This window comes from Falco rusticolus, chromosome 5 (assembly GCF_015220075.1).
Source record: "Falco rusticolus isolate bFalRus1 chromosome 5, bFalRus1.pri, whole genome shotgun sequence".
NCBI lineage: Eukaryota > Metazoa > Chordata > Aves > Falconiformes > Falconidae > Falco > Falco rusticolus.
The window spans coordinates 55,690,031-55,808,387 of record NC_051191.1 but is presented as its reverse complement, the minus strand read 5'-3'; the positions used below and the strand labels follow the sequence as shown (position 1 = coordinate 55,808,387).

At 49.5% G+C, this 118,357-nt stretch overlaps 7 protein-coding genes across 15 annotated transcripts in view; 3 read left to right on the top strand and 4 right to left on the bottom strand.

Moving 5' to 3' along the window:
- TEF (TEF transcription factor, PAR bZIP family member) overlaps window positions 1-18,885 on the top strand; it is a 22,951-nt gene extending 4,066 nt beyond the window's left edge. Inside the window, exons 1-5 of one of the 5 annotated variants that reach the window (XM_037387838.1) lie at window positions 852-1,182; window positions 6,961-7,287; window positions 8,716-8,936; window positions 9,589-9,800; window positions 11,613-18,885. In XM_037387838.1, coding sequence (XP_037243735.1) covers window positions 1,014-1,182; window positions 6,961-7,287; window positions 8,716-8,936; window positions 9,589-9,800; window positions 11,613-11,685 — 1,002 coding nt within the window. In that variant the 5' untranslated portion in view covers window positions 852-1,013 and the 3' untranslated portion in view covers window positions 11,686-18,885. Of the gene's footprint in view, window positions 1-851; window positions 1,183-6,960; window positions 7,288-8,715; window positions 8,937-9,588; window positions 11,492-11,612 lie in introns of those variants that run through there. The other 4 variants (XM_037387839.1, XM_037387840.1, XM_037387842.1 and 1 more) reach the window with 4 other exon arrangements.
- An 18,286-nt stretch (window positions 18,886-37,171) lies between these two features.
- On the bottom strand, window positions 37,172-46,299 carry TOB2 (transducer of ERBB2, 2). 3 transcript variants are annotated; one of them, XM_037389953.1, is made up of 3 exons: window positions 45,821-46,299; window positions 41,979-42,116; window positions 37,172-41,588 (listed from the first exon to the last, which is right to left on the bottom strand). In XM_037389953.1, the coding sequence occupies exon 3, from the start codon at window positions 41,500-41,502 to the stop codon at window positions 40,480-40,482; it is 1,023 nt and encodes a 340-aa protein (XP_037245850.1). In that variant the 5' UTR covers window positions 41,503-41,588; window positions 41,979-42,116; window positions 45,821-46,299; the 3' UTR covers window positions 37,172-40,479. The 3 variants fall into 3 exon arrangements, with proteins under 3 accessions (XP_037245850.1, XP_037245849.1, XP_037245851.1); XM_037389952.1 differs by lacking the exon at window positions 41,979-42,116 and having other exon boundaries at window positions 45,821-46,297; XM_037389954.1 differs by lacking the exons at window positions 41,979-42,116; window positions 45,821-46,299 and adding an exon at window positions 44,497-44,690.
- A 5,454-nt stretch (window positions 46,300-51,753) lies between these two features.
- On the bottom strand, window positions 51,754-60,553 carry PHF5A (PHD finger protein 5A). Of its 2 annotated transcripts, XM_037389956.1 has the most exons (5): window positions 60,323-60,528; window positions 58,887-58,910; window positions 57,817-57,878; window positions 57,280-57,446; window positions 51,754-52,467 (listed from the first exon to the last, which is right to left on the bottom strand). In XM_037389956.1, the coding sequence occupies exons 3-5, from the start codon at window positions 57,857-57,859 to the stop codon at window positions 52,378-52,380; spliced, it is 300 nt and encodes a 99-aa protein (XP_037245853.1). In that variant the 5' UTR covers window positions 57,860-57,878; window positions 58,887-58,910; window positions 60,323-60,528; the 3' UTR covers window positions 51,754-52,377. The 2 variants fall into 2 exon arrangements, with proteins under 2 accessions (XP_037245853.1, XP_037245852.1); XM_037389955.1 differs by lacking the exon at window positions 57,817-57,878 and having other exon boundaries at window positions 60,323-60,553.
- A 103-nt stretch (window positions 60,554-60,656) lies between these two features.
- On the top strand, window positions 60,657-82,680 carry ACO2 (aconitase 2). The gene is made up of 18 exons (XM_037389951.1): window positions 60,657-60,777; window positions 66,610-66,752; window positions 67,803-68,061; window positions 70,289-70,381; window positions 72,348-72,506; window positions 72,910-73,060; window positions 74,342-74,446; window positions 74,704-74,795; window positions 75,080-75,185; window positions 76,266-76,423; window positions 77,511-77,584; window positions 78,284-78,395; window positions 78,589-78,711; window positions 78,909-79,064; window positions 80,234-80,425; window positions 81,226-81,358; window positions 81,622-81,743; window positions 82,174-82,680. Exons 1-18 carry the CDS (start codon window positions 60,742-60,744, stop codon window positions 82,315-82,317), a joined length of 2,358 nt encoding a protein of 785 aa, XP_037245848.1. The 5' UTR covers window positions 60,657-60,741; the 3' UTR covers window positions 82,318-82,680.
- A 1,120-nt stretch (window positions 82,681-83,800) lies between these two features.
- Window positions 83,801-91,111, bottom strand: POLR3H (RNA polymerase III subunit H). Of its 2 annotated transcripts, XM_037388648.1 has the most exons (7): window positions 90,997-91,111; window positions 90,449-90,620; window positions 89,126-89,222; window positions 87,442-87,528; window positions 86,395-86,458; window positions 85,352-85,559; window positions 83,801-84,680 (listed from the first exon to the last, which is right to left on the bottom strand). In XM_037388648.1, exons 2-7 carry the CDS (start codon window positions 90,557-90,559, stop codon window positions 84,627-84,629), a joined length of 621 nt encoding a protein of 206 aa, XP_037244545.1. In that variant the 5' UTR covers window positions 90,560-90,620; window positions 90,997-91,111; the 3' UTR covers window positions 83,801-84,626. The 2 variants fall into 2 exon arrangements, with proteins under 2 accessions (XP_037244545.1, XP_037244544.1); XM_037388647.1 differs by lacking the exon at window positions 90,997-91,111 and having other exon boundaries at window positions 90,449-90,988.
- Window positions 91,112-96,218: 5,107 nt separating this feature from the next.
- On the top strand, window positions 96,219-105,567 carry CSDC2 (cold shock domain containing C2). The gene is made up of 4 exons (XM_037388649.1): window positions 96,219-96,453; window positions 102,713-102,978; window positions 103,251-103,373; window positions 103,635-105,567. Exons 2-4 carry the CDS (start codon window positions 102,803-102,805, stop codon window positions 103,795-103,797), a joined length of 462 nt encoding a protein of 153 aa, XP_037244546.1. The 5' UTR covers window positions 96,219-96,453; window positions 102,713-102,802; the 3' UTR covers window positions 103,798-105,567.
- Window positions 105,568-105,923: 356 nt separating this feature from the next.
- Window positions 105,924-117,681, bottom strand: PMM1 (phosphomannomutase 1). The gene is made up of 8 exons (XM_037388646.1): window positions 117,548-117,681; window positions 117,321-117,438; window positions 116,303-116,379; window positions 116,004-116,095; window positions 113,575-113,674; window positions 112,695-112,770; window positions 109,727-109,842; window positions 105,924-108,930 (listed from the first exon to the last, which is right to left on the bottom strand). The coding sequence occupies exons 1-8, from the start codon at window positions 117,614-117,616 to the stop codon at window positions 108,808-108,810; spliced, it is 771 nt and encodes a 256-aa protein (XP_037244543.1). The 5' UTR covers window positions 117,617-117,681; the 3' UTR covers window positions 105,924-108,807.
- Window positions 117,682-118,357: the final 676 nt, after the last annotated feature.

Sequence of the window (118,357 nt, the reverse complement as noted above, 5' to 3'; positions counted from 1 at the left end):
AGCAGCTTAAATGGCAGCACGGCATTCCTGTTGATGCAACAGGGCAACTGGTTGGGAAATCGCAAGGATTGCTGCGATAGTAAAAACTTGGAGAGACCCCCCGCGCTGCCCGCTAGCAGCCCAGCCGTGGCAGCAGCCGCAGTGAGGTCCTTCTCCCGGCGAGCGTCATATAGGGCACCGCTGCGGCTGCTGCTGGCGCCATGTAGGACAGCGGGAGATTAAATCCTGGTCATGTGGGAAAGGTGATCTCGGGGTCCTAAACGGGGATATTGAAGGACCGGCTGCAGAGCTGGCACCGGCGCCGGTTCAGGAGCGGCGGGCTCCCGCCTTGCTCCCCGACGGCTGCCGCGGTTACGCGATCTCCGGGCCCGGGCCCACCGCCCTCCTGCGCGGCGCCGGTGGTCGAGCCCTAGCCGGGCCGGGGCCGGGGCAGCAGTCTGGGCCGAGGAGGGGCTCGTAAGCGCCGTACGGCACGGGCCGCCGCCAGGTCGCCTCAGGCAGCGGCGGGGGGGCTCCTGCAGCGGGCACTGCTGCTCCTCCGCCGCCCACGCGCGCGCTTCCGCCCCCCCGCGCCTTCAGGAGCAGCTGGCGGTGACGCAACGCCGGGGGGAGGGGCGGGGGCGGGGCACGGCATGCTAATGAACCGCTGGAGCCCGCCCCTGCACGTGCCCGGGCGGGCGGAGGGCGCGTGCCCACGCCGGCCGCAGAGGAGCGGGGAGGGCGGGGCGAGCCGGCGCGGGGCCGCCCCCCAAGCGGCGTGGGCCAATCCGCGGGAGGGAGAGGGCGGGGCGGGTCCTACTTGGGCGGGCAACGCCCTGGCGCTCATGAATACTGAAGCACGCGCCAGGCGTCAGGCGGCTGCGCACGCGCCGTCGGCCTCCCGTGCGCCGTCTCGCTCCGCGCTCATCGTTGCAGACGCGTCCCGGGGAGCTGTCGTAGCCTCGCGCCGGGCGCTGCGGCCGCTGGCGACCGTTGCCGACCGTTGACAGCCCGCCCGCCAGCTCGCGGGGAGTATGCCCGGCCGCGCCGCGCACCAGGAGGCGGCGGCAGCGGCAGCAGAGCCCACTGCAGCCGGAGGCAGCGCGGGGGCCGCCGCGCAGCAGGAGCAGCGGGGCCTGGCGGGCGCCTTCCCGCTGGTGCTGAAGAAGCTGATGGAGAACCCGCCGCGGGAGGCTCGCCTAGGTGAGCGCGGGAGCGCGCGCAGGAGCGCGCGGCACCGTCTAACCTCCCCCCCCCCCTCCCCCTCGCCCCCGTCACCCCCCCCGCACTGTCTTCCCGCCCCGTGCCTCGGAGGGCGGGACCCGCCGGGTCACGGGAGGGGGGGGGGGGGGGTGGCTGCGGTGTGCGCGGTGGGGAGAGGCCGCACACCCGGGCCTGGCGGCCTCCTCCGGTACGCCCCGCCATGCCCCCCGCCCCGTCTGTGCCAAGCGCCGCTAGCACGGGATCCCGGCCCGCCGGGCAGGGCGGGAAGGGCTCGGCCTCGCGGGGCGGTCGCCGCTGCCCTGCGCTTCTGAGGCGGGGAGCCGGCCGGCTCTCCGCCTCAGAAGCGCAGGGCAGTGGCGGCCGCCCCGTGGGCTGGTGTGACTGGAAAATTCAGCGGCTGCGACGCCCTTTCGCCTGTATTGAGGTGCCCGCTCTGGGCAAAATAAAATGCTTCAGGTCCGAGGGATGGGGTGGAAGTCAGGAGGTGACATGCTGGTTTTATTTCCTTAGCCGCCTAAAGCCCTCCCTGCTTTTAGGTGCGTTGCGAGGAGCAGGGATGAAAAGGTTTCGCGTCTTCCTTCACCTTAATTGCTGAAAAGTTGGACGATGATATGCATATACAGCAAATCCCTTCAGATAAGGTTTGGTGATAATCCATACGGGTATGACCCACTGCCTGCACATGCCATCCTCTATAGAGTGGAGCTGACTCTCTCCCACTGATGCTTATATTCATTGCTGATGGCACACTTTTTTTTTTCTTCCACCTGGCAGTATTTTTGCCTTCCTGAGTTTGATTTTGAGGAACGCTCAGGTTGACCTGCACTGCTGTAATACCCAGTGTACTGCTGTATAATAATAATAAAAAAACGTCCTTATGCTTAGGAATTTTGAGATTGAGAATCATTTTTGGAACATCAGATGATATCTAGGGTAGACCACAGTGCAAGCAGGGTTGGCAAGATTGTTCCTACTGAAGATCCTAGTTAAGATCAATTTACTTTGTATGTCTTGCGTTGCACAATACTGTGTAAATGTATCCATCTTGTGATTCTGGGTTTTTTTTTTCTTTCTGTTTTAAAAAAAAATATATGTCAGTCTCTGATAAAGGTTTTAGTTGTGTTGCTATGGTGCAGGATGCTGCAGTACATAGAATCTCAAATCTACAACATTATAGGATTTCGTAAGATATTTCTGCACCCAGTTGTTTTTAAAGGCAATAGTGCCAGCAGGAGCAGTTTAAGTTCATGTGTGGAAACCATGACGGTAGCCGACTGGGATATGCTAACTTTGCTTAGGAGTGGTTTTATGGTCCAGATTCATGTGATCTGGCCTATGGAGATGTAAAATTTTAAAATTGATATTATTTTGAGGTAGTGCATTTTTCTAAAATTAGAAACACTTGACACTTCTACTAGATGACCCCATTCCAGCTTGGGAAGGTGTTAAGCTTGATTCTCTAAAGCTTGCTAGTGAGTCCATTGTATCTTGATTACCTCTCCCCATTCATGCTGTGATGAAATTCAGATTGTTCTTACTATTAAAATTTCTCAATAAATCTCCTTAGTGCACCTTGTTCTGTTTCACTTCATACTTTGTGGAACTTGTGCTATCTGTTTATTTTGATCTCTGATGCTATTCTTGTTTGCATATTTGCAAGACAAAAGAAAGAAGCCTTCTGTGTTCGCAGGTAGTTACTCCATATTTACTAAAGACTTGTCAGTAGAAATGTCGCTTAATTGACTTCAGAGGATCCCTGTTTATTTTCTGTTCCTTCACAGTGTAGTGACAGCCAAAATGTTAAGTAATTACTAATTTACTAAATACAGTGGTATGTTTTCAGCAAGCTTTCTGAGAAAAGACCCTATGCCTTTTGTCTGGAACGCCTGTTGACAAAAATACTATTTTCTGCCTTTATTCTGTGAGAAACTGTATCAACTAGCTGCAGTGCCCATTTATAGTCTTCACAAGCTACCTGTGGGTTTTCCAACTGCTGTAGGTAATTTGATTACCCAGTGAGCCAGGAGGCTTTCTAACCCTTCTGAGCAACAGAGGAGGACATCCCGTTCCAACTGAATGCCATCTTGAATGCCCTGCCATAAGCAATGTCTGACTGGCCTTGCTCTAAGTTCTTGTCATGTACGTTGTAGGGATTAAATAAATAAAAAAAATATTATTTAAAAAAAAAGTCCTGTGGGGTAAAGGAAGATAATATTGTGGAGCAGGAGTGCAGGCCTCTCCTATTAATAAGGAGCTGCTGCATACTCTCCAAAGGATGTCTTAATCACTGGTTGTGTGCTGCTGTGGCAGGAGGAATGCCTCAACAAACATCACAGTAATGGGCATCAGGAATACAGAACCCTATAACCTGTCTTGTTCCATTATCATAAGTGGGACTAAAGATTTATGGAGCAATTAGCCTTAGTCTGTATAGTGTTTTCAGTGTAATTTAACAATATTTTTTGATGAATGAAGGGAACTTTGTCAAAGAAGTGTTTGTTCTGTTTGTGGCTGTGATAGCACTTGACAGTTGTGGCCAAAATGACTTTTGGTCTGGGTTTGATTGGTTTGTTGGGTTGGTTTTTTTTTTGAGGAAAAACCCGGATGTGGAATAAAGCTTTTTCCAGGCTGCTACTTTTGGCTACAACAGCAGTATTTCCAACAGTTCAAGAACTGGAATGCTCTGCCTAAATTACTTACCATAAAGTAGTGACCTCTCTGTTAACAGCAGATGTACAGCCTAGTTAATAGGTCACAGTAGCAGAATGAGGGGGCTAAATTGGACATGAGCTATCAGCTGCAGAAGCACAGTCCAGATTTATCAGGGTGACCTTGAATCACTGCAAATGGAGCCTCTTAGGATACTGCAGCTCTGCTGTCAGGTAATACCTGTTTACACTATAAATATCTTAAGAGAATTAATGTTTCACGTCCCTGTGCTGGGGTGGGTAGAAACTTCCCCCTCAAGACACAAGAAGTTAATTAGTGTTTATTAGATATTGTGCATCCAGCAGGATGTTATGCAGCAGAAGTAAAGATTAAATGAACTGAAAGCAAGCCAGTGGGAAAATGCCAATGCAAAAATGATCATACAAAGGTTTTATCTTTCTGTGTGTCATGTCTGAAATACATGGGCACCCAATATTCATGTTAACTTCTGCTATTTCAATTTGTTTTGGATATTGCTGTTAGAAGAAGGGGGGTGAGGGGGGAGAGAGATCGTAGCTAAACAAAGACAGCACTGGGGGGCCTAGTGCTTGCCAGTTGTCAACTTGTAGCAAAAGGGCAAAAAATTTCAGATGATCTTCACACATGAAGGAAGGATGTAATCTGGTGTGAGCCAGGGATGACAGCAAGAAGTTGGAGAGACAACAGTCTTTTGAGGTTACAGAAGTACAGCAGGATGATGGTGCACATCTAAATGGCATTAAAAGATCTGAGAAGAGCCACATATGCCAGTGGTTTAGTCTTTTTGGCATCTACTGTCGGAAAAATATTTTTAAGCCTTATGTTTAGTCTACTAATCATTAAGGTTTCTATTCTCCTCCGTTGGAGGTGTTGTATTAGATGTTGCAAAACAAAAACACTGCTGGCTTGCATGTAAATTATGCCAGTTTTGGGTGGAATGCTACTGTTTTCAAGAGTAAAAAATTGTTTCTTTTTAGTTGACATTTTGACTCGGCATTCACAAGGGTTTTTTTAATCATGTTGAGTAAAAAATAAAGTGATTTACAAAGAATTTCTTATTGACACTTGCATTTGTATTAATAAAGACATCACTAGGATATCATCCATAATCCTCAATGTGAATCAAGGTTTGCTTGAGCTGGGCACTCTGCAAACCTTGGGGAAATACACAGTCCCTGATTCACAAGTTGAATGGAAAATGGTGATTCCAATTTAGTGGGGTGTGCTTCAGTAGTCAGTGAAATCATCCTTGTAATACATAAGGTAGAGTAGATACTGTTTCTTTACTAGCTTCCAGTAGGAGCTGTTCAGAAACATTCAGGTTATTTGAATCATGACTGTTAACCTGCACATTTGCTTTGCCCAAGCAAAGGGTAGGGAAGTTGCAAAACACCCTGCAAAAAGGAGTTTATAGCAGGGATAGGCACTGAGAGATCGCGGCTCAGAGGCAGCAGTGTGAAGTGGCAAGGGGGAAGGCCAAAAGCTGCAAGGTGATGTTAGCAAAGCTCAGGTCCAGGAGCTACTGGTCTGAGTTTAACATGTTCTTTAGGTACTTGGTCTTAGTCCCCAGTCGGTGGCTGGTGAATATTTTCTCAGTTGTTTAACTGAAAATTGGTATCTTCCTTTGTATAAAATGTTCAGAGTACAGTAGATTAAAATGATAATTTACTTCGTATGGCAGCACTGTTCTTTAAGCCAGAAAAAGCTCTTTCAGTCTCAGTTCCACACCAGCTAAGGCAACAGCGGAAGGAATGCCAGTTCTATCAGAATAGGTTTTTATATAAATAGGCTTTTCTGATTTAGAGCAGAGTTTTACCCTCACTCCCACCCTCGATAAAGAAATATACTGCTTTAACATATTGTAGCCGGTCTGGAAAACCCTTATGCCAGAGTATATTTTGTTGGGCTAACCTGCGGGAATACTGGAGACCCAGACTGGTCCAGTGTCCCTAGAGTCCCTGTTCCGTTGAGCTGAGTATTTGTTGGCTTCCATGGTAAGACCCAGTTTGCAGTTGGTTATGGAACCACTGGTGACCATTCGTTTTGACAGCAGTGCTGGCTCAGTGCTGGTGGTGCTAGCACTACTTTTGCAATGCCTCCTTCAGTGCTGGTAGAGCTGCATGGCTCCATGGAGAACTGTGGATCAGGAAAGTGACTTGGATATTTTTCCCCCCCTTTTTCTGCCAGCTTATTTTTATCTCTTAAATTATGTAATTATTCCATAACTTGAGTTTTCTGCTTGGATTCTGTCCCAGACAATTGTTAAGATTCGGTAGCTATGGGGAACATAGAAGCAGCCATTTTTCTGTAATATGCGCACTGTAGCACAGTAAATGGAGAAAATGTCATCAGTCTTCTGTGGCTTGGGGGTGGGATGTGGGAGTATGCCTTATTAGACATCTCCCCAAAGAGTGAAAATTGTATGTAGGTACTCTGAGCTATCTATAGCAAATAGCATTTGGAGCTATTGCTTTGTGTGGACATGCTGAGTCATTTCGGAAAGAAGTGTTTCTAAAATACTGAACAATGGATATCCAGGTCTCTGATGTCCTGTGGACCTTTTGACTAATTTTCAAATTTATTCTGAAACCCCATATTCCTTTCTTGTTTGTGTCTAGATTATTCTTCTGCACCTTCTTTCTTTGTGCATAGAAAAAACTACTCTGCTTCCTTGGAGTTTTCTTAATGGCTGCCCCTGTAATCCAACTTGCGGACACTCGCTTTCGCTGTCTTCCAAGATGAGCCTGTGAAAAACAGGCTGTTGTGCAGTGAGTAGCTAATAAACTAGATGCAGTATGACATCATGCTTTGGTAAGTTATCACAGCAAAGATGCAGGCCTTCAAGGCTACTCAGATATCTGTGGTCCAGCCATCACAGGGAGTCAGAGCATTCCATACTGAGTTACATATGAATATATGAATGTTGCCTTTCAACATCTGATTTTTCAGATCATGTCATGAGACAGAACTATAGCTCACTGAATTTCCTTTCATGGGGATTTTGTTACTCTTAAACTTTGAGCCTCTCCTGTGTTGCAGCTTGTACAGTGACCTACTTGTATCTTTCAGATAAAGAGAAGGAGAAGATAAAGCTTGAGGAAGATGAGGCAGCAGCTGCCAGCACTATGGCAGTTTCGGCTTCCCTTATGCCACCCATTTGGGACAAAACTATTCCTTACGATGGCGAGTCTTTCCACCTGGAGTACATGGATCTGGATGAGTTCCTGCTGGAGAATGGAATTCCTTCCAGCCCTACTCACCTGGATTTGAATCAGAATCCACTCTTGCCTGTGGCTGAGCTGGAAGGAAAGGAGTCTGCCAGTGTTTCCACTGGTTCTCCTGCATCATCCTCTTCCACTGCAGTTTACCAGCAATCTGAAGCAGCCTCCAGCACAGGTAGATGGAATAACATGGGGCTCTGAGGGCCTTTTGTTTTTCTTGTATTAAAAGGTGCCTCTAGGTCAAAGACCAGATGTGAACTTGTCAGTGTTAGCAGTGGCAGGTTAAGTAGCACAAACATGCTCAATGTAGAGCCTTAGTCTGTGTTTCAGTTCATGAAGATGCTGCTTCACCACCTCTTCTCCTCCTGGAAAAAATGATTGTCTTTGTGCGTAGTCTGCTTCTCTTTTGAAATTAGAAATGCTGAAACAGTGATGTACAGTATTTGCTTTCCTGGTATTGCCAACCTAGTGAGAAGCTGGACATGTTTCTCAGGTTATTTTACAACAGATTTGATAGTTTGTGACAAGGCATTTGTGCTATCTGGGTGACTTGGTCTGCTTGGGTGAACTTACGCTAACTTAATGTACCTCGTAAAACAATGCTTAATGGAACAACAATGAAGCAATGTTTTCATGCTAGCCTGTGAAATGTGAGAACAGACACTTGGAAAAGGTGTGTTAATGATGCAGTTTGATGTTCTATGGTGCTTTGAAGTGGGAATGGAGGAACAAAGAAACAAAACTGTACTTAAATGGTACTAGGAAACTTCTGCTCTTCATTTGTAGTACGGAGATCTTCTCTATTAAAGAATTCAGCAGCTCAGTTTGCCCTAGATTTGGAGTGATAGCCATGATAGCCACTAAATTCACAGTACTATTTTATGAGTAGACTTTACAGAAAGCATTTTGCTCAGAGCCTCTTCGGTGAATCTGCAAAAGAAAAGCAAAATGTGGAACTTCAATAAGACATATGATGCAGCTTTTTTCTAGGTGGTATGTGGAAAAAAACCTTATTGATCACTATTTCAAATTTCACTGACATTTGCAATTCATGTGTATGAAGTTTATAAACAACAGATAAATATGACAGAGTTCATATGGACACTGTCGGTGTCAGACAGTCTGTTGGGACATTGGTTTCCATGTGGCAAAGTACAATACTGTTTGTATTTTGGCAAATCGTTGTCTGACCTTTGAATGTCCCAGTTACCAGGGTCTTGAGGCAGGCTTTTTTCTGTAAGGCTTCTATGGTATAAAACTCAGACTGATACAAGTTTCTTACTTCTTGCTCCTGTGGAAGGTGCTTCTTAAGTGTGTAAAGCATGTAGTTTTTGCCAAGGAAGTATTAGCTCTTGTCACACATCTGTTTACTTATGTCTGTCAGTTAGGCATATATTCCTAGAGTTTGTATGATAAACTGTGCTGTGTAGCTTCTATCTGTACCGGCAGCAGTACAGCACCAAGCAGACCTTAGGGAAATGACAAATAATACTGTTAAATCTTGTCCACAGTAGGGCAATGAACAGAGATACCCAAGTCAGCTTAAGTCAGTTAAGTCTCTTCATCCTGCTGAATGTATTGTAACTTCTCCTGTTGTTGCCAGAGTCCCCACCACAAAATGAGAGAAATACTCCCAGCCCCATTGATCCTGACTGCGTAGAAGTTGAGGTGAATTTTAACCCTGACCCTGCTGATTTAGTGCTGTCCAGTGTGCCTGGTGGTGAGCTCTTCAATCCTCGCAAACACAAGTTTACTGAGGAGGACCTGAAACCACAACCAATGATTAAAAAAGCCAAGAAGGTCTTTGTCCCAGATGAGCAAAAGGTAACATTTATTGCTGCAAACTTCTCTAGGCCTTGATCAAAGTTTCTAACTCTTTGTCCAAACATTTTGACACATACAGCTAATGTGCTATACCTACGTGATTGGGTAGAAGCACTGCCAAGAACAGAATTGGCAAGTCAACTGCTGCTCATGTTGTTTTGTTGGTTTGGTATCATGAGATAATTGCTGGGCAGGAGCAACTTATCATGTTGTATGCAGAAATTAGAAGTAGAAGAACTATCAAGTCGCATCCTCATCAACTGCACTTTTGAAGGCTGTTGTATATGTTTGCCCAGCATTGTCTGATCCAGCTTTAAGCAGCCCAGACAATAGAACAGGTTGTTTTCTGTGGAATTTTGTTCCCAAATTGAAACTAAGTAAAGGGAGCATTTCAGATGGACAGCTTCTTAGTAGCCAAGTCTCTTAATCTCCCTAGTTCTGGCAGTGCACCTGGTTTATCCTAAAACAAGACTTGTGTAAGCATGAAATCTTACAGTACTGTGTTGCCTGCGTTTTGGTGTCAGAGCCCTGAAAACCAGTGAAGAAGAGTGTTCAATACAGCAGTCAGTGTGAATGTCATTATACAATAGAGAGGTGTCTATTTGATATAGTTAACAGGTTTGCATCTTTGTTACTTTACTTTTTGCTACAGGATGAAAAATATTGGACAAGGCGAAAGAAGAACAATGTGGCAGCAAAGCGTTCTCGTGATGCTCGGCGGTTAAAGGAGAATCAGATCACAATTCGGGCAGCCTTTCTTGAGAAAGAGAACACAGCCCTGAGGACGGAGGTTGCAGAGCTGCGCAAGGAAGTGGGACGATGCAAGAACATTGTTTCTAAATACGAGACCAGATACGGACCCTTGTAAGCACACCCCTTTTCCTTGTTAGGGCTCCTTGTTTTAGCCTCTTAGACTTCTCTGCCTTCTGTAGAGACTCCCAGAAATAAAGTTTATGGAGGCTTTGCCATTCTGCATCTACACAAAAAAAATCCCAAACAACCCAAACCCTGTTTCTGTTGGCACAAGTTGTTCAGGCCCTTTTCTGATCATTGTATTGCCTAAAATAATCTTAGTGTCCATATTTACAACTTTGTCTTTAACACTGATAGAGCATTTTCTGATGTCGTACAATAAACAGATTCACCTGCCTGGAGGAATAGATGTGAATCCCTCCTGAGTCGGCAGGGCTTTTGCTATCTGTTATAATCTCCATTTTAAGTGGAGAAAGAGCCTAGGAGACTCTTCTTGCTTTTTTTCTTTTTTAAACTCCTGCTCTTTTCTCCCTCTCCATCTTGTCACCCCTCCCAGTCAAATTGTAAAACATAATTTTAAGGTATAAGTAGATGTTGCTGGGCAGCATCATTAATTCATCTCCCATTCAGAGGCACTAGAAAGTACCTGTTGTATAGGACTCTTCCTGTTGAAGAGGAATAGGGGAACCTTTAGGATGGGAAGACAGGAAGATACTCAATCTCTTTTAAAAATGGATCTATCGCGTGGTTAATGCGCAAGTGTTATGCAGACCAGAGTCAGTGCAGTGTTGATTAAAATACTGCTCAGACATCTCGGTAGGTTCTAATCCTGGATAACTTCCAGAAACCAAGGAGAGAGAACAGTAGGGGGATCTCTCACTTTACAGATATGGACAAAATAATTTGCTCTGGGTTTTAGGCTGTATTTCTACCACCACCCCTCCTTTTTTTTTTTTTTTCCTGAAGAGGAACTTCCCCCTTGAACTGAGAAGTAACTGAGATTTAGAAAAAGAGGTCTGGCTCATTAGGCAGAACCTTGAGTCCTGTCTGTTAAGGAATTGCCAGTACCTCATGCTTCGGAAGAAGTTTTTTTGTTTAAGAAGCAAACAGGCACTGTTACTTTACTGCACCTTACCTGTTGTACAAGAGCTTGAGAAAGAGTTTTGGTCCTTTGCCTCGTGAACACTATGGAACAAGCTATACCCTCTCTAAACATGAACAGTTTACCTCACTGTCTCCTGTGTAGCAGCATATCTGGTCTCTCCATGCCTGCTGGTTCTCTCTCCAGCAAGTTTCCTGTTTCAAAATTAGCACACAAGACGTGCCCTCTTGGAATTAATCCATTCTCAGCACCAAGCACTACTTCAACAGTATGTGGTGGTAAAAGAAAAAAAATTTTGTGGGATGTTGGGACCTTCTACATGACCTACAATTGCAAGAACCAGAAGCTTTAACGAAGTCTATGTCTAGAAGTCCTCTTAACAAGAGAAGCTATCTTAAGATAGTGGCTGTGTCAGAACTCTTAGGGTACGCTTCCTGGGCTGATATTTGTATTAGGGAGTCAATGTGGGATAGAAGATGTTTAGGCTAGTTTCCAGTTCCCCTATTGAAATCTGAAAAGTATATTTAAAAAGCGTTGGGGTTTCTTTTCTATACTAAAGACTTCTTGTCTAGTTTGTGTTTTAAACAGTGTGGAAATCGGTATGAGTTTAGACCAATTGTGTGTTGACTTCTTAAGGAAGTGAGGAGAAGCGGGGTCAGGAATCCAGAATGTTTAAAGTAAATGTATGCTTTGAACTGTCTCCCCCTCTGTTATGCTCTTAATTTGACTAGAGTGGCTCTTGATGCAGTGCTGGTCTAATTTCTTTCAAACATGCTAAAAATTGTCACCCTTTTCAGCAGGGTTTTTTTTTTTTTTCACAGGGTGGTGTGTGGTGGTGATGGTGGGAAGTATGTTATAAATAAATTGTCACACTTAACACTTTGCTTTGTTTAAAGTGACTTATCTGATTCCGAGTGATGCAACTTTAAAGACTTTTAAAAACAAAGAAACTAAAAAGCACACATGAATCGCCAGTCTTCAGAGTGCGCAGTGAAATCTATGAGGTGTCCCAACACAAACAACTGACGATGACCCTGCCTGCCTGCTTGCCTGCAAGTACCCCATCTGAACTACCCAGGGCTGGGCATGATGTAAAGTGCAAAGTCTCCTTAATTCTGTATATGGCTTTCTTATCTATCTTTCTCACTGTAACTATGAACTACAATAAGCTTACTTACCGGGGTTTTGTCAAGACTCTCAAAGTTCATGTCTCAAAGTCTGTTGACAGCCTGTGTGAATAGTGACTCTTTGGTTTGGTGCTCAAGTGGAGGACAACAGGGAGTTTTCAATGAAAGTGTTTGTATATATTAAGAACTGCTATATTTTAAGATTTTTCCCTGCAGTAGAATGAATTTTATTTAATACTGCAGCTCACTTCTGGTACAGTGTAGCGTCTTGTGGAGTACTGAGTGCAGAATTAATGACATGAGGAAAACAGTCTGCAATGTGTGAGACTTCCAGTGCAGAAAAGTACAGCAGATGTACTGAAACAATCCAGAAAGCACCACAGTGTGCCATACAAAGAGTAGTAGTAAACCTCTATCAAATGACCCACGTAATAGTAAACCACTTCGGTTGCTTTCCTGCTCCACTGCTGTAACCTACCTTTTCCTTTGTTTCTTTTATGAAGGTTGCTTTCTTTTATGGTATCTTACTGAAACAATCTATCCTTCTGTTAACAATTTAGCAATCATGGAAAAGGTGCTAGTCTGAGCTGCTGATCCCCATGTCTCTTGGCAGTCTGAAATGACCAAATGAGTATTAGCTCTAGCAACACAATTGATATTAGCAGCCATATTAAAATTTTCTGTCTCAACTACATGAGAACTGTTTTATAAAACTGAAACAGCCAATGATTTCCCAGTTACAACAGGCAGCTTAAGTATCGAGACCCTTGTGCTGCTGTGGGAGAGTAGATGAGAGCTTGGACAGGTTGTGAGGATGTTTATTGTGTGTAGAAGATGGAGGAAGTAAGTGGAAGCTACTTTGTAAGAGTTTCATCAGTGCAACAAGGATCTACTCGTATTAAGGAAGCTTAAGAGCTAAACCTGTGTAGGAAGAAAAAGAGTATTTAATTCTTGGGAAAGTAGTACAGGGCCATGCTTGTAGCCAAAATGGAGCTTGTAAGACAGGAGTGTATTCATGCCTGGAGAGTGAGAAACAGCATACACCTCAAAAAATAATCTTGAAAAACATTCAGAAGCACAAGTGCTGGAATTATGAGGCACAACTAGTTACCAGCAAAGCTCAACACTGTCATGTTGAACGAGTATTTTGACTTTGCATTTAGCCAAGAGATTCCACCCCCAATTATAGAGCAGAAAGGCAAAAAGGTGCAAAGAAGCAGCTAATGTAAACTTCATTTAAAAAAAAATAATAAAAAAGCTAGAATGCATAACCTTTGTAAAGAGCATATGTAGTTATTGACCTGTTATTTTTAATGGACCATGTTCTGAAGTCAAGAAGGTGCTTTTAGCTTTTTTGCTAGTAACAAAAGTATGAGTATATTGTTTTAATTTGGGATTTTAAAGTGATGAGATAATCTTGGGGTATTCTCTTCAAATAAATGTATAGTTTATCTCCATGTTGCTGAAATATCAGCACATATCTTACCTGTGTCAAGTATTGCTGATTTGGGCTGATATTTTTGGTCTCTACTGGTTTTTGTTGTTTTATTTTGGTGATAAAGGCTGAACCTTGGATTCCAAAAAAAAACAACAGAAAAACAAAAAACCCACAAACCCAAACCAAACAACCAGCCCTGACAGCATGTAAACGTAGCAACTCTACTTGCATTTATCATATGTAAATTTCTAATTAGTTTTGAATGGCTGTCCTTGCAAGTCCTGCTTCCTGTTTAAATCACAGAGCTAAAGGGTATATTGTAACTGGGCGAGGAGTTGCTAGTCCTTCTTTTGGGTCTTTGCTGCCTTACTGCTTCAGGAATATCTTTTAAATACTTACATATTGTATACAGGATTTGATTTTGCAGTATGTCATGCTGTTTTAACAGCAAAATATTCCATCAGTGAGATTACTATGTGTAATTCTATTAACTTTTCACGTTGTGTTAGAAGCCTACACAATGAAAACTAACAGTGAATGTTCATTAGATACTTTTCTCAGAGAAGACTGTTGGAAAACTCTTGTGCTTCCCTGTACGACAGTGCAAATTTGCACGTTCTGGGATTCATGTGTCTACAGGTTGCAAAACTGGAAAATTGCACTTTAGAGTGAGTGCGGCTTAACTTTTGTAGTTGGAGAAATATATATTTTTTTTAAGAGGCAACATCTTTAAAGATAGATGAGAAGGTAGTAACTATTTAAAGGAGTGTAGGTATTGCCAGACAAAAAATTATGTGCAATGCTGAATTCCTTTCTCAGTTTTTGCAGTCTCAGGAATTTAATCTTACTGCTTCAGAGCTCTCTGTTCCTCTCAGAATTATTAACTATATAACCTTGTTTCTTTGACTAGGATGACAATCCTATCCGTGACAACTTGGGTGTGTTTTCATAGTGGTTGTAAGACCACCAATACTCTTTTAGCTCAATTTGAACGTGAAAAGATGCTGAATTGATGAGTTTGAAGTTCTTTAGCCTTGGAACATGCTCTGTAGAGGCCATAAGTCTGCTTGATGCCAATGTACCCCATTCCAGCCCTAAAGGGACCATCTCCAGGGGGAGAGAATAAAGGGAGTGCACCTTTCAGCATCACTGCAGGGATTGCCAGTAAAGGGAGCAGGTTTTGACACAGCTGTACGTTCATTAGGAAGTGGATTGACACAGAACAGCCATTTCACAGTACTAACTTGGAAAATACATAAACTGTTGATGAGATTTGTGGGCAATGAGTGTTGTATTCTACAGAAGAAATAGGCTATGAATAAATGATGTGCAACATTTAATACAGTGTTGCTTTCATACATAGTCTTCTAATCTACTACACAGTTACATCTCTTACAATAATGCAGTTTTGTGTTTAAAAATTCCGTAGAAGCTCAGTCTTTTGCCTGTTGCCAAGATCTGTTCCCACTGAAGCCAGTAACAAAGATCTCACTAACTCCCACAGGAAAAAGTCTTTACTCTTGCGTGGCTATCGTAAAGTTTTAGCAAGCGCTGAAGTCATTGAATGTCTTTGCTTTACTCTAGAAGGTTCTGTGCTGGGATCAGATTGGATGGATCTCAGATTGCAGTATGTAATGTTGGTAAATCAGCACTTGCTGATTTACAGTTAGTGATAGTTTTGATATTCAGATAATCTGGATTCTGCTTTTTTTTTTTTCCTTTTGCCCTGCACGGACAGGGTGAAAAAGTAGTGTGCTATAAACTTGTGCTGGGAGAAGAAATGTTGTTGGTTTGTTTTTTTAAAAAAAAAAAGTGGATTTTTGCAGTTCTTCTAGTAACTTTTACTGTCTTTTCTGACAATTCTCCACTTCCCTGCTGTGCTTTTGAAAGTCCAAGGTGTTCTAGCTGTAAAAATCACTTCCAGTATTATCTGCAAGACTGCTACTAATTGTACTAAATTCAAGCTGGGAGGTGTAGTGAAAGGCCAGCAGCTCTAGGAATACTGTAATAAAACCACTTGGGTGGAAAACATATTTTTTTGTAGACAGCAGAAGTGAGGGACTTGCACAGAAGAGAATATTGCTGCTTCAGCCTTATAAGCCTCCTCAGCATAGCAGGGCTTTGTTCCTTGTGATCAGATGCCTTGATTTTTAGCGGAAATGGAGGTATCTTGGATCTTTGCAAAATCCAGATAGGATTTTGTTCACCCTCGTGGTTTTAGCTGCTAAACACAAGGTGAGAAATGCAAATTTGTCTTAATGGATAGATCTTACATTTTTGGCAACCTTCATCTAAATCCATAAACAGCACAATCATTTGCTAATGCTAGTGTTTTGCCTTTGTAGCTCTACAAGACACTGGCTGGCTTTCTAGAAGTTCAGATAATTACTTTGATCTGTATATCTGCCACTGTAATATAGTGGAGATGGATAAGTTCACCATGAAAGGCTGGGAAAATGGTGGAAAGAGTAGGTTTAACTAAACTTCTGTGGAGATACTGATGGAGAAATTACAATGAGTTTATTCGTGATAACGCAGACTTGCCATACAGAATGTATTTTCTTAGTTGGATAGTATGTGATCCCCTAGTGAGCTGCTTTTGGAATGCAAAGTTCTTAAAGTTCAAGCAGCTACAGGGGAAGAAGAATTCTTTGAGGAAGATGCGTGTATAGATACTTGGCAAAGAGAGTGAAGAATGAAAGCAGAAAGAGAATAGGGATGCATGAATCTGACCTGAGCAAGATTGCTAAAACTGAAGCTTCGCTGTTTACAATTTTAGGCCAATTTGGATCCCCTCAGTTTAGCATCATACAGAAGATATGTAGTTGTTTAGGTTTTGGGCATCTCCTTTTCTTGATCTCATTTCCACAGTACAGAAGAAAGTGGAAGGAATATATGGATAGGGAAGAGGAGAGTTAATGCAGAAAGGCATGAAAAAATACCTGTTGCTTTAAATGAGGGTGCTGTTGCACTGGGACTTGACCTGCCAATGTCAACTGATAGTCCTGTGTCATGAGGAAATTACTGTCGGAGGCCCCAATATTTTAAGGCCTCAATTCTGCTGTCACTTCTGCATGGGATGAGCTCTGTGTCTGTAGAGCACCCATGTGACTTAGCAGGATCTGTTCTTGAATGTGGAGCTCTGCCCAGGCAGTCAGCTGCAGAATTGTGTCCTTAATACACAATCAGTTGTAGTTATAAGGCTGTTTATATTCAATGTAATTTGCGTGCCTGTTACATAGCCAAAACCCTTGCTACTTCATTTTCCCAACTAAGGCATGAGCAGAAGCCCTTTGCTGTACATCATCTGTTTAAAAAAAAAAAAAAAAAAAAATTAAAAAAAGTGCTTCACATATGTCTAGTAAATTAAGGCATGTGATATTGGTCTGTGGGTCTCAACAAACTTTGCTTGTGTACCTGCCTGAATGTTTTCTTAGCTCTGCAGCTATGTCTCGGTGGGAAGGTATGGTGGGATTTGTTTTCTTGAGGGGGCACAGCAGCAGCTCACATCTGTCATGCTGTGGATGACTGCTTGCTGCTGGCCAGGATCATGGATGGATGCATCCTCTGCACTTTTATGTGAAGTTGTCTGAAATATGGTGATTAACATGGTTATTGGAATACTGTATTTTGTATAACGTAGAACATGTAAATACACTTTTAAAACTAATCTGTTCTATGAAGTAATAAATAAGTGCTTCCATTGTAATACCTGAATATTGTTAATGCTTCATGTAGCTCGATTTGGGATTATTTTTTTTCCTAGAGAACTACAGAAATCAAAACAAAGATTGATGTTGTGGAATTCTAGTCTAGTTGTGATGCTTTCTATCAACAAGAAATGTTTTAAAAATAATACTGAGTTACTTAAGCAGAGAAACTGGGAATTTGTGGGAATGAATTCTCTTCTAGTCTTTCTTTAACAGTGGCCACTGATTCCATTTATAACTGTAATTCTTCCCATCCCGTTAGCTGGACAGTGGATCTGTTGTTTCTGAGTAGCACTTGGAAGGTGGCAATATTAAATTATTTGTAAAGCTTAGTGATTGAGGAAAACTAAGGTTGGTTGGGGGTTTTGTGTATGTGTGTGTTTTTTAAACTGTTCTCTTTTGGCTCAAACAGATCTGTCTCTACCTTTCAGCCAGACTGCAGCAAGTTGCAATGAAACACGAGTGTTGCTGAAACTCATTTGTAACCTAACCTAGATAGTCTGCATCTTTATTAGTTCTATTGTGTACATAGACGACACAAGTATCCTGTTGTGGTGTGGAGAGAGAGAGAGAAAGTGACCTGAGGTTTTGCTGAGTACGTGTTCACTGAATGCTGCACAGCTGGAACTTTCATCAGCTTTCATGACCTCTGCTATCTCATGTTAAAAACAACAGTGGAGTGAGAATCACAAGCAGTCTGCTAGGAAATGTGAACACTTGGGTTTTGGGGAGAAAGTGAGATTGATCTATTTGCCTTCATCTAAAGATACTAGCTTGTGATGACACTTTCTGCAGCCACAACATAACTTCTTTGTCTTTAATGCTGTACTGGTCCTCTCTGGTAATGGCTGCATCTGCAGTGTTCCATAAATGACAAAGCCACAACATCTTTTGCAGTGGGCAGAGATGGTGGCATCTCTGTAGCTTTGTTTTTTCTTCTACTTTTTTTTTCTTCCCATCTCAGTGTCTCTAGGCTGTAAAATAGCTATGAAACAGCTAAGCATGTGTGCAGATTATTCAGAAAACTCTATCCCTGTAAAGCTTTTTCAGGGACATACAGTTTTTAACTAGGTAGATTGAGGGAACTCCTGTCTGCTATATTTGGCCTGAAGTTCTGTTGCCTCTTGGGTAAAAGTTTTTTTGGTGGTTTTTTTTTTTTTGCTTCAGGTGTGACACTGATCTGTCCCATTGGTTCAGTGGGATGGATGATAAATCTGCACAGTATTTATATAAGATATAAATCTGATCTTAGTTTTACTGCTTGTGAAGTTGTTTAATCTCTTGGATGTTTACTCCTTGAGGTTGTCTATATAATTCCTGTAAATGTAGCCGCTTTTTGAAGCGGTCCATCAAGTGCATTTGAGATCATCCTGACTGAAAGATTCTATAGAAGTGAAAGAGATAATAAAGATTGTAAAGCGGCTGGGTAAAATTGTATTGCCATAAACGGTTTTAATTTATATAAGGATCTTTTGTCCCAAACTGCTTATTTTGTACATAAACCTACATGCTCCTGGCAGCTGATGGTGAAAATAAAGGTGCTTAAACAGCAATCTAATGAGGAAAGGGCATTTCACTGTTGCAGAGTTGGTATTATTTTATATTTCCATTTATTACACTTTTTTAAATGTATAAACCACAGATTTGAATTCTCAAAGTCTTCGGCTTGGATTTTGTGAGTAGTTTAAATCCTCTCACCTCTCTGCTCATAACTGGTTTTTAAGAAAAAGAAAAGCTTTTGTTTAAAATGTAAAATTTTGACTGAATTAAATTCTGTTAGTACCCTTCCTTTTTAAGAAATAAAATGTATATTCCACTATGCTGAGATCCAGTAGTTTTGTTCTCTATATAGCATACTGTGCCCTGTACACCTCAACTGCCAGCGTTACACCTTCACTTTGCATTGAAGCTGGTAGATGCTAAAGCAGCTGATCACCTTTTAGGATTAGGTTCTTGCTGTGCATTTCCAGTTTGTGAACTGTTAGGTGTGCAGTTAACAGGCATACAATTCCCCACATTTTTCTTAAAAGTTAACTAATCCAGAAAATAACTTTGCAAGGTTTTGCACTTGTCCTGTAATGACTCTAGGTCGAGCTCTTTCAGGTAGGGGGAGAAATCTTGAGAACTACTAGTCAGCCACAGACACTTGGACCTTGCTTTGTCTATTACTTTGGGGCCTACAACATCCACAAAATAATCGGAATTGTTTATTTCATGGGAAGAAGTAAAGTTTAGAGTAAATAAGTTTTGACCATAAGGACAGCTTTCTCCATGCCTTTCCATTTTTTGACCTAAATCTTGGTTGGTTCCTTTGTTTGTTTGCTTTTCAAGAGCTGGTAGGCGAAGAACAATGTGGTAAGAAATGTATGTCTCCTGTATATTCACTGCATCTGACTGGAAAGCACAGCTTCCAGAGAAGGCTGTGTTCACTTTCTTTTGCTTCTTACAGTCCGTTATATTTCTACCCAAGGCTCATGCTCTCGAGGAAAATGAGTTCACTGGTGGTTCAATTTATCTGAAGGATTTTAGCGTATCTAGAAAGTGCACTTCTTTGCTTTTGTAAAAGGTTCTTTGTAAAAGGAATCTTGTATGGTTGGGGGGGCAGGCAGTAGGAAGAAAATAACATTCTAAAGAGGAGGAGGAGGGAAAGCTAGGATTTCTCATTCAGCTGCAAGTAGGGCTACATGGACGCTCAGTGACCATTTTCTGACATTTGAGGAGGAGGTATCTAGTCCAGGTGCTAGAAGACCTATGAAAACTGGGTTGGCATTCTGTGTCTGGTCATTCAGTGGTATATTTTTGAAATGTATGTATGAAATGACTATATGCAACTTACCACAGTGGATAAATAAATAAATTCATATGGTTTTGCAGAAGGAAGAATTCAGCGTCCATTAGTTGTTTGTCTCTGGTTATCTTCCAGAGACATGGCGTGATTAGTGGCCTGGCAATTTGTGTATAAAAGCTAAAACCCTACTTATTTAGAGGGAGGGGCCTGACCTGTACCATGTACTGAAGGCCAAGGACTTGACATGACCAAAACAAGGTATCGCAGCAGAAACAGAGTGGGTACCAGGATGCGTTGGCAGTATTCTTCTGGTGTTGCATGGCCTTAATGTAGGATCAGCGGAGAATATTTGGTATCTTCCTTTTCACGATGGCAGCTGGCAACAGCACCAGTATTCATCACAAAGTGCCGCCTTCTCAGGGAACTTGTATGTTCTCTTGGGTGGGGAGCAAGTTTATAAATGTGCTAACTGCACATTATAGTACCAGTTCCCTTCAGGAAATTGTGCGGCCGTTAGTGATCTGAAAGATGGCAATGGAAGAAATGGCAACCTCTTACTCGGCCTCCTTCCTGCTGTGTGTTGGGGGGGACCTGCTGACCTTAGGACTTCAAATGCATTTCTACTCGTTTTTGTTACTCCTGGCTAACCAGATCCACAGAAGAGTGGGGAATGGATTTGTCTCCTGTTTGGTTTGTAAGTGCTGTGTAGCAACAACTGGAGTGCTTTAGCTGAGAAATGTGCAAGAGTTGCATCCACCAAACTCTTCTCAGGCTTTGCTTGCTGTTGATTGCGGTTGTTGGCTAGGCATGGCCTTTGAGAAAACTTTTTAAGTGTCTTATGTGTCTTTCAGGTGATACAATTCTGAGAAGACTGTTGAGCTTTGAGAGGCTCTGGCTGTGGGGCGACCAGGTTGCAAAAGTGGTTTCAGCTGCTACTTGCCCCTGAATTCCCCTTCAGGCATCCCATGGCACTGTAGCCCGGTGTGACTGTTCAAGCAAGAAGGAATGGAGGTGACTGAAGAGCAGGCGAGCGCCTTCTCTGCTGACGTGCAAAGCTGGGAGGCAGCCTGCTGCGGTGCCTGGGGAAGCAGCAGGACCTGCAACAGGGTGGAAGTCCCAGCTTATAGATATGGGTCAGATGTTGCTGGAGATCCTGTGTATAAAGGAGACCCACCAGCCAGCATAGCCCGTGCCCGCAGTATGACACTGAAGTTCCTCTCCTGTCCTGGAAGCAGGGGACAGAGTGGGGCTAGAGATGCCATTTTGTAGAGGCTTTGGAGCAAGAGGCTGTTATCTGCCCTGCCCCAGTTGTCCAGCCTGTCATGCTGGGAGGGGAGGTGGGAAGGGAGATCCGTGAACACCTGAGCAGGCTTCTGGGGACTGAGGGACACAGAAGGGAATGGGAGCAAGCCGAGTGTGAGGAGTCGAGCCACTACCTGGCGGTAAAGGTAAGGTAGACTTGGGTGGTGTGTCCCTGGAAAATAATTGCCAAAGGGCACTGTGGGACCAGCCTTCCTCCCCTCTGGAAAGGGGAGGAGGCAGAAAAGGCTGGCTTGGGCGGTAGCTAGGCAGAGTAGAGTGGAAAGGTGCTGGCAATATTCCAAATGTGGCAAGAGGCGAGTTCACGTACCTTACCCCTCTTGTGCTTGATCGCAAGTTTATGGTCAAAACCGGCTTTTGAATGCTTTAATCCTGAAACATGCTTCCAGCTTGCAAGAGCGGGCTCAGCACCCCACCCCTGGTTGAACCCAGGAGCAGCAACCCTTTGAGCCAGATTGTGTGCGTGTTCCATGGTGGCAGTGTGGTGGCAACAGGCCACACACCTGCCCAGCTCAGCTCCAGGCTTCGTGCTGGGGTGCATCCCGTGCCACAGTGCTTCTCCGCCTGCTTGGGCTTGAGGCGTTGCCTGTAGCTCCCGAACAGCAGCTGCCCCAGCCTTTGTCAGCAGTCAGCCAAGGCGTTCATTTTGTCCTGCAGGTTGTGTATTTGCTTCCAAGGCTTTAAATGCTATCTATAAATGTAAAACACATAATTTGAGGGGAAACAGCCTCCTCACGTTCTCCTAGATCCACATACTGCCTCAATCCAGCAAGCAATGGGTGCTCCAGTGTCCTGCCTGCAGCCCAGGAGAAGGTGCCGTTTCCAAATCCTCCTCACCCCGCAGGTAAGGCTGGCTTCACCAAGCTGCAAAACTACTGCAGGACACGAGGTCTGGGGACCTGCTGCACGTCCCTTCTGGGCAACCGGGAACTGCCACATGCTGCAGCGCCAGCCCCATCAGGCTGAGATCGGGACACTCGCAGAGCTTGGGACATGTGACTACGAGTAGCTTTTGAATAATGAGCCTTATAGGATTTATTTAAAGAACGGTGTGCCCATGTTTGTATAAAGAGACCCTTATTGTTACTTGAGGATGTACTAAATCCTTGAACGGGTGACATAGGGAGTGTGCTAATTGTCCAGGCGGGAGATATGTTAATATCGTTAACTTGAAGATGTACTAAATCCTGGAGTGGGTGACATAGGGAATGTGCTAATTGTCCAGGCGTGAGAGATGTTTGTGAGTTCACGGATACCTTAATGTCATCTGCCACAAGGACATGTCACTACTCTGCGCTACCGAAATGGCTCCTGGGAAGGGATGCATGTCGTGTTTGCCGTGGCGTGGCACTGTTTGGTGGGGAGGGTGGCCTCCCGCTCGGGCGGAAAGCTGGCGTCCATCGGAGCCCAGGGCTAGGGACAGAGCCCAGGGCTAGGAACAGAGCCCCTGGGGGGTGCTGCCTTCGGGCAGCGCTGCTGGAGGGTTCCGCTGCTCGCAGTCCCCGTTTTCCGAAGGAAAACTTGCTTTGTGTTTACGCTGCTTTCGAAGACAACCACAGGCACTGTGAGAAGCAGTGGCTGCGGGACCGGGGCTCGGGGCGGTGCGGCGCGGTGCTGCCGGGGGTGGTGCGATGCATCGCACCACCCCCGGCAGCACCGCGCCGCACCGCCCCGGCCCACCGAGCGTCCTTCCAACGGTCGCCGCCAGGTGGCGCTGCGGCAGCGCGCACCGCACGGACCCGCCGGCGACTGGGGTCCCGTCAACGCTCCCGCTGAGGGACCTGACGGCTCCCCGCAGCCCTAACCGGGACCCCCGCCCCAGGGCAGCTCTGCCCCGGCGCTGGGGACACACACACACACACACATGGAACACGCAAAACTCGCTGGTGCGCCGGTCAGAGGGCTGAGGATCTTTGTCGTGGCTCTGTGGGCTCCGTGCCACTTGAAAACGTAAGGGGCTGGGACTTTTCCCTCCTGTCCTTCCCATCTGCACGCACCACAGCGAAGTGCCCAAGTCAAGGCACACAGGGAGCACCCCGGGTCTGCCCTGGCCACCCCGGCCTGCAGGCACCCTCTCAGTTCCTGCGGGGAAGCTCCAGAGAAGCTTGAAGACGGGAACGCGGCAGAGGGAGCGAGTGGGAGAGGGAGAAGGTGGCTCCAGCTTTCCCCGAGCTCCTCCAACAGGGAAAATACAGCCAAGGAGTCCCAGAAGGGCATTGCTTCCCGCAACTCGAGCTCCCAGGTTGTCCCCACGCACCATGCCTGAGGAAAATGCCCTCCTGGCTCCAGAGCTCCTGAGCAAGGCAACCCAACATGCCCAAAACATGACTAAGAAGAGCAGGAGTGGCCCCATTCCTCCTCCCTGCCTCACCCCGACCCTGCGGCTAACCCTGGCCGGAGAGCTTGCAGAGATGAAGGAAATGAAAGAATTTCTTAAAAACCCAGAAGGAAAAGAGGTGACCTCTTCCTTGCCTCATCAAAGATCTGGGAGGATCCTGAAGCAGAAGATTAATAATATGCAACCTAATGAGGATGCAACACACTGAGGTTTCAGCTCTGTACCAAGCCCTCCGGGCACCAGCTCGGGGACATGATTTGCAAGCTTTATTTCAGACCTGTGTATGGCTTATTCTGGGCTCCCTCCCCTCCTGCCGTGCAGTGACTACCAGCCGGCTGGATCTTTTACCAAATTAGGCTTCTTCTGCCCACCTTCCAGCCTGACAAGCTGTTGCAGAAGTTTATACCATGGCTGGCTAGGAACTTCTTTCTAATTTTAAGTCTAAATATGTTTGTGATCCAGATGAGCTTCTAGGAGAACAAATTAGACTTTTGCCCTAGCATGCATTTATGATGAATGGATCCTATTCCCCCTCAACCTCTTCTGTTTTAAACAAGTTGCACACTTACAATGACTGCTCACAAGCCACTTCTGTACGTGCTGCAGGTCAGCTCCATCCTTCCTGAGGAGGGATGTCTGGTGCAGCATCTACCATGGCGGGTGAAGTGGTATCTCATACTTGTTGGTCCCTCCAGGCAATTCTTTGATGGACATGCCCTTGAACTGAGTGCCTTTCTATTCAGAGAGCTAAAGTGGCACCACTTGGGCAGTGTCCACCCACTGCCTGTCGTCTTCCATTGCCCAGGCTTGAGGGGTGCCTGTCTTACAGCATTCTGGGGCAAAACACTGCCTGTTTTGACAACTTTCCTTTCCCCGTCACCAGCACTGCCTCTGTCCTAGCCAGCTCCCCACCTGCCCTGCCCCTCTCCTGCCAGTCCCTGTGCCGGCAGCATTCAGTGGGAGAAGCGACATTGTGCAGTCCCCTGATCCACACCATCTGTCTCTTGCCCTTGCTCTGATGGACAGGGTGCTCCTGGGGTATCACATTTATGTAGGAGAAGGTAGTTTTTTTCCTCCTCGAGATCCCTTCCGCTCTGCTCCGAGGAACTGCAATAACCCTGTGGCTCAAGGAGGAGGGAGCGACCTTTCTAAAGTTACAGGGAGAGGCTGGGGGGAGGAAAGGGGCACTGCAGGCCCTGCCAGCAAGCAGGGCCATGGGAGGTGAAGGAGACGGTGTCAGGGGATTGCTGATGGGTAAAGAGGGCTGGGAAAGGACGTGTCCTCCAGGTACCACCAGCCCCGTGCTAAGGCGCTGCATGTCTCTCTGTGGGAAAAGCATTGCTCAGCACCAATCTGGCAGAGCCCAGCAGTACCGGTTGCCCCCACGGGCTGGACATCCACATAGCTTGGCTGGGGCTGTGGGGAAAAGCTGGAGAAGGAGGGAGGGGGGGAGATTTAAAAATAGTACCCTTCTCGATTTTGCAGCTGTCATTCATGGTACGTAAGTGAGCCTGAGGCCTCCCAGCTCCTGCACACACTACGCCTTACGTAATGGGAGACATGTGGGCATTGCTTCAGGCTGGGAACAGGCAGGGACGTGTGACATTTATGCTGCTCTGCCAAAGCCAACGAGCAGCTCCCAGTGCCTGGGCCCTGGAAGCAGCCTGCGGGCTGGGGAAGGCAGCGTGTGGCTGGCAGGGGCAACCCAGCCCCAGCCACGGGTTGGGGAGGAGGCGAGGGAGAGCACGGCGCAACCCGAAGGCGAAGGCTGGCCTCTCAGTGCGGGCTGCTGGCAGGAGCTGCGGAGCCGCTGCAGGGCTTCTGGGGCAAAGGGCTGTGGGAAGGGGTTGGGGGCTGTGGGGAGGGCTGTGGGACATGCCACAGTAGGAGGGCTGTGGGACAAGCCACAGTAGGTCCCCAGGGGGGACGGTTTGCTAGAGGGGAAGATGTGGACACAGGCAGTGGAGGAGGAGGGGTGCAGAGGTGACACCAGGAGGAAGACGGGGGTTGCAGAGCAGCTCCCCAGGAGGATTAGAAACTGGGGAGAGTGGGAGGACAGGTCTAGAGGAGGAGGAGAGGGACAGGCGGTACAGGGAGGGACAGTGCTGAGGGGAGCTGATGTGAGGAGGGGGTCTGAGTGGATGGGGAGAGTTTTGAAAGGGAGCCAGGGTGAGAAGGTTACACCAAGTGGGGGCTGGGGAGGTGAAGGATGATTCAAGTGCCTGAGGGAAAGGTGAGGGTCTGTCAGACCCGTCAGGATTGCCTATCCTTGTCTGCTTCCTCAGTGCTACAGGCCAAATGCTGCAAAGGGCAAAAGAACATTCCACGTCCTCCCGTGTCAGCTGCACTGGGCTCGGGCACTGCTCCCACATGCCTTTTCCCTACCTCCCTGAGCCTCCCCGGTTCCAAAAACTGCTGACTCGTGGAAATTTCAGACACAAGGGGCTGCGCATGTGGCAGCAGGTCAGGGGGACAGAGCTGGGCAGTGGTGGGGAGGCTGCCACTCTGCACCTGCGAGCCTCAGCCTCCCAGCCTATCTCATCTAGGAACACTTCCACCCCTCCCACCTTCTGGCCAGGAACTGAGCCATATGTCTGTTCGCTGTAGGATCCTCTCTTCTTCCAAAGATCACTGGCTTTCGTGCTTCATACGCCAGCAGCCAGACTGCCTTGGGTAAGGCATGAGTCATCGTGGTGTGGTTATTTAAAGTGTGTCTTCTGAGCGCTAGCCACGTGCCAGTGCTACGCAGGCTGAGACGGAAAGCGCAGTCAGATCCCAGGGTTCACACGCAGAGGGCTGGCCACTGGAAGAAGGGCTGAGACCCGGTCAGCTTCTCCTGCAGCAAAGGGACACCAGTGTGACATTTCTCCGCAGCCCCCCCGCTGGTGGGGAGAACAATGCAGCTCATCCCACTCCCAAACAATGCCGAGCTATTTCCATAGCCACAAGCCAACCGTGCTTCACAGGAGGTGACTGCTGTTGCCCAGGGCCTCAGCAGGCCTGCGGCTGGTTCATGAACCGGAGCCGCCGGGATGGTGCTGGGATGGTGCTTGGGATCTCCTGGTGCCAGAGCAGGAGCCAGAGTCCAACCCCGACACTTCAGGCAGCTGTGGACTTCTACCAGCTGTTGGGGAAATGGTTGTCTTAGGTAGTAAATATTTATGGCATATTATAACAACTCCCTGCTGTTTTCCATTAGGACTGACATCCCAGAGCAATGAGTAAGTCCCAGTGTATGTCCTCCCTGGCTCTGCATCACTCGGCTGGACCCGCTGCAAGGCCGCGGGCCTATGAATGAGTCCAGGCTCAGGGAAGCTCATTCTCCCCCTGCAGCCTGCTGGCACCGACTGAGGTCCCGGGCACATACTGCGCTTAGGCTGAGCCTCGCCACAGCCACCCCGGCCTGCCCCTCTGAGGAGAGGTAGTAACAAATGCCAGCCCTTCGCCTTGTGCCCTGGCAGGAGGTTTGAGGAGTTGCTGCTGGCCAAGCTGAGGCAAGACTGGGCATTTCTGGTGTCTCGAAAAGGAGGTGTCACTGGTGAGTGTGACATCTGCATTGGCAGTCAGCACGAGGAGCTGAGAAAGCAGAGCGGAGTTTTGCAGGGGCACCACATGTAGGCCAGCTAGATGGAAGACCTCAGCTGTGCCTGCTCATGAAAGTGCCCAGAGCAGGGGAAGCACCTGCAGTCTCCTCATCTGGGGCAGCAAAAGCACAGGGTTGCAGAGCACTGCATCTCACTGGTTGCAAAGCACTGAGCTGCCAGGATGCATCCACAACTTTCCCTTCCTTTGGACCGTGTCCCCTGTGGGACCGAAACTGCCTTTACCCAGAGCCTGGCCTCTTCTGCTGGATCTTGCGCATGCCTGGCCCTGCGTTAACCTCTCAGGGAACGTCTTTCACCAGGGTGCGATGACTCCTCGAGCCCACACAAGATCACTTTTCTCTCCTGTAACATATGTCATTTAGCTTCAAGGCATCACAAGAGTTATCAGGGAAGGTATTAGAGCTAATTGCTCATGAAGCATTTCCAGAAAAAAACAGGCTTCTCTTTTCCAAGACAGCAACAGCAGGAAAGAAATGTGCCAGATATGGGAGCTGTTGATCCCTTCATGCCCAGCTCCTTCCTGCCTCCATTTTCCGGCCTGTTGTCTCTCTTCCATCTCTCCCTTTGTGTTACTCCTTGATTTCTCCTCCCTCCATCTTTGCCTTCTAGGCTTAATTTTTCTTTTGGCTAGACTTTGATCTTTGAATTTCTTTTGCTCTGTCCTCTTCCTTGTTCTTTTCCCTCTCCCCCCACTGCCTCATGTCTCTCTCTCTTCATTCACCAGTCAGTGGCGGCCACCAAACAAAGCAGTGCCGGAGCTGTCAGTAAGAGCTCTCCAACTCCTACAAACCAGATTACAGCCCCAAACACCATTTCTACCCAGGACCGTGGGCACCAAGCCCATCTGCAGCTCAAACCTCTCTCAGCTAAGCCCTCCTTCCCACGCAGCTCCACTACACTAGGCCTCCACTACTTATTGCTACAGCTGTAAAGGCCGGGACTGACACAGCAGGGGAGGGATCATAGCTCCTAAGACACACGCTTTGTGCACTAGCTCTCCCGTTAATCTGCATCAGGCCCTTAGAGGCTGCTGATGTTTATGGCCTGTTTCTTTTCTCTGCTACCCGAAGTCCATGTACTGCAGCCCCCTGCACACCTCGGGACCTTCACTGCGGTGATGGGATGCACTCAGGGGTATGTAGAGTCCACTCCGAGCCTGGCCTAGCCCCCAGCTAACAAGCACCAAGCTGTTCTTTTGGATCTTTCCCTTCGCTATGAAGTAGTTTCATCATCTTCATTAGAGAATCTGGAGGAGGCTCAGGACAGAGAGCAACAGTTGCAAAATGATACGTGAAGCATGAAGAAGTACTTATGTGAGGAACCGTGGAACTTCAGGATTCTGCTTCCCATTGATGATAGTGTTACCCTGATCTTAAGCAAGGCCACACTGAGCTATGAGCCTGTTGGCAAGCTGAGAGACATCTTGGGCCTGCCTGGTATTAGGGTAGAAAAAATGATGGTTGCTGGAAAAGGCACCAATCACTTGGGAGCCTGGGCCACTCTCTGTGGATGGCTCTGACCCAGTGCCCGGGCTTCGTGGTGGGTAGCCTGGAGCTGTTTCCAGGTGGGATGATAACGTGATACCTTGACGACGATGTCTGGTGAATTAAGTCCTGTGGTATTTTTGTAATAGCAGAGCTGTGAATTGCAGCTTCCCAGCTAAATTGCACTTGAGTAATGCTCTCATGACTTGACTATCTCCCCAACATTTTAATTAGTCATTTCTGTCTTCCCTACTGCAACACAGTATTAGTACAAAATTATTGTTATTAGTACAAAATGGCTGCCTTGACACCCACTGTCACAGAGGTCTTTTCAAGATAGGGCTGTATTTCAGCAGCAGCGGGTCATCTTGAAGGTGCTTTTGGAGCCATTGGGGGAAAAAAGCATCAACATAGGGGACACAGACCCAAAAGCAGACCTTTTGGCTCCTTTTCTTTGCAGCCCACTTAGGGGCTGACACCCAAGAGCCAAAATGCTGCCACTGAAGTCAACTCTGATATTGAGTGCAACAGAAGCAGAAGCAGGCCCTGGGGAAGGACAGCAATGACAAGAGCTGGGGGCTGAAAAGATGCAGAGGGTCCATGTATCCTAACTCTTCTGTGTGCGTAAGCAAGCAGAGCTGTGTCTGTATTCCTGCTTTATACAGAGCACTGCAGGAGCAGTTTGTACTCGTAGATAACAGCGTGGTGATCACAAAAACCTGCCTCCCTTTTGGCTTGAGCAATTAGCCTGTACTCAGTGTTTCCATTAGTAAGCGAAGTGAATGATGGCATTAGGTAGTTTGACATAATCCTGTTTGCCTACAAAGAATGTACAAACTCCTGCTTCTGTAAGCACAGCAGGAGTCAAACTGCATCAACAGCTTCTTTGGTTGTATAGCTCTAAGCCTCTTTTTAACCAGTTCTTCAACTCGCTTGGAAAAAATCTCCTCAAGCTCTTGTTGCGTGTCAAGTTGCACGTTCTTCTCTACACTGCCTCTACAATTCTACAGAGTTTCTACCACCATGCTTCAGGCTTTCCTCTTCTCGTTCCCAGCTTCCCTCCACAGCTTTGCTTTGGGGTCAGTAGTTCCTAAGAGCCTCAGCACAGGAATTCAGTAAGACAAAGCTGTCTTTCATTAGACAATTACATTGATGCCCCTCTATCATCGTGTTGCAAACCAGCGGTCATGGGTATGGTCACTCCAGTAATCCCAATATAATTTTGGACATCCTGGGAGGGGTGGCAGAGCCAAATGCAGCTGCAGCATCTTTAAAAGGCTGAAGGGTGATTTGGAGATTTCCACAAAGCAGGAATCCACCTTGCAAAACCCATCATCCCAGCTGGTCAGCAAAGACTGGTCTCAACAAGCTGTTCAGAATGAGCTCCTCTCCAGCCACTCTTCTGCAATCCTCGCACCTGCCACCTGCTCTGTCATTAGCTCTTGGGCCATAGCCAAAGACTGTGGCAACACCTGAACTGCTAATTGGGCTATTGCAGCAGCACTAACAGAGCTGGGACGCCTCTGCCGGCCAAGTCAACTGCTCCAAGATGTGTCAGTATGCAGCCGGCACTCTCGCTGTGCTTGAAGCCCTCGGCACTACAATGCAGCGATGAGCTCCCACAGCTATGTGTCGTGCAGATATTTTTGCAAATGCTGTTTTGTTGCATGGAGGGCAGCCATTGCCAGACAGACAAGGCATGTGTGGGAAGTGGAGAAGACCGGGAGGAGCTGTGGAGGGGGAAAAAGGGGGATCAGCTGATCACAGGTAAATGACACAGGGGGAATGGGTCCAGCAGGAGGCAAAGGTGCTATAAGGAGACATATGGCTTCTCACTGGTGGCAGAACTCTCCCTTGCACCCTCCTGCTGGCTGCTTTTTGCTCCCAGGATCAGGCCACAGCATTTAGGGTAAATAATCCCTTGGAGCAATGAAGATAGAGAGGCAAGGGAAAGAAGGCTGGGGCTCTAGAGAAGGGTGCTTCCCAAGTTCCCCAGGTGGATGAGCTCCCACCTGGGAAATACCAGCATCCATGGTGGCACCAGCTGGTATCATAGCCAGAGAGTTGGGGAACCCTTCCACACTCTTGGGGTCTTCCTACAGCCTCTGGCAGCAGATGCGTGTAATGACAAACATTATAGAGATGCAGTTGCATCCGTTCACCTTCCTTTCCAGTTCGCTTGGTGAAGAGCATCTGCAAGGCAGAGCAGACAAACTCAGCTGCGGGCCAGCAGGAGCGTTTAACTCCCTGAGGTCCAACCTGCTTTGCTCGGCAAGGTGTGAAGAGGCCGGCATACACCCAGCACAAGCAAATACTTTGGGAGGACAGGCTCCAGGCAGGAGTGAAGCTAGCTGTGCCCCTGGGCAGGAGGCTTTTGAGTGGCTGGGAGGTGGAGAGCCATGGCCCTGCAGCCTGCTTTGCCAGTGGCAGAGCCTGGGAAGTCAGCCACTGCCACTACAAGGTGAGTAACATTCTGCCAAGTGACAATTACCTCCAGGAGGAATCGTGGCTCCCTCTAGGAGCAGCTGTTACTAATTCCCCTCCCAAGATCTTCAGGTGAAGAGGGTGACAGGAGGAGAGGAAAAGCTCCCTGTGCATCCAGCTGGCAGGGCAGTGGCACAGCCTGTGATGGGGACCATTTTCTGTCTGCAGACCTTACAGAGAGAGGGGGCAAAATTAAAGACAGTAAATGGGGGCCCTTCTTGCTAATCGTACTTTCCTCAACAGAGCTGTATCACAGAAAAATACCTGGGGAAGATTTTTAATTTGTGACATCATAGCCAGTTCCCTGTACCTAATTCTGTTGAGGTCAACAAGCCTCACGGGATAAAATCAGTGGGGCTTTTCAATCAGGCAAACACATCAACACCCCCTTTTACCTCCCAAGCTGTGGAAACCAAAAGGCACCTTCAGCCACCTGCGGGAAGCTTTGCTGCACCATTGAGGCAACATTGAGACTTCTCCGGTGTGATGCTGTGGGCTTGCTTTTGTGGCTTGCTCAGGATAACGTGCAACTCCCACCAGCTCTTGCAGCCCTACGTGGGCAGAGCAGCTCTGGGGAAGACACTTGCACAACTTTGCAGGATGCACCAGGTATGTTAAAGGAAGGTGTCCAGCCCCAACTGGTTCTGGGCTATGCAGATCTACAGGCCAGGCAAGAGAAAGGTCAGCACACAGTTACTAACACAAACCTCCACTTCCTAGCGATGCTTTGCAGATTACTGTTGTGGTCCTCAGAAGACCTCGTTCAGCCAGTTCATCCTGCTTTCCAAGACAGCTCAGTCACAGGGGTCAGAGATCAATCGGGTGCTGCTGGAAGAGCCGTGGGTCCCTGCAGCAGCTCTTAGCAGTTACTCAGCATGTTCAGAGGAGTCAGCACACAGGTCTCAGGCACGCCACAATATAAAACACTGGGGCCAAGGATGGATGGAATCAGGTCCTTTCATAGCATTTTAAGGTGCACATTGAGAAGCTTGGAGTTTTTCCTTAAAAATATAAAGCAGGAAAATCTCCTTAACTATGATGTTATCTGTGCGCTGAATATGTATGTGACAAAGAGATGTGGTCAGTGGCTTTCTCTTGCAATAAGTACCAGTCTAATATGACTTTGACAGGGTACCTGCTGGTTAGATGCTGTATTACTCTCTGCTTCCTATGGAGCTGTTGCAGTCCCCACTATCACCTCTGTAACCATTGACTTTGGGAAGGTTTCTACTTATGTGCACTGGTGGTCTAAAAATTCCCAGAACAAGTATCTCCATGGAGGAAAATAGTATTTTTCAAAGAACACTGTGCCTTTGGAGAAGGGAATAACTCCAAGCTTAAAAATAAAGTCTTATCAGAATAAAATAATCCTTCTTAGCTGGCTTTGTGTCAACAAAGTTAGTCTCAGTGGCCAAGTTTCTAGTTTGAAGGACCAAGTGAGGTCTCTCTTGCATGGTTTTATATACTTGATCTGTGCTATGATTTATGAACTGCAATATAGGAAAGTTCCTTTGCTTATGTTTCCAAAAATCAGCAATTTGTGGTTCCCCGTGCTGACGTGTTAGCACTTAAGCTGTAGGTTATAGCATTCAGTGCCCTGTCCAACAGTGACGGCTTACGTAGCGAGACTGCTTTCCTCGGCAGTGCTGGGCACCTTCGGCTCTGCCTCCCAGCATCACAGCCCACCTGTGCCTTTCGGGGTTTGTTTTCTTGGATCCTATTTTTGTCTGGGTTTGTCAAGCCCTGTCCCTTCCCCAGTGGATGGCTGGCAATGGCATGGCTGCAAGAGATAAGTTGTCCTCCTGCAGTGTGTTTGCATCCTGTCCCTCCACATCATCTCCTTTCCCATTTGGAGCAGCTCCCGGCGCTGGTGGGATCAGCATGAGGTGGCAGGAGACCGATGGGTGCTAGTCCCGGCGCTCACGCTCCCTGTGTGGTGAAGCCATGGCCTCTCCCTGAGTTTTGGTGTCTCCCTGTCTGTGCTGGAGGCAATGACAGTGATGTGCTCGGGCACCCTGTGACAGCTGGCAGTGTCCCCAGAGAGGACCCACTGTGTCAGGACCAGCCCAGAGGGAGAGTCAGATGATTGTGTGTGTGACAAGCAGGGAGCCAGGCAGGGACAGGGAGGTTACGCTGGGCTGTGCCGGCCAGGAAGGAGACCTACACAGCTGCCACGCATGCTGGGTCACCGGGAACATGCACCGTTTCACCGGCTGGTGAAGAGGGGAGTTCCAGCCTCCCTCACCTTCCTGAGATGTTTGCACCTGTGTGTAAACACCTCAGATGTCCCCAGGGGTGTTGTCCTCCTTCCCTCTGCTCCTCAGTCCTTCCCTGGCTCATGGTCATGGTATTCCAGACACCTCTGCTGCTCCTCCCCCTCGTGTTCTACGCTGTGCTGCCAGTCTGTTCCCCCAAGGATGCAAACACCAGTGCTCCCCTGGCAGGTGGGGTCTCTGGTTCCCTCCTGGTTTTCCTCTGTGCCCACGGCCCCTCACTTGCCCCATGCATTGTGTGTGGCTCCACGGGTGATGCCAATACGTCCTCCTGGCTGTGGCTGGGCACAGGCAGGGATGGAGGGTGACCCCAGTAGATATCGGAAAGGCGACCAAGGCCTGCTGTGATGTTGCTCAGGCCTCTGTGGGAGCCCAGAGCAGCACATGTTGACACTGAGCCTGACCGCAGGAAGATCAGGAAATGCAAAAGCACCTGTTGCTGAGGGAAGCTGGACTTGGCCCTTGCATGAATTTTCCGAGCTCTGCAACCGAGGCCCATGAAAGCAGTATTTCCTGCTGCGGCAACATCGCCCATTGCTCTCCCTACACATCACTTTGTGTGGGTCATTTTGGTTTTGGTTTTGGTTTTTGTTTTTGGTTTTTTTTCCCCAATGAAAGCCCCAGCTGCACTTACAAGCAGTTTCTGGCTGATTCACTCGAAGGAAAACTTTGTCCTTGGTGGAAACACCCTGCCAAGTGGGAGGGACACACTCCCTCCTGCAGATCTGCTTCCTTCAGCAGTCAGGCTGCACCGGCGGCATGGCAGGCTGTGCGAGGCCAACAAAAATAGGCAAGAAAACCCTTCAAGTAGGTCTCTGCAACTGCGGAATAACACAGGGACCACAAATGCCTCCTCAGCATTGGGGGAAGAGGGAGCAAGTTCCCTTACGCCTCCACCTGCACCATTCCCTGCCCTTAAAGCAAAGTGTCAAAAGTTGGCTCTGAACCTTCTTTGCAGAGATTTCCTTTTCCTAACCTGCTGCTGTGTCTCTGAGGGATTCTTGGGGACAAAAAATAAAATAGCCTGTTCCCGTTCCCCTCCCCCACCCCACCCCCACCCCCAGCACATGCACTTACCATGCTGGACTCACCTTTGCCACTGGCAATGGCCAAGCACAAATTGGCCCCTCACTGACCGGTATGACTCAAAAGCACCATGTGTGCTGGCCAGGGCTTCCCCTTCACCGGGGTGTCTTGGGGCTGGGGGCTGCAAGCTTCATTCTTCAGCAGCTTTATAAAAAGCAGAGCAGGTTTCTGGAGGTGGCAATGCAGGCAGCAGCAGGGGGACAGCGAAAGAACAGTTCTGCAAGAGCCGGGGCAAATGTGTTCCCAGCCATGTTTGAATTGGAGCCCAGCCATAGAAACTGAAGGAAAAAGCACAAGGCTTGGGAGGCAGCTAACCTTGGCCACAGCCTGCCTCCGGGCTGCCTGCTCCGGCTGAGGATGCATGTGGGGTGGAAAGACCCGGCCACCCCTCCGCCACAGTGCCATCAGCCTTGCCCCTCACAGGCGCCGGGGCCGCAGGCAGCACCCAGGGCCGCTGCCACGTGAGCAGGGAGCAGGTGGCATTGGCAGGAGCACTCCTCGGGGATGCCAAGGACTCAGCAGGTCCCGGCCCTCCCACCGGCAGTGTTTTTCCACCTCTCGGTCCTGGCACGTCAGCAAGCGCTGAGGCAGGGGAGGCACCCGCTGTTGGCGGTGTTTGCACCGTGTTGTTCAATCCCAATAATCCCAAATCTCCAGAAGCCTTTGGGGCAGTGGGAGATGCTCTCCCGCCGGAGCAAACTCAGGCTCTTTTGCTGGGCCTGTACGTAAGACAGCCCAGGGCACAGCTGCCTGCCTGCCAGTTACTCACACTTGCGTAAGGCCCCCCCGCCCCCACCCCCCAGAACAGCCCCGTTTGTGTCAGAAACTGCTGCTGTCCCAGACTGCAAAGCCCAAGGCTGAAGCGTGGCATCTTCTACCCAAGTTGTCTCCTCCTTTCAGGTAGCAGCCGATCTGCTCAGTGACTCAAGCTGTGAGTTCCCTCAATAACGCAGTCCCCTGTGACGATTGTCTGGCCACCACCCCTGTGCCCCTCACACTGGAGGTTTCAGGAAACAAGTCCCGTCTTCTTGCTGTGCCTTGCTGGAGGACCCAACCTGCGGACCAACTGGGGCACTGCCCAAACACACGGCAAATGTCCCCACGGCCAGGTGCCACCCCGCACCAGCCGAGCGCAGGGCTCCAGCACCTTTCCTCTCCAAAGGCTGACGGAGGGCCGATGCCTGTCCCTGCGCACAGCTTCCAGGTGGGTGTTTCACCTCCCCACACCCTTCAGGCTCCCCGAGACAGCACAGGGGCAAATGGCTCAGTAGGAACGCGGCTATACTAAGCCTTTTCTCTAGTCGCTGCAAACTAACTGCAGGGCCTACTGCTCAGAGTACCTGCGCCCGTGAAGGGAAAGGCTCCGTGCCTCCCTGCATCACAGCCCAGCAAATGCAGGGCAAGGATCAGGATGGCACATACTCATCCTTGATTTTCCATTTCCAGAAACATGTCTAAGGGCAACTGTTTGTGCATGCTTTAGATAAATGATTACAAGGGGGTTGAGACACAAAGGGGAAAAAAATAGTTTTGTTGCTTAGCAGAGTGTGACAGTCACGTGGCATGCAGCAGGCACGAGCAGCAGCCCAGCTCCCAGGGCTCGCAAAGCCAAGGGCAAAGCAGCACGAGCTCTTCCAGGAAGAAATTCAGGCTAGATGGGCTGAGGGGGCGTGGGCAAGTATAGCTAGCGAGAGCCAGCAGCCAGTATCAACTCCACGTTTGGTTTCCTCAAGTACATTCACAGCAGCTCCCTTCAACAGCTTTTTAAGGAGGCGGTGTGGGGAGCTGCAAGCCTCCCCTTGAGCAGGAGGCAGCAGGAACACAGAGGGTCTGAGGAAGCTGGGTCACACAGCCATTCAGCACATGTGGGCCGAGACAGGCATTTCAGCATCTTCCTCTGCACAGAGGGGCCATCTCATCTTGTTTTGCTAAAAAGCTGCAGTTCCCTCTGACAGAAATTCTGATTAAAGCTGAGCAACAAGAGGTTAGAAAGAAAAATCAGACCATCATAGCTGCTTTTCTCATATCCAGCCTCGAGCCCACCCTGCTACGAGAAGTCACCTTGGATGAACATTCACAGCAGGGAGGATATGCACATGCATCTTGAGGCTTCCTTTACTTATCAAGTACTTGAGATACCCCAGGATAAACCCAAACTGGTTTCGGCAGAGAAACCAACCCTCCCACAGCACCCCTTCTGCAGAAACCGTCGCCCAAGGAAGGCCTCCTCTACTCTGCAATGGCACCAGGCAGATCCCAGCCTGGACCCACAGGTGATGGCCCTGGCAAGCTGCCACAGAAGCTGGGTATTTTAGGAACTGCTGATTGACTGACCCCCCCACCCCCCACCAGAGGCACACTGCACCAAAGGCAGAGTCCTGCTCCCTCCCCTCCCCACGTCCCAAGGGAGCTGAATCACAGCAGGACCCAGGAAGGCCAGGCACACCACCACTTCTTCCTAAGCTGCTGCTATTCCTGGCACAGCAAGAGGTCAGAGACGGCTGCCCTCACCGTGTTGCACAAGCCTGGGCATCACCCGGCTATTCCTAGCACAACGAAACCTGTGCTGGGCACGCCACAAACCAGCGACCTGGCCCACAAGAGGAAGATGCCAAGCACAGGTTCATCCGAAGGCAGGCAGGGAGGGCTGCTGTGTCCCCCTTTGCCCAGGAACAGGCATGGCAGAGGTGCTCTCTCCCCACCGAGCACACACCACATGACAACTGGTTATTATATCATGCTTTTAATACAAACTTAAAAAAATCTGGAACAATAGAAACTGTACAGATTTGATCAACCTTTGTTTTTTTTTGTTTTTAACTAAATCTGTAGACACACCAATGTCCTGTTCCAAAATATTGCACAACATTCTGAATACAAAACTCTTGATTGTATTCCTCCTTCGCTAAAGAAAAAAAAAAAGAAAAAAAAAAGAAAGACAGCAACCCCCTGGTTCCCCCTCTCAGTAGCCCCCTTCTCAGGAACCCAAGCAGAGCACACACAGAAACCCTCCGCTCAGATACATCCAGATTTCTGTCCTCTTTCACTCCCTCTCTCCCGCAAGGCAACTGTCAATTCACTCCTTGGAGAGGGGCAGGAGGGAAAGGAGGGAGGCTGAGGGGGGAGAAAGGAATCTTCACCACTTCTTTTTTTTTTAAGTTTTTTTCCTGAAAAAATATTTTTCTCTCCTCTTTTTAAGAAAAAATCTTGAAAAGAAAAAAATTACAGTTTTTTTACGTTAGAAATATACATATATTATATATACCTCTTACATTTTACAAATGTAGCAAATTATTCAAATACAAACAGACATCAACAAAAAGAACACAAACCCATAAAAAATAAAAGTTAAAAAAAAATTTCTCTCTTCTCTTCCTAAGAAACCAGGTAAATTAGTGCAGGTTTTTAAAAAATAAAATTGAAGCTGAACGCCTACATCCAAGACTAGAAAAGACCTGAAAAGGCCATTAGTTTCCATTGCTGCCTGATGCTGGAGGAACATTTCTGAAGCACGCTTTTTTCCTTTTAAGTTACAAAGAGGTTGGTCCCTCCTCTTTTCCTCCTTCCACTCACACCACTGTTTTTAAAGCAGGTATAATACGTGTGGCAGGGCAAAGCGGCATCAAAGCTTCACACAGATAAGCGGGGTGGCTGGGGGGCATTCCCACCTCTCCCCTCCCTCCCCGTGTCCGAGGAGAGCATGCTGTCCCATGGCGGTGGCTCACAGATGGCTTCACCAGATGCAGGGACAGCGGGGGGCAACTGGACTGGGTCCCACCATCAGGGGCTGAGCACCCCTCAATCCAGTGTGGCAAGTGGGCTGGCATTCAGCAGCACACTCCTGGGGAGAAGGACGGGGTGGCAGTAGTAAAGTCCGTAAGTAGGGGTTTAAAAAGAAAAAAACCCCAAAAAGAAACAAGGGAAATCCAACAGCTTGGCCATTCCTCAGCAACTCATCCTAGCCTGGAAACCTGAGGGCTGAGGCCGCAGGCGCCGGTTTGGTGGAAGCTAGCTGGGCTCCACTCTCCTGGCCCACCTGCACTGGTCACAGCTCAACGGCAAGCAACCTGCTCGGGAACCCGCACTGGGCATGAGGTCAGGACTGTGTCCTCCCCGGTCACCCAGCAAGGGGAAGGGTGTGCTGGAGGCTCTCCTAGAAGAGCTCCGGGCAGTGGCAGCCTCCCTGGGACAGCCCCTTACGTCTGCAAAGGCTCATTGGCAACACAATTACAAGAAGGCTGAAGTGCCTTCATTTCAGGTTGAGGGAAAGGAACAGGAAAAGTTCAAGTTCAAGCCCATCTCCACTGAAACAGGGATGTCTTGGTAGAGCACATTGGTTCAACACATACAGAAGCGGGTTTCAGAGGGTGCTCCAAAGACATCCAAAGAATACCAAACCTCAAGTCTGGGAGGCAGCAAGTGAGCTTATTTATCTTTTAAACTGAGAACTTCAAAGACTGGAGTCTCATCATCTCCATCTCTATCCTCTTTGCACACTTCCATGTTCCCACCACAGCTTCCAAGGAAACCTCCTTCCCACCTAGAGGGTCTCCACCTTGCCTAGGCAAGAAGTAGCCCTCCTTAGGCTTCCTACGAAGGTGAGCTTTGGGGTCCCTGACACAGAAGCAACCCAGCTGAACAGCTGCAAACACCTGACGTCTTGCAGCACGTTGTCCTGGGGAAAGCTACAGGGACATTCCTGGATCCCAGCCCTGCAGTGGGGAGGCACACGCTGGGACAGCCGCTTGCCTTCGGAGCGCCTGTCCCTGCTCTGGTCTAAGCCTGCCACCACCTGCACTGACATGATCTAGCTGGAACGATGAGCTTACACTAGGTGCTTCCCTTCCAGAACGGCCACCTCCTCCCACTCCTCCAGAAGGGCTGGGGAAGGGATTTAGGTGTACACCAGGGCTGAAAGCACAAACCATTGTGCCACCACTCAAGAGTGGCTTCAACAACATAGCCCGTTCTCTTCCTCAAAAGTGGTGCTGCCTCACTAACTAAAAAGGAAGGAATTCCTGCTCAGAGACAAGATGATGAATTCACATCAGGAAATGAGAACTCAGACCTCAGACGCCACCCCAGGTGGATGCTGGTGCCTGCTCCTGGGGAGAACATCTGGGAAGTGGGGCAGGATCCAAGTGGGGTCACCTGGCTTAGCACCACCTCCCCAGCTGCAGGGACAGGCAGGCGATGTTTGCACAGCACAGGCTGTCACCCAGTGACTGGCCAGCCCCAAGAGGACAGAGAAAGGCCCCCTCAATCACATGCGGAAGGGGACAATACCCACTCAAAGCGCCATCCTCCTACAGCCACGGCTGGAAGTGTAGATGAAGAAGGGAGCAAGAAGAAGCCATTTCACGGTAACGCTCTGCCCTCCCTGCTACGTGCTGGGAGGTGGTCAAGGAGAAGAGTTAGTGCTTTTCAGCACACAGACAGAACGGCTGACGCCAGCCCAGGCTGGAGCTACAACAGCACAACGGCCTACACCCGTGGGCACAGTAGATGCTCTCCGTCTACACGCAGAGCCGTAACAGAAAAAGCAAGTTCACCCACCCATTTCTGGCTAGCACGCAACAAAAGCGTGTATCTCCACTAACACTGACTCATCCTTTCCCTGTCCCTCCTCCAGCGAGGTGGTAGGAAGACACCCCTACACCCAGGTAGAAGGGCCCTGTGTCCAGCGCTGGGGTTGGTGGGTGCAGGGAATCAAGAGCATTGTGACTTACTGGTTGCACCAGTCCTGGACTGGGGGAAGGGGGAACACAAACCAAAAAAATCCCAAGACTCATTTAAGCAGTAAAAAAGTGAGTAGGAAAAAAGCACAGGGACTGAGTTAAAAAACAAGTCAGTGCTTCAGGAGCGTTGCCAGCACAGCGCAACAACACTGGGCTCTCTCTTTTCCCAAGAAGCTATATTTATAGGATTTGAATATTTTCTGTATATTTCTATTTTTCTTCTCTCCCTCTTTTTCGTTTTGTTCTTGTTTTCCCCCCCTCCCCCTCCCCGCTCCCAAATACTCTCCTTCCTTGTGTTCAGTTGGCCAGGACGACAGGCTGGAACGACTGGCTGGGATACTGCATGGCATTCAGGTTGTAGCTGAGTCCTTCCACAAAGGGAGACTTCTCCAAAAAGAGGCTGCTGGTGCTGCCACCGAAGACCTGAGCCATATCAAAGGTACCACCCGTGCCGGTGTTGAACTGCGATGCCGGTGGCATGCTGCTGGCCTGGCTCTCACTGGCAACACCATCGAAGAAGAGACTGCTGGCTCCCGGTGACCCGCCGTTGTAAACAAACTCCTTGGCGTTGGGGGAGAGCTGTGACTGTGGGGCTTGGCTCCCAGCGCTCCCGATGAAGTTCAGAGAGTGCATAGACAGGGAGAGGCCCTTGTGCTTCAGCAGGTTGGTGGTGGGAGACCTGACCATCCTTGGCTGCTGCCCAGCCCCTGCTCCGCTGCCCCCTCCTCCAGCTCCCCCACCCTTCTTCATCTTGGTAGAGCCGAACTTTGTGGCAGCAAAGGTGGCAGTGGTGAAAGTGATGGGCTGGGCAGAGCGAGGGATGAAGGTGGGGCTTGGTGACTGGCCGAAGGAGGGGGATGGAGAGTTGGACAGCGAGTTGTCCTGGCTGCCGATGGGGACAAATACCTGGGCATCAGGGTTGAAGCTGCTCTTGATTTCTTTGTCCAGCTCTGCAGCGCTGCAGCCCTCGCTGTCATCCAGGTAAAGGACCTTAACAGAACCCTTCTCACCGATCTGGTAGGAAACCTCAAAAGGATCGATCCAGACACTCAGCTCTTCCGGCACATTGGCACGCACATCATCCACAGCCAGGCCACTCCGCTTGGCTGCCAGCTCCACCACTGGATCCACCGTCTCCCCTATATGAACACAGCGATAGCCAGATCCCTTCAGAGGCTTCTCTGGGTACCAGTGACCCTCATATTTCTTCTTCAGCAGGCGCTCTAGCTCCTCACCAAACAGGTCTGCCCGCCTCCGAGGAAGCTTGTTGTACAGGTATGAGATGATGAAGTTAAGAGCAACTTTGATCTCCAGATGCATACTCCCTTCGCAGCAAGCAAGTCAGGGCAGCGTATTAAAAGAGACAAAATGACACACGCATAGACAAGATTTGGCTCCAAATAAACCTAGGGAAAGAGAGAAAAGGATGGATGAAAACAAGAGAACACAACAGCTCTCCACCTGTTGGCATAAACAGCCATGCCTTTTCATTAACAAAAGCAGCATGAGCAGTCTTAACACTTAACAAGCAGCAACGCTCTCTAGGAAAGTCACCCCAAATCTACTGGCCCTCAAAACAGAGAGATGCTGGTGGGAAGGGAGTCTACCTGCTCCTCTACTGGAGAAACAACGATGTAGCTACTACCCGCACACAGATACGTACGTTATACTAACCTTGCTGCCAAGTACCACTACTGAAACCCAGCAGGCTAACTGTCTGCTCTGGCAGAGCTACTTCAGCACATCTAACACACCTCTCTATGCCCTGGCACTCAGCTGCTTCCAGCACAGCTCACCTGCACAGGCCTCTCCGGAACGTAAGTGCACCAGCCTTGTGACTCGCTCAGCAACTTGTGCAGAGATCCACTCAGGCTCAGGATTGCAGGGCCAGCCTCTCGTCTGGGAGGCCAGGTGGTTGTGCCAGGTGCTGCGTCCTGCTGGCACAAGTGCATAAGGGACAAGAAGGAGCAAGGGAGGGTGCTCAGGCACCAGCTGCCAGCCCATGTTTACTATCCCCTTGACTTGCAGGCTCATATCTTCTTAATAAGTGTACCCAGTTGAGACTCTGCCTAGCTGCAGGCCTAAAATCCCAGTTTAATTCAGCTGAGGGGGGAAGAGAGGGACAGGAAATGTGCAAAGGGTCACAAAGCACAGGCACGCCAACAGCCTGTCCAATACAGTTCACATCGCTTATCCCTGCACAGAGGGAAGATGAGCTCTGCCAGGATCAGGTACCTACTTAATAAAAAGCTGAAATTGCTTGCCAAAAACTGAAGTAATCCTCCCTCTCTCCCAAGGAAGTCTCTGAAGTGGAAAGAGCCCACAAAAGCACAATGCAAAACCACAACACTCAGCTCTCCCAATTATACACAGATTTGCAATGTTCGTCTGGGTACAAAAAAACCCCTCAGGTAGGTCAGCACCAAGCTCTGTCACCCATCCAAAGAAAATGAATCCCACAGATATTTTAAGAGGAAGCGCACTTCCAGTAGCCTCCACGCCTCTCCAGAGGGAAGCAGAATATCCAGTTTTTAATTGGCAGCTTAGTCAACAGGCTGCTCTGTCTTCAGCTGCCCTCACCTTGCTCAAACAGACACACCGTGTTCAACTGTCCTCCTAAAATGGGCTTCAGGGATGCTCTCACGCAGCACTCAAGCCAATGTTTACAGCGTGTGCCAATTTTTTGGGGGTGGGGATGGAGTACAAACATACTGTGTCAGCATTCCCCTGGAAAACCAGGAATCCCAGCAGCACAACCAGGCATCCACTCTGGCCTAGGTCAGGAGGAAGAAAAAACTGACCAGACTTCTTTGCTTGGTCTAGTTTAGCGGACAAGAAGGATTAAATGAATTTTATTTAAAAGACACCCTCAAATATTTTGAGGCTTCATTACAAAAAAGCAGGGGCAGATACTATGTTTTTCTTGTACTAGTCTGAGTTCAAAGAGGCTTGGCTTTAGAATTACGGTAACCAGAAACAGATCCCACACCTCAAGTCTGCCAACAAGGAGGTTGGTTCTGGAAGGAATTCCCTCCGGGTTTGACTCGGCAACAAGAAAAAGCACAGGAAGGAGGGGATGGAAAAGAGAGAAAGAAGTCTTGCCTTTAAAACCTGCTTTAAGGAATTACTGTAGTGTTAACAACTTTGTTAGGTCACAGAGACCTGACTAAGCTCAAATAAGAACAGATGAGAAATAAGCAACCAGAGTTTTTCAGAGAACAGCAAGGAGAAGCCATTTTCAGAAGGCAAGAGTCTCAGCATGGAGACGGAGCATTTTCGAGAGAAAACGGCATGAAGCAAACCCCTGAAAGAGCACACCTAAGTGTTAACAACTTAGATGGCCCATACCACCTCAAGGGGCAGATTACATGGAGCCCTCTCACTCCTTTGGCTTTGAGGCATCCAAGAGGACGGTCTGGATCTCAGCAAGTTAAGCGGGAAGAGAACAAACAGCCAGTTTGTAAATCTTTTCATCTCATGTGATAAATTCTAACCCAGATCCGAAATCTATTAAAAAATTAGAAATTGTAGACTGGGAAAGAAGCAAAGGCCAGAATTTGTTATCACCTTATTTGCAACACAAACACCTCAACACACTTTGAGCAGCCCATATCCTCACCAACCTGCAGAAAACAGTGAGGAGATACAATTACAAACCATTGCCTCATTGTTTTTTTCTTTTATTTAAGAAGTACTTCCCCCTTCCTAAAAGGGAAATACTCTGTACTTTGATTATAAAAGAGGCGAGTTGATTTGCTTAATAATACCAACAGATGCCAAGGTAGCTGCACACAGCCGATACTTGCAGAAGGCACAAAGAGTCAGAGATACCACTGACTCCTCAGGTTGTTGACATGGTAAGACGTGCTCCAGTAAGACCCTCTCAATCTCCTTCTACTGCACCAAGATGTGATAATAGTAATAAAACAACTGGAGCATCACGGCACCAAGACAAAAAACAACTAAATATCAGTTGTAAAAAGCATTCGGCAAGCATTCCATAAAGAGAGGCTTGCCCACGTTGCCAGCATTTCCAAGTAAAGGCTTACTCGTACCACGGGCAGCACACCGAGGTGCCGGCAGGGAACAAAGGGCTGCTCCTCTGCTCTGCGGAGGGAAGGCAGGAGCCCCCCAGACCCCCCGGCTATCAGCACAGCGATGTGCCGAAGGAGAGCGACCGAACAGCCGCTTGCATCAGAGGAGACCAAACACGGGAACGATGCCCTCTTCTCCTCGCCAGGCAAACACGGCAGGTGACCTTGTGAATATCCCTCCCAGCTCCTGGCGGAGGCCTGGGCCCCGCCTCACCCTCACCAGCGGCGTTCCCCGTCTGCCAGGCGACCCGTGGCCCCACAGCAGGCCCTGCCGGTCCGGAACGGAGGTCCTTTCCCGCCCCCCCTCCACGGGCGGCGGAGGGGCTGCCCCGACCCGAGGCGGGCGGCCGGCCGCCCCCTTCCCCAGGAGAGCGGCCATTCCCGGTGACCCGGCCGGCCGGCCCCGGGAGAGCGGCCATTCCCGGTGACCCCCCGTGCCCGCCCCCTCCCCGCCGCGGGGCACCCTGGGAGCTGCAGTCCTAGCCCCCCCTCACGCCCCGCGACCTACTTCGCCCCTGGACTACGCCTCCCGCGGCGCCCCGCGGCCGGCCCGGCCCGCCGCTCTCCCCGCCGGGGCAGGGCGCAAAATTTTCCACAGCACATGCGCCCTGGCGGCCCGCCCGCCCTGGCGCTGCCCACGACGGGAACACGCCCCACCGCCCGGCGCTCGGGCCCGCCGGGCAGCCGCCCCCCGCTTCCCTTCCCTTCCCCCCCCTCCCGGCAGGGACGGGCAGGCGCGTCCCCACCCCACAGCGGCCGCCCCCCGCCCCACGGCCGTAGGACGGAGCCTAGGAGGCCACAAGCTCCGTGTCCGTCCGTCCCCTCCCCCGCTGCCTGTCCCCGTCCCGCCGGTGGGGCACGCGGGGTCGCAAACAAGGTCCCCAATAGAGCCCTTCGGCGGGAGGGGGGGTGGGTCTCCCCGCCAAAGGCGAGCTCCCGGCCCCGCACACCGGCGGGGCACGGCGGCAGACCCCGAGGCCTGCAGGATCGGGGAGGCGGGTGGGGGCGTGTGGGGTACAGCCCAGCCCGGCCCCAGCAGCGCCTTTGTTGTCGCCGGGCTTCTCCCCCCCCCCCCCCCCCCCCCCCCGCCCCGGAGCCGCAGGAGCTGGATCCGCCGTGCGGGAAGGGAGACACCCCGGTGACACCAGCCCCCCCCCGGCAGCCCTGGCTGCCCGCCGCCGCCCCCGGGCCCAGCCTGCCCTTTTCGGGGCTGCTGGGACTGAGCCGCACCCCACCCGCCCATACGGCTAGAGGGGGCCCAAACAAAATGGTGAACTGGGGCACTGCAAAGCGTCACCGACCTAATGACTTTCGCACACACCCACCACCCCGAAGCCCCATTGATCCCCCACCCGGGGCCCGCAGCTGCACAGTCGCTCCACAGACGGACAAATTACTCCCGGGCGGGGAGGAGGGCAATGAGCCCGCTCAGGCCGAGCCCACAAAGGGGATGTGGGCTGGGAACACTCGGCCCAAGGATGAAGTGGGGGGGGGGGGGGGGGGGGGGGGGGGAAGGGAAGGGAAGCACTCCCGCCCCCACTTACTTCGTCCTCGGCTCCAGGGCCGGCAGCTGGTGGCGGCTGTTGGGGGCCGTGGGCGCTGCCGGCAGTTGCCCGGACAGTGCGTGCAGGTCTCTGCCCCGTCCCGTCCCCTCCCTCGTCTTATCCCCGGCGGTGCGGTTCCTCCGCGGGGCGGGCCCGGGGGCTGCAGAGCGGGCCGAAGGCGGTGCGGAACGCCCAGAGGTGGGGGTACGGGTACCGGTGCCTGTATCGTCGCCGTCGTTGTCGTCGCCGCCACCTCCCCTCGACCCCCCACCCCGCAGCCACCCGCGCCCTGGCCCCAAGTGAGCCAACTCACGGCAAACTTTCACCCTTAGCAACCCCGCGCAGGGATCCACGCTCCCGCCCAGCGTGATGCGGTCGCGGAAGGCGGGCCGGAACTACTTTCCGCCCCTCGCCGCCCGCTCGGCCTCGCCGCCCGCAGCGCCCCGGGGACGAGGGGCGGTTTAATTCCCTTTCTGTCTCCCCGCTGCCGGTGCAGCAGCCGCAGCGGGGGGCGCTGCCAGCCGCGTGGCACCGAGGGCTGCCCCAACCCTGGGCGCCAGGGGAAGGAAGGAACAGGGGGTTTAGCGGGGATGAAGCTTGACCAGAGGATTTCCCCAAGCGGCTTAGCCTGAGGCGGGGAGGGGCTCACAGCGAGGTGATTGAACGGGAGCGGAGAGGGCAGGAAGCGGCCGGCATTTTTTCCCTCGACGTGTACTCGGCAGTAGTCACCACAGAAGGCCAGAGGGCCTGGTGCCGTTCATGCCCCGGCTCCGTGACAGTACCGGCCCTGGGGGATGACAGGGGCCCCGGGTGATGCGGACAGCGAGGGGGAACAGGCAGGCGATGTCTTCCGAGAACTCCTGCACTGGAAGCCCCGAGCCCTGCTAACGGCACGGGCAGGACAGCTTTCACCCAGAAGGGTGCGAGGAGAACTGGCAACCCCGGCTCCTTCCCACACTGCAAACCTCTCGGGATTCCCGGGCCTGCGACAGGGTGGGGGGCGGGCCCATCGCCTCCGGGGACAACGGGGCAAGGCTTACCAGTGTCACCACAGGGAGGGCAGGAGCAAGCACAAACCACCCCTACTGCCCCGTGCCCAGCACCCCGTTGCAAGGACATCGCCTCTGCCCCGCCAGCACCGCTTTCCCCTCCCCGCAGAGCACAACTCGGGGACTACTTTGTCGCCGCACGTCCGTGCGCCTCCGCCTTCAGCAGAGGGCCGGCCCGGCCGCGGCGGAGAGGAGGGACCTGCAAGGTGTGCGAGCGACAGCCGTGCTAAAAATAACAGCGGCGTGTTAGCAACAGCTTTCTCATTGGCTGGCCGGACCCGGCGGCGGCTGCGGATTGGTGCGCTGCCTCAGCCAGTGAGCCGAAGGGGTGTGCGCAGGGGGGCGGCACCGGGCGTGGCGGCGCCGGGAGTTGTAGTCGCCAGGGCGGCCGCGGCTTGTCCCGGGGCTCCGGCGGGGTCGGGAGAGCGGCTACGCAAACCGGCGTTGCCTGCTGCCCTGGGAATAGGCCACCCATGGAGATGATCGCTCCCAGGGCCACCTAGGCGCCGGCCTGAGGCACCGGCGGATGGGGGGGGCACCTGCTCCCCCACGGGCTGAGCCTCTGCTGCCTGCTAGCAAGCTGGCAGCCCTCACCTAGCACCGCACAGCTTTTTCTTCTGCAAGTAAAACTCAACAACGAAGCAAACCCAAGTGAACTTGCTTTGGGGTAGAAGGCAATACCGGGCACAATAACAAACAGTCCCCTAAAGCAGCCACATGCAGCGAAGCGTTACGGTGCTGGCTGTATTTTTCTCATGTATAATACTGCCATGTTTAAAGGGTGCTGGCTGCCAGCACACGCAGCTCTGCGCTCTCTCTGTTTAACCAGACTTAACACTAGTTCTAAGGAAAACAAAGATAAAAAAAAACCTGCCAGCACCTACATGCTGTGTATTTTACAGTCCAAGGCCATCGCCTTGGACAGGCACCACTTTCAAAGGGCTCTCTATCCAGGCGTAAGGCAGCTTTTGATCCAAGTAAAGATCCAAACAAACAGAAAGGACACCAAGAATGCGTTTCCAGGCTCTCCCAGCCACGTGTCAGGCATCTTCTTCAGAGCTGACACAAGCAGACCAGGGAGGGAGAAGCGGTCTCAGTAACAAAGCCGCTACCACAGTCCCTGTTGCAGCAGAGGTAGTTTGCTTGGCCTGTGAAATGTCCTGTTTGCCTTGGTTATGAAGAATTCCTGAGAAAATGTGCAAAACTACAAAGTTCCTCTCTTGCCCTGCTTCCACAACAACCCTCAGGCATCTTCTGGGTTTGGTTTGTCCTTCCTCACTCAGTATCCCTTTACCTCAGGTACTGCCCTTGCTGCTGAAGATGACTTCTTTCGAAGCCAGTCATCAGCATGCACCAAGAAATCTGTTAATACTCTCCTTCCTAGCCATGGTGCTACAGCAGCTGTCCTTCTCATTTTCCCACTGATTAAAGAAAAAACCCAACAACTTTTGAAGTTGTTTTTTTTTTTTCTGCAGGGGAAGGGGAAGGAAGAGAAGGGGAAGATTTATGAGTTATTATGAGCAGCCTTATTTTCATCACTCCTAGTTTAAAAGGAATTTAGTTACAAAAGAACATTTTTTTTCTAATACTCCCTCGCTTTGCTGGAAACAAAATCATACTGTCAGCCAGAGATCAGTAAATTAAAATGACTGTGCTATTTTTAGCATCATTAAGAAAAAAATGGCAATTACATTTCTAAAATTCTATTGTTGCTTTAATAAGGTGTTACTAAGAGGGTGTTACACATTAGGGCTCTTTAAAATACTTGCACCTTGACCATGCTCCTTTAATTATCACGTTGCCCCAGTACACATGCAGGCAGAGGAATTCTGTCACAGTATCCACTCATGCATTCTCAGCCATTTGGCTATTACGTCAAAGCAAAGCTACCGAATCACGTGTGCGCGGCGAGGGGAGGAATCGCCAAGCTGCCAGGACAGAGCGCATTTTGCTAGGTTATTTAATGCCAAGGAAGGGCAGTCAGGTTATAATCGGGCATAATTAACACTGCCATACCCTGAATCCTCTTTACATTCATATCACATGACAGCCTCAAGGAAATGAAAAATTCTTTCCTGCTATTGAAATGGGCAAACAACATCTCCAGCTGATCCCCGTAACGAGAAAATAACAGCTCCTGTGCAGATAAGGTTTCAGAGGCAGGATTTTCTCTACATGGCTCCCACAAGGAAACCTCACAGGCAGACTTCAGGCCTTTGCCTGCCTTTGGTTTGTTTGGGGTTTTTTGGGGGTTGTTTTGTTTTTTTGTTTTTTTTTAAAAGACAGGTAATACTTTGTCAAGACAAGGTCTAGGTGATGCAAAGGACCAGAGAGGTTGTTACAGAGCTATTTCCTGAGTTCGGTTGTAGCTGAGGCTGGTAGTTGTTCTGAAGAGGCACATCATAGGGAACATCCACATTTCAGAACACGGTGATGCCTTTTTAGTACTAACAACAAAAAGCTGATTACTTAACAGGCCAAGAGGTCCCATGTTCCCCTCCCCTATATAAATATTTGAAATAAAGGGATTTTTTACTTATTACCTAAGTAAATGTATTCATGTGATTAAAGAAGAAAAAAGCAATAACCCTACCTGGAAAAGTAATGGCAGGGATTAGCTCAGTGCAATTAGGATTTGCAGGCAGCACCACAGAGTTCAGCGGCCACACAGCTGCCACTGTCCCTCCCTTCCTCCCTTGCAGTTGTCATGCAAGCGCTTCACAGCTGGCAGCCAGGAAGCCCCTGAATCAAGCTGCTTAAGACTCCAAGGTCTGATGAAGCCCTTCCAGAGCTTGGCAGGCACTCAGCAGCAGGACACGTCTTGTCTCATTGCCCCCCTGCAGGGAAGCTTGCCCTTTTAGCATGTGCTCTGCTCTCCAGTACTATCAGGAAATCTTCTAATGGACAAGTACTTTAAAATCCATTTAGGTAAAAAATACTGCACTTTTCTAGGGTCCATGCCTAGGTTTCATTTGCTGGTGAACAGAAATCATTACTACACATGCAAGGCTGAGGTTTTTTGGGCTACCTAACTGTATCCATTACCCTCGTCTGAATTAGCAGCTTCAAGGCAATGTCCCATCCACGCTCTGAAAGGACCAGAAAGGCAGCGGTGCTGAACTGATCTGAGCACCAGCAGCATTTGGCATTCTCCCCACAGCTGTCTAAGCAAACAAGGCAAAGGGGAAAAAGCCTGTCCCTCCCTCTCTCCACCTGCCCAGTGACTCAGAACAGCTAGAAATGGCAGCCTAATGCTCATTGCTGCCAGAATACAGACCGATATACCCAGCAGTCAAGAGTGAGGGCACCGGGAGTGCCAAGTAAGTACGCTCAGCGGTTTCTGGGGTGGGGGAAGGGATGGGGACACTCGTATCTCTATAGCAACCCCTGCCTGGCTGATCCTGCTAAATGATCGGGAATAAGGGCTGCTCTAAAATTAGATCTTCTAGTGATCCCTGCACCAGTGGCAATAATTGCGAGTCAAAAGAAATAATTTAAACTTCATTTCCCTCTACTTTCACCAAGCAATTTTCATTATCTTAAAAACTTCTGGGAAAGAAAAAAATATGTACAAACCCTCTGCGTTCCTAGTATGATAATTCGGGTGGCCTGACGGAGAGCAAGTGATAAATTCTGGTTGAAGTGATAAAGTTCCAGGTACAAAAAAATCTGCATGTCATGCCTTGCTTTTAAAGAAATACCAAATTTAACACAGCTGATAATGGCTCTGACATGGGCTTCCTAGTCAGGAACAAGAGGCAGCTGCTTATTCAGGTAGAACTGCTTTGAGAGAGTGGGTTTGCTGGAACCAAAGAACCAGTTTGCTCTGAACATCTTGGCAAATGGCATCCATGTTACTAAAAATTAACCAGAAGCTGTGTAAGGAAACCATGGTGCAAGGAAGAAGACATACAGATACTCTCAGGACTGCAAAAAGCTTGGAAGAGAAACCTGACAGAATTAATAGCTGAGGGATGGAGAAGCAGGAGCAGCTGAGAGAACTGTAGGATCAGTCACAGCTAGAGTCAGCTGCAGCAGGAAAAAATTACTTTAAGTGAAGGAAGATCACAACTTGCCTGCGTGTTTTCCCTCTTATCTGAAATATCTAAATAGCTGGAGCAGGTAAAAGAGGTATTTAAGCCAGAAAAGAGGTAAAGGAATCAGTACTAGCCTCAGGCGAACAACTGAAATCCTGGAAAAGGCATAGAACAGGCTCTGCACACGCATCTCTGTGCAAAGAGAATCCTGCTACTGTAGCGCACACTCTGCTTAGGCTGTGGAAGACTAAGGACTACAGGGCATGCTGAGCTAGGACCCTAATTTAACCATCTGCAGAGCACACACACTAGTAGGAAACTCAGTTCTGCTTCTGCACTAAGGCACCAGTTCCCAGATCTCTGCTGAGCCAACAGACCGCTTTTAGCCTGTACTGGTATTTGACAAACAAGCAACCTCTGGTTTTCAGCATGCATATGGCTAATAGCCTAGAACACAATAGTTGGTTTCCAGTTACAGCAGGGAAGGCTTTAACTTATTCACAAGAACAGGACAGCGAGTCAAATAGCTTAGTAGGTTTTAGAAAGGGATTGGATGTTTGCATGGTGAAACAACATCCACAGCCGTATTAGCTAGGATAAGGGTTACAAGCTCAGCGATCCTCATGCTATGGGACAAAATGATCAGCGGCTGGGATCACAGGCAAACAAAAGCGATAGCCATTCCCTGAAGCTCCTTGTAGCAAGGTCACGTGGCCATAAGCAGACAGTGTCAGAAACCAGATAACCCACTGTGCAGTTCTAGCTGGGGTAATCCTGTCCATCCCCAGAAAACTCCAGAGGCTAGGCACAGAATGAACCGGAGAGAAATGCTTGTTATACAAAAAAATAAAAAAAACAACAACCAAGAAGCTTTATTGGTATGCATCCTACAGAAATGGTTACAAGAAAGGGCCTTGGATTAATCTGTCAAAGAAAACATGGAACAGCTGTGCTCTCCCTAGGAAGGCACCAGCCACGAGCGGGTTCCTTACAAAACAGGGCAGCATGGAAATATACTGGATGGGGTAGGGTGGTGCCAGAGCAGACACATGGGATTGGTGCTCTGTTCTTCAATACTGATGCATAGGGCAATTTCAAACAATTGAGAGAGGTGACCTGGTAAGAACAAGGCAAGGTGTTTCCCCACACCAGAAATGGCACTCACTTTTTACTGAGCTGGTCTCCTTCATGACTAAATACTTGCCCACCAGGATTTTTATAGGGAGCTGGGGCAGCTACCAGCAGAGCTTCTGAAAAGGCAAGAGAAACTAGCCCTCATTTGCTCTTTCTGATAGTTCTGATCAGGTTTCAGTTTGCACTCAGTCTGTTACTTCTCCAACCCAAGTATACTACTGAATTTTTCCTGCTTTAACAAAAAATTACCAACAGGTTTTTCATAATAGTAAAGTCCAGAGATGTTCCAAGACCCTCTTGCCAACCCAACAGAAGGTGTAGCCACCTACAGATAGGATCACCTCTTCTTGAAGCCGTACTTTTTCCTTTCATAGAAGAGATCTGTCTTGGAACTGCCCAGGTTGACGATCTTAGGGCAACCATCTCTCTGTAAGAAGAAAAGAGGACGTAAGTTAGGAGATAGGCAAGCAGAACATCATCACTTACATAGATCTTATAGGTTCTCAGTTCCCGTGCTCCTCACCCTGTCCCCAACACACATTTTGAACACCTCTACAGATGAACGGCCCTCCAATTCTGGTTACTACATCCAAGAGAGTGGAACAGAGAAGAGGATGGACATTTTTTCAACGTTGCTCAAGGACATTCTTTTCCTCAGGGTGAAGATGGAAAACAGCTTATACAACATCAACAGCTTAACGGAAAAGATGCTTCAGTGCCTCAAGACTGGATTCTTTCCAAATTACAATATGCAGGATTTATAGAGCCCAGAGGAATAACCTTTCCCATCCTTAGCCAAAAAGAATCTTGTTGCTTTAAATGTTACCAAGCCGTTCTTGTGTTCAGGGACCCTTCTCAGCTGTGACAGCAGAACTGAATCTCAAGATTTCTTGCACCCTGGATTGATTACTGCAGAGTCTGCATGGTCATCTTGGGAGAGGACCACTAGTCATAGCAGCTACACAGCTAAGTTCTTGTCCCTGAATTCCAGTAGATGGTGACAAAAAAGCCACAAGAAAGGCAAGAAGGGGAGCGGAGGAGACCCACCTCAGAGGTGCAATTGCAAAGACAAATCAGAGATGCACCTCTTTATGTACCAGGGAACATTTGTCTGTGGGCCACCTGAGCTCAGCATCTGCATAACTCTTGAGGGCAAAGTGCTGTGACTGGCAACAGCAGCTGTGAGGGGTCCAGCAGGCAGAGGAACACGTGTACTCGGCTGTTGCGTAAGCCTTGGTGCATTAGATTTAGAAAGCCTCTGGGCAGATATCAGCTGCTGTAGAAACTGCACCCAAGCTACCCCACCAATACACACTCCTGTGCGGGAGATGCAACCCAGCGGGAAGGGTCTGCATGGTAGAAATAACGGGGAAGTCAGGGGGGGGAGGAGGGAGGAAGAAATTATCCTTCCCCTGTATGCCTGCCACAACCCATCTCAAGCTACTGTCTCCTTATTTGATTTTGAATCTCAACAGTAGGACTCTTCCAAGCCTTGCCTCCCACAATCCAGGGAGCCTGTGACAATCTTGACAGCATTATTGCAGGGCTCTGTTCATTCTTCCACCTCCTCCTAAGAAGGCAGCACATGAACATGTTCCTGTCCCCAAGAAAAGATTACTTTTTGCAGCTCACAGCTGTCCTGGATCACAAAGGGGGATTTTGGCCCTTACCGACAGACCGAAGTGAGGTGAAACAATACCTCATTCCTCCTTCCATCAGAACAAATGAAGAGTAACTAGGCCCTTTGCCTCATGCCCAACAGCATTCCACCTCCTCCCTCCATTTTAGTATTTACTTTCTTGCTTCACTATCTTTTACAGTCTTTATTTGAGGATGATGGAAGTGCTGTGACTGAAATCTTCGAGTGTTGAACATTCAGGTTCGACAGAGCTCTGTCTATCTGCTTTTCTTATTCACATCAACACCAGCTACCATAATTTTGTGACAGGCAGCACACTTAACGTTTCTCATTTCGGGCACCATATGCCTGTGCCAGTACTTTTCAATCCTGCATGTCAATCATGTCAAATCTGCTGTTTCACATCTGCAACTTCACATCTGCAATAATCCTTAACATTTGCATTTGTTGGTACAGAGCAACAGTCTTCATCCACAACAGCCTTCACCCAGCTGTCAAAATACCTCAGTTCTGATTTCTTATTCTCCTGCTCCTCCAGCTCTGTTTTCTACAATCCTCCCTTGCAGATCACTGGCTATTTCACACCTGACCTGGACATGATAAGCTACAGGTGAGCTTACATTATGAAAAACACCTGTTTGGATTCAATATGAATTAGTAAAATACAACCAAGCCTATTTTATTCATGACTCAAGCCAAGTGTCTTGGTTCCAAAGGCAAGTGAACGAAACTACTGTTTCTCACATTTCTGAAGTAGGAGGCAGCATCACCATCACAGCATTTGTAACCATTTTTAGATACTAAGAAAGATTATGGTCCTGTCAGATATAATGACTAAATTCAACCGAGGACCTGCCCCTGTCCTGAATTTAGCTGCAGGCCTCTAGAGAAAACGTAGGCATTGCAGAGAATTAAACCAGCAACTCACCCACATGAGCATGTTCCTGTAAATCAATCTGAACTATCCCCTCAGCATGTTCTCCACTGTCATTAGGGTGTGCTGGAAATGGCATGTGCAAAGCACCAAAACCCAAAGAACCTTTAACAGACAGTCCAACAGCTATCAGGCCCATATTCTGGGGATATTGCAACTGTAAGCATCATGTTTTTGCTCTTGCCTAAGGTTTTTCTACCAATTCATTTGCAGTTCTTCACATCCTGCACTCATTGTGTTGGATATTAACAAATACCTTACGGGGTGAACAGCTGCCTCATTTCAACTGCACTGTAGCTATTTTTCAGCACAAGTAGATTATAAAAAGATTATAGCACTGACTATAGAAATAAAGGATCATTAAAAGTGTAGCAGAAAAAGGTATGTCTACAATATAGGCCATTCCAGAAAAGAAGAAAATAACCCAAACATATCCCACTGAAGTTATACAAGAAGCTTTAAACTTGTGAAACACAATTAGTAGTGCAGAGACTGGACACTAAGGTCTAACTTATGTTGTTATCCAAAGGAAATCAAAGGTAGTGATTCCATAGGCCTTACAGTACTGTATGAGCCCTCGGTCAGTGGCTGATAATGGACTTCTAGTGAGGAGTCTGCCTCTACCACTGCCTTTGCAGTGCCTTCAGTATCTCTGACCCTGATAAAACCTAGGCTAGAGATCTAGTAAGATAACAAAGCAGTGACAAACTGTGTGGAGGAAATGGTGTGAGGCGGGTGCCCTGGAGACAGAAGGACACAGAGAACGCATAGTTACTGAATGCCTTCCTTGCTTCAGTCTTCACTGCCAAGGCCGGCCCTCTGGTTTCCCAGACCCTGGAGGCAAGAGAGGAAGTCTGGAGAAAGGAAGACTTTCCCTTGGTTGAAGAGGATCATTTTAGAGATCACTTAAGCAAACCTGACACCCACAGATCCATGGGCCCCGATGGGGTGCACCCCCGAGCGCTGAGGAAGCTGGCAGATGTTATTGCCAAGCCACTCCCCACCACCTTTGAAAGGTCATGCAGAACTGGAGAGGAGCCTGAGGACTGCCAGTGTCACTCCAGTCTTAAAAAAGCACAAGGAGGATGACCCAGGAAACTACAGGCCAGTCAGCCTCACCTCCGTCCCTGGAAAGGTAATGGAACAGCTCATTCTGGAGGCCATCTCGAAGCATGTGGAGGAAAAGGTCATCAGGAACAGTCAACATGAATTCGCCAACAGAAAATCATACCTGATCAACCTGACAGCCTTCCATGATGGAATGACTGGCTGGGTAGGTAAGGGGAGAGCAGCAGATGTTGTCTACCTTGACCTCAGTAAGGCTTCTGACACTGTCTGCCATAACATCCTCATACATAAGCTCAGCTCAGAAAGCGTGGGTTAAATGGGTGTACAGTGAGGTGGATTGAAAACTGGCCGGATGGCAGAGCTCAGAGCTGTGATCAATAGCACAAAATGTAGCTGGAGGCCTGTAGCCAGCGGTGTTCCCCAGGGGTCAGTACTGGGTCCAGTCTTGTTCAACTTACTCATCAATGACCTCGATGAAGGGACTGAGTGTACCCTCAGCAAGTTTACAGATTGTACAAAACTGGGAGGAGTGGCTGATTCACCAGAAGGCTGCGCTGCCATTCAGGGAGACCTGGACAGGCTGGAGGGTTGGGTGGAGAAGAAACTAATGAAATTCAGTAAAAGCAAGCATAAGGTCCTGCACTGAGGGAGGAATAACCCCACGCACCAGCACAGGCTGGGGGTGGACCTGTTGGAAGGCAACTCTGCAGACAAGGACCTGGGGGTTCTGGTGAACAGCAAGTTGCCCATGAGCCAGCAGTGTGCCCATGTGGCCAGGACCAGTGGGATCCTGGGTGCTTTAGGAGTGTGGCCAGCAGGTCGAGGGAGGTGATCCTCCCGCTCTGCTCTGCCCTGGTGAGGCCACATGTGGAGTGCCATGTCCAGCTCCGGGCTCCCCAGTTCAAGAGAGATGGGGAACTACTGGAGAGGGTCTATCAGAGGGCTACAAAGATGATGAGAGGATTGGAGTATTGAGGGAAAGCTGAGAGCACTGGGTCTGTTTAGCCTGGAGAAGAAAAGACTGAGAAGGGATCTTACCAACATCTACAAATATCTTAAGGGCAAGTGTCAAGATTTTCAGTAGTGCCCGCCGACAGGACAAGGGGCAACAGGCACAAATGGAAGCACAAGAAGCACCTTCTGAGTATGGGAAAGAATTCTGAGGGTGACAGAGCACTGGAACAGGCTACCTGGAGAGGTTATGGAGTCTCCTTCTCTGGAGACATTCAAAACCCACCTGAACATGACCCTGTGCAACCTGCTGTAGGTGAACATGGTTTAGCAGGTCACTTCCAACCCTGAGCATTCGGTGATTCTGTGACCTGAACTGTGAGTGTACAGTGCACAGCAGTCAAAGATCCTTGGGGATGAAGAGAGCTACAATACCTCAAAATGCTACGGTACGCTTTGCAAACATGGGGAACTAACAACATATGAAGAAAGGTACGAGGTAATGAAACCCAGCGCCAATGCTGGTAGTGGAACCCAAGTGTCCCATGTCCCAGCACTAACTTCAGTAGTTCCAAGCCCCTTAAAGGTTAACATGGCTACTAAATAAAGACATAACCAATTCAACAGGAGACTGGATGACAACATACATCTTTTTCCTGGATGGTACACTCCTTGCAGTAGTAGGCATCAGACACTCCTGGACCCCCGCAGATCACACAGCGTCCTTGGTACGAGCCATAGTTACACTCATCACATATGCGCACGAGAGTGCAGGGCCGCACGTAGGAGTCACAGATCACACATTTGCCATCACCTGAAAGTACAGCAGAGCCTTTGGTTACAGAACATCCTTATCTCCACCTCCACATTGAAGAAGAAAAAGTTACCTAGTCAAAGAAATTGCCTCTACACTCAAAGACAATACAATTGAACTGCAGAAATTTATCTTGCAGACCAAGGGTGCAACTTTGTATTTGCACACAGACTTGACAGGAACAAGGGCCAGTAGCCTGTAATAACTGAGGTTAATTTATTCATGCATTGACAATCAGAGAAGAAACCCAAAGTCAATCCTGTGATTAGCCAACACCTGTTCAGATCACACCATTATTTTTACTCTAGAACTCTTCCCGCATTTTTCACTTGTGAAAAAAACACTGGACTGACAGGACTAGTGTCCTTACCTACACAGAAGCAGCAGTGTAAGCTTCTCCCACAGTGCCACATCAACAAAAGTCTGGAGTTACTATCCTCAAAGAGATGAGATAAGAGATTATACTCATGGTTCTTTTAATCCTTCATCTGTGAGAAGGCCAAAGCCAGGGAAAACTGGCATAAACAACCACTTCACAAAAGTTGCTCTTGCTTTCTCACAAGGAACTGAGTGAAATTCAAGTACTCGTATCATACAGGCAAGCAGCCATCAGATGCCATTGACAGTCTCTGATGTGCTGGACCTTATCCAAAACACTGACCTAGGGATGAAAGGCTTCATATCCTATTACCAGTTCCCCAGGCATCTAATCTGGACTCCCACAAACAGCTCATCTAACCTGCTCTTAAATCTCTAGCATGACAGCCCTCAACTACTACCAAAGAGAGTCTGTCTCACTGCCGAGTGCTCTTGAAAACAATCTTGTTGCCTCAGACTGCGCGTCTCCCCACTCTGATTATTTTCATACTACTTTGGAGTCCTGGACTAGTCATCTTATTCGTTCTGTTCCCCTACAAGGGTCTAATAACAGACCATACTCTTTCTTCCTTTCCACAGTTGAGTAACTAGCATTTGATTCTGTGGGTTTTTTCTGCTCTAACTCTAGATGTGTATGTCATCCTGTCCCATCCCCCCGCGCCCCCCCCATTTCTTATTCTCCTAGATGCTAAAGGGAACCTTTCTCAAGGCGTGAAGAAGTCAGATTCTTTTTTTCCTGCTTTGAAATGATCAGGCTGATCATTTTGTGTTACAGATTACAGGGAGCCAATCAAGAAGTCACTGTAGTAGCCTCAGCTATGGAAAATGTTGGCAGCATGTACTCTGGGACATCATGCATTTGTGTGACAATCTATGTGAACATGTAATTTTGTAAGCATTAATTGCTTTACACTTGCAATACACAAGTAATTGTTCCCATCTCAAAGTCTGACATCAAGTTCATGGTTAAAACAAAAATAGAATCCAATCCCCAAATCCAAACTATATGCTCTAACCACAACACCACGTTCTCAAGCAGCTATATGTAGAACCTATACTTACATTTTTCACAAAGTCTTCCAATTGCTGTAAGAAGAAAAAGAAAAAAAATTAGATATCTGAGGCAGAAGCAGGAGAAAAATATAAGTAACTACAAGCCTGAATGTCAAGTAATGATCTTTTACAGTAAGCAATCTTTAAAAAAAAAAAAAAAGTAAACCACCAAAACAGTTTGAGCATAAATACAAACATATTTATGATAAACAATATATATCCTCCTGGAGACATTTACCAAGATCAAAGTTTAGATGCACTGTCAATGCACAACGACACCTGTAAGAGAACCTACACTACTCCATTTCAAATACAGCAAATGTACCTGACTGAAAGAAATCCTATACACAAGTCTTGACATAGCTTTTACACTGGTTTTAATAAGGAAAAAAATTAAATTCAAGTATTTATTTGATTTAAGGCAGCCCAAATACCTTCTTCACTTCAGAACATAAAGGTAGTTAAATGTATCTTAGAAATCTTGTCACTTGTCTAGGAAACTCACAACAATGATGTTAGCAACTTGGATAAATGCCATAAATATCAAGCTCTAAAGACCAGATGTCCACATTCACAAAGACTAAACAGTGCTTCAGTTGAAGTTTGAGGATCAAGGGATTCGTCAGACTGGAAATGCATTTTCAACAGACAGACTGCAATGCAGTTAGCTGCATTAACTATTCTAAAGAAAGTTTCCTATGGATCCTGCAGGTGAATATTTTGTGTTTACAGTTCTTTCAGAAAACGGCATGTTAAATTTGCTTTTCCAAGGAGTGAAAAAAATCTGGAAGAGATAATTTCTAATCTTGTATAAGACTTCTTTAAGGTTTAACAGAGCAAATTCTGACCCAACTGGTAAGAATAAAGCTCATTATCTGCATACAGGTACAGCCTAGAAGATAATTTTATCTTGCCACCAGAGAGATGCCCAGTGCTGGCTACAGCCTTCAGCTCATGCTGCTGGCTGCGCCGGTATGGCCGACGTAACAGCAGTAAAATACATCAAAACTATATTTTTCCTCTGTAGAGCCACCACCTCCATCTGGCTTTCCCCCGCACCCCCCCCCCCCCCCCCGCGAGAAACAGGCCGGCGTTAGTCACTGGCTGTACGAAGAGAGGCCCAGCAGCACCGGCACGTCAGGACGGACGCCCGGGGGAAGCTCCGGGACAGGGCTGGCGCCAGGGGCCTTCCTCACAGAGCCCCCCCTCCCGCTGCAGGGGAAGAGCCCACAAAACACGGCAGAACATCAAAATAAAAGTAAAATAACACAGGGAGGAGAGAGGAGAGAGGAGGGAGGAGGGAGGAGGAGAGAGGCGGACGCCCCTCCCCCCCCGCCAGGCCTAACGGCCACGCGCGCACCTAACGGCCACTAACGGCACACGCGCGCGCTTCCCCCTCACCCCTCAGCGGAGAGAGGGTGAGAGGGGAGCCCCCCGGGACTCACCCACGCCCGCCTGCTTGCGGCAGAAGATGAGGTCCGGGTGGTGCTTGGCCATGGTGCGGCGACACCCGCCTGGCGCTGCCGGCCCGCGCGCTCACCTCCGACCCGCGCTCCTCACCGCCCTCGGTCCTGGCTGGGGTGAGGACAGCGCCTGCCAAAGCACCGCCCTCGAGCGGGGATACCGGGGCGCGATCGCGGGGAGGATGCCGAGAAAATCCTCTCCGTGGAGCCACTGCATCGATAACATTCCTCCGCCCAGGGAAGGCCCGCGACGCGGCCAGTGACCCTCTTCTTGGAGCGGGGACCCCCCTGCCAGGACCTGTTCGGCCCCGCCCCGTGGCGGCCCCGCCCCACGCGCCGGAGGTTTGAAAGGGGCCGCGTGACGCCATCGGGGCGCGACTTCATCTTTGTCAGTGAACAAAATGGCGCCGTACTGCGTCCTGGCGGCTCGGCTGCGGGTGAGCGGGGCGGCGTGGCGGCGGGCGGGGCGGGAGGCGGGAGGGAGCCAGCCAGCCTGCCAGCCAGCCGGCCGCGGCGAGGCCAGGGCCGTTACCCGCCTGGCGGGCCGGCGGCCGCATCTTCTGGAGCGGGCTGTCCCCGCCTGGCTTGTAGGTCAGCGTGTCCCCGGCGCGGCCCAGCGCCCCGTTTCCATGGTGATGGCGGGGAGGCCGCGGCGGCAGCGCGGCCGCCTCCCGGGCTCCGGGGCAGGGTGCGTCCCGCCGCCAGGCCCGGCCGGCCCTCAAGGTGAGCGCAAGGTGAACGGGGCGGCGGGGACGCGGCCTGGCCCCGCCGCCTCCCCCGCCCCGGCCGGGCCTCGCCTCGGTGGGTTGGGGTCGCTGTCAAACCCCAGGCTCGCCGGGGCACCTGGTGGGGCAGTGAACGGCCGGGCATGGGCTCTGAGGCTGAAATAAAAAACCTTTCCCGGGGGCGTGCTTTTTGTCTTCCTCTCGGCTTCTGTTTCTTCCCCTTGCCAGCGTGCAGCAAGCAGGACAAGGTAACTCCTCGTTGTGTGATTGAGGGCAAAGGCTGTTTTTTGGCTACTTTACTTCAAAAGTCCTACTTTTAATATGAACAGAAGCTCCTGAGTGAAAAAGGTGCCAGGGTCTATACGTAAGCGGGACCTAGGAAGGCTGAAAAAGCAGCCTGGACAGGCACATAAGCTGCACTTTTTTCCAAGGCAGTGATAGTGGTTCGCAGTCTTGTCTATCATGACCTCTAAAAATCATGTCAGCCTGTAATACTAGCTTGCCACAGAGATTGCCTTCCTTGAGGCATTATTGCGTTTAATGTATACTCAATAACAAAGACTATGATCTTCTAAAGCCTGGAAGGCACATAGCAGGATGCAGGTTTATTTTTTTAGGGCTGCTAACACAGATAAGGAATAAACCTGTGCTCCTCTTAGCAAAGCATGTGACAAAGTCAGGCAATTTAACTGCCTAGTTTGCCATTTGTGACCTTGGCTAACATGTTCCCATTTCTTAGGGACCTGAAATAAGAATGTGGCTTCTAGTATTCTGAAAGTACTTTGTGAAGCTTAATTCATGTTTTATATTACTCCTTACTTTGGAGATAGGTGTTTTAGTAAAGTGTAGCTTTTTTAATTTAAGTAAAAGCTACAGATTAGCATCATTTTGGTTAACTTGGTATCTTCATTCTTAATCATTAAATGGTTTTTAGTTTGTACTTTGAACAGAAATGACTAATAAAATAAAGGTAAATCTTTTATTGGGATAATGAATTGGTTCTTGTTTTATGGTGCTCATTGCTTGAGATCAAGCAGTCATTTGCTAAAATTAATATTGTATAATGTAAAACAAAGAACGTGCTAGCACAATGAACATGGGGAATTTAATATTCTAGGAGGCTGTCTTCTATTATCAGGCTCAGGGTACATTTCCCCCCTCCCCCCCCCCCCCCCCCGCCCTGTGAAGAGCTAAATCTGTGATGGTAATCAAACATGCTTCTACGTGATCTCTTTAGGAGCCAAATAATTCTTTTTGCTCATGTGTAGCAGCCTAGAGATTAATGAAAATGATATGAGATAGAGATATGAGAATCACCTTGCCAGTCACTGTGATGGTGCCAGCATTGACCATGGCACATGGTATTAACATCAGTTCTACTCATCTCTCATCCTAGAGTTGTTTTGGAATGGAACTGCATAGGAAGCTTAGTTCTGAGGGAAATACATTGGAATTTGCCTGGTGTGGGCTGACTGTCAGTTCTTCTAATAGCCTGAAAGGGTCAAGACCTTTTTCATGCCTGGGAGCTGCTTTTAGTAGCATCCCATTTCTTGAGCCACATTGGCTGAGAATTGACTGAAAGTACTGTAAAACTCTAAACTGTAAAGTTATGGGGGTTTATTTAAGGCCTTGTAGGTAAGTACTGAAATTGTGTATGGGAAGCTTTGTGTATGTTGGCAAAAAGCAGTGTTGGTTAGACCTAAACTCATCTTCAGAACACTAATTTTGGTTGCTCTTTGGAGGTAAGTCTAGAAAATTAGGCTACATTTACAATTTGATTATACCACACTGGGTTTTTTTTTTAGGCTGAATCATGGTGAATGCTGGAAACTTGGCTAGTGTTCTTAGATCAGGGAGGATGAGGAAAGATGGTATTTTGGGTTTCAGTTAGGATTTCTGGGACTGATTTCCCAGATAAGAGTGCATGTAGCACAGTTGCTACTCTTTTGAACGTGAGCTTTTGCTTAGTGGATTTGTCTACCATATCTGCTGCCAAAATATAAGTTAATTTCTGAATTCAGACTCCCCTTGCATCTGAACTCACTGTAGTGAGCTAAACGCAAGACAGCTAGCTTTTCCAGAGGGACTTTTAAAATCTATAAAGGTAAGTGTTGGCTTCCATACAGAGTTAAAAAAATATTGACCCATTTAATAGGCTGGCTTTTTTTGTGTCTTAGTTAAGGAAGCTTTTCACCTGCCAAAATACCAATAGGCTCAGGAGCTGTGTAATGATTACTGCCATTTTTTAAACTGAAATCTGAATAAGGACACTCAGGTGCTGGAATAACAGATCCACTGCCACATGAGAGGAGATCACCTGGTAACTCCTGGGTGGTCAGTCTGGAAATTAATAGTTCTTGGATAAAAGGGAAGATGTATAGATTGCTGGCTGTCTTCTTCCCACAGCCATTGGTCTCAAGGCACTTCTCACTACTTAGTAAAAAAAACACCACAGAAGACCACAAACCACCTGCTGTTTTGGGGAAGACTGAGAAGGAATGAAGCTGGAAGCTGTTAGGTTTGTGGCTTTTCCTTAATCTTGTATTTCTGCCACCCTGTTTCAGAGGATGCAGTGGAAGAAGGACAAGCATGGAAAATTGACAAGTGTGATGAGTGATATATTGTAGATTCTTCATGAGGAGAGACCAGACAGTATGTGCTGTTGCTCATTATTGGTAACGGATCCTTAGGCTTGCTGGGCGCCAACATCAGAACAACCATATTAATTAATTCCCAACAGAATAGAGATGTGGGATGAGATTTAGATCCCAGTAAAATAAGATGGTGCCTTTTTAATAGGTGCCTTCTAAAAGTCTTATGTAGACAAAAATTATTGTCTAGTCTTATGAAACTGATTGGCTGAAGTGATTATTTTTCCTTAGTCTTACTGGCCATCACAGAGACAGACCTTCAGTTTTCCAGACTTTTCTTGCCTATCTCCATGTCCAGGCAGGATCCTTCACCTCAAACACACTACCTTCCCATTTCTAGTAGCCTGAAGTTGTGGTCAAGCAGGAGTCAACTACTTTGTGTTGCTACTTCTGCAATTACCATTTGAATATTTATGTAGTATTTTAATAAATACTACATTTCATCAAGCTGTTTCTTGAAATAAAAAGATACTTAGACGTGTATGTTCAAACTGAAAAGATTTTATATGAATTTGATCTGAAAAGTTTCTTTGCACCTGTCTTTGGAGAGCCCTGCTTTAAATTTTTATCATAATCAGCTTTGGTCCAAGGCAAGACTAGAATGCTTTGAAGCCTCTGCCGTTACTTTAAGTTGCAAATTTGTTCTTCTGTACACTGAATTATGATGAAATTTAGCTTTCGTTTTACTGGGTGACAGGGAGGAACTGCATTAATCAGTTGTTTCAGGGTTAAGGGAGGGGAGGAGCAGACATTGAGAAAGAATTACTGCATTAAACCAAGTATCTTTCCTAGTCTGGGGAAGAGATTATTTTTCCGTGAACATTTATGAAATCCCTCAGTGTTTTTTCCAGCCACTCCAGCAGCTGGAGACTTTCACAAGATAATGGATATCTTGTGAGGTAAAGATAATTCCACAGCTTTAATTGCGTAAATGCTTAAGTTTTTTTAAAAAAAAAGGGGGTGGTGGTGTGGTGGAGAACAAAATAAACACAGAAGTTACATGGCTGCTGGATAAAAGGTACCTTATGTATATTAAACAATGAGAAGCTGGGTGGTTTTGGTTTCAGTTGTGGTTTTTTTTTTCTGGTGGCAGAAGGAAAAGTCTCAATTCTGACACCTGTGATAAGTTGTGGAAGTTCTAAGCTTAAAGTGCTTAATTTGTGAGCAGTGAAATTTGATGACTGGGTTTCATTTGCACTCCTGGAGAAGCACTGCCCTCTTGTACCACCATGTTCATGTTCACTTACATCAGATGCTCTTCAATGAAAGTGGTGTGCAGCTGCTGTAGATCTCTGTTGCTCCTACCAAAAAGCTGTGTGTCTAATAGTTTAGGATTGTTTGGTAAAAAAGCAAATTACACCCTTATTGCTAGTGTGCTGGCTATTATGATCTCACCTAGGTTTCCTGAACTTTTGTTGTGTAACATGCTAATAAATGTTATCAAAAGGACAATAAAACAAGAGATGTGGATAAAAATTGGTGATGTCTCATTGACTGTGATTATTTCAGGCAATGTTTTCAATGCTGGTAACAAGAGAACTGGAAGAAATATTCACAAGGAAAGTAAAAATGATTGCACAGATCTAAAGAATTGACTAGCGTATTTGACAATGCAAAAACAGTGGTAGGTACTGTGATTGTGTTCTGTGCAAGGAATATTTGCTGATTTACATACAAAAGGGATATTTAGTGCAATACCACTATGTTTATTAACCTGTGCTCATAAAACCTTTGTAACAGTGAAGCAGAAGATTAATAGAAAAACAGGATTAAGATTGAAGCGTCATACTGGAGGAGGAAGAGCTCTGAACTCTTGTCTTCGGTCTGTTTCCAGACTTCTAGTGTCGATGACAGAGACTTTCAAAGAATGTAAGAGACTCATGTGCCAAATCCTTGGAAGCTTTTATGGAGACTGCCTTCTGACTCAGTTTTTGAAGCCGTGTGAGAGCCTTTTAATGCTGGGCACTGACCTGTCTCTTTCAGGTCAGGTGCTATAAAGGTACCTCACCATAGCTTGCACTTCTCCCAAGGTCCAGGGAACCATTTCACTGTGGAGGCTGCCAAGTGAAATTTGGGCTTTTTTTTCCATGGCATTTTCTGCTGATGTGTTCAGCTCCCAGTATAGTTCATCTGTCATGCTGTTAACTCACCTGTAGTGCAAGTGCAAGGCCTTTCTGAGGGGAAAGGTGAAGATGCCTTTGTGAGAATGAAGATAAATAGCATGTGGATTCATGCAGCCAGGTTGATGAAGCTGATGTTTGTACCACATGTTGCCTCTCTCCTGCTCTGTGTTACATCATAGACCAGGCATGTACATCAAAGTCACTCTAGCATTGAAATGTGGCTCACCTTATGTGGAAATACAAGTTTTGTAACGGTATCCAGGGATCCTGCATAGGGAACTTAGTATGTGATGGTGAAACAGATGGGTATCTAGTCAGTCCCATACTATGTCACCTGCCAGTCCTTCAATGTAAACTCAATACCAGTGAGAAAATACAAACCTGGGGTTAACTTGCTTTGGAAACTGTGTAGGTTCTTCTCCACCATGGCTGTAATATGTCAGGAATACAACAAACTAGTATTTGCTTAAGAGTTATTTCATCCTGAAAGCAGATTTCTCACTGAAAGCATAAGGCATCTGGTGCTGTAAATAGAAATGTGAAATAATTTGGTAAATGCTACCCATTCTGGGTAACCTGGTGTCTCACTGTTTAATGTAATATACAATATTGTATGATCAAATGTTTATTGGGTACCTTTAAAAATCTTGCAATTCCTCAGTTCCTCTGCCTTTGAAGTCCCAGGAATGACAACTGAAAAGCAACTGGTTTACTGATGTTGTAGGAATTCACTCTGCAAGGTTCCAATGCTAATACTCTTCCTTTTCCAGCATGCCTTGAATAGTGGGATACGGTGCTACCATGTTGCTCCTGTCCTGTGCCAGCGGGCCAAGGTGGCCATGAGCCACTTCGAGCCTAATGAGTACATAAATTATGAAAAGCTGGAGAAGAACATCAACATTGTCCGTAAGAGGTAAGAGTGGAGGAGGGAAGAGGGGAGGGGTCAGTGTGCAGAATTTAGCTCTGCAGTGTTGGGAGAGGAGGAAAAAAACATGTTGGGGCCCTGGCACAGGGAATATTTACTAGGGGGAGCAGCTTTGAAGCAGTGGCAGTTACAGATGTAGTGAAGCATGAGTTGTGGTGTCTCCACATAGTGGTAGGGCACTGTGGGAAGTGTTGAAGGTTACGATGAAGCACTGCAACATGCACAGAACCAGGCCAGTGCAGAGGAGGTGTTAGAAAGGGCTCTGTCCTCATTGTTTAATGCCGTCTTTGAAGAGTCTTTGTATTGGCCCTTGCTCCTTTCTGGGGAAGCAGTGCGTGGGCAGTGGTCATTATAGGCTAATGCTCCTTTGCACTCTTTCAACAGTGAATGTTCTCCTGTGTTTCGCTGTAGGTGTTAGGCAGGGGAAGGAGGGCTAGGAATTTGTAGCATATGTAAACATGATGACCTTAATCTGCTGATAGAGGCTTGTGTGCCTGCTAAGTTGTCATTCCTGCTCCACTTACCTCAGCAGTGGTTTGTATGACATGTCCTTCAGTCTTTGCGTTCTTTGTTAAATGCAGTAGCTCTCATTTCAAGTCATTGTCCCTTAGTTACTTCTCAGAAGATCTCACCACTGACATAAATAAGTTCCTCAACTGATACAGCTGCAGGATGAAAGGTCTGAGGTCATGAAACTGCTTAGTTGTACTTGCTTGCTATGGGATCTGGTATTTGTGGATTGAGTCTGACCTTTGTCTCCCCTCCACGCTGGCCATCGTGAGGTATGACTCAAGAAATGAACAGAGGCAGTGTTTCTTTTACTGTATAGGAAGTTTAGAAAAGAAAGCATAAAGTGACATCAGTCCACACACTTCAGAATTTTCTGGGCAGCCCTTGTTTTAGCCAGCTGCCAATTGATGTTTTAGTGCTGTGAGAAGACCATGCAGATTTCTGTGTGTTAATAGGTCTTAACAGTCCGAGTGATATCAGGAATGTTGGAAGTACACTAGATGCAGATACTAAAATTCTTCTCCCCAGGCTTGACCGTCCCCTGACCTTGTCTGAGAAAATTGTGTATGGACACCTGGATGACCCAGCAAAACAAGAGATTGAGCGGGGCAAGACCTATCTGCGCTTACGGCCAGACCGTGTGGCCATGCAGGATGCCACTGCTCAGATGGCAATGCTACAGTTCATCAGCAGTGGGCTGCCAAAAGTGGCCGTGCCTTCCACCATCCACTGTGATCACCTCATCGAAGCCCAGTCAGGTGGTGAAAAGGATCTTCGAAGAGCCAAGGTCACTATCGCAGAAACTTAAATTCTGTCTGTTTGAAAGCCTCCTTGCAGTCAAAGGAAGATATTTATTTTTTTTTCCCCAGAAGGACAGCCATGAGTCAGATACGGTAACAGATTGCCTGTGGTGGTCAGCTCTGTACATAGGTCAGATGCAGCAAGGAAACAGTAAATGGATCTTTGGGAGTTTTTCAGCTGAGATTCATCCATTACATGGTTTAAAGGACCATGAATGTAGGAGAAGCTGTTCTTAATCTGTTAATGATGGAAGCCCAGGTCATATAAGTGTTCTGGAGAGTGAGAAGATACTTCAGCTAAGGAAAGAGGAAGAATCTATTTCAAAGGGGAAAAAAGGAAGCCAGATTACTCTAGAGAGTTACACACTTTATGCTGCAGTATGGCAGTATGAAAAACTCCCTGGACATATGTGTGTCTGCATTGCACTGGTATGTCATGTGACAGGGGAGCAAATAACTACTATTTGCTAGGGATCAGATGAAGAACACTAATTGAAGCATGTACAGCTTTCAGGGCTAGCAAGGGTAGGTATAAATATGTATAGAAGCATAGACAATGTTGGTTTTTATTTGGGAACCTCAGTGTGGTGTTTGTCCAACTGCCTTTTGACAATTTCTCGCTCACTGTTTTACAGCTTATTCTTCCATAGGAGCTTCTGTTAAATATAGATATATTCACCTCTTTCCTACACACCACAATGCATCTGCCAAGGAAGAACGTGCTTGTAGCATAGCAGGGAGGTGGGGGAAATCTTGTTACTCCAAGTAGGCCTAGCCTAAGTCCACTGTCAGAGCCAGGAGGATTTGTGCCTTGGATGTTGATACCAAAATTTACGAACAGTAAACAGTTTGTGGAGGCTCAGCTGTATTTTAAGATTTTAGTCCATATCTACTCACAGAAAGACCTGATGCTGAAGTAACTGCTTCTGGCTTCCTCCTTCAGGCCACAGTAAAGCAACTTAGACCACTCAGGTGAATTTGGGGAGTTCTTCTGCTCTGCTTGTGTCAGTTCTAAGTTGTGCCCAAGTTGTGTGACTAAGAATTTGGGACTTAGTAAATAAGACACTTTGTTTCCTTCCCTTCAGGTCCTGTCTTCCCTCCCCTCTATTGCTGCATTTGTTCTCTGTAGTGCAGCTATATTCCCTGCAGCCCTGAGCTGAGTCCCTCCCTCCATCCGCTCTGAGCAGAGCAAGTAAAGGTCCTGCCTTCTTCTGACTGGGTTCTACTTCTGCTGCTGCCAGTTGGCACACAATGAATGCTGGCAGGCCAGAGGGTGGTTTGGATCTGCTCCTGGCACATCAGCGTGCTTTACTGGGGGAGGGATGCACAGAGTGAAGTGACCCAACTCCTGGTGAAAAATGAGGCTTAAAGAGCTGCTGCTTCATGGGAAACTTCACCAAATGTGTGCTGAGACAATTCTTCCATTATCTTAAGTTCCCCTTTCTCTTTATTCTGAAGTGTAGCTGCATGAGAACAGTCTTTAAGAAACTCTTTCCTTCTAGTGCTTATCTTATCTACTCTGCTACTCCTCTGCCAAGAACTATCAGGACATAATAGTGTCATACTTCCTTGGCAACTGTGGTTATTCTCACAAGCAATTTTCACAGTGTGACCTCCACCAGTAATGGTGATAGTGCAGCAAGAAAGGCAGCATTGTGTGAGTCAGACAGGGGACTTCGTAGAATGAGAAATGACACCCACCAACTCCCCTGGCAGTGAGCAACTGCCAGTTCTGTTTCTTAATCTGTAAAAATAAAGCCAAAATGTTTATCTAAGGGGTTTGAAATGTCTGCAAGGCATCTGTAAAGCAAAAGGAACAGCTGGTAGAGAAGCAAAGAGGGGCTAGAAGGGAGGGAAATGGGTTAAGAAACCCCACATGAGAATATGAGAAGTGAGCAGAGCATTTTTAAAAGCCTTATTGGCAGGGGTTTCCTTTAATTGTGTATTTCCCTTGTGTTGTTTGGAATTGGAAACTAAAAAAGATGCTTTAGTAGAGCTACAAGTTGGATGAAATTAAATGGCCTGTTACAACTGACTGGTGAAGTCTTGATCCCTTTTAGTTTTAAAAGCGATGTGCACCTCCTTCTGGCTGCTACAAAACTGGAGCGAACTACAGTCAGGCATGGGAGGGGAGGGAATGTATTTGAATGAACTCTTGATGTATGAAAGATCAAAATGTGTTATTAATGCTGTGCATTTCCCTGTGTTGAATAGGATATAAACCAGGAGGTGTACAACTTCCTAGCAACAGCTGGTGCTAAGTATGGAGTGGGATTCTGGAAACCTGGGTCGGGAATCATTCACCAGGTAAAGTGTGCATGTTTGCAATCTTTGAACGTACAGTGGCTCTCTTACCCTATGGTGAAGAGAGTGCTCAAGTGGAAACCCTTAGAGAATTTCATCAGCTTAGGGAAAAAAACCCTGGCTTTCCTTGAGGCGGGTGAGGTTTCTTGCTTGTTCTCTCTGTTATCTTGGCAACAGTGCTTTTTCTTAAAGGTTATTTTGGTCAAACTGTAACCTGATGCATAATCGGGTAGTGCCAACACCATGCCATGTGAATCACAGAAACTTGAAATCTCTTAACTGTTTGTGGGCTGGCTCCTTTTGGTACAGTTGGGACAGTAAGGTGATGACATGAAGCTGGCTACATAGGGCTAACATGAATTGCTTTTGGTGGTAAGGAAATTGGCTTTGGGAACAAATTTTTTGGGTATTTCGTATGCATTTGGTTCCATAAAAAACAGGAGTGTATATGAGGACACTGAGCAAAGCAACTTTTAAGTACTTAAGAATGGCAACGCATAATGAGTTGCTATGTGAATTTGAATAAAATGCAAACCAGTTTCCAAGTCTGAAATTTTCTTGTTATAGCACTTGCATCTTAAAAGAATATGACTGTCCAAGCTGACTTACCACTTAATGAGGCTTTTTGTTTCCTTGTTTGTTTTTTAAACCAACACTTCTGGCAGGATTTCCCTAACTTGCTCTTGGTTGATTTGCTTTGTGGGCCCGGTAGACATTTTTCATTGTTCCTCTGGGTCACAGGCAGTAAAAAATGAAGTGCAGCACAAAACAAAAGGAGTGGAGAGGAGAATGGATGACTGGTAAGCACCCTGCCAGCATGGAACTTGTCACTAGATGCAGTCAGGAGTTCTCTGCTATGTTTTCTTAGCTACAAAAATGAGTTACTAAGATTACCTGAACTTGGTGTGATGCAACAGAGAAAGGAAATAAAATAGATGAGCTCTCCAAAAGGTTGTGGGAACACTTCAGGTCATTTGTGCTCTGAAACTGCCTGTAATATCTGTCATCTGGCAGCATAGCTCTGTGCCGTGGTTACCAGCTTTCTTGTGCCTGGCTTTCTTTGACTGGAGAAAATTTGTTGTGTTTTATAGCTTCAGAGTCCAGCTCTGGCAAAGTGAGGCCTTGAAAGTTATCTTTCTTGCAACAGTATATTAATGTGAGCTACAAGCAAATAAAGCTGGAAGTACTAGAAGCAAAGCCTTGGCCTTCTCAGTAAAGGGCCACCACCTTAGTTCTGTCGAAGCCGTTCTGTGATGCACGTGCTGTGAGTTCTGTGCTTCCCAGAAAGGCTGTCTGTAGTGTTGGTATGGCACATACGCAGTGAGAAGTTCATTAGCTTGAGTTCTCTACTGTGTTGCTACCATAGAAAACTCATTGTTTTTCATTAAAGAGCTGTTTTGTGGTTTTGTTGATAGTTGAAGAGTCTTGCATGGAATCAACAGCAGAGATAAGGGAAGGGCAGCCTCTTGGTGTGTTTATGAGGAGTTCTATGTGATTAGGTTTTTGGCTGGCAGCATGGATTGGAGGAGCCTGTTGGTTTTCTGCTGCTACGGGAGCATAAAGACTGTGAAAGGTCTCTAGCATTGGACAGGTGAACTGACTTGCTCAGCAGTTGATGGAGACTAAGGAACGGACTTTTGAGCCCTTAAAGTGGCACCTTAGCAAAAGCCTGACTTGGAACGAGTCTTCCAGTGAAAAAAAACAGAGATCACTTTCAAAGTTTTCTTACTATCCTGGGATAAGCAAGGATCCTGGGGCTGAGGCTTGGTACCTCATTCGGTCATTATATCCTCCACAAGGAGTTTGAAACAAATGTGACTTTCCAATCCAAACCAAATTAAATTACTGTCTTGCTGCTGAAATCTGCAAATACATACTGATGTAAATTTTTGTTCTTGTATTCTTTCTTGTTGTCTTCCGCCTCCTTTCCCAAAAAACAAGCAAGCAGACAATCCATTTTTATTTTCAGATCATTCTGGAGAACTACTCCTACCCTGGGGTTATGCTGATCGGCACAGATTCACACACCCCCAATGGAGGTGGCTTGGGAGGAATCTGCATTGGTGTGGGTGGAGCTGATGCTGTAGATGTCATGGCAGGAATCCCTTGGGAGCTCAAATGTCCAAAGGTAGGAGCAGAAGGAATACTAATCTTTGATGTGAAGGGTGAGATAAGATGTGTAAGAAACATTGATTTTTCAGGCACTGTGTATATAAAGCGCTGTTATACCATTACAGTCTTGTTTGTAATTACAGACTGGCTCAAACAGCTGATCTGTTTCATTGGCAGTTGAGTTTTGATTTCCTTTTTACCCAGGGACTGAGAGAAATAGGTGACCACTGATCTCCCTTCAGTTGACCCTGTCAGTGGTTTCAGGTCTTGTGCACATGTTCTAATGCTTAAGGATTTTCTCCTTTTTGGTATGGTGACCACCCAGATTCTTAGGAAAAATTCTGAGGAATCCTTTTGGCTGATAAAAGGGGAAATGGTGTCAGTATTTTAATATTTTTTTTTCTGTTAATGTTGGTCAGGTTATTGGTGTAAAGCTGACTGGCAAGCTTTCAGGCTGGAGTTCTCCTAAAGATGTGATCCTGAAAGTGGCTGGCATCCTCACTGTCAAGGGTGGAACAGGTGCCATCATCGAATACCACGGGCCTGGTGTGGATTCAATCTCTTGCACTGGTAAGACAACACAAATCTCTTACCCGAGGGGATTGTTGTTGTAGCTGGATGTTGTCTGCGGAGGCTGGGAAGGGAATCAGGTAAGAAGTACTAAAACGTTTTCCCATAGCCTGGCCAGGTGATTAGTATGTGGCAAACTGGGAGAGTTGGGGGGAGGTAGCACTCCCTCTTAGTGAAAAAGTGACCTCTTCTCCATTGAATCTTTTTGCGACTTTGAGAACACTGAATGGCTAATTGTGAAGAATCCTGCAAGATGATGTGTCAGGATAAAAGTAAGGGTGGTTGTATTCCGGCGTATGCTTAGAGGGTGGAGATGTCAGAGATAAAGGTTATTTTTATTTCAGCCTAAAATAGGCTGCAGATAGAGGAAAGAAACAGGTTGAAGGGGTACATTTGTGACAATTGCTAAAGAAAAAGCTTTTGAGAGAAGTAGGGCAGAGGGGAGACCAGAAAGCAGCAGTTTGTAACATGCAGTCTTACACTAGCTAACTGTGAGTCTTGGGTGCTGAGTTTGAACCAGGAAAAATTGCAGTTGTCTGTAATGATGCTAATTAGGACAAAATTATGAGAAGTGTCCCTTCCTTTGGCTTGAAATGCAGCTTTCAAGCTGGTTTCATGTATTAGCATGGGTTGGCTACAACTTGGAATGTTTGGTTTTACAAATTGAGAGCAATTTGGGATTTTTCTTCTATGAAATCAGAGGATCTTGACCTCTCTGATTTCTGCTTCTGGCTTGTTAAATGTAAAACAGCAGCTTCTATAGTTTCATTGCTGTGTCCTTGAAAGGCTTGGGTGATCCCAGTGCCATAAGCAAATGTGCATTTTTTATATTGTGTTCAATCACTGGAAGCTTTTTATTCAACCCATTAAATTTCTCACAAATTTCTGGCTTTTCCAGTAAAGATAAATGAGATAGTAGGGAGCGTCAGGACACTCTTTGCAGGTAGCAGAGACACTGCTCACTGCTGTAAATATATTTGGTGCTCAGTGCAGACAGGGGGTTCCCTGTCATCCCTTCCAGTATCTGCAAGAATTGGTGTAGCTTTCAGTTCCTTCATTGCAGAAAAGTCTGGTCACAGGCACTGTATTGGTCAGAAACATTAGGGGCTGAGCCAGCCATTATGTAGTCAGTGTGACCTCTGCTGTGGAATTAGGTTTCTGTGGCTAATGCCCTGATCTCTCTTGGCTTTGCTGTCTTCTCCATGGACTGACTTTTGAAGAATTGGATGGCTTTGGACTTTCTCATTGACTCTGTGGTCTCTTCTCCCACTCCTTCTCTAGGAATGGCAACAATCTGTAACATGGGAGCTGAAATTGGAGCTACCACATCGATCTTCCCTTACAACGCACGGATGAAGAAATACTTGGGCAAGACTGGGCGAGCTGGTAAGACGGTTTGGGGTTGAAGTGGGTGGAAGTGTGGGTTCAAGTGAAGGTGTATTCTGGGAGCAGCATCCTCCGACAATGGGTCCTGGTGTGACTTCTGACCTTGCATGGTTCTGTAGGTCATCTGCTACAAGGGGGCAGTCTGTAGATGAAGTGGCTGGGGAAGGGTATCGTCGACCCCCTGTGTTTAGCTGTTCCAAGCTTTTTCTTTTCCCTCATTTACTGCACTTCTCAGATCTTGCTTCTTTCATTTCTAGATATAGCTGCACTGGCGGACGAATTCCAGCAACATTTGGTACCGGATTCTGGTTGTCAGTATGACCAGGTGATAGAAATCAACCTCAGTGAGGTAAGGCTTCCTTCCTGCTTGCCATCTTGGATGTTGTGATGTGACTCTGCCTTGTATGAATGAGGACCAAGCTGGTAGCTTGATGTGACACCCCTGGTACTGTGCTAGAACATACAGAAACCACTCAGGTCTGCTTCACCGACAGCTCCTGCTCTGGTGTTTGTGTAGGAGAATTCTATTTAAATAGCTTCCAGATAGAGCTATGAAAGGAATTGATTTGCTGCTGTGTTTTGGGGTTTTTCTTGGCTACTGTAATTTCTAAGTTTTGTCACTGTTTCTTAAAGCTGAAACCACACATCAATGGACCTTTCACACCAGACCTGGCGCACCCTGTGTCAGATATTGGTGCTGTGGCAGAAAAAGAAGGCTGGCCTGTTGATATCAGAGTTGGTGAGTAGCGTTTGCTTTTTCCTCTGCCTTCATCCTTGTGGCATAAGTGTTGCTGTCGTGGGTTAAGCGGTTGGTAAAATACCTTGAGATCCAATCCTTTAATTACTGCTATACATCCTTTGACTTTGCTGCAGTGTCATTTCTTCATGGCTGTATGAATTTGCTGGGAAGAGTAGTGACCACCTGGGCCAGCTGTGCAGGATGAGATCTGGGATAGCTGGAGGGAGTTTAATTTTAAGAGGCAGACAAGGTTTTTTACCTCCTTGGAAGCTTTTGAAAGATAGGGTTGACAGGAATGTTACCTGTTGAAGAACACCTTTGGCAATAGTTGTTACATGGGTTTGTCTGTTGCAAAGATCTGTCAGGAGCATGATGGTCAGTCCTCCCAGCAGCTGACTGTTGAGCTCTCAGGACATAGTAAAGCTACTCCTAAAGAGCAGGCTTGGAAATAGATATACTCACTTGTGTGATGGTAACCTGTTGGCTAGCTTCTCAAGTGTTGCTCACTGGGGGGAATGAAAAAACGCAAGTACATTGTGAAGACCATATCCCAGGTGGGAAATGTGTTATTTCTTAGTGTTACAAATAGGATCAAGAGCAGCTGTAACTGAAAGAGAATTTACTTTTTGCTGGTTAACACCAGAATGCTCTCAGGATGGAACAGTATGTCCTCGTGTGGTCTTTGTACTGTAACGAAGGGTGCTTTCTTTTCATCATTTCTTCCATTTCTTGCCATCTTGATTTGAAGCCTTTTTTATCTTTGTGGGACAATACCTCTCTGGTAATGTGCTTAACTGAAGTGCAAGTAGGTGACACTTGGATCTTCTAAAACACTAACTAGGCTAGTGATCAGGTCATGTGTTCTGACTGTGCAACCTCCAAAGCTACACAAGGAGTTGCTTGTGACCACAGCGTATTGCTGGGAGGCATGGCAGTGTTAGCACCTGAAACCATTTCAGACTCCTTGTCAGTGGAAAAGGGGGTTGTCCCTTGTTTTGTCTGCTGAGAGGTGGGTCAGGGAGAAGCTTCCTAGAACCAGGGTTGCAATAACCACCTCCCTGTTTCTATCAAATGCCACAGGCTTGATTGGCAGCTGCACCAACTCCAGCTATGAGGACATGGGACGCTCTGCAGCAGTGGCGAAACAGGCATTAGCGCATGGATTGAAGTGCAAATCTAAGTTCACAATCACACCAGGCTCAGAGCAGATCCGTGCCACCATTGAAAGGGATGGTTATGTGAGTATGTCTGCGCCTTACACTTCCAAACAGTTAAGTGTTAAACTCTCTTCCAGACGGTACTTGGGAGTCTGGAGGTAACTAATGGAAACTTAAACTTTGTCTTCACTTACCACTAGAGGTGCAATTACTGATATAGTAACCAGTCTTGTATTACTATGCTTGTGGGTCCTGCCATCACCTTGATAGTGTTTTGACCTGATATCTTTACTACCTGGGCAGATAGAATGGGATTGGAACTGGACAGTTATTGGGAACTGGGGCCCTGAGGAGATTACAGTACGCCCAGCAAGGGACGCCTTGTGCTCCTGGGATTCTGTGGCTGGTCATGACTGATGAAGGGCTAGTATCCACCTGCAATCCAGCTTTCTCCTTTAAGAATAGTTTAAGATGTGAGCAAACCCTTTTGATGGAAGGTGGTTCCCATTTTAGACTAAACTTATGGCAAAAATCCTATTTTATTTTAAAGGAGTGTTTCTGCAGAGGAACTATCACTTACTTTCTCCCCTTTGCTGTGCAGAAAACTGTGTTTTAATTAGTTCTAATATTAAGTAAATGTTAAATGCTGTCGCAGTGTGGGGACCAAGTCTTTGCATGTGGCTATGTCCAGCCAATGCTTAGTGCCTCCTCCAGCCAAGTCCACAGTCGTACCTGTCCTTAACAGCTGCCCTCGTAATTGAATCGTTTGTGGAACGGACTGAGCAGGCACACACACTTGCCTCCTGCACTGTCAGCAATTCTTTCCTTACATGGACAGGAAGCATGTAGGATGTTAATCAGACCAGACACTGCCCTTCAGTCAGATATCTGAGAGTAGCTGGATTGCTCAATCTGCAGTAGGTAGAGAATGGGAACATCCATGGCAAGTCATCCTGTGCTCTTCCCCAGTGTTAATTTAACAGCTTTACTGGGGCCAAACCCCGTGTATTTATAAAAGTGACTCAAAACTTGAAAGTGAAACAAGTAGGGGAATTTTCTCAGGCTTGGTGCTTTTTGTTAGAAGCAGGTGTCCCCTTCCCCTGAAAGAGCAACCCCAGAAACTTATTCCAGACTTTCTACTAATAACAGAGTTGTTTTCTGCCCTCAGGCACAAATCCTGCGAGATGTTGGAGGGCTGGTTCTTGCCAACGCTTGTGGGCCATGCATTGGCCAGTGGGACAGGTAAAGTGAAAGATGGACCTCACTCTAGTTTTGCATCTTTTAGCTCCTGAAGTGCTCTGTGAAGCCAAATTTGATTGTAAATGTAACACACTGGGACTTAAAAATAAATGCTTAAAAACCTGTTGCCCATAGCTGTCTGATATGCGCTGGAGGTGGAGAAATGAAAGACTGCAATTTTATATTGAGCCTTTAGATGAATGAAGCTGCAGAATGGCCACAAGTGTGGAGGCTTCTAATAGTAGGCAAAAAATGGGGAGAGAGATTTGTTGTCTGTGAGAGGCTGGAATGAGTTTGTATCGTCCTTTTAAAATAGGAAAAGTGAGTTGGTCCAATTTCAGTTGTTGGAGTGGCAGGGAGGAAAGTTCCCAATAGAAGGTACGGGAGGCACGTTCTCATGTGGCTTTGTCATTGCTAACGGTGGGATGTCCAAAGGTAGTGTGTACTTAGTTGATTATTGTTTAGAAAGTTCAACAGTGTAACATCGGGCTGTGAAAACTACTCCAGGTATCGGTGTCTGACTTGCTTCTGTGCTGTCCGTGATTTTCAGTCTGTGCTTAAGGGAAGAAAACATCCAGGCACTGATTCATGTTTCCAAAGGATAGTGATTGCTGCCAAAACCAAGCTGGGGGATTTTAACAGCGAGATATCTAGAAGCAATATTCCCTTTGGATTTGATAAGCATGTTTGTTTCTTTCACAGGAAGGACATCAAGAAAGGAGAGAAAAACACAATAGTTACATCCTACAACCGGAATTTCACTGGTCGCAATGATGCCAATCCAGAGACTCATGCATTTGTGACCTCTCCGGAGGTAAGAAACAACCAGAGGGGGGCTGTGGAATAGTTCAGGGTGTCTTGGGAACTAATTCCTCTGCCTGCCGCAGAGTCCCAGTGTAGCCTGGTTTGTGGCTTGGCTCCTGGCTTTGAGACTGTTAGGCACAGGACTTTGAAGTGAAGAGATGGAGTGTAGAATATACCTTTCAATGTGTCGTTTTTTCTTTCAGATTGTCACAGCCCTGTCCATTGCTGGCACTCTAAAATTTAACCCTGAGACAGATTACCTGACAGGAGCAGATGGGAAGAAGTTTAAACTAGAAGCACCTGATGCAGATGAGCTGCCCAAGCTGGTAACTGCTCCATCTGGAGGTGGAGGGAGGGAAGGCCTGTCACTTGTAGTGGTTTACGTGTAGGAAGGGAACTTGAATGCACTGACCTCTCCCTTAGTGTTAAAGCTAGAATGGGTGCAGTTGCCTGTATTGGCTTGTTCTCTTTATATGTCGTTGTGGATGGCTGAGGCTGATGATTTTCCTTTCTTCTTTGGAAGGAGTTTGACCCAGGCCAGGACACCTATCAGTACCCTCCCAAGGATGGCAGTGGGCAGCATGTGGATGTGAGCCCCACCAGCCAGCGCCTCCAGCTTCTTGAGCCCTTCGATAAGTGGGACGGCAAGGATCTGGAAGACATGCTGATCCTCATCAAGGTCAGGAGCGAAGTGGAGGAACGCTGGCTATGACAAGACTGCTCAAACAGGGGTTTGCACATAATGGCTAGGAGCTTTGGATATGCCTTTGAGCTATCTGTGATTCCTTCCCCTACAACCACATTGTTACGGAAAGTGAAGCAAGGGTCTTCCTTCCTTCCAGGTGTTTCCTACTGATACTTTTTTCTATTATATTTTTCTATTATAACTAAATGATGCTTCTCCTTTGGGCTAGTGGTTAGCTAATACCATGAAAAGTGAAGCTTTTTATGCCATGTATAAGATCCTATATAATAAGATCCTATCCATACCATGCAGTCTGCAGAATTTTTCCCAGTTACAACCTGCAGCAGAAAGGTAGATAGGTTCTTTAATTAGCATCTCTAATACCTGACTGTTCTAAGATGCATTTTGTCTGAAATGAGGTCGTTAGGAACTTCTCATCCATCAGTATGTGTGTTCACTTCCCATTTTATAGGAAAAAAAATTACTTCACAACAGTTAAATACTGTATTTCGGTCTCTTAATGAAGACATGGGTTTTTCCTCACTGCCTGTGGTGAGTTAACAGGATGAAAAACTTCAGTTAATACACTGATGGATTCTGAAATTTAGCCTCTTAGGAGCTGACCTTCAGGCACATCGCTGGTTCTAGTGGCAGTGGTGCAGGTACTCCCAAGGGCCATACAGAGCTGTGCTTGAGTTTCTGACATGGGCAATTCCTTTGCAAGCACTTTGGGACTTCTCTCTCATTGGGAATTCTGTTCTTACAAGCTGAGAAGGCTTATGTGCAGATTGGGAGCTTAGAGGAAATACTTAGCATCTTGCTGAACCCCTCCAGCAGGGTGGGTGAGCTATAGCAGGAAGGGATTAATTGCTTTTTGTACCTGAAGAACCTGCTGCTGGGGGAAATGAGGACATGGCAGGAGGTGTCATGGCTAAGCTCATTTTTACAGTTCGCCCTTTGGAATGGGGATGTTCCTCCTACCCATCACGTGCAGAACAACCATGGTGTTCTGCCTTAGAGTGCCTTGATCTGTAACAGATGCAATTGTCTTGAGTTTGTGCCTTTTATAAAGAGATGTGAAGATCCTTTACAGTAAAAAGTGTTGAGGAAGGGTCAAGTCACAGATCGATCCTAAAACGTTCTTCTCTTCTACTACCCTTTAGGTAAAAGGGAAATGCACCACTGACCATATTTCTGCAGCTGGACCGTGGCTCAAATTCCGTGGCCATCTGGACAACATCTCCAACAATCTGCTCATCGGCGCCATCAACATTGAAAATGGCAAAGCCAACTCTGTGAGGAATGCATTAACGCAGGAGTTTGGCCCAGTCCCAGACACAGCCCGTTACTACAAGGTGAGACTTTCCCCTGGCACATCTATTTTAAGAAGCTGTTTACACTTTGGACAGTCTGTGCCAAGGATTTTGCCCTCCTGCTCTAAAGTAACGGCAGCTGTGAATTCACTCAGCATTGAGGCTTTTTCTTGGGACTTGCTCTGATGATTGCAGTTCCTGTAGGAGATTCTGTCCCCCCTACCTGCCACAGGGAAGAGGGAGGAGGATCTTGTGATTGAGAGGGGACCAGAAATCATGGATGAAAGGGGAAGAACTCCTTTAGCCACTGCACACCTTACGAGGCACAGGTGTCATCAGACTGCAACTAAATCTTGCCTCCTGGAGCGTTCCACCTGTGACTCGTCTAATGTTCAAACAAATTTTAATGGTGTCCTCTTCATTCCTTAACACTTGGCTTAGAATCGCAAGAAATATGTCCTCTTACCCTCTGGACAGCTTGGCAGTGGTCTCAGATTGGTTCTCCCAGTAGACAGAAGTTAAAATCTTCTGTATCTATTCCATAAGTAGAGCAGGGATCATGGCTGGTATGAACACTGCTCTGGGGAAGGAAAGGTGGCAGCAAGGATTTGCTCTGGATGCCAAGGGAAATCCTCCTTAGTCCTTGTTAGCAAAGGATGGCTGTGCCTAACTGCTGTGAAGCATTTAATTCCTTTGTTTCTGTCCTTTTTCAAAACCTGGGAGAAGGTGTCATAGCACAGCAATGTCAGTAGTGTAGCACTGAAATTAGATGTGTGGGTGGGTATTTGTTATTAATTCCTTGCTTGGGTGACTGCAGAAGTGTAAATTGTTTTTTGTCACAGAAAATGGGTGTCAAATGGGCAGTTATTGGGGATGAAAACTACGGTGAGGGATCAAGCCGGGAGCACGCAGCATTGGAGCCACGTCACCTGGGGGGCCGGGTCATCATCACCAAGAGCTTTGCCAGGATTCATGGTGAGTTGCACTTCCCCTGTGATGTGTGTAAACAGGATGTATTTGGTTTGAGTGGAAGTGGTGTTTGCCTTGCCCCAGGGCTCAACACCCTCTTGTCAGGAATCGTTAGATAGGCCACAAACAGCGGGTATGCTGATTTTGCTGCAAAGACTGTAATTGTTGCTGGAACATTTCTCTGAGAAGCACTGAGCCAGCCAGAAGGTACAACACACTGATCCCCTGCAGCGTTGTTACAAGTGTGCTTGGTGGTTTGTTCTCTGCAGAAACCAACCTGAAGAAGCAAGGTCTCCTGCCTCTCACTTTCGCTGATCCAGCGGACTACAACAAGATTCATCCTGTGGACAAGTTAAGCATTGTGGGGCTGGCAGACTTTGCACCCGGAAAGGTAACTGTCTGGGTGTCTTGGCATTGCAGTGGGGGGGCAGGGATGTGCCGGTGATGGGGGACAGTGTCGAGCTGTGTGCGCGGGGCCTGAAGCAGCACAGGCACTGATGGGCAGTGCAGTACCAGCCAGACGAGACGCTTTTCACCAGTGGTCTGGGTGGCTAGAGAGCAAGTTAGAATCGGGTTGCCTTATTCTGAACGGTTGCAAGAAACCCTTGTACAGTATTCCAAATTCCTGGATGTGTTGCCTTAAGCATGAGTGTTCCCCAGAAGGAACTGCGACCACACTTCTCTGTTGAGACCCACCCCAAGCTCCAATTTTCCATTTTCAATCCTGTAAAAACACGCAGGAATTTTCCTGTGAGAGGCTTCTGTTAACTTGCTCCCTTGAAAGAGAAGGGGGGAAAATAAAAACTGTCTTCTTCCTTTAGCCTCTGAAATGCATCATCAAGCATCCCAATGGGAGCCAAGAAACAATCATGCTGAACCACACCTTCAATGAGTCACAGATAGAGTGGTTTCAGGCTGGCAGTGCCCTGAACAGAATGAAGGAGCTGCAGCAGAAATCAAGCTAAGTACGCACAATGTCCCCAGTGCACTGGACTCAATTCAGCTTTGGCATTTTCATGAAAGTGCAATTCCATGCCTACTGTTGGAATAAATGTCTGATCAAATGTAACCATAGCTTCCTTTTTGTTATGGTACTTCCTCTTCACTGACATTATGAAAAGGGAGTACAGCTAGGCTTACTTTTGTCTTTTAAATGCCCCAGCTCCCTTTTTCTATTTTGGCTCAATTTTGGTTGTCCCACAGTTATTTATATTTGGAAATAACTGGCTAAGGTGGATTTGTCTGCTCAGCTGGTTATTTTCTGCCCATTCACTTTACTGATGGCTAAAGACTTAAAATGAAAATAAAGAATGTGACCATTTCTTTGCCATGTGTTACTGTATTAATTATCTGGCTTTTCAAGCCCCTGTTTCCCCATTGTTATTTCCCTGTTGCTGTGAGGGTAGGAACGAAATTCTTGGAGATATATAGGGTGGTACTTGCCGACTTCTTATTCTGTACATCATTGCTATATGGAAAAAAACTACCAACCAAGTGAAAAAAAAGAGCCCTCACAGCTGTCTTGCACTTTAACCTATTGCAGGCTACATGTGTGACTATCACCCCCTTCCCAGCTACATCCCTGCCTAGGGCAACAATGACAAATGTGCAAGGAGCAAGCGATTTATATGCTTTCCCAGCATCACGCAGTAAACTAATTTCCTCAAGTACAACTTACTTTCTCCACAACAGGAGACTGGTGTTGAGGAGTACCTCATTAGAACAGCACACAGAGCGAGAGCTCTGACCCTGTGAAACGGGAGCTGAGCACAACAGCTACTTGGACATACCTGGGCTGTTTTCTTCCCCCCTGCTAGGTGAAGCATCTCTGGCTGTTCCAGACAACTTCACCCAAATTTCCACCCATACAAACAGCTGAGGTTTTTCTGCAAACAGTTTGTTTCCACTGGGCTAGATGATTGCATGTCTGAGCACTACCGTGCTATAGAGGGCATTCAGTAAGCTTATTGTCTGAGCAGATGGACCTGTTACTATGTGAACCTAAAGAATTCTAGGCTCCCTTTTAATTAGGGCAATGCACCAGGAATAACAGTTCAGAATTAAGGGGTTCTAACGACGCTGCAGGGAGGGTGCTGATGACTCAGGCTTTGTTTTCACAGTTGGAGGTTAAGCAGACCCACTATCCCAGGGAATTATAGCCCCTTCCTGCCAAATGTGGCTGGCTTTGTAATTATGTGCAACATCACTCTCTTGGCAATGGGCCCTGCATAGATTTTACTCACTGTTTTGTTCCCCCCTTTCCTTTTACTGCTGTCAGGGAGGGTGATGGCAATTGTTAGTTATTGGCTGTTAGAGCAGAGCAAAGTGTTTGGTCTCAACACTGTCTGCCTTGAAATCCAAATAGCTAAACTGCAGGAGGCAACTTTTTTCTTCCTCCTAGGCAGGAAGCTAAGTTTCCCCACAAACTGTACAGGAAGGCAAGCTGGGTGGGTTTTACTATTTATTCCGTTTCTGGTATTAACACACCCCCACAAACAAGTACTTAGCTTGCTCAAAGCAGCCTTGGTCCATTTCAGTTCATAATTATGCATTTTCAGTCAAACTCTTGCAAAGTTTAGCTCATTCTACATAAACACAACCCACCCAATAAAGTATTTCCATTCAGCACAGTAAGCAGCCTATAGCTTTCCATAGTGGTCATCTTCACAGAGCCTACATTAATTTTAGGTAAACTGTCATTCCAGTTCTTTTTGGCTGACTTCATCCTTGGGTTAAGTTCCCATTCTTAGCGGATTACTGCCACCTCCCCTGCCCTCCCAGCATCAGCATCTTCCAGGTCTCCAGAGTACCACACCTCTATTAAATCTAGTCTTTTGCTGTTTCTTTTCCATTTTCTGTCAAAAGAATGGCAAGTTTCTACCCTTCTGTAATCAAACTCCAAGCCCAAGTATGCAATACTTCTTGACAGGTATTCTCTCCTGCTTTCACTCACTGAAGTCAACTCCCTTCTTAATTCAGGCAAGTAAAGACCTCCCCAGTTTTCCCTCCAGGGCAGGAGACCAAAGCTCCAGCTGAGTTTGTTGCTGCTGCACTCAAGGCTTTTTGTGCCTGTAAATTCACTTCTACAGATCAGTGAAGACATTTCTTGAAAGCGACTGTGTCTGTCTGGCAGGTTGGAAGCTGAAGGGGAAACACGAGAATGGCAGGTCTAATTTCTCATTCAGCTTCAGAGCAGCGCTGAGCACCAGCAGAACCCCATTATACCCCAAACGTCCATCGGAAAGATCTTCTGTGGAGCAGGCTCTGATTGCAGCTAACTGTTTGTCCACCATGACAGGAGGCCCAGGCCTGGCTCACTGATTGATCCCTGTTCACAGACAGAAGAATAGAGTGTTCAGTTGTGAAGTGCATAGAGAATACAGCAGTAAACACATAAAAATGTAAAATCTCTCCCCCCAAGTTATGGATGAGGCACTCACTCTGCCTTCCTAGCAGAGCCTGCTAAGCACTTGCCCAAACTCCTTTAAAGCTTGTCAACACTACACCAAATGTTCAACACTTGAAAGTCAAGCACTTGCCCATTCTACTCCTGACTGTCCCAACATATTCCAGCTGTGAGAAAACACAGCTTTCACTGGGTTAGATCCATCTTTCTCTTGCACTGTACTCAGGTGGGTCTTGTGCCAAACACAGCGGGGGCCAGACTGTTCAGCTGCTGTGCAGACCTTGATGTGGTTCTCCCAGCTCTACTCCTCACATGCTCACTTCTACCCGCAGGTCCTGCAACCGCAGCCTGCTTCAAATTGGCGTCCTGGGGGGAACTCCACCACCAACCACAAACTGTTCCAATGAAAACATGTAGCTAACACAGAGCCGCTACAAGAACAATCTCATTTCTCCCCTTTTCCACTCCTTTCATTTTGTGACTCTCTGCTTCATGGTCAGCTTAAAGCAACCAGTTCCTTGGGAAAGGGATGCTATTTTAGATATAGAATAAACCACAACATTCACAAGGGTTTATGAGTTATGCACAGTTACCACAAGAGTGTAGGGTGCCTCTTTCTTCTGGACTTCTTCTGTGGCATTTGAAGTGGAAGCCTGTGCAGAGCTGGGACCTGTCGGTGATGTATCGACAAACGTTTCGTCCACAACTCTGAAGCGGATCTCCTCCCCAATGTCCATGTAGAGGTCATGGGCCCCTTCTTCCGTCTCATATTCCCACACCCACACCTGCTCTGCTTCATCGCTGGCCATGCCAAGGGTTAAGGATGGAAACAATCAGCACTCTGCCTGACAGATCACTTTCTGACAATTTTGAGAACAGACTCAATTCAAAGCCTTTTCGCAATTATTTCTCAAACTGCACTGCACCATCCTGGGCCACCATCTGTGCAGCCCAAGACGCCTGTCTTGTTTCCGATTTTCCTGCTTCAAGGTGTATGCTGCTGGGCAGAGTTGGGATTACCCACCCCTCAAAAAAAACAACAACAAAGAGCCCTAAACAAGCAAACCCCCTCAAACCCCAGAAGATCTTATCTACCACAATTAAGTATATCAGACACACCATGTATCTAGACCAGGTGTCCTCAAACCTTTTAACCAGGGGGCCTGTGCGCGGATGCAGTGGCAGGCAGTCATCTGCGGCTGCTTGGTTCCCCCCGCCAACCCCCGGGGGGGTGGCAGGGGGGGTCTGTAAATACCAGGGGCCGGATTGAGGACCCTGGGGGGCCGTATCCGGCCCGCAGGCCGTAGTTTGAGGACCCCTGACCTAGACATTACATGATGTGGTAAAACCTGCATTCTGTCTTCAGCAACAGCCAAGACTAGAGGCAGTGATTACACTGCGGTTGTTCAGGGGACACTGCCGTTCAATTCTATCAGCGGGCACAATGACCCTGCAAAACCTAATAAGCGTGAGGCCTGTCTAGCTGTGATAATGGTCTGCGGGACTTGCCCAACACAACAGCTTAGCTTCTGCCACTGGGCACCTACATTGCTGCAGTAGTGAATGCCTGTGGGACCAGCACTGCACAATCTTTTGAAATGAAGTAGTGAAGTTATCAAAGGTGATCAAAGGATACAACTTAGCTGGCTGCTGCAGGGATTCTGGTGGGATGACAATATCATCAAAGAACCCAATAGAAACTGTGGAGAAAATATCCTGATGAAGACCAAAATGATTCTTTGCAAATGATGTACCACAGCAATTCCTAAAATGCATTTCTAGACGCATTCTCCTTCCTCTTTCAGGAAGGACATCTGAGATCATGCAGGAATTATTCTTTGAGCCACAACGTTCAATTTCAGTTGGCAGCAAAGCAACCACCCAGCTGAAAGTACACACAGCAACAGAGGGCACAGTCTTCAAGCCCGCTGGGAAAGGAAAAGACTCTTTGGAACAGGATTAGAAATGAAAGCGTTCCAAGAAATGAGTCAGATGCTATAGAGGTCTGTGACAGAAAAGAGCTTAGAAATTACAGATGTAACATGTTAAATGAAGACCAATATAAAGTTAGAACAACCCCAATCTCCCCCTTGAGATTTCATGATGTTGAATTTTATCAGTGTGGACATGCCCAAATTCAGCAACAAATGCAAACAAGATAATCTTATTGTCCTGACTTAACAACTGGGCAGAGGAGCTTGCTTCCATGGGAGAAAGGAAAGCAACTCGTCAATTACATATTCCATGAATCTGACAGCACTTTGTGCTCACAAAGACGTTTCCCTGCCATGTTTCCAGGTAGAGGAAACAATCATGAATTTGCACACCACTACAGGGATGATCTATCAGACCAACACAAGCCAACACTACCACTTTGATAAAAACAAATTCTATTAACCAAAGCAAGAAAATGAATGCAGTCTGCGCTCCAGATGGGCTTGCCTGTTCTTCTTGGGCATGCACATGAATGACAAAGCAAAGGGGAGTACAGACAAAACCATCAAGGGCCCAGGAAGCTGCCAGGCTCCAGCTACCAACCACCTCAGATGGCAGCAGGACTAGAGGCCAGCAATAGCCTTTCACCAGCCTACAGACAGCACTGTATCACCCGCAATCACAGAACCTCAATAGACCCAAGAGCTCTGCGGCTCACGTGTCCGTAACATTAGAAGTTGCGGTTTACCGTGAACGCCATCCTGACTGCAGCTTTTAATCTGTCCAACCAGAATCTCATCCAGGAAGGGATGGAAGACCACATAGCGGAAATGCACTTCAAAGAAAACAGACCATTAGTGTTATGTCCATGTTAGTGAACTATACTCCTTCCACAGGGTGGCAGCCATTAAAACAGAATCCCACATCCTATATGCCCTCTAAAATGCTTACCCAGTTTCTTTTGCAATTCCCTTAAAGGCTCTGATTAAATAGGAAAATGGGAATAAGAGTCCTGATTCCTAACTGTTTTGTATGAATTTGAACAGCAGTTGATCAGCAGTGTCCTGTTCTCTGCTCTTCAATCTTGCGAAAGTTTAAGGTCATGGAATTAACTGTAAGATGAAGAACATGGAGCAGGGCCTCTGCTTAAGTTACAATGTAAGCCTTCCCCCATAATGCTTCAAAGCCAAGAGTATCACTTGAAATTATACTTCCTTGTAATACTTCTGCTCCTTTTGTCAGCAATGCTGTATTTTCTTTACATGAAATATATGGTATCAAATATTATCAGAGTAAATAAGATTCTCTAACATAATTGGATTTTTCATCCAGGTTAAATAAAATGTTTCTAACTAAAGATTTTGCATTTATAAGAACGTTACACTATGACAATCTTAGCCAAATAATGCTTATGAGCCATTTTAACATCTTAGCTGTCCATACTCGGTGCTCCTCTTTTACACAACGTCATGCAGTACATTAGAGTTATTACAGACACAGCAGGACTTATCGAAGTGCTACCCCAGATTCTAAAAGCAGACTTTCTTCCAAGCTCAGAGATAATATATTCTCTTGTTTCGGTTCAAGGAGTAATTCAAAGTTAAGAAGCTGAATGGAGATCAAAGCAAGCAGGAAAGCCTGCCATCCTCCTTCAGTATTGGAGAAGCTTTTATTTGCAGGCAGCAAGTTCTATTGGAGTTAAAATTTAGACAAGGGGAGCCACATACAGTCAGACCAGTTCTCTTCTAACAGGAAACGTCATTTGTTCAAGGTACGCTTCCACACTGAAAATTAAACTGGAAAGAGATGCATTTTTCTACTTTCAAAGAAAGTTATTTTAACTTAAAATAATACATGAACTTTGCTTTTATGCCTTTACTTCCAGTTTTTGCTCAGATTTTCCAAAAGTCAAAGTAAATAATTTAGTCATTTCTCAGTTTAAAAAAAGTCACTAGAAATGTATGCTGAACCAGATCTGTCTAAGTCTCAACAAAAAAAAGTAACAAAACTTCCAGCTAGGAAAACAGCATCAAATGCTGTGCAAATGAAACATGTTTCAACATTCTAGCTAAGGAAAATAAACTTCAAAAAGAAAAAATACTAGAGAAGTGCAAAACAACTTATTTTCTACATGCAGATTTCCAATCATTCTAAATGAAATTAACCTCTTCCTTACCCCACACCTATGGCTCTAATTGTAGAACAGAAACAGGCTGTGGGAGAAGACAAACAGGACTGCCTATTTAAAACTGTTATTTTTACCCCAAAAATGCAAAGGAAAGAAGCTAACTTTTGCCATGTCCCTCTTGTCTTCCTAAGAGGAATAGAGTTAAGGCTATGAACCTCAGTGAGTTCCGTTAAATTTACTTCCCTTAACAATCGAACTCAGTTTACATTTCCAGATCACTAAATAACTGAGGACAAGAATATACCTTTGGTATGTGATGCACCGTCTCCAGGGAATATGTATGAATCTTCCAGCTTTGTGATATCATACAGACAGATGCAGAGGCCAACATTGTATACAACCTGCTCAAACAAAAAAAAAAATTAAAAAGCAATAAATCAAGCAAACCATCAAATTTACACACGCCTTTTCAAAAGAAGGCAACAGAAGGGTGGTAAGATGGAAGGGAGGCTTCCAGGAGGTAAACTCCCTTCAACAGCCCCTGCCAGGCCTAACCACACTGCATTGTAGGGGAATCCCTAACTTGAGTGTTACAGGAGTACATGTATTCGTGTAAAGAGCACTGCTACAAACAGAAATCCTTGTGGCAATTGTCAGTGGTGAGAGAAGCTGAACCGCCAAGACAGTGAACAGTTGCCCACAGCTATTGTTGCCCACCAGCCCCACAGTTTGTTCAAAGGCTAAAAAAACTTTTCACTAAAATTAAACTCTCAGAAGTCTCTAGGCTTGCCTTTGTCTTTAATTGTGCCTTTATCTTTAATTGTACTAGCTCTGGGGAGACATGACGAAAACTCCTGGTTTCTCTGCTACTTCCAAGATTGCTTCACAGCCCACAAAATTTGAGACATCCACCAGTCACTAGCAGATGAGGGAAGCCTTTTGCTTTTCATAACCTGTCCATATAATCTGCTATTCACAACTCTTCACCGCTTCAGGTTGCTCTTCTGAGCATCCTTCACACTCAAAACCTGTATTTTGAGTTTTGCACCTGCTTTGCACTGAAAGCCATATGCTAATCAGAGTCCTACGGGATGCACAGAGAAACTGTGACCTCCTGGTCTACAACAGAACACTTCTTTATATCCTGCACCAAAGACCAACTTCTTACTGCCACACTACATTTCAAGTACTAACCACAGACCAAGTCATCCATTAATACCTTCATTTCTCTTTCAGTATTATTGTTCTACATTTATTTACATCACTTTTTGAAAAAATTCCGCTGCTAGATGGATTAGTTTGCATCCATTTTTCAGACTGCATTTCAGATCAGTACTCTACACACAAACCAGTAGTTACTCTCACTTCTCTTCCATGCTTCTCTGCCCCATCTGGAATCTCAGTATCTTCCCATTACAGCACTGGCCATTAGAAAAATGTACCCTTTGAGATGATACATGGCTGCCTCTTTGTTTACAATCTCTGTTATTTCAGTCGCTGAGGATGGCCTCCGCATCTAAACTATTCCGATACTTCACCCACACATCTCATTAGGAACAAATAAAAGGAAGAAATGCTCAGGGATGTTATGACACCTGTATCAACCTACACATGAGCCCCGCTTTACCTTATTGGCCAATTTCTTGTTTAGCTCTTCAGCAATGGATTCATTCAGTTTCCTTTCAAACTGCCAGGGAGGAATTCTTACTGTGTCAGTCATCTCTACCAGGACAAACATGGCGGTGGGGAGCGCCTCTGAGCTGAGCGAGAAGCCACCAACAGCCTCGGGAACCGCAACACTGCAAGGACAACCCAGACCCCCAACGACTGATGAGCGGCGGGCCTGGGAAACCCCCCCAACGCCTTGCACGGCGCTCAGCGGGGCAGCGCCCCGGCTATCCCGGGGGGGCTGGGGGGAACGGGCCGGGGGGGAGAAAGCCTGGGGGGGTGAGGGCGGCCGCACATCGGCCGTTGCGGAGAGCAAGAAGAAGAGGGGTCGAAGGTGGCCACGCAACCGCAGTCCGGGGTGGGCGGCCAGGCAGCCGCCGTTGCAGAGAACGGGGGGAGCGCGCCAGCAGCCGCGCCGCCAGGCAGCCCGGGGCTCGGAGGCGCAGGGCGGGCGGGCGGGCCGGCGGCGGGGGAGCCCGGCTGGGCCGCTGCCGCTCCCTCACCCACCTCCCGCACGCGAAGCCCCGCCGCGCGCTCTCCGGGTCCACGGCACTTCCGGCGCCTCAGCCAATCGCCCTCGGCGGGCGGGCCTGCGTTCTGATTGACACGGGGCGGAGCCCTCAGGGGACGTGGTGGGGCCCTGCCGCGTCGCGCCGGCCAGGCGGAGCGAAGCGCCCCGCCCCGCGGCGGCCATTTTGTCCCTCCTCACCGCGGGGCAGGGCGCTGCTCCGTTACGTGCCATTACCGGTGGGGGGCGGGACCCGGCGGCCCAGGGCTACGCTGATTTCTGGTGCTCACCGTAAGGGGTGTGGTTTTAGTCAATATAAACGTGGAAAGGTCCTCAGCTACCGGCTGCCCTGTGCAGGGCTGCTCGGTACCTGCCCCCGCTCCCCCCCGCAGGTGTTTCCTTGGGCAATGGTTCCGGTGCCGCGGCTGTTTCACCTGAAACAATCCACAGTTGCACGTACTGTATTTTCATTTATCGTTTTCTTAAGCTTCAATCTCGACAGTACAGCAGAGATCAAAGTTTGCACTTGTCGGAAAGCCAGTACTTCAGCTGTTTGCCTACGTACACAGCAAAACCAGGGGCGTTTATAGACCCCTTGCACCTTTCACAACAGTGACTATCCAATACTTAGGTCGAGGTTATTGTCAGGTACAAATTAGCAAGAGAGTGGTGGAGCTGGATAGTCCAGATATTCCAGAGCTGGAATAATTTATTCTGAGTGTTAACAGCGAAAAAAAATCCCCTTGGTATAGTTTTGCAGGCCTCGATGCATTCTGCAGTGAGGTAAGCAGCATGAGGGATGGTAGAAAACAAGGGGGTGTGCTAATGTCTGAAATTTGTCAGAAAAAATGAAAGGAGATTGTTTTAAGTGTGTTTTAAAAAAAGATTTGCCAGGAAAACCAAACGTCTCTGGCTGACAGTCAAAACTGCACTCTCAGCATAATGGCTTTGATGCAACGGCTAAGTATGTCATCCCCCACAACCCCCAGCAGTGCGTAGTGGGACAGTAATGAGTGCTTTAGATAAGAAATCATTAAATGTTGAGCTGCCTTGGAACAGGAAGGGGGAAACGAGGTTGGAAATATGCAGCTAGACCTCATTAACAAGATACCTGTCTTGGCCAAAGAGTTTCTGATCTCTTTGCAATTACTCCTGTTTCACCAGGATCTGTTGTGCTGTGGGTTTCTTTTGAATAAACATGGCTGGTCTGCACATGCTTGGTGTGTCTATATTAAATGGGGGGCCCAGGAACAAATTTTCCCCTGTCACCTGAGAAGTGCAGCATTTTTCTTGGGAGCAGCATCTACCATCTCAGCAAGGAGCTCTGCTGCCAATGCAGCAGACACCACTCTATCAGGACACCTCAACCCAAATCCACAGCATTTCTTGCTCTTCTCGTCCTACTTCAAGGAGCCTTACAAAAGCTCCTTTCTCCTTTGCTACATTTGCGGCTGCACTAGTCTCAGCGTGGCACAGTTTTGCTGGCGCACGTGCCACATCCCTTGCTGTTCTGTCCTGGCTTCACTCAGGTCAGGCAGTGTGAGGTTTGACCTTTGGCTGGAGTGCAGGTTTTGCAGGTATCTGTAGATACTTTTTCAGAAGGGAGAATAGTTCCTGCCCCTGTCCTTCTGATAGCAGGGGAAGGAATTACCTTGGTATCTCACGAGGAGGTAGAAGTTAGACACAATATTGGCAAGGTCTGGATCACTCTGGATGCTGTTGTACATAAGAACTGTAAGGTTAAATAGGGGCAGGGTTTCAGGGAAGTAGTAGGCTGAATACCTGGGAGATCATGGGAGATGGAGAGAAGTGGATCTGGACAGAGTCTGTATCACACTTCCATTTCTAGCCCTTCCTTAAAGCTAACATTTTTCATGCTTCCAATAGCCATGCCCCATCAGAAGCTGTTGAGTGCCCAATACGAAGCAGATGCCTCTCCCTTCGGTATGATCCACAGCTGCCAAAACACAGCTGTATGAGCAGCAGGGCTGCGAGGCCTCACTTCATACTGGCTTGTGTCTTACATATGGGTCTTTGGTGTCTTGTAAAGTGGAGGCACCAAGCAAGCTCTTGTGGGGTAGGGACGTGGAGAATCTTTCTCCTGTGTCAGCTCTATGATTGCCGACAAAGGCTGAACACTGCAGGCTGTTCCTCAGTAAAGATGATAGGATTCCTCTTTGCGCAGCTGTGTGTTTTGGTGAAACTTGCAGGTACTTCGATACTATGGGGAAACTGAATTGAAATGTGTGGAGAGAAGGCTGGCGATGGCAATGTTGGATGAGCTTCACTGCCTTAGATACCAGGCTACAAACACTACCAGAGCTGAGTCTGGCAGTTTCTCAGCCTCCACCAGTAACACCATGGGCTGTGGGAAATGCTTTCCAGTCTCACCACCTGCAGGTAACTCCACCGATCTCAAGCCATGTGTGCCTGGGCCTTTGTACACACGACAGATTTTCTCCCTGGTGGAATTCCGTATTTCATAACTACTGTCTCCAATGTAAAAATATAAACAAAAGCCAAACTTTGCCCTGTAAAACATGGGTGTAGTCTCAACTCAGCTATTGATAGTGTTCAGAGTTACGCTATATTTAAACACCAGAGCTAAGGTATCTTGATGTTGGAGATCGTGTGATCAGCCTCATTTTGTTGAGCGGTCTCTTTTTGTCCCAGTAGTACCAACACAATGAATATCCACAAGTCCACAGCGCCTGTGTACACCTTTCCATACATAACCATAAAGTCTCTAGAGTCTCTCTCAGCAGTATTGGGGCTTTTCCAACATTTGGGAGCATGGTTCTTGATTGCTGGTTTTTTTTGAAACTTCAGCTGCTGGAATCCAGGGATTGCACAAGGGTCCTTCTGTCACTCAGAGAAAATCCCAGACATTTCTCATTCTCACGATTGTACAGGAAAACTGGAAAATACTATTTGAAGTTACCTGAAGGCTCAGAAACTGGGACGAAAATGAAAGGAACTCCCAAATTATTTTGTTTAAGATCTTCTCTGCCCCTGCATCCCCATGGCTGTCGGGGAAAACTGGCTCAATGACATTGGAGGAGTTGAGTGATAATTTGCATCTAGACTGTTTTGGCCCTTCTTTGATTGACTCTGAAGGAATTATGTATCTTCTCACGTACAAAGTCCTCCATGTTCCTGCCTTTGCTTCCATCTCTGCAGGCATCTCTGGCACCCCCCTCCCACTCTCTGATCAAAGCTTCCCCTCTCCTCCTTTTATCATTTTTGCATGCTTTAGACTCTCTGTCTCCTCTGCTGCAGCACATGCCAGAGCCACCTTCCAATCAAATGTACTTTGAGTTCCTTGTGCCTTTTCCGTCAAGAGTCTTTAGTGACTACGTGGGAGAGTCAGGTTCTGACACTTGTCTCCTCTGTTCAGTTTATATTTGTTTAACACATGCAGCTGGGCACACAGTTAACCCTGGCGTTCCACCAATCGGGTGGGGAAGCACAGGTATTTATGATATTCAATATACAAGTTAAATTAAACAAATGCCTGGGGAAAAAGAGGGCATGCCTGCACTACACGTCCCCAGCACTCTTCTGGCCTCTAGCTGTTTCCAGCTCAGGACCCTCCTGGTCTGGATGTGCGGAGCTGTCCCCCAGGAGAGGATGGGCCATCTCAGGAGAAATTTGGAACTGAGACTGAGAGCTGGCTGGGTTTCTCCTCCCCTTCTTCTGCAAGGTTTTGAAGGGTAGAATGGGGAGATGAGCCTTGTGGTGTCTGTAGGGGATGAATGAGGCTCCTGTTTTGTCATGGGAAACTGCCTGAAAAGCCACAAGCAGAGTGTGATGGGCAATGGCAGAACCCACCAGCACCTGGGGTTTCAGTGCTCTTTGGTGGCCTTACTATGGGTTGGTCTCCTGTCTATGGAGCCTTTTTCTGCATTATAGTTCATTGACAGGAGAGACTGAACTGCTTTGTGATCTGGTCCTCCTGCCAAAGCCCCTGGAACAGCCACCTGGATCAACACCCAGCTACGTGGATGGATGGAAGCAGTTGTGACCCTCTCTCCAGGGTCATGTGCCATGCCTCGTGGCTTCCCACACAACTTGTATGCCTCCCTGCTGTGCTGGGGGTCGTTGGTGGAACCGTTGACAACCATCATGTTCAGCTACTTAGAATGACTCAAGGAAAGAGTCATGTTCAAGAAACCAAAAGGAACCCACAACCACCCCGTGTGACAAGATGCCCATGACAGCTCACTGCAGCACTGACTCTACCATGGTTGTTCAGGGTTCTTGCAAATTTTATTCCTGGATCACAGGGTCCTGTGTGATAACGTGCTGGTGTTGTCCACCCTTCTGCTCCAAAATGAGGCCGATATCACCTGAATTGCCCTCAAAGGATGCCTACACAGCCTGTTCTTAAAAACCTCCAGTGATGGAGACTCCGGTGCTTCCCCAGGCAATCTACTTGAGTAATTAACTGTCTGTTCTGTTAGAAAGTGTTTCCTAATGTCTAGCATCAATCTTGTTCCTTGCAATTTAAACCCCATTACTCCTCGCCCTATTCCCCAGTGGGCGCAAAAGCCCGATTGATTCCTGTCCTCATTGCATCACCCTGAGCCCCCAAGAGAGAAACTCTCTGGCCAGTTTATGACGTTGCCTCTGCCTGCAGTGCTGGCTCTCCTGAGCACGGTCATGCTAGCACAGGGGAAAACAGAAAGGAAAGACCTTTGGGGGTCAGGGGGTTGGCATGGTGTGCTGCTAGAAATGAGACCCTTAGAAAGCACCTGGGTTTGTGACGGCTGCGAGCCCAGCGCAGGGGAGCGGGGTGGTAGGGTGGATTTGTGGCATGTCCCCCGTGCTCCCGTGCTGTGACTGTGGCACCCGTGGGTGCCTGGGGGACTGCAGGCTTGAGCAGGTGGGAAGAGTGGCTGCAGCAGCACCAGGTGTGACAGGGGAGAGGTTTGATCGGTTGAGGGGGACCCCTCCCGGTCCAGCCCTGGCCTCCTGGCCCCATCTCCCCCTCTGGCGCTTTCCCACTCCTGGTTCCGCTGTCTCTGCAGCCCGTGGGGTGCCCCTTTGCATCCGGCCATGCCACCCATGCGCATCACTTTGTGTAACCTGAGTGATGCAGCCCCCTGGGGCCGACCGACTCCCCTCCAGCCCCCCATACCGACTTGCTCCTTTAAGCCTAGCTCAGAAATGACCAGGCTGATCCCTCCCACCTGCCCGCTCCCCCTGGCCTGGCCCTGACGTCAGGGGAAGGCGTGTGGATGCGTGTGTGTGCGAGGCGCACATCATACACACATCAGATACCGCAGATCCATCAGCAGGCAGCCGGCAGGCAGGCAGGCAGCTGGAGAGAGCCCCCAGAGCCGGGCTGCAGGTGAGACTGCTGCTCCTCACAAGGTTGTGGAGGAGCGTTCGGCCCTGCCGAGCACCGATGCTTTGCAGAGCACAGCGCCACGGAGCCCGTTGCTGCTAAGAAGGTGAGTGAGGGGAGGCACAATGGCCATCCAGCTTGCCCAGGCTATTGTAGCTGGAGGTTAAACTTCACGCACCGCCTTTTTCGTTCAAACCTGCGTTTTCCTTTTGATGGCAGAGAGGTGCGAGGGTGACGAGTGACTTCCCTCCTCTGGCTTGGTTATTCCCCACTAGCCTCAGGAACAATAACTCCTCTGGGGGTGGCGGCGTGCGGCTTTGCATGCCTGCTTTGGCTGGGGAGCTAATAGCCAGGGCTTTGCCACGGGGGGCTGAGATCAGCTGGGACCCAGCTCTCTGATTGCCAGGTGACGGGAAGGGGATTTGTAAAAAAACCATCTTATTAAAGCGGTCTGACAATGATGAGGGCTGGAATTGGGGTTGCTTTGGGACTGGCTGCTCTATTCATTCCTGCAGACAGCAAGTTAGATCTACAAAGGAGGAAGGAAGGATAGCGAGGAGGACATTTCGCCAGGTCTTTGAGCAGACACTGTTCTCATTAAAAAAAAAGAAATCCACAACAAAACAACCAAACCCCACAAACTTGGTATTTGGTAGTGATGATTATGCATATATGCTTAAAAGGTAAATCAAGCCTCCATGATGGCTTCTCCCTTTGCTTCCCCTTTGCATCTGGCAGCCTGCTTGCTCTCCCCCATGGCCTCCCCAAGAACTGGGCAGCCCAGCACTGACTAAGGGAGCTTCTTATAATCAATCCATAAAGGTGACATTCATATTTTAGCGCTAAGCAGGCTGTATCGTAGGCGAGACTATCTCAGCAAAGATCCTTGGAGTTGTGAGCGTGATTGGCTTAGCTGGGGAGGGGATGCTTTCAGTGTTTATTCTGCAAAAACTGCCTGGTTTATTTTTCCTATAGTAATTTGTCTCAGCAAAGAGGGTTTTAGCATGCAGGGTAGGCATGGAAATTGCTTTGCATGGTATTTAACTCTTTAACAGCATGATCTGGTGACCAAAAAAGGAGGTGGCAGGGGGCTGAGAGGCTTTCATTAGCATCGGACAGAGACAGCATTTATAAAAACCTGCCAGACGCAAAGGCTGTGAGCCTCCTCTGAGGAAGGGAGGATGGAGAAACACAGGCCGGGGAGCCCTGCGGCGGCCCTGCTTCGGTAACCCCTGCCTGGAGCCATCCCAGTTCCCCAGCTGGTTCCTGCCCTTCACAGTAGCCCCCCGGGAGATGCCGATTTGGGATCTCTGCTGTCCACAGCATTGTCGGTGGGTCCCTCAGCGCACGAACGTGCCAAGCAACTGAAAAATGGGATTTATGTTTTTGCATCGAGCTCTGGGGGCATGCTCCCGCATCTGGAGGGGTGTTGCTCTTCTCTGCTTCAGCCCGTGTCTAGACAGGCTGGGTCTGGAAGGGCATCAGCCTCCCCGGGAATGGCAGTGGGCCAGGACATCGCTTTTACTGCTCTGTGGGGTGAGGAGATGGCTGCTGCAGTCGCCAGGGCAGATGGGGTGTCTTTTTGACAAACAGAGACCTTTTTGTTACTGGGGTAGCTACTGGAAGGAGTGGGGAGGTAAAGTGGACTCCTGAACTGGGGCCACTGGCAGTCATGAGCAATGGAGAAAATGTGATGGCAAGCGGCAGGGAAGAGCCTGTGCGGGAGCTCGCTGGAAAAGGCAGCAGAGGGAAAATAACCTCCAGCTCCTCGGCTGGGGTGGGGGGAGCAGCGGCACTCGGGAGACCTGAGTGTGATGGCAGACAGCATCCGAGCCAGGGATTCGCGAAGGGACATGGTGGAATGAAAGGAAACTGCCCATCAAGGCGCCGGTGGGCCAGTTGAAGGGTCAGGTCCAGAGCCGGAGTGTGACGGCCACCGGCAGAGTGGCTGCTGGTCCATCCATCCCGGGCAGTCCCGGCGGTTCTGGCGGATGGGAAGGAGCACAAAGAAGTGCGGTACGGTACGGGAGGGCCGACTCGCCGAGGGTGATTAAGCCAATTAAATATGTATTCCCCCGCCCGGCCAAGGGATGCATGAGGGGCTGTTCTTCGCTGCTGCTAATGAACGGGGAGTGGCAGACGGAGGCTGGTGCCTCTTCAAAAGGCTCCTTCCCCCCTTCTGGGGGACCTTGAAAGGCTGTTTAGTTAAACAAGGTCACAGCCAGCACCCAAGTCAGTGTGTTTGGCTTTGGAGAGAAGGAGAGAGACAGTGATTTTATTTGATAAACCGCAGACCTTTCAGTCGCTGGTGATGAATGGGGTACTTGGATCTGGAGATAAAAGCTGATGTGTCTACTGCCTGTCTGCCTTAATTGGCCTGGGTTTCCTGCATTCGCCTGCGAGCGCTCCGGCTGTCAGGTTGGCTCGGAAGCCTGCCCTCCAAAAAATACAAAAGCAAAGCTGGCTGCTGCCACCGAAGGAAACCCTGTCACCAGAGGGCTCTGGGGTTTCACTCCAAGATGGTTTCTTTGGGGAGGGGGAAAGATGGACAGGGTAGGGGGTGGTTTTAAAGGAGAGCAAGACCCTTCCAGGGAGCGCTGGGCAGTGCTGCTTACACACCTCCTCGGCCCGGAGGACTGTTGCCCCAGGGGACCCTCAGAGGAGAGCCACCAAGGGGGGTTGGGGGGAAGCGAGGTGGAGGTCTGGCAGCGGTGGTGGAAGGGGGGGTTATGCTGGAAAGGCTTCCTGTGCCCCACGGCAGAGCCGGGCTACTGCAGCCTCTGCTCGCCTCCTCAAGCGACCTGCATTTCATCCTCACACTGTATATACATACGTGCATGGGGTGGACATGGTGTCGGTGGTGGTATCTGCCAGGCCGGGGAGAGACCTGGGGTGGGGAGAGATTCTCTCGGCCCCGGCAGAGGTTAGCATGACTTTTGGTGATGGAGGAGAGGGAGAAAATGCCTCCTGTGCCTCAGGTGTCCCCTCCTTGTCGTCTGCTGAGGCTGCAGCATGGAGAAAGGGCTGGGGAGAGGATGGTGGGGTGGAGCACCGGGAGAGAAGAAGGGCAGGAGAGGCTTTCATCTCTCTTCCACTGGGCTTGGAGGGGAGGAGACACTGGTGAGGACATGCTTGAGTCTCCCCTCTTCTCTCAGCTTGTTTTTGCCATGAGTTTAATTTCCTTGGTCCCTTTGTTTGCTGCAGGGATTTAAATGAGGTGGGAGGCCCGATACCGCCCTGGGAGCCCCAGCGGTGCCAGAGCTCCCGCTTAGCCTCAGCTTCACCAGCACTAGCAAAGCTGGGTGTTCAGCCACTGGGCCCCAAGGCTGACCCAGAAATTTGGGTGCTCGAGCTGGGTGCTGGAGTGGGCCAGAGCACTGCTGGCCGTGGGAGCCAGCCTTGGCATGGCTGCAGGACAGGGGTCTCTGCTGCAGCCCCCACTACAAGCAGGAGCTGGGGGAAATGCCTCAGTCAAAGCAGGCTGCTCAGGAACACGTCCAGGGCAGGCTGCATACCCCCGAGGATGGGGGTCCCACAGCCTCGCTGTGCCCGTCCCCTGGCTCACCCCAGTGAGCGGCTGCCCTGTGCCAGGGCTCTCCCCCACATCCCCATGGACCAGCCAGAGCCCTCCACAGTGCCTGCGGGTGATCGTGCCTGGCTTGTTCTCCCGTGTGGGGCAAGCTCAGCTCGTGGGGGCAAACAGCAGCCCCAGGATGGCACCCTCCGTTACTGCCCTTGGGTCTCTGGAGCGGGCTGTCTGTCTCCTCTCCCCCAGTGATGCCCAGCATGCTCCTACCCCCCGCCACTGCTCGTCCCCCGAACCACCGAGCCTTCCAGGGCACCCAAGCCTGGGCTGTTCCTGCAGGAGAACCTGAGGCAAACACACTCTTGGTTGCCGCTGCCCATGCCATTTTGTCCCTGCAAGGCTCCCCCTCTTGCACGCCCCTTCCCCTTTGCCTCGTGTATTTCTTTTGCCTGTAGGAAACCCATTTTTTTAGCCTCTTGTGGACCCGCTGGAGGAAGTTCTTTCTCCTGGTGCCAACCAACCCCTTCAGCATACTAATAGTTTGCTCCAAGCATCGTTATTCAGGTTAAATACCCTCCATTGTCCCTAATCTGGTGGGGGAACTGAAAGGCCTCATCAGCAGAAGCGTGCACAGAAGAGGCATGCTGTGCTGAAGCCATTTTCATAGTGGCAGCTCCATGATGTGGCAGAGAACTGAGGGCTGCTTCCCCCAGATTGTCCTGCTTGTCCATCCCTCACACCTCTTGGGAAGGTGCCAGATCCTGCAGCGACACTTGGGGACCACGTTGCTTTCTGCTGCCCAAAAGTGGCCGGGCTGCTCGCCAGCGCAGGCAGGGTGGTTGGACGGGGGGCACAGATGGGCAGCAGTGAAACAGCTTGGTGGCTGCCCCAGCCTCTGGGTGTCTCGCTTGGGTGCTCCCTGAGCCTCTCTGCGCTCCTTGGGCGTGGGGGAAGGAGATGGTGAGCTTGAGCCTGGGAATGGGAGAAGGAGTTGCTGAGCCAAGGGCATGGGGAAAAGAGATGCTGAGCCTGAGCACAGGGCAGGGGAGGAGCTGAGCCTGGGCACGGAGGCAGGGGATGCTGAGCCCGGCGGGTCTGGAGCTGAGCAGCCCCAGTGCAGGGCGGGCCATGGAGCAGAAGGCTGGCATGTGTGCTCCTGTTGCTTTATGGCAGAGAGGAGCTGCTGAAGCGCATGAAGGGTTTAGTCTGGGGGCAGATGGGAAGCCAGCAAGGGGAGAGACATTTCAGAGGGGTTTATGGACACACCTGGAAGTCATCTTGGAGGGCAGGAGGAAGGTGGTGGCTTCTGTCTTGGAGTGGGACTCTAGCATGGCCTCTGCCACCTGGACCTTGGGGTGAAGCTCTGCAGGCTGAGAGGAGGCAGCTGTTAGGATGCTGGCTGATGCATGGATGGGCACCAAAGCTGCAGTGGCAGCAGCCAGGACCCGGTGGCAGGCAGATCGCCTGGAGGGGAGTTGTCTGGTCCCTCTCCGAAACTTCAGCTGCTCTAGAAATCTTTTCCCATGTCCTTGTTGTCTGCTAATTTCAGAGTGGAGGTGACCCCTTTTGTATGTTCCTCCAGGGCCTCCATGCCTCAGGGGACTGTGGATGAGTCAGAAATCAAATTAAATATTCTCTGAGTTTCCTGGTGTGTGCAGGTACTGTCCCAAAAGATGCTGCATACCCAGCAGGGTGGGAGGGGCTGCAGGAGGTGGTGGGTAACTCCACAGGATGTCAGGCTCCTCAGCTCTAGATGATGGGGAAACCCCTTAGCCTGAGGGATGATGGAGACAGAGGACCTCCCACCCAGTACCCCCAAATTGCCGTACCCGCAAACAGCTGCTGGTGTGGGGCACCCCGAGACAGAGGCACCCAGCATCAGATGTAGCGACTGATGGGAAGAAAAATTGTCAGAGCAAAGGCTTTCTGAGCAAGCGGCTGCAGTGCTGATCATGCACCAGAGCATCTTGCTGGAAGGCTTAAAAATGCACAACCCCCCGAGTTTCGTGCTTGGGGTGGTTTGGCAAGGACAGCCAGGCCCGTGCTTGTTCTGGCTGCTGCTATTTGGCAGGCGACATCTTGCACATGCTCCAGCAGCCAAAGGTTGCAAAATTGTGGGGTTTCTGCCCCTTGGGGCTTTAACTCCTTGCAAACCGCATGATGCCAGCCAAAAACTGGAGCCTGATGACCACAGTGGCAGGAAGCTGTGCTTGTGTCTCGGGCTCTGCAGTAGCCTCCTGGTGTCCTTTCCCCATAGGGATGTACGGGTGGGTAGCAAGCTGATGGTTGGGGCTGGGGTTGAGTCCTAAATCCCATAGGGCTGAGGCAACCTCCAGCAGTGGGGAGACCTTAGACCCCTGACCTTAAAGTATTTGTTGTCTCGGCCTTTTTCTTCACCTTTTAAGCAGAAATCTTGGGCTGGGGGGAAATCTTAGAGGCTGGGGCTGGGGGCCTGGGCAAGCTGGCGCTGCATGTGCATCCTTCCCAAAATGTTCCCAGCCATGGCAGCCTGCAAGCAGCTGCTCCTTCACCCAGGGTGTGCGTTTTAGTGATTGCACCTCTAATATGTGGGATTATCCTGGAAAATGAAAGGTGAAGCCACAAACCAGGCTCTTTTCTTCCCTTGAGATTGATTTGCTGAAATATCCCAGGTTGCTCCGAGCCAGGGCTATTCCCAGCACTGGAGGTTGGTATCTCCAAAGTACCAAAGGCCAGCAGCATGCTGCCTGCTCCCACAGATGTGGGGCCAGGAGTAGAGGGGGCAATTCCTGACAGTAAACCGTCCCTGCCAAAAGCCCCCTTGGGGGGGGCTGTAACCACCCCCCACTTTGCTCCCCAGGTCGCAGGCAGCAGACCCGTGCTCCTGGGCGCCCTTTCTCCTGCCACCCACCCGCCTGTTCCCAAAACGGAGGAACCCGCTGGCCCCACCATGTCATCAGACCCCAGCGCCCCACCAGCAGTGCCGCCCCTGCACTCCCCCAAGTCACCGGTGTGGCCCACCTTCCCCTTCCAGCGGGAGGGCAGCCGCATCTGGGAGCGGGGCAACCTCCTGCTGCGGGACCTGCCCAGCCCTCTCCCCACCAAGAGGACCAGGACCTACTCGGCGTAAGTACCTGGCATGTGGCGAGTGGCTTCGGGGCTGTCCGACTGAGCCGAGCAAGGGCCGCAGTCACCAGCAGTGCCTGCAGAACTCTGTGCCTGGTGCATGTTGCCGTCACAGCACCCGGCATCACCGCACCCTCCTGCCTGGAGTGCTGCGAGCGGGTGCCGTGAGGTCTCAGGGAACGCCATGTTTCCATAGCAAACTTCTCCCCGTGCTGCCCCCCGGGCAAGTGCTGCTCATGAGACGTCTCCATCCCTTCCCTTTCCTCCCACAGAACAGCACGTGCCTCTGCCGGCCCCATCTTCAAGGGTGTCTGCAAGCAGTTCTCTCGCTCCCAGGGCCATGGGTTCATCACCCCTGAGAACGGCACAGAGGACATTTTTGTGCATGTATCTGAGTAAGTCCCAGGGTCGCGCGATACTGAGACACCTCGGGGGAGCCGTGCCTCAGCATGGGGCTGGAGACCCTTGAGCTGGGGTGGGGATGTCTCCATGGCATGGGAACGGGGCTCTGCCTGTGCTCTATCCCCTATTGCCAGTGGGTTTTCTTTCCCAAAGCACAGCTGGGACGTTGGGTGCCTTCCTTGGTAATGGGTGGTCCGGGGCAGGGATCGGGCTTTTGGCCCCAGCCCCACCATCTCTCCTCTCCTCTCCTGCAGCATCGAGGGAGAGTACGTCCCAGTGGAGGGGGACGAGGTGACATACAAGGTCTGCCCCATCCCTCCCAAGAACCAGAAGTTCCAGGCAGTGGAGGTGGTCCTCACCAACCTGGCACCTCACACGAAGCACGAGACATGGTCTGGCCAGATCATCGGCTCCTAGGCGCCCAGGGGGTCCGCCAGCCGCTCAGCCCCACAGAACAAGCCTGCCCAGCCGCTTGTGGGGGGCGCAGGGGGAGCTGAGGCGGCAACGGGGCTGGGGCTGCCCCAGAACACGCAGGTGTTTGCGTTCGGTGTCTTTTATAAGGTTACGGTTTCCTTTCTCTGTGTGTGTTTGTAAGTGTCTGTCGAGGAGAACAGGGGAAGCAGAGCCGTCCCCTGCTGCCCCCAGCTCTGGGGACAGTGCCAAGCCCCATGTCCCCTTCCTTGCCCCCGAGGCCACGGGGAGCAGAGGAACCAGTCCTACCCCAACCCCCCCAGCTGCTCCAGGCTGAAGCAGGTGCTGAGAGCAAGAGGGGGCCAGGGAGAGGCTGGGGGGGGGGCTTGGCTCATCCTCTTGAACCCCACTCTGGCAAGATGGGCACCTGCTTGGTCCTGCTGCCCACAGCACGGCAGCAGCGGGCCATGCCGTGGGGCTGGGGAGAGACTGGGGGGTGTGGGGCGGTGTATCACTGTGTGGGGGCTGGGTGGCTGAGACCCATCCCCATCACTGGCAGCTCACAGCACCTGCCTGAGCCATGTCGCTCCATCAGAAGATCTCAGGTCAGCAGTGCCACGCGGAGGCGAGTGGCTTACAGAAAGAAAAATTTTAGTTAAGGGGCAGATGGGTGCTGGCAGGGTGCCAAGGGCACTCGGCATTGTGCCTGGGGGGATGCGCCTGGGCATGGGGCAGGGGTGCACTTGGTACCTCTGTGCTGTGCTCCACGTCGCCACTGGGCCGGTAACGCACTTTTCTTGGCTTGGTGCTGACATGGTTTTGGGGAGATGGCTGCCTTCTCCTCCTCCCCTTGTACCCCCAGCCCCCTGGGGACCCCCTTCCCACACGTGCACACGCGCACGCGTGTGTGTGCAACTCTGTAGCTTGCCGAGGGGGGCGAGGGGCTCAGGGGTTTGAGTAGCCTCGGCCGTGGGGTGAGCGCAGCCACCTCCTCCCCAGCCCCTTGGTGTAGGCAGGGTCTCATATACAAAGCACAAACTTCGTTTTTGGTCTTCTCCGCCGTACCCTGGCCAGGTGGGCTCCCACCACCCCGGGGAGGGACAGGCAGGGGGCGGTGGGACAGGGACAGCATGCACTGGGCTGGGCCTGAGCTGACCCTAGGGGAACAGCACCTGTGCCGGCACTCCGGGAATTATCAGCATCCTAAAGGGTTTATTTCAAAGTGTGGTTGGGGACAGCGGGGTGCCAGCAGCTCCCCTTGAGCAATGAAAGGTGACAGCTGGCTCTCCAGGCACCCGCTCAGCAGGAGCTGTGGGCACTGCTGGTCCTCAGCACTGATGGAGAAGGGCCTTTTCCACCTTTCTTGCTGCCACTGTTGCAGTGGGGACAGGGGTCTGTCATAAGCAGGAGAGGAGGGGTCAAGGCTGGTGCCACGTGGGACAGCTGGGGCCCTGTGGATTTGGGAGGACCACTGTGCACTGCCCCAGCCCTGGCTGGTGTGGGGACTGCCCCGGGACCCCACAGCCCATCTCACTACCAACCTGAAGCCCAGCTCGCCCAGAGGCTGTGGTGACACTGGCTCAGTCCCCAGGACATGCAGTCAGCTTGGCCAAGGCAAACTTTGTTTGATTCTTTTTTTTCTCTCTTTTTTTGGAAATAAACTAAAACCCTAGACTTGTTGGTGTTTTTACAACTCCGGTGTGGTTCCCGCCTGTCTGGCTGTTTGTCGACCTTTGTAACATTGGCAATAAACCATTAAAAGTGACTTTCCCATGAGCCCTGCCCATCCTGGCTCTTTGTCGTGCGTGTGCGTGTCGCAGTGGGGATGCTAGTGGCTGTCCTGCATAAACAACCTGGAGCACCCATGGATTTATCCAGATGGCAGGACAGACTCACCCACTTCTGCACAGCATGTCCCAGGGGTCCTGGGGTGCTCCAGCCTTGCTTAGGGGGAGCAGACCCCGTGCCTGGGACAGGAGGCTGCTGCCCACCAGGATGGAGCGGGGACCAGGACTGGGGCTGGTCCCCCACCGCTGCAGGGATTTTGAAGTGTGGCTGCCTGCCATCTGGCTGCATTTCACCTCAGCAGAGGCCGGCACAAAGCACACGCTGCCTCCAGCTGCTGCATGTGGTAGATTTAATATGATTGATTTTATTATTTTTTTTCATTTACATATATATGTATTTAAATATATTTCTTATTTAACAGTATCAGCCGGACAGGAGCTGCCCATCTCACATAGATATGGAGCCATATGGCAAGATGGTCCCTGACACGGGGCCCACCACATCTGCTCACTCACGCATACAGGGGGAGAAACCCCCACTTATGTCATGGGCACCCACACTGGGAGAGGAGCATCATGGCAAAGGGGTCTCAGGGACAGGCGTGCGCCACCCCCTAGGTATAGGGCTCCCACCCCAGCATGTCCCGTGCCTCATCCACCCCCTCCTGTGCCTCATCCCTGCCTACAAGGGATGGCAGCTGAGGCTCTCAGTGGCCCTGCTAGAGCAGGGGGATGGGACCAGATGACCTCCAGAGGTCCCTTCAACCTCAATTGCTCTGTGGCTCTGAAAGCCTGGGGCTGCCCCAGCTACCTCTGATGCCATCCTCTTCCTCATGCCTCTGGCAGGACAGGATGTCCTGCTGGGAGCTGCCCTCAACTAGCCCAAGCTTGGTGTAAGACAGAGACAGGAATGGGGAAGGTTCCTGAACTTGATCCCATCCATGCACATGTGAGCTCCTGAGCAGAAAAAGCGATGGCTGGTGCCTCGAAGGTCATCCCTGCCTCAGCTCCGCTCGCCCTGCAACTCCCCCCACCCTGAGCAATGGACAGACATACAGCCTTGGACAGAGCCTGCCCATCCCTTCAAATATTCAAGTTATCTCAGCCCACAAGGCCACCAGAGTGCCTTGTGCGTTCAGATCCAGACCCGCTCTCACCACTAAGCTTGCTAGAGATCCTGCCGACTTTGAATAGACACAGGAAAAAGAAACCCCCCAAAACCCCATACATAACCTGATCCACAGTGAAACAGAGAAGAAGGAACCGCAAAGCACGATTCCTCCAGGAAGGTTGCAGTGAAGGGCCAAATTCAGTGGCCTGTAAAAAGGGTACCCTGCATTCAGGCTTCTCCAACAGGTCCTCTTCTCCCATGCAGAAATCTTCTCTGGGCAGAAAGAGGAATTTGTGCATTTGTTGGGGATTTCTGGATGCTAGGCAGACCGCTGTGCTCATGCAAATGTGATGCATTACAGACCTGATGTGTTGTAGAGTTAAGAGGTGCAATCAAGTGGAGGAGACAGCACCCCTGCTTCTGTGGCCAGGCAGCAGTGCCAAGGTCCACTCGGAACTCTGCTCATGGCAACATGGGAGCCCTGCCCTGGCTCTAAAAGCACCAATGTATCTCACCTGAGGAACATGGTCCCTTGGTTAATTGGCGGTGGCCAACGGAGAAAGTTCTCTCTGCAGTCCAGCTACTAGGTGGGAGATGAAGAGCAATGGTGAGGAAAGTGGGAACAGAAGAGAAAGGGGAGAGGAAACAGGACCAAGAGACAGAGCAGTGCCATACCAGCAGGGACGTGGTGAAAAAGGTTCTCAGGGAGCAATGTGGGGGAGTTTTGCAGGAACCTCCAGCATCCTCCAGGACCACAAACAACAGATACATGTGCCCTGGGGAGCTACAAGCAGGACATCTCCCTTGAGGGGATCCCTGAGCTCCTCTTAAGCACCAAGTTGTGACTAGCATCACTGGTGCGGCCACATGCCCTGGGCATAACTGCCAGGAATAAAGGGGCAATGTGAGGGAGGAGGTCGAGGTCTGAAAGAAAGATGTAGTTTTGCAACCCACAAAGACCCATGAGAAAGAGAGAAGCAGAACATATGACAGCTGCACTGGAGAACCTGCCTCCCTAAAGGTGACCACATAAACTTGTGGGATGAGATAGGGTGGAAAAGTAAGCTCAGAGGGCACTGCTGAGTGGGTACCCCCATTGGCACTACAAACCAGGTGTGGCCTGTGTTGTCCCTCTCTGAAAATGCCCCTGGCAGCAGCATGGAAATCTGAGCAGTGGGAAGGAGGGGACTTGGTCTGTAATGAATGCCCTGGGTAAGTTTTACACTGGCACATCTGTGACACCTAATGGACGTGGGAGTAGGAAGACTGTCGGGAAGCCTTCAGCCCACAACTGCTCCACAGGGTGCTCTGTGCACGCCCAGCATCCTCCAGCCACACAAGGCAAGGTCTGACTTGAGAACTTCTTCAGAACAGAGAAAATAAACCCTGGGGTTTTTTTGTAAGCTAAAGAGAGAATTAGGTTCTTCATGCACCTGAGCAAAGCTCAGAGCAGGAACCCAGCCATTTTAAAACTTCATTCCCAGATCACCTGTAGGGACTGGCACAGCGTGGCACTGAGATGAAGGATATGGTGACCCTCCCTGTTAGGATGTACAATGCTGCAATGAGCTGGGGTCACAGCTACCCCTTCCTACCATGGGCTTGGAGCAAACAACAGCCTTCCTGGCCTCTTGCCTCAAAGCGGATCTGGTGAGTGTGCCAGGGGCCTCAGCAGCCCCAGCCTCCCTGGCCAAGACACAAGGGGGACAGAAAGGGGAGACACATGTTCCTCAGGCAGAACTGTTAAGAGAAACAGAGTGAAAAAGAGAAGAGGGGAGGGAGCACGGGACGGACACACACATACTCTCATGACTGGCCCTTTCAAATGCTTTCCGACCAACAAAGCATCTGCATCGCACCCACCACAGCCCAAACTGTCAAGAGAGAAGTTTTTCTGGAGTTGAGGAGGGTCTGGTCCCACGAGCTGTAGATGGGGAGTGCCAAAGGGCTGCTCAGCAAAGCCCCCTCCTGCACACCCACCTGCACTCACACGTTACCTCCCGACCAGATCTGGAAAGTGGTTTCTTCAGTCTACCCTGAGCAGATTCCTCAAATGAAGGTGCTTTTCCCGGTGGGGGGAGAGGGTGAGGGTGGGGCAGGGCTGTGGGGACCTGGCAGTCAGCGCTCATTTGCTCTCTCTGGAAAGAAGATTTCACGACATCGCTGGACTGTGTCCTGGGGAGACTGGACACTGTGTCCCACCGTGCGGGGATCGTCATAGATTTCATAATCGTTTCCTCCCTGCAGTGGAATAGAAAAATGGGGAAAGCATTAGCAGGATCTTACCAGAGCATCCTCATACATGAATCTGCATCTTGCTCTGTTCTGAGCCGGGGTGGGAGCCCGCAGCTGGGCAGGCAGGGACCTGCTGGGGAAGGGGCTGCCAGGGCTTTGGTGGCCCACGGAGGCAGAGGCTGGGCTGGGAGCCCTGCTCCCTCCTTCTGGCCTCCCCTCTTCAGTGCCAGGGGAGGAGCATAGAAAGGATGGGGAAGGTCCCAGACCAGCAAAGCTTGTCCAGGCGCCCAGGATTAACCCTGCCCTGTCCGCAGAGGGGCTAGCAGGTGAGGTCAGCACATTTGGGAAGCAGAGGCTGCCATCATCTGGGAAGAGCTGAGTGGATGGCCAAGGTGGTCTGCAGCAGCAAGGAAGCATCATCCCCCACCACTCTAAAGGGAAGGTGAAGCTGTTCCTGTTGTTGAAAAGCCCTCTCCTAAGTGCTGGGGGCTTGTGTTTTGGGTCTTGTGGGCCACAGAAGTGGCTTCCCCCCTCCTAAGGGTGCCAGGGGGAGGAAAGTGATGCTGAGGTGGACCTGCTCCCCAGCACAGTGAATCCAAGGCAATTTTCCCGTGACCTGGCAGGCCTGCCACCAGCACTAGCCCACCACAAACACGTGCTGCACAACAGCATCTCTCCTCCTCGCGGCACCACTAGAGGACTGTATCAGCCACCAGCAGGACCCAGGCTGTGGGACCCATGATGGGGCAGCTCCATTCAGGAGAGAAAACAGCCGTGTGTGGGGCGAGCAGGGCATACTCACAGGGGTTGTCTCATTCCCAAAGAAGTGGATGGTATCAAATCTCTCATCGTCGAGCACGTTGAGGCAGTAGCGCTTGTCCCAGCCCTCTGGGAAGACGTCAAAGCTGATCATGCCACCTGCCAGAAGAAGGGAGGGCATGAGGCAATGCTGGTGGGAGCCAGCAGGGTGCCCCCCTACCCTGGGACAGACAGGAGTAGGGGAGGGGGATGGATGTCTGTGGGGAGCCCAGCTCTGCCTCGGTGTGCATGTGGGCTAGGCCAGTGGCAGATGCTGTTCCGATGACAACAGGCTGGCATGACATCAGCATGGCTAGGGTGACAGGAGCATGGCTCCCCTGACTGCAGGCAAGCAGGAACCAGCTGGCTGCAGGGGGGATGCATCTGCTGGGGGAGGCGTGGGGTCACGCCTTGCAGAGAGCATCAGCATATTCTGTGTCCCAGTGGGGGACAATGAGCTTGGAGATTGGCACCGAGCTCTCTCCTAGGCTCTTGTGTGGACATCACTGGCCATTCTAAACCCACTGATCTGACAGGCCTCAACCCTGCAGGGACCAGGAGCTCCCGGCACCCTGCACAAGCAAAGCAAACCCCATGCATTGCACAGCTCAGGGGTCCCAGCTGGCTGCACTGCAGGCCCCACCAGGCTCTGTATGCTGATCAAGAACCATGGACCCAGCAACATAACCAGGCTGGCGGGTTGCCAACATATGGAGGGGCACCAAGGAGACAGGGCGAACGCACAGAGGTAAGGGAGCTTTCCCAGAGAGCAGGCACACATATGCACATGGACACCCGCAGCCACCAAGGGCTAACAAACTTCCCAGCCCTTGCTCTTAGACCAGGAGAAATTTACTCCAGCACTGTGCCGCCTTTGGAGGCAGCACCTTCCCTGCCCTCTCAAGCTGCCCTGCTGCATGCACAGGCTGCAGAGCCAGACCCTTGTCCCAGCAAGGACACAAGTGACATGTTTGTCCCAAAACAAGGCCCATGGCTTGGGGCACACACATGTTTGGGTCTTGTTTGGAGCCAGGAGGATCAGGGATTTGAACTGGGATATGCGTCCTCCTGCTAGTTCATGTCTCTGTTCCTCTTGGTTTCAAGGGGACCTCTGCTTTTCCTCTTGGTTTCAAGGGAACCCCTGCTTCTCCAGGCAATCTAATAGCCCACCAGCAATCCTGGAGTTTCACAAACTCCATCTTCATAAATCATAACCCCACCTCTCTTAGAAAGGGGGTGAATAGACAGGTAGCCACAGGGACAGTCCTTGCTGTGGCACAGAGGCACTGATACCCTGGACTGTTTAAACGTGCACATGCTCCTCTCCTTCTCCCTGGCTGGTTGAGGTGTCCCTGTTGGTTTGGGATTCCCAAACCAACCCTCCTTGGAGCCTGAGGAGCTGGAGATGGAGCCTGTGTGTTCAGCTCAGGGCAGAGGATTCACTACTGGACAGGGTGCCCTAGCACTGTGATATGGACAGGAACAAGTGGCTTGTGAGCTCAGGGAAGATGGGGATGCCCCCAGGCCAGAGCAGGAGCTAAACTTCACTGACCTCATTAAAAACCTTCTTGGTTTTGTATCTAAAGCCATTTACCTGTGAAAAATGCTGCATTTCACGGTGTTCTGGCCTTTTAATCAGAACTGGGCAGCAAGAAGGGGCTCCTGATGCCAGCTGCAGAGGGTAGGAAACCAAAGGGAGAAGAGATGGTGTGGAGGACAGCCAGCACTGTCCCTCACCTAGGCAGAGCATGTGTCTGGAGAGCTGCAGGGACATCTCCTACCACCTCTGGGGCTTGTGTCCTCCACAGCCTGGGACAAGACACATGGAGCCAGCTTGGCAGAACAGCCCTATTTCCACGTGTTCCTGTTTTTGGATGCCTGACCTGAGACACCCCGCGTTTTCTTTGTGGAGGAGCGGGAGGCCCGCAGCTCCCCTTGTCTTCATGCTTTTACACAACAGGCCTGGGCTCTTCATGGTGGCTTCCCAAAGTCAGAGGAGAATGGCCCATTGTTCTGCTCTCGTCCCCCGTGCCTGCGGGGACATGGCGGCGGGGACCTTCTCTTTCTCTGCTGTGACAAACGGTGTGTGTCAGTGCTCTGGGCAGCACAGGATGCTGAAGGCAAGGGGAGGCTCTCAGGAGGAAAGCCCTTGGAGGACCAGAGGGCTAGACCCTCTGCACTGGCCCACACTGGGTGCAAGTGGGGTGTCACCTGCTGCCTCTCAGTCTTGTCACCCCTTTCCCCTTTGGCTAGGCTGCCACATGGCATCTTCTTATCTCACACATACCCATCTGCTCTACGGAGGGTCTTCTTCCAGCAGCCACCCCACCACTTACACACCCTTATTTTCCTCCCTGTCCTGGCCAGACCCCCAGGATTGCTCAAGCCTCTCCTTTGGCTCCTTGTCTTTGGTAAGCTGGCTCCAAGAGCCACTCCAAGAAGCAGCCCTGCAAAAGCCCATGGCACGGAGATGCAAACTCCTTGCCTCTCAGCAGCTCTTTGTCCGGGAAGAAAGATGTTTCCTTTGTAGCCAACCCTCCTAAGAAAACCCCAGAGCTGAGACATGCATGAGGCTCCTGTCTCATTCCTAGAGAGGAGTGCATGTGCCCGGAGCTCTGCTGGCCACCCTGCTGCTGCTACTTGAGCCAGAACAGACCTTCTGGTCAGGGGTGAGCTCCACAGAGCTAACTGAAATTAAGGCAGAGATAACATCACAGGACAGAACCTCGCCTGTCTGGCTGATTCCCGGGGAGGCAAATTTGCAGCACAGTTTACTCTCTGCTGTCACACTGCCATGGAAGTGAATGTGATGCCCCTGCAGCAGCTCTCTAGGACCAGAAGCTCCTTGTGCTCTTCCTGGGGTCTCCAGGCCCCCAGAGGGAACAGCTGGGATTCCTGCTCCCCTTCCCAGCATTTTATGGAAAACATGGTAAAGAGGCCAAGGCAAAGCCAGGGAAGCCCCCTCTGCTCACCTCGAGAGAAACGCAGTCCTTTGCCAGCAAACTCCCTCTGCAAGGCTGCCACAAACTTCTCCCGGATCCGTTCTTTCTGTGGAGGAAGGGGAAGGAAAGAGGGTTTGAATTAGAGTTGACCATCCGCTGTAAGCTGTCTGGTAGACAATTCTGGCTGATTGCTCCACTCCCTTCCCACCTGCCCTCAGCCCCAGCGTAACACCGTTTAGCCAGCTTTCACCAGTGCTGCCCAGCATCTGCGTCAAAGGCCACCAGCTCAGGACAGCTCCAGCAGGCTCCTGGGAAGAGCAGATCCTAGCCCTTCCTTGGCAATGAAATGCAACTGCTTCAGTTTCCCAGAAGCCCAGTTCATAACCCAAAGTCTCTAGCTTTGCTTAAGAAGTCTTGCAAAGTCAGACTGATCCCTTAACCCCAAGAAAGCTCCGCCAGGCAGAAACTGCTGTGGGCATGGGCCAAGTGCTCCAGAGGTCTGCTCAGCAGATCCGCCGCTGTGGCCCTCTCAGTCTGCAAAGCCCATTAGTTCCTGCTCTGTTGGGGCTGGGAGACTGGGAGAGAGAAGACAGATGCTGGGCCACCTTCGGTTACAGTAAATGAGGAAACACCAGTGAAGCGCCTTATTCCCTGGGGCTCTCCCACAGCACAAGGAATCCTGCTGGCCACCACAGTGGGTGGTCTCCAATGAAGTCAAATTCCTCCATCTGTGTCTCTCCTTGGGTTTTCTGACCCCTAGTCCTGCCTCCACCTTGTGGCATGTGTTGGCCCAGTGCACAGCTTGGAGCTGGGCTCCCTTCTCCTTGGGAAGGGGGGAAGCGGGTAAGACCCAAGATCTGTGGTGCAAAACCATCAATGGGAAGGGTGAGCCCGAGTCTGGCCCGCGTACCTTGTCCAGCTCAGAGAACTCTATTCGCTCCTCTGGGGTGCAGCTCCGTCCGATGGGGGAGATGTTCAGCATCCCATTGCGAAACTCAATGAAGGTTCCTCTGTGGGTGGGCAAGGGCACAAGATTACTGGGGCAGGGAGAGAAAACCAGACCTTGCCAGGGGAATAGCTGCTCAGTGAGGCACGCAGTCTCTGCAGGGACATGCAGGAGGAGAGAAGCCATTGCCACTCATGGGTTATTCATGCCAGGCAGAGACCAGGCATCAACAACTCCACTAAAGGTCTACAAGGGGCTCATAGTTTCACAAAAAGAGACTGTAAGAGAAGAGGAATGAACAGTTCCTGTGTGCCCTGGGGACAGGCTGGAAGCAACAAGCTTAGGTGAGATGATAGGAAACATTTTCCAATGTTGCAATAACTGCAAGGACAGCTATTGCCTGGACTGGACCAACTGCCTGATGAGACAGTGGCATCTCCACCCCTGGAGGCTTTTAAGAACCCTTGGGTGGGCTGGGTGAAGCTGGCAGTACCTTGGGGCAGTGGAAAGGACCAGGTCAGTGTAACTCACTGCTGATGTCTGGCAGCAGGCTGATGAGGAATCAGGACTTCCTTGTGGGACACACATCAGGTAGGACCTGCAGGGCCTTTGCATCTACTGTTTGTCTTGACTGCAACTCTTACCTAAGCTTGCACGGACAGGACCCAGCTCCTGCTTGCCACCCTCACCTTGCACAGGGATTACTGCTCTGCCGCTTCTTTGGTGGGCTGGTTCAAAGCACTAAGCTGGCAGAAAACTGCTCTTTCTTTTTTCTTCACTATAAACCCAGCCAGTTCTGTTTGCTTATCACCTTGGAATAGCTCACCAAGGGATCAGACAGGTACCAGCACTAGTGGGGCAGAAACAGCAGGGGATGACAGCACTGCCAATCTGAAAATGGACTGAAGCTCTTGTGGAAACCTAGCTGGAGCAGTGAGACCCCTTTCCCTGTCCAGCTGAGGAGCCCTGAGCTCATTAACCCTCTGATGTCCCTCCTAGCCCTACCCACTGTTTCTCTGAGATAAAGTGCTTGCCACTCTGACTCTGGGAGGAAAACTCTCCACCTCCTGTCTCGTAACACAGTGAAGAACATCATGGGGAATGGACACACAGGCAGCCATGCCTGCAGCCTGGGAGCAGCATCTCTGCAGCACAAAGGGTTTGGTGGATCATGCCCCAGGTCGTGACTTGGGAAATGCCGGTTAAAGTCCTTGCTTTGCTAGAAATCCCATAAGCCTAAGTCCACAGAAGCGCTTAGGAGCTGAACCTTCATGAAGCTGTTGGGCAACCAGAAAGCAAGGAGGCAACCAAACAAGCTTGAGGGTTCTGGGTCCCAGCCCATGCTTTCAGGGGTCTGTTCAGCCGGCAGTCCTGTGGCAAGGAGCCACCCTGGTCCCTCTCCCTGATCCTCATATTGCCACATGGTGACTCACATCAGGCTACTAACCTGGATCACAGTTTAGCAACTTTTATCAGTTTAGTTTTGACCAAACGGCTCACTTGCTTGGGTTCACCGTACAAACACAAGGGGACAGCAGGAACAAACCAGCTGGGACAAGGGGAGGGCAGAGTCGCTGCTTTCAACAGCCTTGCTGGCTCACGTGTTTGCGCTTCAAGGGTTTGTGAAACTGTGGTCTGAGGAGTGGTTTGACACTGCACCCAGGCTGGCTTAACTGCAGGCTGCCTCTGAAAGAGGTCCTCCTGCTCTCCCCTTCCACCCTCACGCCATCACTCTCTCTCAGTGATAACAGAACAAGCCGATCCAATGGAAAACTGCCCCTTTATTGCCTGGCAGTGGCCTAGCCTTCCTTCAGAGGAGGTGTACCAACCCAGCTCACCCTGCGGCTGCTGGATCTCACGGGGGGAAGCCGACGGGAACACCTGGTCGAGGCCAGAGTGGGGCCAGCCCTATTACCCATGGCACCAAGGGACTCTGGGTTAGAAACAGCGTGAAACTGTGTGCTCAGGCACTGGACCTCCCATCTTAAGAGCCATTGTTCATCTGTTTGGAAACTCATATGACCAACGATGCCTGACACCCTGACCAGTAACAAGCTGGTACCATTGTCCTAAATGAGATGCATGCAGTGGCTGTATCCTGACGCATGCAGTGGCTGTACCCTGCTTCCCACGAAAGAAAATCCGAGGGGCAAAAGAGCAGGCATTATGCTAAAAAATAGTGCAGACTCTCCAGAACAAAGACCCTTCTCCATTATTTGCCCACTGCGCCCAGTTTGGTAGGACAGTGATCCTACACAGGGTCTCTAGATACAAAGATAAAACCCGGAGTGACACAAGCTCAGCATCTCAGCTGTCCTTAGGACAGCTCTGGAGCTCAGAGCTCCCTAGAAATCAGTGATGTGACTGCCATTTGCATGGGCTTGGGCTGTTACCGTTTCTTGGGCAGCTTCAGCAGCGCCATGTAGTTGAGACAGAAGTTGATTAGATCCTGCAGGAGCTCTTCCCCCAGGTGGTCCTGAATGGCCTGCAGGAGGAGAAGGGGGCATGAGGAAGATGCCTGACCTCCTGCGAAGCCCACCCAAGAACATGACCTGGAGGAATGGACATTCAGACCTGGCACATGGGGAGAAGAGACAGGGCCGCCCACCCGCCCGGGGCCAGGCGCTGCCCCCCACAGCGCACACAGGGTGTGGGGACAGAGAGCCACGGCTGCAAGGGGAGCTGGGCCTACCTGCTTGGAGACCAGCTGCCCGTTCTTGTATTGCACTGTGCCGTTCTCTGCGAAGACATAGTCAAACTTATCGATGACTGAAGAGGGAGGAAACAAAAGAGGAACCATGAGCACCATCTAGGAAAAGGGGCCAAAAGGACTGGGCTGAGGACTGAGCCATCCTCCCAGTTCCCTAGCACTACCCTTCCCGTGTCTCCCACGCTCTGCACAGGGCCGCCGACCCTCCTCACTCTCCACAACGGATGAGGAGATTATCTTCTGCTCACAGGTGGGGAGCTGACGCACACAGGGGGAAACGACCTGACCGAGGTCACGGGCTGAATCAGTGGCAGGCCAAAGATAAGGCCTCCAAAATGTCAGGCCTTCAACCGCGTGCATGTTATTCTGCTCGCTCTCCCCCCCTTCCCACCGCCGGGGTGATGCAGCTACTGGTTATCTAACTCCAGCCCCTGCTGCAACCCGGCCACGCAGCCCTGCCGAGACTGCCACAGCTCCAGCCGGGAATTCCTCGGCCGCCCCCCGGTACCGAGGCCGGGGGCAGAGCTGGGAGCCCGGCCGCGCTGCCACCCATGCCAGGGAGGGAGAACACGGCGGGGGCGGCCCCCTTGCCCCCCCCCCCTCCTTCCTGTGCCTCGCGTCCCCGTTGAAACGCGACGAGGAACCCCGCAGAGCCCGCACCATGGAGCAGCAGGGAGGCAAAATGTGCAAGGGGGAGGGTGGCGGGTGGGACCTGTCAGAGCCCAGAAGATGAAGCTCATACGAAGCCGCCGGCGGCGCGGCAGCGTGGGTTGCAGCATCCCTGCCCTCCCAGAGGGAGCCCTCCACGCCGGACACGGCCAGCCCCCTCCCCGGCACAGCCAGCCCCCTCGGCACAGCCCCCCCCTCCCCGGCACGGCCAGCACCCCCACAGGCACGGCCAGCAACCCCCCCCCCCCGGCACAGCCAGCACCCCCGGCAGCCTCGGGGTCGGATTCAAGACACGGGTGACCCCCGGAAGACTTGGTCGGCCGCGTCTCACCTTCGTCCCCGTCCCCCAGCTGCTCGGCTATCTTGGCGTAGTCGGAGCCGCCCACCACGCCGATGTGCACCCTCTCCCGCAGCTCCCGCAGGAACGCGTCCACCTCCGGATCGATTTTCTGGAAGGGGAAGCAGCGGCTGAGGCCGCAGCCGGCGGGACGAGCTCCGCCACGCCGACCTCGGTGGGTGCCCCCCGCGCCCGATCCCAGCGCCCCCGGGCCCTGCTACCTGCCGAGCCGGCGTCAGGGTCCCGTCCACGTCGAAGAGGCACAGCACCCGGCCCCGCGCCGCCGCCATCCCCGCCGCCGGCCCGGGCCCTGTGAGCGGGAGGCGGGGCCACGGCCGGGCGGCGATGGCGGCCGCGCCCCCCGGCAGCCGCTCCCCCGGCAGCCTCCGCCCCGGCAGCCCCCGACCCCCCGGCAGCCACCCCCGACCCCCCGGCAGCCACCCCCGACCCCCCGGCAGCCCCCGACCCCCCGGCAGCCACCCCCGCCCCGGCAGCCGCCCCCGCCCCGGCAGCCGCCGCTCCCCCGGCAGCCGCCGCGCCGACGTGCCCGGGGGGCTGGCGCGGCCACGGGGAGCCCTGCAGCCCCTCCCCCGCAGCCCCGTAGCCCCCCCGCGGTGCAGTAACGCGCAGGTGCTGAACCGCTTTCCCGCCCCAGCGGTTCCCCTTAGACGCTGCGCTTGGGAGCCCTCCTGACGGACCCGGGGTTTGGGGGCGGTGTGCGTGCGGGTGTCCGCACATCGGCTGCGGTTACTGCAGCATCCGCACGCATTTAGGGGCTGGGGGTCTGGATTGAGCTGCCGGGTAAACGCAGCTCCTCTGGGGGTGTCTGTGTCCTGAGGGTGGGGACAGGAGGAGCATCCATTCACCTGGTCGGTCCCCATCCCTCACCCCACGTTTCCAATCGGATGCTGTTAACCGCTTGTATTTCCATTGGAGAAGTTTTCAGCCCCCACCCGCTGCTGCACAAAGCCGAATCTGTTTCTTGCAGTAACTTTTGCTTTGACCCACTTAGCAGTTACCCCACAAGTAAT

Coding starts and splice junctions, on each gene's coding strand:
- PHF5A (XM_037389955.1), bottom strand. CDS start 60,374: ATGGCCAAGCACCACCCGGACCTCATCTTCTGCCGCAAGCAGGCGGGC. Junction 58,911..60,322: donor CCGCAAGCAGGCGGGCGTGG/GTGAGTCCCGGG, acceptor TTCTTCTTACAG/CAATTGGAAGACTTTGTGAA. Junction 52,468..57,279: donor GTACCATCCAGGAAAAAGAT/GTATGTTGTCAT, acceptor TTCTTCTTACAG/AGAGATGGTTGCCCTAAGAT.
- PMM1 (XM_037388646.1), bottom strand. CDS start 117,616: ATGGCGGCGGCGCGGGGCCGGGTGCTGTGCCTCTTCGACGTGGACGGG. Junction 117,439..117,547: donor CCCTGACGCCGGCTCGGCAG/GTAGCAGGGCCC, acceptor TTCCCCTTCCAG/AAAATCGATCCGGAGGTGGA. Junction 116,380..117,320: donor GCTGGGGGACGGGGACGAAG/GTGAGACGCGGC, acceptor CTCCCTCTTCAG/TCATCGATAAGTTTGACTAT.
- TOB2 (XM_037389953.1), bottom strand. CDS start 41,502: ATGCATCTGGAGATCAAAGTTGCTCTTAACTTCATCATCTCATACCTG.
- POLR3H (XM_037388648.1), bottom strand. CDS start 90,559: ATGTTTGTCCTGGTAGAGATGACTGACACAGTAAGAATTCCTCCCTGG. Junction 86,459..87,441: donor CAGTCAGGATGGCGTTCACG/GTAAACCGCAAC, acceptor TTTTCTCCACAG/TTTCTATTGGGTTCTTTGAT. Junction 85,560..86,394: donor CTGCAGCAGCCAGCTAAGTT/GTATCCTTTGAT, acceptor TGGCATGGCCAG/CGATGAAGCAGAGCAGGTGT.
- ACO2 (XM_037389951.1), top strand. CDS start 60,742: ATGGCGCCGTACTGCGTCCTGGCGGCTCGGCTGCGG. Junction 73,061..74,341: donor GGATTCAATCTCTTGCACTG/GTAAGACAACAC, acceptor CTCCTTCTCTAG/GAATGGCAACAATCTGTAAC. Junction 78,396..78,588: donor CATTTGTGACCTCTCCGGAG/GTAAGAAACAAC, acceptor TTTTTCTTTCAG/ATTGTCACAGCCCTGTCCAT.
- CSDC2 (XM_037388649.1), top strand. CDS start 102,803: ATGTCATCAGACCCCAGCGCCCCACCAGCAGTGCCGCCCCTGCACTCC. Junction 102,979..103,250: donor AGGACCAGGACCTACTCGGC/GTAAGTACCTGG, acceptor TTCCTCCCACAG/AACAGCACGTGCCTCTGCCG. Junction 103,374..103,634: donor ATTTTTGTGCATGTATCTGA/GTAAGTCCCAGG, acceptor CCTCTCCTGCAG/CATCGAGGGAGAGTACGTCC.